The following is a 142,359-nucleotide window of genomic DNA, read 5'->3' on the forward strand; positions in this document are numbered from 1 at the left end:
TTCCTGTGGGGGGACGTCCTTGGAGGCGGTCCTTAGGGGTGTCCTCGGGCAGTCTTCCGGGAAGAGTTCTCAGGGAGGGTCCTGGGGGGACTCTCCTGGGGGAGGTCCTCGGGGGGGAATTCTCCAAGAAGGTCCTGGGGGGGGAGGGATCCTCCGGGAGTCACCGGACCGCGGGGAAACAGTGCCGTGGACCCCAGGGCAGGCGGCGGGACGTCTCTCCTGGTGGGAAGGGCCAAACCCGAGACGGCGGCGTGGGGGGCTGGGCTCGGCTCGCCGGCGGGGCGGGGTCGGCTACCGGGGGCGGGGCTCGGCTGCACCGCGGGGCGGGGCGCTCTCGGGGGCGGGGCTCGGCTCGTCGGCAGGGCGGGGCTCGCTCTCGGGCGGCGCGTGCGCACGGGCGCGGCGGCGCCGCCGTCACTCTGGTCGGCATGGCGGTGTGCGCTCGCCTCTGCGGCGTGGGCCCGTCGCGGGGATGCCGGCGCCGCCAGCAGCGGCGGGGCCCGGCCGAGACGGCTGCGGCCGATAGCGAGCCGGACACGGACCCCGAGGAGGAGCGCATCGAGGCGGGCGCGGCGGCGCTGTCCGGGGCGGGGGGCGGCCGGAGCGCGGGCCCTTCGCCGCCCCCGCGCTGCTCGCTGCTGGAGCTGCCGCCCGAACTGCTGGTGGAGATCTTCGCCTCGCTGCCCGGCACCGACCTGCCCAGCCTGGCCCAGGTCTGCACCAAGTTCCGGCGCATCCTGCACACTGACACCATCTGGAGGCGGCGCTGCCGGGAGGGTGAGCGCGCCGGGCGGGTGTCCGGGGCGCGGGCTGGAGGGGTCGGGGGTCCAGGCTTGGAAGGGGCTCGGACCTGGAGAGGGCTCGGGGGGGGCGGGTCCGAGGGCTCTGGACGGGCGCTTGCCGTAGATCGGGGCTTCAGGGGGAGGGGTCCCACTACAGGGGGAGGGCTTGGGCCCGGGAGGGGCGCGGGGGGCGGTGACCCCTGCAGATCTGGGGCGCGGAGGGCGGGCGGGGTGGAGTTCCTGGGTGGGCAGCGGAGCTGGCCTCTGCCCACATTGGGGTGCTCAGTAAAGGGTTGAGGGGTGCCCCAGCGGCGGGGGCAAGACGCCGCGGAGCCTAGGGGAGTGACGAGAGCTGAGGTTAGGCCGGAGAGTGAACTGACGTCTGCGGGCATCCTTCTGGTCCCCAGCCCTGGTGGGCGGAGCTGAGGGAGCGATGAGGGTGAACTTGAATAGTTAGGGCAGCAGGGGGAGCCGAGTGTTTGGAGGGTCCCCTGAGGGGAGGACCGGGTCTGTGGAGAGGTGGGTGGAGCTGGGCAGTGCTGGAGGGGGTCGGTGACCCCCTCAGGGCGCTGTGGCAGTATTGAGGATAGTGAGTAGTTAGTTTTGTAACAAATCCCAGGAGGAAAGGTCTACTTAATCCAGAGTTCAATGCTCTTTGCGTTTAAACGTTGACAGAACTCTGACGTTCAATCAGCTCTCATATTTTGGTAAAAAGGATAGGTAAGAAAAAATCCAAACAACGCAGAACAGCAACAGGAAGAAAGTAAAAGTCATCAGGGAGCCCTGCAATCAAAAATAAGCCACTCTTAAAATTTTGGAAAACCTGTCTCCATATGTTCATGTAGAGTTGTTTGCACATTTTTACTTAAATGAGATCATACCATATATATTATCTTAGGGACAGTTTAGTATAAAAGAGCTTCATAGTATTCCTCTGCATGCACATGCTACAGACTAGTCCCTTACTGATAGACTTGCAGTTTGCAGTGTTTCCTTGTCATAAACAGTCCTGTCACGATGGCCTTTGTGCATTTTATAGGAATTTATGAGACTTATATGTACCTTTTAGAACTTCTGAGATTATCTTCTTAGGGTGCACTCCCCAAAGTGGGGTTGTGGGCAGTAGGATGGATGACGCCTTAGAGACCCCTTGCCCAGCTGTTGGGATCCCACTCCCAGGAAGGCTGCAGGAGAAGGCCTCTTCCCCGAATCCTCCCCAGCAAGCGGGTCAGTCAGTCATCCTGTCTGCTGTGAAGCTCAGTGGTCCAGACTCGGGATTTGTGGTCAGCCGGCCAGGCTCTGTTTATCTGCCATGAGATCCTGGACGTGCTGCTTCACCTTCGAGTGTAGTGGGAAGTGCTGCTCCCATAGGGTTGCTTTGAGGGTTAAATGAGATAACGTGTGTGAAGCCCTCATCCCCTAAATGGTAGCTGTTTGGTTATGATGATTCTTGACCATTTTTATTTCATCTCTTGTGAATTCCCCATTTGTGCTTTTTGTCTCTTTTTCTCTTAGGGAGTCTATTTTTGTCTTAAAAATTTGTAAGAACTCTTTGAATATTAGCAGTATTAACCTTTTGTCATATATGTGGCAAGTAAATTTCTTTTGACATTTAAAAATAGAGGCAAAGAAAGTTCCACTTTCTCTTTCTCTGTGAATGCTACCTTCATTTGCTTTGTTTTGCATTTTGTACACCTGTAAGACCCAGATTCATCACAGATGTTCCATTGTGCTTTGAGGAGTTTCTCCATCAGTCAGCCAGACCTGTGTGGTCGTCTTTGGGGGTTTGTCTCTGGGCAACTGTAACGTATATAGCTCAACTCTAGGAACAGAGGGGAACAGAGGGCTTTTGTGTAAGCAGAAAACTCAGAGGTATGCCGCCGAGTAAAATAAGCTGGAGTTAATTCTTAGAATTGCTCATGGAAATATGAAAAGTCCTGATGAAGATGTAGAAAGAAGGTGGAGGACAGACGTAGAGGGACAGCTCAGTCCTTCCTTTCCCGTGGCTGCAGTTCTCGGTTCAGCTTTCCTGAGACGGCAGATCCCGGGCCGGTGGAGTCAACGCAGCTTGTTTACCCAGGTGGCCTGACGGGCTAGGAGAATTTCCATTTTGAGAAATTGAAAAAATGAAAGACAAAAATGATAAAACAGGCATATTCGTAGACACTCCCAATAAATAACTGTTGAGTCGTTTGTCATATTTGCTTTTGATTTTTCTACCTTTGTTTTAAGAAAACATCTCCGCTAACACTCAAGTCCCTTCTGCTTACCCACTGCAAGGAGCAGCCCGTGTCGTGGGTTTAGTTTCCGTATGTGTACACGCACCTGTGTACATCCCTGATACATGACACTGCTTTGTGGGGACTGGCTCTTTAGAGCCGTATCATACTGTGAGTATTGTGCATCTGCTTCTTCCCCCGTCAGCTTGTGTGTTTTTAAGTTTTGTCCATGCTAATGTATTTAAATCTGGTTCCATCTTTTTAAATACTATGTGGCGGTTCATAACAGTTTGTTCCTTTGCTTATTTTTATTGTTTTCATTATGCACAGTGAGACAGTGAATAAGCTCATATACGTTTCCTCTGACACAGATAAGTTGGACAGTTTCTCTAAGGACTCTACGCAGAGGTGGTGTTGCTGGGTGCTAGGCTGTGAGAGCCGCAGTTTTACTAGATACTGCCCAGTTATTTCCACGGTGATTTTACCTGTCTACACACCTGTCACCAGGGCATGAAGGGCACGTCACAGAAGGTGGAATACAAATACTCAATATGCTTCATCACAAAGTCACTGCCATTTGTGGTCCAGGTGCTGTAGGTTATCTCATTAAATCCAACATCCCCTACATTCTCTCTAATTTGAACGATCCGTCTTTAAGAATCTGTGCCAATCTGGGTGAGAAACAGCATCTCATTTTAGTTTGCATATGCCTGAAAACTAGTGAGAATGCACATGTGAAAAACAGAGTCATTGGCAATTTGTATTTCTCTTATTTGCTTATCCTTAATCTTTGCCCTTTTTTTCTATTTATTTTTTCTTATTGATTTGTGGGTTATATTTACTCTGGATACATTTCTGTTGAATATATTGCAAAACATTTTCTCCTAGTCTATAGTCATTTGCTTTTTAACTTCGTTTATAAAGTTACAACGTTAATCAAAGTTACAAAAATTTTTTTTTTTTTTTGGTGAGGAAGATTGGCCCAGAGCAAACATCTGTGCCAGTCTTCCTCTAGTTTGTATATGAGATGCTGCCGCAGCACGGCTTGATGAGTGGTACATAGGTTGGCGCCCGGGATCCGAACCTGCGAACCCCAGGCCACTGAAGTGGAGCATGTGAAGTTAACCACTATGCTACCAGGCTGGTCCCCAAAGTTATGAATTTTTAACTTAAAGTTTAAGTAATCATTGTCATCCAAGGTTATGAAGATGGTTGCAGCTAGTTCTTCAGTTTCACTAGTTTATTCTAGTAGCTTTAATCTCTAGCTCATCTGGGAGAAAAATTGGATGGTTGGCAATTCCACGTGGCATTCAGGGGTGTCTCGTGGAGTTAGTCTAATTGTGACTGGAATATACATAATAATAGTCGTGTCTGAGACAAGTCTGATCTTATTTCTCTGAGCCCCAAAACTTCATCTTTCCTGAACTAGACATTTGGTTATGGTGAATGTTAATAAGGCCAGAGTCAAGTCTGGGTAGGTAAAAACCAAAGGGCTCCCAGCCTTGGTGAGCAGGAAGTGGGATCGCAGGCTGGCTGGGGATGTGCGTGCATCGTCCTGGCCCATCAAATTTCCTGGAACAGAACCTCCAGGCCAGCCCCTTCAGGGATATAATGGTGGCTCCATCTTTAGTGTCTTGGAGGGTGAGTGAGAGTAATTAGTGGATTTGCGTGTTTTCTACTCAGTGTTTACATGTTTGCTCTCTGTATTTTGATAACTGGATTTCCCAGAACAGAAAACAAGCCACAAAAACAGGAGTGGGAAAGAGGATGCCTGGGGGCCGCCCCGTGGCATAGCAGTTAAGTGCACACGCTCCACTGCTGGCAGCCTGGGTTCGTATCCTGGGCGCGCACCAACGCACTGCTTGTCAGGCCATGCCGTGGCGGCGTCCCACATAACGTGGAAGAAGATGAGCATGGATGTTAGCCCAGGGCCAGTCTTCCTCAGCAAAAAGAGGAGGATCAGCATGGAAAAAAAGTGCCACCTGCCCCTATCAAAAAAAAAAAAAAAAGAAAGAGGATGCCTCACCCCTGTTTTTTATTGCTTCCAAGAATTTTGGGCCATGATTGACTTTCAGGGTGTGGACAAGGCATGATGTTTAAGAGCTCTTCCTAAAATGATAGGATGATTGTGGGGCAGGGAGGAGGTACACTAGAAACTTAAAATGAGGGAGCTATTTATAACGTGTGATGAGAAGCTCACAGTTTGCAGTGTCCTGGCAATAATAAATTAGCAATAATAAATCAGTTATTTTTATGGAACTTGGGCCTTTCTAGCCCCTGCATGTTAGAGCTGCTGGATTAAATATTAGTGGTATTTCTCTGGGCAGGTGAAAGAAAGTTGCTACTGAGAAGCCAAATCTTTGCTCCTGATTTTGGGGCAGGCATATAACAAATGGGTGATATGTCCCCTCTTACAGGAAACCAGACCAGACCCAGCCCGCCTCCAGGGCAGGGGGAGGGGAGGGTGAGGGTGCACACTGTTTTTGATGCATCATTCCTTTGGCTACAGGCCTCCTGCAGTTGCTTGTATGTGGGGCTATAAATAAGTCATCATTTCGCAGAGCACTGGGGGTAGAAGCCAAGTACGGTATTTTGCCTTTGACTCTGACAAGGCTTTTCTTGGTTAATACTTCACCGTTTAGTTGGTGAATTTTGAAATGCTAGCCAATTTTAACACTGTTCATTTATGCAGGACTTCATGAAGTCTACTTAAGGCTAATGAGTTTAGAAAATTCAGACCATAGTTCTAAACCAAATATTCAGATAATATCAAAAGATACATTTAAAAACAAGGGAAATGCTCATATGTGTATTTTTCCCTTCCATACTGAACTCTAAATATTGAGACATGAGGATTTCGTATTATTCAGCTCAGTACCTGCCAGAGTCAGATTTTGAATTTATAATATAGAATTTGTGCATTTCTTCTCTTGATGGTGTTTTAGTGACACATGGTGTTATATTTGTTTTGATGAGTTGTAAGTCTAAAGTAGGTTTAAATTCCATCATAATTAGAAATGTCTTTTTCCCATAATGTATGATCTTTATGACAGAAATAGGAAATTAAAAACCAATATTTAATTTTGTTTTTGCCTGCAGAAGAAAATGCTATTTCTGTTCTATTTGATGTGCTGATGCAAAATAGGAGAAACGTGGCTTTTGTTAAATATGGCTGAAATTGGAAGGGTCATTTCGGGAAGAGGTGAAATGGGCCAGTTATTGTTTGGTTCCCCCCCCCAAGCCCCAGTAGATAGTTGTATGTCATAGCTGCACATCCTTCTAGTTGCTGTATGTGAGACGTGGCCTCAGCATGGCCGGAGAAGCGGTGCATTGGTGCGCACCCGGGACCCGAACCTGGGCCGCCAGTAGCAGAGCGCGCGCACTTAACCGCTAAGCCACCAGGCCAGCCCTGTTGGTTGGTTTTAAAGTTGGCTTTAGGAATGTTTTATGATTCCTATTAAATGGTTGCTTGTTGAACCCACTAATTTTGGTGGTGGGGTGGGCGGGTCGGCAGTTAGATAAACAGGTGATAGAAACAAGCCTCTCAGCCCCGAGAAGAGGCAGCCAGTCCACCTCCTGGACGTAAAGCAGGATCTCACGACTGCAGGGCAAACCTTCATCCTGTCCTGCTGCGCTGATTGGAAGGACTAACAGTCCTCTGTATGTTTGCAAGTTGAATCTCATATGCTGCTCTATGGGGAAACCTAGTCCTTTCAATCAGCTAAGTAGAAAAGAATAAAGGACAATGGTCCCTCTGAGGGGGCATTTTTAAGACTTCCTTTTTATAACCTTAAAAAAGCAAGCTAGAAAGGGAATCTGGTACCCAGGAAGCATTGAGTAAAGATTTCCTCTTGGCCACATTTAATTGGACAGACTCTGGTGCCTTGCCAAAAAGAATTGATTGGTTGTTAGAGGCCCAGGCACTGCCATTTTTACGGTTTCACTGTGTTAATAGTGATTACCAAATGCCTTTGAGGATCTGGGTTGTCTTTCTGGCTGGAAAGGGCATGCAGATATAAGGGCATCTTTGGGACTTTGGAGAGGAACCAGTGTCCTCTCACAAACCAAGGCCCTTTCAGGAGATGGCCTGGGTCCGGAACTCGTGAGTCAGCATCCTCTGCCAGCGATGCCGTCACTGTCCACCCAGTGGCGAGGGAGAGGTGAGAGAGAGGCGAGAGTAAACCGGGAGCCAGACCTGCTTGGGGTGTATTAGTGGAGGAATAGGGAAGTGTCTGAAACGTTAAAAAGGCCCAGGCTGAGATGATTGCAGAATCAGACTCACGGGCTTATCTCCTGGCCTCACCAGTGGGTGGTGAGACAGAGCTGGTGTGTGTGCACTCAGAAGAATGGTGTCTGGGGATGACAGATGGGCTTTAGTGGGACTGGGTCTCCCATGGTCAGCGGGTGCCTGTTGTGGGAGCCAGATGGGGGTCAGTGTCCTCTAACTGGAAGAGAGAGGCTTCTCAAGGTTCCTGTTGGCACTGAGACTGTTTATCTTTGCAGGGACCGAACTGGTTGGGAATAAGCCACATTGATTATGTAGGTGGTTTCAGCTGCCCTCAGGAACTATTTGTTTAGCTTCCCGAATATTCTAGGTCTTTAATAGGAGCGACCTATGGGCTGTGTCCAGGTTTTGGTTTTTACATTCTTCCCATCCTGAGATGAGCTGGCTACAGAGTGTTTTTCCAGATCTGCTACATTATTCAAAAAACAAAAGGCATTTCATGCAGTTACAGTAATAGCTAAGTAAAGCAGCATGCTGGAGAACACACAGTGGTTTGGAATCAGCGCTCTGTTGTTGGAGGGGTGTCCTTGGCTGTTCGCTCAGAGCAGCTGTGTCAGGAAGGGGGGCTGTTGGTTGCCCGATTCCTCCCTCCAGCCTCGTGGAGTTCCCCTCTCCCACCAACTCCTGCCCTCCTGCCATTGACTTCTTTTTTAGCCTTGAAAGTAAAATTTTTAACCATATGTTATTAAGGGTTATAATTATTCCCTAATTTAGTGCAAACAAAAATGCAGCTTTTCCATTCAATACTGCTTTTTAGTTTTATTTAGAAAACTGCAGTTGTAGGTTTACAGCGGGTAGGAAACAAGCCAGCAGCGTTCCTCTAGTCCCCACTCCACCCTTCTTCACCCTGGCGCCCTCCTGCTTGCCAGGTGCCAAGTCTGGATTACACCGTCCTTTCCTCCTGCCTCTGCCTTACCTGGTGTTGCAATGGCCTCCTCGCTGGATCCCTCACCTACGTTTCCAGGTGTGTCTCCGCTGGCTCCACCCCCAGGTCAATAGTCCACTATGTAAGCCCTGTCCATGCTGCTTTTCTACTTAAGACTCTTTGGTGCCTGTGTGTTGCCTGGGGACTCCTATCTTTAGCATTCAAGTCCCTCCAGGACTGGGAAAGAACCTCCCTTTCCAGACTTATCTTGTGTGCCCAATGACTTGTTTCAGATAGTGTCTTAGGGCTGTGCCTTTCCAGCGTGGCGGAGTTCCCTCACAAGTGGCATTTACTGGGAGAATGAGGCTAGGTCCCCTCTCATTGCAGACTCCCAGTGCCGACGCAGTGCACAGAATAATGATGTGAACTTTCTTTGTCACCTTCTGTTCTGACGCAGCGTGTGCAGATCGCAGTTACAGCTGGCATGAGTGCCATCTCCAGTAATCTCCCTATTCTCTTCCCGGGAAGTAGCCTCAAGAAGCAGATGTGTGTCCATTGGGTTCTCCTGTAGGGAAGACTGGAAGAGAGAGTGGGGGTGGCGGGGAGAGAGAGCGAGAGAGCGAGCTCTTCTAAGCCCTGCATTCCCACCTAGAGAGAGTGACTAGACTTCATGCATATTGAGAAGTGTGCTGTGGGGACAGGGAGCTTTTGGTAAACCCCGTCATAGTGTCGACCTCACTGGACAGGAAATGAGTGATGGGAGGTTGGCAGCCCGTGGCAGTCAGGTCACAAGAGGCTGTAGCTTCAGTGTTGACCTGACTCAGGCCAAATTGCTGGGCTGTTTTTTCCCTCTTGGCAAAATATTTCTTAAATAGCTTTTTGGAAATTTTCTGATGGGAGTATTTGAAATGGCAATTTAATTTTTTTATTGTGGAAACATATTCATAAAATTTACCATCTTAACCATTTTAAGCCTACAGTTCTATGGCACTAAGTACATTCACATTGTTGTGTGACCATCCCCACCATCCATCTCCAGAACTTTTCCATCTTCCCCAACTGAAACTCTGCCCCCATTAAACACTCAACTTTCCATTTTCCCTCCCTCGGCCCCTGGCACCCACCCTTTCTGTCTCTATGAATTTGACTAGTCTTGGTGCCTCATGTAAATACAATCCTACAGTATTTATCCTTTTGTGACTGGTTTATTTCACTGAGCATGATGTCCTCATGATTCTTCCATGCTGCAGCATGTGTCAAAATTCCCTTCCTTTTTAAGGGTGAATTATATTCCACTGTGTGCGGACATTTGATTTATCCATTTCACCGTCAGGGGACACTCGGGCTGCTTCCACCTTTTGGCCATTGTGAGTAATGCTGCTTTGACCATGGATGAACAAATCTGCTTGAGTCCCTGCTTTCGCTTCTTTTGGGTCTATACTCTTAAGTAGAATAACGTTTGGATCATATGGTGATTCTATGTTTAATTTATTGAGAGGGCCGGCCCTGTGGCTTGGTGGTTAAGTGCGCGCGCTGCGGTGCTGGTGGCCCCGGTTCGGATCCCAGGTGCGCATCGAGGCGCCACTTCTCCGTCCATCCTGAGGCCGAGTCCCACATGCAGCAACTAGAAGGATGTGCAGCTATGACATACAGCTATCTACTGGGGCTTTGGAGGGAAAAAATAAAATAAATAAAGATGTTAAAAAAAAAAAAATTTATTGAGAAACTGCCATACTATTTTCCACAGTGTGACCATTTAAATTATAAATTTCCTCAAGTCGAGCTCACTCATTTTTCTCCCCCTTCCCAACTTTTTTTTACTTTGTTGCCATCTTTGGAGCAGACACTTTCAAAAAGAATTTGATAAGTTGCCTTGTGTAATAGATGAGCAAGGAAACTTTTTGAACTGACAGCCTGCAGCACCACGCCCAGTACTTAAAAAGCAGCCTTAGGCAGCCTGGATTGGCGTGCTGACTTTTCATCATCTAGGAGAGGATCTGTGCTGAAGGATGGAGTTAACACTTGTTAGCTTTTCTGGAAGGAACAATACGTGGTGCTGGCAAGTACACTGGCTTTAAAGGTATTTTAAGGGCAGTTTCCCTTGATGACTTACGGGAAGGTTTCTAGAACAATCAGAGGATGTGGCGTTGTTCTTAGCCACTATTTTAAAGAAAGATTTTTCCATTGTTTGGAAAATACCGAACATTTCTTGCAGGAACAGTTGGGTCAGAATGACATTATTCTACTTTGGTGAATTTATTATGATTTTTGGGGAACATTAAGAAAAACCCAGTAACTGCTATATTCATTACCACTACATCATAATGTTGCTTTTCTTCTGATTGTTTTTTTTTTAATATATATATATTTTTTTAATGATTTTATTTATTTATTTTTCCCCCAAAGCCCCAGTAGATAGTTGTATGTCATAGCTGCACATCCTTCTAGTTGCTGTACGTGGGATGCGGCCTCAGCGTGGCTGGAGAAGCGGTGCGTCCGTGCGCGCCCGGGATCCGAACCCGGGCTGCCAGTAGCGGAGCACGCACTTAACCACTAAGCCACGGGGCCGGCCCTCTTCTGACTGTTAATGGCATTTTGTGGATGCTGTATCTGGCCATGCAAGTTCATCTTCTGTGTGATGTTAGCCATACCATTTCTTGACACAATATACAGAGATTTATGATGATATGATCATCCTGGCCATAAACCTTAGAATCATTCAGAAGTCAAGTGATTAGTGAGAAGCAGTGCATTATTTTATCAGGTTGGAGTATGCACTGAACTCAGAAAGACAAAAATCATAAACCCAGTCACCACCCTTCAGCAAGCTGAGCACAGAGAAATGCCTAAGGAACAATATCGATGCCTTGCAAAGGCCTGGCTTGACTAAAGGTGCCATCAGCAACACGAGCACAAATGGCTGTGTGTTCACGTCTCTGCCCTGTGTCTGACCATTGGCACCAAGAGTCAGAGTCTTGCCCGCAACCCTAACATATATTACAGCAGTGTGCAGTTCAAAGGAGAAGACCACCCCCGGCAATCACAGTGCTTTGTCCACGAGGCGGACTCATCCTGGTCTGTTACCACATGCCCTGGTAGCATGCTGGCGTGGGGGAAAGGAGCTGTCCTTTCAAAACCACACAGAAAACAAACTAAAGCACCAATCTTGCTATTCAGTAACAATTTTGAAGTGCATCATTTGTACCAGAGAAGGAAAGTGTGTGTATGAAGAGCTAGACAGTAGTGGTGGCTGACTGTCACTCCAAGGAGGAGCCACTTGTCATCATGGGCATCACAGAACCGACAGGAAATGGTGAAAAGAGTTTAATGCAGAGTAGAGCTCTTCTCAGTGGGAGCCGGTTAGACCAGTTGTTCCAGTTTGCTGGCCCACGTTGAAGGTGTGGCCCCATTCAGCTGGTCTGTGGGGTCTGCAAGGATTTTGACACACTGTTGTCCCTCAGATTGCTGGTAACTCATGTTACACAGGTGTTATTTTATCCTCACAAGTGTTATATCTTGCATAATCCTCTAGAATGGAGTCCACAATCTTCTTGGCAGGAGGATGAAACAGGTGCTTCTGCCTGATAATGAGCAAGGCCATGGTGTGAAGTCTTTAGGAGTCTTGTTGCACTTCACGTCTGTGATCAACAGTGGGGGTGGGGAAAGCAGGGGCCTGGGCCAGCCTGATCAGAGACAGGTTTGCTGAGGAGTAGCCGCTTCATCCCAGACAGTTTCTCTACCCCGTGTGCATCCTGAGCTTTACTTGGTATACTGTGGAACTCCTACCAGTTATAGAAGCGTTTGGGTTAACATCGTTCATTCTGTTGAAAAGACCAGACCTCAGGGAGGGTGTAGGCACAATCAAAAGTGATGTGACGAGGTGGACAGCGCTTTGCAGCTACCACCCAGACGGCATCAATCCACGTTTTAGATGGATGCTGAGTTACCAGCCGAGCCTTGGTTTCCCTCCCTGTGATGGGGGCATACCACTGGCCTTAGAGGTGGTTGTCAGGATGTCAGGAGGCTGTCTTGTGAAGCCCCAGCTGAATACCTGCACCCAGTATGGCACAGTGAGGGTCATGTTGGTCACCACCATGGGGTCCTAGGGGCTCTCACTCCCCTTCTCATCAAACACTTGCTGAGCACATGCCATGGGTGGGACTGGGCTCTCCTCTACGAGGTGTTCCCATCTAGGCTTCAGTTCTGTGTCCCCCATAAGAAGCATGTGGTCCTTTCTGTAAGTCACTCACCGCTCTGCACCTGCCTTCTCATGGTTAACATGTGGATGGCAGTAGCTCCTCTCTCGTGGGTGCTGGCAGGGTTGAATGCATTGGTGCCCACAGGACCTTGGCAGGGTGCCCAGCACACGCAAAGGCTGGTATGAGGCAGGTGTTGTCTTCATTAGCTCTTGGCCGACAGGCAGTTCTGTATTAGTGTGGATTAGTTCAATTATGGTGGTTTCCTTTAAAAGCCTCGCTGAGATGTGAACAAAAGGAATTGAGGTTTAGGTTGGGAAGTGCTAGGGGGAGTGATTTTGAAAAGTGGGGCCATGGTGGGGCAGGAGTAGGTACAGGGAGGAGGAAGTAGGAGAGAGCTGTCAGCCAGGGGAGGAGGGGAGGAGGGGAGGAGGGGAGGGTGTCAAGGGTCCCCTTCACTGGCTGCTAGTCTAGGGTAGCCTGATGCAACCTGAGAGTGTCCAGCTCCTCCTTCCACTGTCTCCCCTTGGTCTTCGATTGTAGGACCTCTGGCTTTGTTGAATAGAATCAGTAGCATGGTGAGCCACAGCAGGGGTTAAGAGGGCCATTGTGGAACCCTGACACCAATGACAATCTCATTTCTATAGGAACATGCATTGTTTCCAGACCACTGAGTTTGTACTACACTGTATTCATAAGCTGGGGATTGTCTAATTTTGGGTTTGTGCAGTTAGGCTTCTAGAGTTTATGAGAATAGATAATGCAGATTGTTATTTCGTTGAGAGTGATGTTGTCTAAAAATAGAATAGAATAATGTCTTCATTGGTGAATGAGGGTGTTGACAATGTGGAGAAGTCCTGTAAAATCTCCACAACAAAAGACAGACTCAGACTCGGAAGATAAGGCCAAGGCTTAGGCATGCACCAACCCCCTTCATTCACTCATCTATTTCTGTTGCTTTGTGATTTGACTGTAATTTCCAGCAAATGTTTCTTGTTACAGAGTATGGTGTTTGTGAAAACTTGCGGAAGCTGGAGATCACAGGTGTGTCTTGTCGAGACGTCTATGCGAAGCGTAAGTTAATCTTTTATCACCCATCATTAACTTTGTTCCAAAAGCAGACACAGAGTGAGCATCAACGATGGATAATCAATTAATTTGACCCCCAGCCCACAGTTCTGTCAACTCAAAAAGCAAATTTGCCTGTTTTTGTCTCAAAATGAGTTTATCGGGAATAGCCAAAAGAATTGCAAGTCGGGATGCACATGCTGTGGCAAACCCTGGGCAAATCCAGAGACAAAGGAGGGAGCTGCTTTTATAGAGAAAAGGTAGAGTAGGGAGGCGCTGTTCTAAAGGAAAGTCCATTGGGGGAGAGTAATGGTTCAGGGCAGGAACAGATTCTCATTGGCTGGGCTGTTGCTGGGTGGAGAGAACTCTTCCTTCAGTAGTAAGGTAGTTTTACTTGCTGTGGAGCTGCAAATATTTCTCTCTTCCTGTTTAGTGTAACTGACAATGAGTGATAGGGCCTGAGAGCTCCTCCTACCGGCCTTCCCCATCCAATTTAGTTCAGGTTTCTTTATTAATTTTCACACTTCATTCTCAGACATGTTTTTAAAGTCATAATGGATATTTCAAAGACAGCACTGGTAGTAATAGCACTAAATGAGGGGGGGGGGCTCTCTTCTCTCCCTTTCTGGGTGTGTCATTACCCTTATTTTTCTGTCCATCATGGGATAAAGGTGTTTTTTTACTAGGCATCAGGGACCTTTAGATCTGAGAAGCGTGGCTGCACTGGAAACAGCTCTGGTGTACTTCTAGAGGTGTCCCTTTCTCTGGAATCTGGGCTGACAGCTGATGGTAACTGGGAAATGAAGCCGTGACGGCACTCCCTCCTCTGGCCCCCACCAGCCTCTAGCCTTCTGGTCAGTCTTCCCTTCAGTTTCCTGCAGGCTTGTTGAGCCCCCCAGCCCGCCTCAGTTCTTGTTCTCTGCTCCTTTGTTTTCCAGAATCTCCAGCGACACTCCCTGAGTGCTCAGAGTCCCCCCAACCCCAGTGCCTTCTCAGCTAGCCTTTCCTCAGTGCCCGTTGGCATGAGGCTGTGAAGGCCCCTGTTAACGCTGACCTTGCCCTGGAGCAGTGGACAGCACTGTCCTGCAGGGAGTGCCCACTCGTTCACTGCCCAGTGGGAGTGTGGCGTGTGTCATTAGAGAACAGAGTAAGTAAGATGATGGTGATCCAGTTCTCATTGGCCTAAAGTTGACCTGTTGACCTGTCTAAAAAGGACATTAAGTGTCCATCGTAGGACATCAACCATCTTGGTAGATTTTGGTTTTCACATTCTTTTGAACTTTCTACCCAGTTCTCCATTGAAAACTTAGACCAGGCGATGCTCCTTACTAAATACCTTACCCAGGAACTGAGAGGCCGGGCTTCTCCATGGAAACATCTGTGGTTTGGGACTGAGAAGTAAGCAGGTAGCAGGACTTTGCTGTGGGTCAGGCTGCCGAGCGTGCACCGAAGTGCTAGAAGCTTCCTTCTGGGGTCCTGGGCTTGCTAGTTGGTGTCATTTTCTGTATTCCCTCTTTTCAGTGATTTGTTACTCTCAGAGTCCGCCTCTGAGCTGCCTCTCCTTCCCGTGGCTGCCCGCTCCCCGCTCAGGTAGAGCATGGAGTTTCCACAGAGTGGCCGGCTCTGCAGGGAGACACGGGGCGATGTTTAGTCCCTGGATCCGGGTGGTTTCATTGTCTCGTGTTTCCTCATCCCATCAGAGACTTCTCTCCACTCTGTGATCCCATGGCAATTTGGGATTGTTGGATTGGTTAGTGTTTCTGGGTTAGAATTTGCTCCTGCTTGGGGAGATGTCCTGTCAAAAGGCTCTAAGTTCTTTTTTTTTGTTTGTGAGGAAGATCAGCCCTGAGCTAACATCTGATGCCAATCCTCCTCTTTTTTGCTGAGGAAGACTGGCCTTGGGCTAACATCTGTGCCCATCTTCCTCCACTCTATATGGGACGCTGCCACAGCGTGGCTTGATGAGTGGTGCGTCGGTGCGCGCCTGGGACCCGAACCGGCAAACCCCGGGCCGCTGCAGCGGATCGCGTGCACTTAACTGCTGGCACCACCGGGCCGGCTCAAGGCTCTAAGTTCTTCATGGACCTTCCTCTGAGGAGCCAGGCCGCCCTCAAAATGCACAATTCTCAGTGGCTCAGCCGTGCCCTCCAAGGCTGTTGCTCCCTCCCACCTGTCACTGGGAGCCCTTGGAGAGGGCGCTGTCAGGGTCCCTCTGCTCTGCCACGTCCCAGCCCCAATTCTGCCACCTCCTAGCACCCCCCTTTCTCCCCACTCTCCTGTGGGCCTCAGGCTTCATCCTCACCCTTAGCCAACAGTCCCAACCCAGCTGTGCCTCCTGCGCCCCTGTCCTTGGCCCAGGACCCCAGTGCAAGGCTGGTCTGCTCCAGACCTCCCAGCTTCTCCATCCCTGTGCCCGTTCAGACTTTGGTTTCTTCTCTCGCTTCTGCTCCACAATGCCACCACCCATGAAGACATGTCTCTCTCTCCAGGGGAAGTGGGTCTGGGAGGCCTGAGTGGTCATGGGAGCCTGACTCCATTCTGCCTTCTCATCTTGGTGGCGAGAACAGTGCCACTTTGAATCCCGCAAAGCTCAGAGTTCCAGAGGCAGGAAGCTGGTTGTTCCTCCTTCCGCCCATCATCTATTCTGTGGGTGCCCCCGTGGCCCTGGCTCCACCCTCGGTTCCTCCACTGTTTGCCCAGGGCTCAGTGTCTTAAATCTAGCTGGAGCATAGAATGGGAGGAATTACCCTTGCTGCCGGCATTGGTGTGAGGGTCAGAACCGAAGTCTCGCTACCATGATCCCTGTGTACATACAATAAAAGTTCCCTGGCTTTTTTGAGTGGTCAGCTCGTTTCTTTGAGTATCTAATATGACAAGTTCTTATCTTCTAATTGCCTTTTGAGTTTGTTAGGCCATTTGATGATATCGTCTCAAAGCAACAGGAAGACAGATTTCTCTTTAAGAGTTGTAAGCACTCAAAAGAGCATCCTGGAGGGAGGCAGGTGCTCATGCTGCCAGGTGTCAGGGGACCTGTGACACCCAGAGGAGAGCACGCATGGGAAATTAAGGCCTCCACGGAGCTCATCTCAGCCGTGGGTGGAGGGGGTTGCCCGGGCCCTCTGGGTGGCTGTCCATGGAGGGGACGTCAGGGCACAGGTGGGTAGTGACTGCCATGAACAGGAGATGCTGTGACCAGGGGTAAGTCGGGGGTGGGCAAGGAGAGGGGACAGGGCTATGGCAAGAACACACGTGTGTCTAGGCTGCTGGGGATGTGGACAGGCAAAGGAGGACATCTGGGGATTTCTTTTGACTGCTCATTCTTGACTCCTTGAAAATGGTTGTAAAATCCAGATAATAATTCATACTATCTGTTAGTTAGTATCCCAAAGTGTTTAATCTGCCCCAGCCAAAGTGAGTTTCAGTTATCATTTTCCCAATGCAGGAACTATGTTTTCGTGAATTTGCTTTGAAGGCCTTATCCGGGAGAAAATCATTTAGCTTTTGGATTAAGTGGTAGAAGAAAATCACCCTTAGTTCCTGGCATAAATGGTAGAGCCACCCAGCCTTGATTCAGAAGTGAAGCAGGCTGGCAGATATCGTCCTTAAATAAAGCAAAACAAACACATGCAGCAAGGACGAAGGAAGGCCAGCTGAGCAAACTGGATGTCTAAGCTGGGGCACAGGGTTCCCTAAATGGTCACCCTGAATACTCACGAGCTGCGACCTCTGCTCTCCCTCCTCTGTGAGCTCCACTGATCTGTGGCAGTCGAGGGAGGAGAACGAGCATGGCGAGGATCCTGAACTTGCTGCCATCATGAGTTTCTGACGTGAATCCATTGATGAAGTGGGAGATGTGTCACAATGTTTTCTTTCCGGCCAGTCCTGTCATCTTTGGCAAGCGCCTGCCTCCCAAGGTTCTGGGGGTTGAGTGTGTAAGGGAACTGTATGGTGTCAGTGAGGGAGAGGGTGTTGAGTCGTGAAAACTGTTCTCATAGTCGTGAAGGCAGAACCATCTTTAGCCCTTTCCCTGCTGTGTCTGTTCAGGTATAAACCCACGCGTGAAGTCGGGACGGTTCATGAAAATTCTTCCCGATTACGAGCACATGGAGTACAGAGATGTGTACACCTGCCGTACGTACTTCCCGCTGGCTTTCGCTTGTGCAGGCGAGCACGGCCGAGGGCTGCATGGAGAGGGACCTCCAGCTCACAGCACGAGCTGACCTCCTTGGCTTTGGCTGTCTTGTCACTTTGCCGTGGTGTTCTCTGGCTAGGCCATGACCAGGATCACACCTGAGTGGTGGCCCTGTGGCGGCTGCACATATGGGCAGGATTTCCACAGCAGTTTTTGGGTAGTACCAATCGAGATCCCTGTGTTGATGCACATTTTAACATTTATCGTTTATTGTGGCCAAGAGGAGAGACAGAGTAGAAGCCTTAAAATCTTTCAATTCCAAAATGAAATGTGTTTACTTCTAGGCTTTGATAGTTCGTCACATTTTACCAGCATATGTGAATTTAAAAAAATTACATGCACATATACCCACACTAGACAAAAAGTATGTAGAGACAGTTGATTATTTAGAACCTGACTCCTCTTCTGAGTGGCATTACTTGAGCTCTGGAAATTTTCCTAAGCCATATTCTATAGGTGATTAATGCTGTCTCTGCTTTTTATTAGAGTGAGCTGAGACGGAGAGAGTAAATTTCGGTTGATGTAAAGATATTAAAAATATCTGCTTGCACTAAAAGCTGTTTTTTAAGTTTCTGGAAGCACAGGGACACCCTCCTGCTTGTTACTCCAGCCCTTCTGAATGCTCTATGTGTCAGCATTGCCTGCGTGGGGCAGACCCACTTCTGAGGCTTATAAGTGCAAAATTTCTAGCCAAATCTACTCAGGGCAGAAGGAATAGTCATGTATGGAATTTCTCCTAACCCCCGTCAGACTCTGGACATGTAGCTACAGTGTGCTCGCTGGTCCCCTTTTACTTCGTGGACCATCCTGGAGTCAATGCCGAGGGGTCTGGGCCCAGGCAGCATGCTTTGGGGTGGTGTCTGAGCACAGTGCATGGCTACTAACAACACGCACCTTTTTTGTGGAATCAGCCCAGAGTTGTACTGCTGGAGTGAAGACCAGTGACGAGGGGGCCTTGGCAGTAGTGGGTGTGAGCAATCAGGAGGAGCTGGGGGGCTTCTGTTGGACTACAAGGGGGTGGGCGGGCCAAGTTTGAAGGTATTAATTCTGTTCTTTTCCAAACCTTCCTGGAAGTAGCCTCTCTAGAACATTTTGTTCTAGACTGACCCAGCCTCCCTGCTTAGCGGTGGGTGAGCCAAGTGCCTTCTCCAGCCCCTGGGAGAGAACATTGACGTAGCGAGTATTGATGAGAACAAGTGATCGATGGCGATGGCTGTGCTGATGGGAACCTGCCTGGCATGGGCTTTTAGATACAAATGGACAAGCATTTAGAGGTTCATTACATCACGCATCTGTCACAGGATTCTCCTGGAATAACGGACTATCTGGAACTTACAGCAGAGCTAGAATGGACTTCTGACCCGCCTCTGGGAGGTGTGGTGGCCAGGACCTAGGAAGTGCCTGAGTTGTGTTGGGTTGTGTTCTTTTTGTCCCTAAGGGGTGGCCAGAAGCTTTCTGTAGCTTATAAGGATGAGTTGTGAGTCCAGACTCTTCACCACGTTTCTAGGAGACAACTTCCAGAGCCTTTTTTAGCCATGTACTAGACTTTAGAATTTTTAGCCATGTGCTGTGATGTCCCCCAGTTGCTTGTAGCGGACAGCTTTATAATAGACTTGTCATTGGAGACTGCTATCCCCTCTAAGGTTTGAGTGTAGTTATAAAAATATAGTAGTCGTCGTAGAAAACTTGGAAAATCCAGAAAATATAATGAAAATAACCAGCTATAAGCACTGGTTGGTTGCACTTCTCTGTGGACATATTTAAACTGTGACTGGTCTGTTAGCTCCATGGTCTCCCAGAACATCAGGAAAAAAGTTCACATGCGTGAGAAAAAGAAAACCAGTTTCAACCCCAATTTGGAATCTTTGTATGTGCAGGTGATGTTAGCCAAACCTTCCAGAGAAGTCTGCCGTTAGGAACTGGGGACGTGGCACTGTTTCTGTCTCCATCATCCACTTAAGCTGTTCCTGGAGCTGTTGAGACCTCGTGTTCGCCTGATCTCTTGCAGTGCTCTGGGCCATTCTCTTGTACTGGAGAGGATCAACATCTTGGGTGTAAGACACTGTCTTGGAGACAAGCAAGTCAGCATCATCTACGGCTGTGGATTTGAACTGTTAGGAGCTTTGTAGCCTCAGATTAGCTGTTTTTGTTTATTTTTCTCTTGTCTGTATGTTGTTGCTGGATATCCTTGACAATTCATGTCTGTAAGGCGTTGGGAGTGTTATGGGGCATGTATTGTCCTTATGACTTATCTAACACATGTCTGTGTGTGTGAATTGATGATGACAGTCAAAGCACATTTGGAACTTAAAAATTTAACTCTTCATGTAACCATAGGGCTCTGGGTTTTGAGATTGAAATCTAGAATTCTGGCAGTGCTCCAGATTGCTCTAGTAGATAGAAGGAATTTGGTGGAACGTTGCCCACCACCCAGTGAGATGAACGGGCCACTTTTAACCCTCCAGCACAAATGACACAGGGCGTTTAGCTACATGGGATACAGTCTGATGTGAATGCCCCCTCCAAAGTGCAGTCTGCCAAGTGGAGCCAAGAACACATCTGGGAGGGGGGTTACGAGGAAGGAAGGAGACAGTTGGGAAGTATAAAAACAGGAAGGTGCTCCTAGAAAGGCCAGTGCGGGCACCAACGGGAAGTGCGTCTGAGAGAGTGAGAGACCCTCTGTTGATTACCTGGCTGAATTCTTATGTGTCTATGGGATGTTTTTCTTGATTTTGTTCTGTATATTGATTTTGTATCCTGCAACTTTACTGAGTTTGTTTATTAGTTCTAACAGTTTTTTTCGTAGAGTCTTTAGGGTTTTCTATATATAATATCATGTCATCTGTAAATAGTGACTGTTTTACCTCTTCCTTTCCAATTTGGATGCCTTTTATTTCTTTTTCTTGCCTAGTTGCTCTGGCTAGGACCTCCAGTACTATGTTCAATAAATGTGGCGAGAATAGGCATCCTTGTCTTGTTCCTGATGTTAGAGGAAAAGCTGCCACCTTTTTTTCATCATACCATTGAGTATGATGTTAGCTCTGGGCTTGTCCCATATGGCCTTTATTATGTTGTGGTGCGTTCCGTCTGTACCCACTTTGTTGAGAGTTTTTATCATGTATGGATGTTGAATTTTGTCAAATGCTTTTTCTGCATCTATTGAGATGATCATATGATTTTTATCCTTCATTTTGTTAATATGATTGACTTGTGGGTGTTGAACTACCCTTGCATTCCTGGAATAAATTCCACTTGATCATGGAGTATGATCCTTTTAATGTATTGTTGAATTTGGTTTGCTAATGTTTTGTTGAGGATTTTTGCATCTGTGTTCATCATGGATATTGGCCTGTAAATTTCTTTTCTTGTGGTGTCCTTGTCTGATTTTGGTATCAGGGTAATGCTGGCCTCGTAAAATGAGGAGGAAGTGTTCCCTCCTCTGATTTTGTTCTAATTACCAAAAGCCACTATGTGGCAGGAGATAGCATTAGTTGCATTTGTGATTTTCTTTTGGACAAGAGTGACATATAGAACCACCCATCACCCCAAAACCTCAGTTCTGCAGCAACACATGTGATGATTCAAGAACGATTTTATGGCCTAGCTGCATGTAGTAGGCAGGGTCTCCTGTGTGTGTCTTCTGTAGTTTTCTAAGAGTTGAGCTCTTTAAGCACATCCCGCCCGTGACAGTAAAGCACCTGAAGGGTCTACAACAGTTGACTTGATGTCCTGGCTCCCAAGCCTGCTGTCTGCACCTGAGCCAGTGTCATCGTGACTTAATTCCAATTTACTCTCCTGACTGAGTGGTCTGCGGGTGTTTGGAAACAATGTGGAGAGGAACTTTGAGCTGGGGATCTTCCTCCAGGCGAGAAGCCCCAGGGTATAGTGAGCGCCCTGGGCCAGGAGGTGCTGTGGATTCTGTCCTAAGCCTGCCGCAGACCTCGGGTGCTAATGTCTCAGCCCAGGCCCTTCATCTGTCCACGACAGGGTCAGGGCGAGGGTCGAATGAGAGCACCAGGGAAGGTGCTTGGAAAGGTGCCGCTCCTTCTGTCTTTCAGTGGCATTGCTTTAAAGCTGGCCTCCCCATTGGGGCACCGGGCATTGGAAGGTCTGAATGTCGCTGCCCTCCTGGTGTTGACCCGGAGTCTTCATGTGACCCAAGTGGATGCTTTCAGTCTGAGAGCAAGCTGGGTTTGTTGAGCCTTTTAGGTCCCCTCTGCTGGACTCAGTTCTGGTGTGGTTTTGATTTTTAAAGTATATGGTATAAACATGGGCATTACGTTTACATTAGGAAATCACGTGCCCCCCTCTGTCAGCATGCTTGCAGTCTGGCTGACAACCTTGGTTTCCCTGACTTGTCTCTTGGATGGTCTTGGGGGAGATCCCAGGCTTAGTGAGCTGACATCATGTCAGCAGGAGTGATGAGGGGCATAACCGACTCTTCTAACACATGCAGAGCTTAAAAATCCAGGGAGGACTGCCACTCAGAGCAGACATAGGGGAGGCTTGCAGTTTCATTTCAAAGAGCTACTGCTTTTAAAGGAAAACAGGGAACTCCCCCTTTGAAATTGCCAAGTCTGTGGCATATTCTTTGAACAGTCTTTCTAGGGGCTTCGAGATCAGATTGATTTTAGAAAGAACCACACATGGCCAGCAGTTAAGTTGGGAGATGAGGGGAAAGGAGACAAGAGGAGAGGGTCATGCTGAATGGGCCCATTTATTTTTTTCTTCAATATTTTATCATGAAATTTTAAAAACATATGGAAAAGTTGGAAGAATTATACAGTGAACGTCCATTTACCACCACCTGATTCTGTAGCCCTCTGCTTGCACATCATTATTGCACATCTTTCCATCCACCCATCCCTCCATCAGTCCCCTTTATTCTCTGATGCCTTTCAAAGTACATGGCAGGCATCAGTATATTTCACCCCTAAACACTTGAGCGTGCATTTCACTCTCTGGAGTTCAGTATTTGTGTATGGTTCCTGATCCTGCTTATTATTGCTTGTTTAACAAACATAAAACCCATAAATACTGAGACTGACTTTACTGTGTGTCTTGCTAACCAACTCAAGATGAATGTGGGATCAACGGCAGGTGCCCTGCAGACAATCAAGACTCATTTAGAAATGTGTGTTCTTAGGCTGAAACCTCGGGTAACAGTTGGTAGCTTCTTGCCAGCTGTCTGCACACTGCAAAGGCTTAGGATGGTGCCTTTGCTGCTCCCCATCCACCAGGCCAAGCTGGTGGCCTGACAGCGGCTGTCCCATCTCCAGGTGCCCCTTGACCTTGCCAGCTTGGCCATCCTTCCTGCGTCTGGTGCGATCATGCAGCTCTAGTGCTTGGACACCATCCCTGGCTCCCACTGCGTATTAGCCAGAGTTCTCCAGACAAACAGAACCTATTTCTTTATATAAAGAAATTTATCATAAGAAATTGGATTCCACAATTATGGAGGCTGACAAGTTCCAAGATCTGTAGTCAGCAGGCTGGAGACCCAGAGAAGCTGATGTAGTTTCAGTCCGAAAGCCAGCGGGCTCCACACCCAGGAAGAGACCATGTTTCCATCTGAGTCCGAAGGTCGAGAAAGACCATGTCTCACTCAAGGCAGTCAGGCTGGGGGGAAGTCCCTCTTATTCGTGGGTAGATCAGCCTTTTCGTACTATTCAGGAAGAGCCCATGTTTCAGTTAGAGTTCAAAGTTAGAAAAGACTGATATCACAGCTCTGAAACCAGGCAGGAGGGGTTCCTTCTTCCTCAGGGGAGGGTTAGCCTTCTTTTATTTGGGCCTTCGACTGATTGGATGAGGCTCAGCACAATTGGGAGGGCAATCTGCTTGATTCAAAATTGATTTAAACGTTCATCTCATTCAGAAACATTCTCGCAGCATACCCAGAATAATGTTTGACCAAATGTCTGGGCCTTCTGTGGCTCAATCCAGCTGAAACATAAAATTAAGCACCACACACTGCCTGCAGAAAGACCCCAGACCCTGCACCTGGCAGTCAGGGCCCTGCATGAGTTGGTAGTTGGCTTGCTCATTCATTCATTCGTTCGTTCATTCACTCAACAAATATATGTGCAAAGGAAATTGAAGTGAAGGACATTTTCCAAAACATTTGCTGTGGCTGGTCATCTCTGTAGTGGGGTCTCAAGTCGCCACCAGGTTTCCTTTTCTCCAGTTGTCTTCAGTGAATATATATGCACTGCTTTTGAAAGAAGGGGGGAATGTGGTTTTTTACAAAAAGAGAGATGACCCTACTTAAACCTTAGTCTGCAGTCCCACGACATTTTGGACTCTGCCCCCATCTATTAAAGAATCCCGCACTCCTTTAGTTCTGTAAACTGACGGGGGGCTCATCACTTTACAAGGGCGCTTGCTCTAGGTCTTCTGAGGCTGCGGTTCCTTGTCATTGGAGCTGATGACTTAGAGGCTGGGTTTCATAATGACCCAGTTGTCTGTTTTATTATGCTTTGAAAAGACATTTTTATTCTTAGAATTCTTTAGAAACTTGTAGGTAAGACTTGCCAAATGTAAACATTTGCCTTTGTAAGGAATTTCTTCACAGTTCTCTGCTGCTCGTGCCCTTTGCTCTGATTTACTCTAAGGTGGAGACTGGCTGGCTCTAAAACGAACACCTGCTTTTTCTCTCTTGCTGTAGTGCTTCACCGGTACAGACACATTTTGGGACTGTGGCAGCCAGACATTGGGCCATACGGAGGACTGCTGAATGTGGTGGTAAGTCCAGGAGCGCCACGCGTGACTTGTGGAGTCAGGACTGATGCCCACGTGGACAGAACGCAGTGCCTTTTCTAGCAGAGGGGATGCCAGCTGGTGCCTTACGATGTTCACTAATCACAGAGGACCTCTCAGCAGGGTACTGTTTGGGAGCCACAGGTTTTCTTTTTTTTCTTTTTTTGTGAGGAAGATCAGCCCTGAGCTAACATCGATGCTAATCCTCCTCTTTTTGCTGAGGAAGACCGGCTCTGAGCTAACATCTATTGCCAATCCTCCTCCTTTTTTTTTTTTTTCTCCCCAAAGCCCCAGTAGATAGTTGTATGTCATAGTTGCACATCCTTCTAGTTGCTGTATGTGGGACGCAGCCTCAGCATGGCCAGACAAGCGGTGCGTCGGTGCACGCCCGGGATCCGAACCCGGGCCACCAGTAGCCAAGCACGCTCACTTAACTGCTAAGCCACGGGTCCGGCCCACAGAGGTTGTTTTGTAAATGAGCAAAGATTTGTTTTAAGTAGCTCTCAGCCTTCTCACTGCGTCCTTGGACACTGTGAGGACGGGATGCAGGCTGCCGTGAGTGCACCTTCCCTGTCCTGGTCCCTGCCTCCTGGACACCGAGGGCCATTGCATTCATGCCCTCAGACCCTCTGGTTTTGGATTGTGCACTAGTCTGTTGCCCTAAATCAGGGGTGGGCAAACTAAAAGGAGGAAGATGCATGGAGGCTGTGTGGGGCCCTCAAAGCCTCAAATACTCACCCTCTGGCCCTGGGAACCATCAGGCACAGGCGTGGTGTCGTGGCAGGAGCCATGTCTCTGCACCCTGAGGTGCTCCCAGCTTTCGGTTGTTGTGTGCACCTTTTATTGTTCCACTGATGCGTGTGGAGTGCGTGCCGTGTGAATCAGATGCCGTCCAGCTGCCAGGAGGCACTCTAGGGGTGCAGTGTCAGCGTGAGTCACCAAGCAGGCACGGTGGCCTCCAACCAGCCTGGGCTGGCGGTGACCAGAAGCCTTAGAAGAAAGTCAGAAAGTGGGGTTGTCAGGCCCTGGTTATAAATATTTTCTCACCTACCATAGTAATGCCAGAGTCAGGGCTGGGTCCTCCATGGATGGTAAAGCCAGCGGTGAGCGCTTTTTTGGAAACAAGTTGTTTGCACAGTGTCAGAGCATCTCCCCGCAGATGTCTCAGCTTCCTGGGGCTGCTGTAACAAATTACCACAAACTGGGTGGTGTAAAACAACAGAAATTTATTCTTACACTTCTGGAGGCCTGAAGTCCAAAATCAGTATTCTTGTGCTGGAATGAGTCTGCCGCAGGGCCACGCTCCCTCTGAAGGCTCTAGAGGGGGAGGCCTCCTGGTCTCCTCCCGCTCCTGCGGCTCCAGGCTCTCCGGGGATTGTGGCAGCATCACTTCCTCTCTGGCTCCGACGTCACGTGGGCTTTGCTCCCTTCTGTGTCTCAGACCTCTCTCTGCCTCCCTCTTATGAGGATATAAGTGATAGCAGTTAGGGTCCACCCCGATAATCCTGAATAATGTCATCTCGAGACCCTTAACTTCATCACATCTGCAAAGTCCTCTTTTGCCATGTAAGGTGATAATGTCACAGGTTCCAGGGGTTAGGATGTGGACCTGTTTTGGGGCCCATATTCAGCCGACTATGATTACAAGGAGGAAAGGTGCCTTTAAGCGGAGAGATCTGGCCAACAGCACTCAACCAGGTGATCTACGTTAACTAACCAGTTAACTAACCCAACCAGGTGATCCACTTTAACTAACCAGCAGTGGGATGCTGACCTCGGGACCTCCTGGTGTGGTGTGAAGGATGCAGCTTTACTTCTGTGGAGCTCCTGCCAAAAAATATACAACCCAAGTCTCATCATGAGCAGCTCTCACACCGAGTCACACTGGGAGAGGCCACAGAATCACTGCCCTCTGCCCTCAAAGTGTTACGTTCATGGAGGCAAGAAAGGCTGATGAGCTAAGAGCCGTGGGAACTAAGTGCATTCCTGTGACCAGTCTTGAGGACACCCTCACCAGGGTCTGGGACAAAGAGGGGACCGAGGCCACCTTGCCAGGCAGATGCAAGGGCTGCCTTGGAAGCAGGTGGCCAGCCTGCTGACACCTGCCTGCACCCTCGTGAGGAGTTCTCCCGCCACGCCGCTGCCGAGGTCCTGACCCGGAGAATCTGAGGCCACGAATGTTTCTTCTCTCAGCCGCTGTGTTTTCCTGACACTGACACTGGCTGTTGGCCAGTGTTGGCAGTGTTTTCCCGCCTCCTGCACGCCTCGTCTTTTCCGTGAGGTGTGGACATTGCTGTGAGGGGGCTGAGCGCCGGATGACTCTCCCCTAAGCTGGTCTGGCTGTTAGGCAAGCGGGAAGCTGGCTGAGGCTCACTCGATCTCTTGGTGGCGTGGTGTAGCTCTGCGTGGCTGGTGTAGAGGAGCCTTTCTTCTGGGCTAGTTTAGCTCTGTGACTAAGGCCTGAGCTCTCTGGGGTCCCCACTCCGTGCCCCAGGGGTTCTGTGAGGGCCCCCTTCTCTGGCTGCTTGGAACTGGAACATCTCGAGACCTGTGTGACCCTGGGGATTGTCCAGCTCACGGCCCAACTCATGGTCCAGGCTGCAGTGTCACTGTGGCTTGGTGTTCATCCTGACCCGGGGCCCCGCGGCAGATCTGGGGCTCTTTGTCTGCGCAGCTCCCTCCTTTCTGGGTCCTTGACCCACATTTCTCCAGTCCTGTCAGAGCCCTTGAACTTGGGTCTCCATTTCGTCAAGTTAGAACACTGCCAAGTTCTGCTGTGGCCTCCCTTGAGCCCTGCGGCCTGGAAGGTGCCTCCAGCAGAAGTCCAGGGGATGGCAGGGGCCACCTCTTCTATTTCCCTTCTCTGCGGTCACAGTCCTGTGCTGCCTGTGGTCTGGTGTCTCATAGTTTAGTTCACAGCAGGAGGGCAAGTCCCAGTCCCAGCTACTCCATCATGGCTAAGATGTAGGTCTGGAATTATTTTTTGTTTTCTGGTGAAGTTCTTCTGAGTGTCTCTTTTTTCAGTACTCAAGTTTTCTGTAAAGGTTGTGACCTCTGGGTCAGTTTCCATTGTCTCTTTTTTTCTGGATTTGCAGGCGTGTCAGCCTGTCTCCTGGTGTGCCCACACAAATGGCCACGCATGCTGGTCCCCCAGGAGGTGTCCTGGCCTCTGGCCTATAGAGTCAGCAGAGTGCCTTGCTCTGACCAGGCCTGATGCGCGGCTGTGTCTCAGGCTTGGTGAGGGCCGGCTCTGTCCTGTCTGCCCTTGTCCTCAGAGCATACCCCTCAGGATCGCCTGAAGGCCCTGGGCACCTCCTCCTCTCCAGGGCTGAATTCCAGTTTTTCTCTTCCCAGCTTCACAGCCCCTTTTCTACTTGGTTTCTCTGTCCCTTGCCCTCACAGTTCAGGATTCAGCAAATGCATCAAGGGCAGAGCATGCGCACCGTGGGGCCCACTTCTTTGGTTCCCGCTCTCGGTCTGCCCCTGGAGCTCTGGCCTCCCTTCTCTGCCCAGCCACAAGCGGTCAGAGCTGGGGACAAAGGGCTGGAAGCCCTGCTCCCCTTGGCTCAGCTCAGCCTGTCCCTTCTCTTCAGGACCTTGGCCTTGTCTTGGGGCCACCTGCTTGCTCCCTGATGTCTTCAAAGGGCACTGAAACTTTCTAGTTCACTCAGTCTTTATCCCTGGTCTCAGCTGGAGGCGGCTGACATGACCTCCTTGGTCGTAGCCAGGAGAAGAGGCTTCTTACAGTTTAATTTTTCTGTGCTTCTCAGTCACCAGCCTCTCTTAGTTTGAAAAGCAGCTGCTCATTTCTCGGCCCACTTAAAACATGTAGGTTGTCTCACTTGGAGTGTTCACAGGCGTGTGTGTAGCGGGCACGGCCCTCGGCCCGTTCCCTGCAGCGTGGCTGTCCCCCCCGAGAGGCCTGCTGTGTGTCCCCACAGAAGCCCCGGGACCAGAGTGCGCAGTGGTACTCTGCCGAGCGCTGGGCAGGCGCCTGCCCCCAATGTCGCAGTGGTACTCTGCCGAGCACTGGGCAGGCGCCTGCCCCCAATGTCGCTGTGGCTGATGCTGCAGTGAAAACAAGGTTGGGTGCCCTTGGGGATCGCCGGTGTTCTGATCTTGCTTCCCTCTCGTTGCACACACGTTTGGGGGCCAGAGGCCTGAGTCCAGGGGACTGGCAGCGCCCATCGTGTAAGGGCCTGTAGGTCTGCCTCCTGGTGGCCTGGGGCCTGGCTCGCCTCCGTGGGGCTCATCTGACCTGGTTCACATGGGCCACCTGGTGACTCTGGTGACTCCGTCACTCTGTGTATGTTGCTGGCCAGGAGGGGTTTTGGGCAGGGAAAAATATTGCTTCATATTCTTTATGATTTGGTGGAAACGTGCTCTGTGCTTGTTATGTTCTTTTTTTGTGTGTGAGGAAGATCAGCCCTGAGCTAACATCTGCCAGTCCTCCTCTTTTTGCTGAGGAAGACTGGCCCTGGGCTAACATCTGTGCCCATCTTCCTCTGCTTTATATGGGATGCCGCCACAGCACGCCTTAACAAGTGGTGCGTTGGTGCGCGCCCAGGATCCAAACCCAGGCCACCAGCAGCGGAGCGCGCACACTTAACCCCTACGCCACGGGACCGGCCCCTGTGCTTGTTATGTTTAATCTCACTGGGGAAAAGCCCTGCTTTTAGAGTGTTCCTCTCGAGGATGGCAGACAGCTCCCAGCATGGGCGGATTTCTTTCCTTTCTTGTAGTCGGGGGGTGGGGTTGGTGGTGGTAATTGTTTTCTTACTGGCAGTAAGCAGTAGAGTAAAAAAAAATGCAGCTCCTGAAAGTAGAGAATAAGTAGGGGAAATGGAGCTGGTGACAGAACAATGTCAACTGGCTCTTGTCTCAGACCAGTTAGCCACAGAAATGATTAAATTCTCTCCTCCTCTGTCACTGGAGCTAGAAGCTGTGGGTCCAGGCTCTTCTGGGAAGGCAGCGACTGCAGGGCCATCTCAAGTGCAGCCTCAGAGGCGACTCTCCCCTCCACCGAGAACGTGCCACGCATTTGTGCTGGGGACTGCCCTGTCGTTTGATCTGATCTCCATCACTTTCTGTCATTCACCGTTTCAGACCCCCCCGGAGTCGTGGGAGCAGTGGTGTGAGACCCCACAGATGCCCACCTCCTAGATTCAAGTTATCGATGGTGTGCCAAGGTCCTGGCATCTGTCTCCTCCCTTTGCGTTTGTTTTCAGGCATTTTAAAGCAAATCCCGGGCCTGCGTCATTTCATCTGTTCCTACTTCAGTGCAGATCTCTACGAATGTGGGTATTTTCCTGCACACCCACCATGTCCTTTGCACACCCTGCAAAAGAGGCAGTCATCCCTTGGTACTCCCTGAGACCAGTCCCTATGTAAGGCTCCCTTATTGTCTCAGAACTGCCTTTTGACAGCTGGTTTGTTCACATCGGGACCTAAACCAGGCCCTCACGTTCTGCCTCATGAATCTCGCCTGTAGGAAGCAGCACCCCCATTTTTTTCTCAGGTCAGTTGCCCTATTGGGTGTCCAACTTTCTGTATTATTATGCTTGCTTCTTTCTAGTGTCGTTTAGCTTGTTCCCCCAGCCCCCATCCCCCCATTTTAGAGCTGGAAGTTCTCTCTAAAAGGCTTGCTTGGATTCAGGTCTAACTACTTCTTTCTATTTAAAAAAAATTAATTTTTTTGGCTTTATTGAGGTATAATTGACAAAGTTGTAAGATACAGTAGTCCCCCCTTATGTGTGGGAGATATGTCCGAGACCCCCAGCGGATGCCTGAAACAGCAGATAGTACTGAATCCTATATGTAGCACGTTTTTTCCTCTACATACATGTTTGAAGTGTGACAGCAAAACTAGCATGAATTTCTTTTTCCTTCTTCACAATTTCACAGAGAGAAGATTTGTTCTTACTGTAGATCTTAGCAACCTCAGTGTACGATTTTTTTCCTTTCTTTCTTAAGTCAAGAACTTTTACCTTTTCACCTAAAGGAAGCACTGTACGGCTTCTCTTTGGCACATGCGAATTGCCAGCATCACTGCTTTTGCGCTTTGGGGCCATTGTTGAGTAAAATAAGGGTGACCTGAACACAAGCACAGGGATACCGCAGCAGTCTGATAACTGAGACAGCTGTTAAGTGACTAATGGTCGGGTAGCGTATACGGTGTGGATCCGCTGGACACAGGGACGGTGTGACATTTCCTCACATTACTTAGAACAGCACGCACTTTAAAACTTATAAATTGTTTATTTCTGGAATTTTCCACTTAATATTTTCAGACCTAAGGTAACTAAAACTGCGGAATGTGAAATCATGGATAAGGGGGACTCCAGTATATAAAGTGTACATTGTGGGGCTGGCCCAGTGGCGCAAGTGGTTAAGTGCGCGCGCTCCGCTTTGGCGGCCCGGGGTTTGCAAGTTTTGATCCCCGTTGCACACTGATGCACCACTTGGTAAGCCATGCTGTGGCGGCGTCCCATATAAAGTAGAGGAAGATGGGCACAGATGTTAGCCCAGGGCCACTCTTCCTCAAGAAAAAAGGGGAAGATTGGCATCGGATGTTAGCTCAGGGCTAGTCCTCACAAAAAAAATAAAGTGTACATTGTGGTGATTTGATATCTGTGTACACTGTGAAGGGATTCCCACCATCTAATTAATTAACACATTCATCACCTCACATTTTTACCTTTTTTTTTTGGTGAGACTATTTAAATTCTACTCTCTTAGCAGATTTCAATGATATTATATAGTGTTAGCAACTATAGGCACCATGTTTTACATGAGATAACTACTTTTTTTTTTTTGGTGAGGAAGATTAGCCCTGAGCTAACACCTACTGCCAATCCTCCTCTTTTTGCTGAGGAAGATTGGCCCTGGGCTAACATCCATGCCCATCCTCCTCTATAAATGTGGGACACCGCCACAGCATGGCTTGATGAGGGTGCCTAGGTCCGTGCCCAGGATCCGAACCAGCGAACCCCAGGCCGCTGAGGTGGAGCACGCTAACTTAACCACTATGCCACTGGGCCAGACCCGAGATAACTACTTTTTAAGTAACAAGCACTTGGTGGGCTGGGTGGTGCTCCTCCTGATGCACTAGGTTGGGGACACCTTGATGTCTGCTGGCCCCGAGGTTCTCAGTGGGAATGAGTGTAGAGACGAGGGTGGTCCTCGTGGACAGTTGTGAGGTGGGGACCCTCAGCGCCTCATCTTGACCCTCAAGTGGACTTGTGCCTTGTTTGCTCACCACAGGTGGATGGCTTGTTCATTATTGGCTGGATGTACCTGCCTCCCCATGATCCTCACGTGGATGACCCAATGCGATTCAAACCCTTGTTTAGAATCCACCTGATGGAGAGGAAGTCGGCCACAGTGGAGTGCATGTATGGCCACAGAGGGCCCCACAACGGCCACATCCAGGTGAGTGCGTGCTCCGGGCTTCCTTAGACGTGGCAGCTGAGTGTGGGAGAGGAGCCAGGTCTCTGTTCTTCCCAGTCCTAGTGCCACCGTGTGGGGCGCCAGCTGAGCTTGCTGTGGTATTCCCAGCTATAGAACTGTGCCCATAAAAATCAGTGGACATGGAGGAAGTGGGTGCTCTACCCTTGCCCCCTCTGTGCATTCTCTATGCTCTCGTGCTGTGATGTAACTCCTCAAAGAATCACTCGCTGGAACCTCCACTGATTCTGCATTCAGTTAGAACCATCTGTGCTTTCCAACCATAATTCTTTACTGCTCCGTTTTCTCCTCTTTGCAAGAATATCAGCTAGGAGTGGTGCTCTGCTCTCTGACACTGGTGCGGCCGATGGCCACCCTGATGAGCAAGTGTGTTATCTGACATGCTAGGAAAGCACCAGCCCCTTTGTGCTGCTCTGAGAAGTCCTCCGGGGAAAACGCAAATGCCTCTCAGCTGCACCCCTCCTCTGAGAAGGAAGTGCATGCTCAGGGTGGTTCTGAGCTCTCTTCTTTGGACTAGCTACGATTTGGTGGCGTCTTGGGCTTCTGTAGATGAGTGGGGTGCATTGGTGCGGGAGGGGCTGACCGTACTGCCCCTGTCTGGTGGGGCTCCTGTGACTGACTCCTTACCTTCTTTCCTTTGTCATGAACACTCAAGATTGTGAAGAAGGACGAGTTCTCCACCAAATGCAACCAGACGGACCACCACAGGATGTCTGGCGGGAGGCAAGAGGTGAGCCCGTACTCCTTCTGTTCACGTGGAGCACCAGCCCCTGCATAGGGCAAACTGCAAATGTGAGGTTGAATGGTTTGACATTGTCAGCATGCCACCAACAAGAGGCCCGTCTCCCTTGGTCCATCCAAACCTCGTTGGTGCAGAAAGTGAGTCTAACCAGCTCTCTGGTTAGAAACGGCATCCTGTGGGTGTGTGTACATGAGCACAGGTTTTCATCCCCTGCCACCCTTCAGAATGAATGACCCAAATAGAAGTCATTTTCTCTAATTAGTTCTCCTTTGCCCCTTTGCCGAGAGCATGTGTGTGCTGCCGGAGGTTTCTTCTTGGATATGAGTTGCAGGGAGACCAGAGGGCTTTATTCGAATGGACCCAGTGGTTGAGGTTTCCAGATCACAGCAACACAGTGGGTAAACCTGTGAGTCAGACACCCATGAGTTTCTTTGGGTTTCCTTTTTGCACAAGTAATTTTACATCACCTTTGAGTTTTAGTTTTCTGAGCATCTAAGTCATACTGCCATTTCAAAATATTCTTAAGAAACACTTGAACTTTTAAAATATAGGAATCTCGTTGCAGCTTATATTTATTTGTTGGGTGTGCATTTTTCAGCCAGTTTCTGAGTCTCTGATGGCTTCTCCATTAGCCAGAGAACTGCAGGGAGATTTAACATAAACCCTGTGCACACACATGCCTCTTGGAATCACTTGAAGGTAGATGAGGTTCCTGTTTTCCCAAATATATGGCATGTGAAGATGACGGATGATGGAAATGCTTTTTTTATTTATAACACTGTCATTTAAAATATCATATACAATCACATATACAACATATAGGTGATTGCTATTAGTTCACATTTAAGTGAAAAATGTCAACATATTTTCCAAGAATAGAAACTCCTCAGCTGTTGAGACCTTAAAAAGGCCATATAATAGATTTCTGGAAATATATACACTGAAATTGGAAAAAGTTCTTGTAAGCCAACTTGTGTGTGGGCTCACTGATTTTGAAATGGAATGGTATTTTTTCTGATTATAAAAGTAATAACACAGGCTGGCCCCGTGGCGTAGTGGTTAAGTGCGTGTGCTCTGCTGCTGGCGGCCCGGGTTCGGATCTCCGGTAACTGACGCACAGGTTGTCAGGCCATGCTGTGGCGGCGTCCCACAAAAAGTAGAGGAAGATCAGTACAGATGTTAGCCCAGGGCCAGTCTTCCTCAGCAAAAAGAGGAGGATTGGCAACGGATGTTAGCTCAAGGCTGATCTTCCTCACAAAAAAATAAAAAAATAAATAAAAAAAATAAAAGTAATAACACAAGTTCCTTGTGGAAACTAAAAAAACACCTACAAGTTAAGGTGGGAGTAAATGCTTTGTTAGAATCTTGACTTTGGTGGTTAATTTGCATTTCTCTTATTATGAGTGAGGTAAGATTAGTGTCGTGTGTAAGGGCTCTTTGTGGCTCCTTTTCTGTGACGTGTCTGCTCACATCCCCTGCCTCTGCTTCTGTTTGATGTTGGTGTGTTTCTAATTGATTTGTAGGAGCATCCATCCTATTAGGAAGTGAACCTTTCAAGATAGGAGTTGCAAATATCTTTTCGTCATTCATTTTTTTGTCTTTTGATTTGGTTTAAGGTATATTTTCATCCGTGGAAATTTTTTTTTTTTTGTGAGGAAGACCAGCCCTGAGCTAACATCTGCCAATCCTCCTCTTTTTTGCTGAGGAAGACTGGCCCTGGGCTAACATCTGTGCCCATCTTCCTCTACTTTATATGGGACGCTGCCACAGCATGGCTTAATAAGCGGTGCGTCTGTGTGCACCCGGGATCTGAACCTGCGAACCCCGGGCTGCCGCAGCAGAGCACGTGCACTTAACCGCTTGCGCCACCGGGCCGGCCCCATCCATGGAATTTTTGATTTGAGATAGTTAGATGTATCTATCTTTTCCTTGATAGCTTCTTAGACTGGTGTCATCTTAAAATGTCATTCCCACTTTGAAATTATATTTACAAATGAGCTCATGTTTTTATTTTTTCACCATTATATCTTTGGTTCTTTTGGAATGTATCTGGTATAAAATGTGAGGTTTAGCCCAACTTTGCTTTTGTGCAGATGCCAGCTCAGTTATCCCATTGAGTAACCCAGATTTTCTCTATGCATTTGAAATGCCACCCTGTCCTACATTGCCATATGTACTTGGTTTATTTCTGGACGTGATATTCTGACCCATGATATGCCTATTTATGCAGGTACCACCCCATTCTGATTATTGTAGCTTTATAACTACATATTTCATGTGGTAGGACTAGGCCGCCTGTATTCCTCTTGTATTTCAGAATTTTCCTAGGGCCGGCCCTGTGGCTTAGCGGTTAAGTGCGTGCGCTCCGCTACTGGCAGCCCGGGTTCGGATCCCGGGTGCGCACCGACGCACCACTTGTCCGGCCATGCTGAGGCCGTGTCCCACATCCAGCAACTAGTAGGATGTGCAACTGTGACGTACAACTATCTATTGGGGCTTTGGGGAAAAAAGGGGGAAAAAAGGAGGAGGATTGGCAATAGATGTTAGCTCAGAGCCGGTCTTCCTCAGCAAAAAGAGGAGGATTAGCATGGATGTTAGCTCAGGGCTGATCTCCCTCACAACAACAACAACAAAAAAGAATTTTCCTGGCAAATCTTGTTTCTTTTTCCATATGAGCTCTAGATTAGCTATTTCCCAGAAACATCCTGTTGGTGTTTTTACTTTATTTGGAGTCACAGTACACTCATAGATGAGTTTATGGAGAGTTGATATTGGTGAGATGTTGCACTGTCCCATCTAAGAACGTGGTGTTTGGACAGATTTTGGGTTCCTTGGTGGGGCGCCAGTATTTGCTTCAGTAGGCCTTGCACATTTGCTGTCAGGCGTTTGGTCTTTTGTTGCTGTGGTAAATGGACTCTTGGCTCTCATTTTATCTTCCAACTGGTAAATTTATATATGAAAGCTCTCGCATGTTAATTTTGTCCCCACCAATCTTACTGACTTCTCTTTCATTTGTAATCATTTTTGAGTTGATTACCTTGAGTTTTCCAGGATAATACTGATTATCTGCAGATTATGACATTTTACTTCTTCCTTCCCAGTCTCCCTGTCTTGAACTCTTGTGAACTGTGTCAGCTTCTACCTCCAGAACAGCCCACAGTGGTGGTGTGGATGGCACCCTGTCTTGTTCCCAGCTGGGGTGGGTGTGTTGCATGTGCTGTTGTCATGGGGCAGAAAGATGGCCTTGGGGTCAAGATATACTTCTTATGTTTGGGATGGAGCTGTCCATTTGTGTTTCCTTAAGTGAGTTTTGTTTGTTTTAATTAAGAAGAGATGTTGAATTTACCAATCTTTTTGAGCATCTGTGGAAACCATCAGGTGGTTTTTTCTCCCTCAGCCTAGTAATGTAATGACTTATATTAATAGACTTCTAATACTGAACCATTTTGAAGTCTTGGGATGAAATCTCATTTGATCATGGGCTGTGGCGCTCTGCGCTGCTGGATGCTGTCTGGTCACCTTTTATGTAGGACTTTAGCACTGATGAATGGACTTGGTTTAATATTTTTTGTGCTATTTTTGTTTGGTTTTAATAGCAATCTTTTGCTAGCTTCTAGAACTGGGAAGCTTTTCCTTCTAGGCCATGGATTAATTTAAATAGGGGACTGGGGACTCCTGAAACATTTTCACTTTCTAGCTGAGTCTTTCACATCCAGGGAGTGTCTTTGGGCTCCTGGGAGAGAGGTGGACATTGCTGTATGTCCTGACAGTTCTGAAAACTGAGGTGAAAGGCTGAGCCCCGGATTCTGGGCTGCCCTGTGTTCTGATGTTGATCATTTTAAATTCTGGCACAAAGTGGTGCTTCCCAAGAGAATGGAGAACTTGTGGTGAACTGAGGGCTGGAAGGTGGACAGATTATGACTCATCATGACCTCCAGCTGTCTCCGCCGGATAAGGAGAGAATCCATTCACTGCCCCCAGCTTATCCGGCCCTCCTGGGAGAGGACCCTCCTTGGCACCACGAGGGTGTGTGGAGGACACCCACCTTGGCCCTGGAGGCAGTGTGCTCTGGGAAGTGCCGGCTGGTAATCCCTTTGGCCTCCTGCTCATGAAGGAATCAGTGAGAGTCGCCCCCCGAGCCCTTCACGTGGGCTCTGCCCTTCATCAACACCAGAAGCCAGCCCTTTGGGGTTTTTTGTTAATAAACTGCATCCACGGGCTTGCACAGCCGCCCCCCCTTGCATCCAGACTCCAATTCCAGGATTTCTGTCAGCTTTGTGTACCTTCAGATGCCAAGTCCACTCTGTCCTGTGGCCCCATCTGATTCCTCAGGGCTGGGGTGTCCTCAGCTTGCCCCTCACGGGCGCCTCCCATGTGACCTTCCCCTGTGTGACCCTCGCATGTGCTTTACAAACTGCAGCCACATCCCCTGGGTCCTTGTGAGCAGTGCAGCCCTCGGCCACCCCAGACCCTGACTCCCCGGTGCCAAGGCTGCCTGGCTTTTCTTCATGGATGACGGGCAAGGCTGGGCTGCCATCTTCCCTCCTTCCTCCCTGTCCAGGCCCCCCAACCTGAGGCTTCTGGAAATCTGGGGGCTGCAAGGAGGAGTAGATATGGGGAAGAAAGGAGGGAGGATGGCCAGGCCCCCACCTTCCCCTGCGAGGCTGCCGATGTCCCTTGTCACTCCTGGCTGGGCCGTGGCTGCTGCTTGTGGCGCACCCCACACTCAGCTGAGCAGAAAGGCTCTGGCGCTGGACTCCCCTTAGTTGGACTCGAGTGGCTTTCATTTTGTTTCCCTTTGTCTTATATACTTTTTCCCCTGATTACTAAAATGATAGCTTTTCATCATTGAATACAAAGTCATCAGAATCAGGAGGGAAGAGTGTGCCACAGCCCCACGCAGGCGCTGTCTCCGGGCCTGTTCGCCATCGTTCCTGTGTTTTCCTAGGACTGTTGGATGTATTTGCAGTCCAACTCTGTCTAATTGGATCTTTAATTTTTTTTAGCTTAACTGTTTTTCCAGAGATATTTTCCAGTCTCATTAGAATTCTTTGCAAACTCTTTTTAATGCAGCATAACATTCATCATCTTGCTGCAGTGCAATTGACCGTACGGATGTAACCATTCTCCTGCAGTTGGACGTGGGGTTTGTGTCCAGCTGTTCACTGTCCCCATTATTGTCCTGACCATGTGCTCGTGTGACTTACCTTCTGGGAGTCTCAGTTGTTATCTGTAAAGTGGGGCCATACGATTATCTGCGGACCCCCGAGTGATTTTGGAGGATTGAGTAGGACACTGCATATGAACGACTTAGCACCAGGCCTGGCTGGAGCCACCGAAGAGACATACCAGGCATTGTTCCTGTAACCCCGCTGCCTAAATCTTTGCAAAAACCTTATCTGGTTTTTGGATCCTATAGAAATGGAGTTGCCAGGTAAAAGGCCCTGAAGATGTTCCAAATTCCTTTTCCATGTTGTTGGTTTGTGGGTGAGCCCCCTGCCTTGCTGCACTCCCGCCGGCCCTGGTGTTGGCCCTGATGTAGACAAGACCACTTAGCATGTGGACTTTGGGGTAGCTCTGATTCTGCCGCTTAATAGCTGGCAGAATACTTGACTTTGGAAAGGCTTCCCAACTTTTCCAAACCCTGAACCTCTGTAGAACAGGGATAATGTTATCTGCGCCCATCTCCTACGTTGTTGGGCATGTTAAGTAAGATGATGACTGTAAAGTGCCAACACGTGGTAAGCGAGGCCTGGATAAATATTAAACTTATTCTTGTCTTATATGTTCTAGGCCCCTGTTTTTCCTTGTGCATACGTATCTTATAAGATAATTTCATAATAAACACATTTCAAAGATCTTTGTTCTGAGTAGTTGGGTCTGGTTGACATTCCTAATGACTGTGATCTTGTTGTGCAAAGTAAATAAGATTATGACTATTCACAAGCCATCCTCTTCATGGTATTTAGCTTAAGTCTGATTATTCACCATGGCAACACTGAAATCTTCGCTCATTACATTCACTTATTTCCATTTTCATATGTTATTTATCTATTTGATTTTTTTAGGGCCTTTCCTTTATGAGTTCAGCCATTTAAGTGGAAAGTTTTGATTTTGATGAAAGTTTTTTCTTTTATGGTTATTGTTTTCGTGTCCTAAAAAAACTTGCCTACTCCCAAGTTGCAAAGAGTCTCTCTCTCTCTCTCTTTTTTAGAAGTTTGGTAGCTTTATATATGTTTAGGTCTGTCATCCATCTAGAATTATTTCTTGTGTATGGTGTGAGGTAGGGATTGTGGTTCATTTTCTCCATATGGTGTCAAGCACCATTTGTGGATAAAACTTTCCTTTCCCCATTGGGTATCTTGGACACCTTTCTCAAAAGTCAGCTGACCAGATAAATGTGGGTCTGTTTCTGGACTCTCTATTTACTTCTGTTGTTGTATTTGTCAGTACTTATGCTCATATCACCATCTTGATTACTGTAGCTTTATAGTGAGTCATAACGCGAGCTAGTGTGGGTTCTCCAACTTTGTTCTTTTGCAAGATTGCTTTGGTTGTTCTAGGTTTTTTTCATTTTCATGTGAATTTCTGAATCAGCTTGTCAGCTTCTACAGAAAGCCTGCTGGATTATGATTGGCATGGTGTTGAATCTCTAGATCAGTTTGGAGAGAATTGCTGATTAATACTGAGTCTTCCGGTCTGTAGGCACCTCTAACTATTATGTAGGCCTCTTTATACTTCCTTTCAGCAGAGTCTTGTGGTTTTCAGAGTAGAGGTCTTGCACATGTTTTATAATATTTATTCCTAAATCCTGTGTTTTTTTGAGGCTGTTGTAAATAGGATTTAAAAATTCTCATTTTCCAATTTTGTGTTGCTAGTATATAAGAATTCAGCTGATTTTTATATATTGAATCTTGTAGTTCTAATAGTTGTTTAGTTCAGTCACATAGTAATTTCTGTTCTTCACCAGAGTCTGGGCAGTAACATGTTAAAGCAATTGACAGACTGTAGCTCTTTTTTTTTTTTTTTTTTTGGTAAATTGCTTTTGCTTGTATTTGTAGAGCTAATTTTAGATAATCATTGGAAACACTATATTGAGTTAGGAACTCAGAGCTGTGGATTAATTATGTTAAATGTGCAGAATCAAGCTATTAAGCACTAAATATCCTTCACATTGTTTGATTCCACAATAAATTATTGAGGTTTGGGGACATGGTGTTAATAAAAGCTCCCTTTTTACAGACATACTTAGTGAACATACAATATAACTATGAAGGCACATTTTAAAGAGGAAAATCCACCCACACTCTCCACCCCAGCTGTTCCTATCTTGTTTCTCATTGGCAGCTGCAGAAAGCAGCTCTGGCCAACTTGACCAGCACGGTTTAAGTGACAAGAGTCCTGCCACGCCCCTGCTCCCCCAGAAGCCTGAGAAGCAGGCTCAGTGTAGATGCCTCCTGTCCTATGGTGGGCATGGGAGTGAGGCTCATGTGGCTGCTACCCAGGAGCTCTGGACATGAGCTGGCCCCAGCCCTGCCCAAAGGGACCTGTGTGGTCCCTGCTGTGTCCTGTGAAGTCTGGGCCCATGTGCTGAGGGAAAGCAGGGACCAGAGCCCCTCAGTTTTCATTGGTGGCATGCCTCAACAGAGGAAGGGAGGCCAGGTGCTGGGAGACCAAACGCATGGCAGCTCTTCCTCCTCCTGCCCAGCCTCCATCTCCATCCCATCCAGTCAGGTGGGGACTCGTTGGCATGGGTGTGCCCAAGGCATCACCCCAGCTATAAAAATGCTGCTTGTCCAGTTGGTGTCACAGTGAGCAGCCTCTTCATGCCCTTGTGTGTTGGTGGTTTTCACAGCCTGTGTTCTTTTGGAAGGAATTCCGAACGTGGCTAAGGGAAGAATGGGGACGGACACTGGAGGACATTTTCCACGAGCACATGCAGGAGCTCATCCTGATGAAGTTCATCTATACCAGTCAGTATGAGTAAGTGCAGCCCCCACTCTGTGGGTACTGTGAGTGCAGTCTCTCTCTCTCTGTGGGTACTGTGAGCATAGTCCCTTTCTGTGGGATACTGTGAGTTCAGTCCCTCTCTCTGTGGGTACTATGGGTGCAGTCCCTCTCTGGGGCTACTATGAGTGCAGTCCCTTTCTGTGGGTACTGTGAATGCAGTCCTTTTCTTTGTGGGTACTATGAGCACAGTCTGTGGGTACTGTGATCACACTCCCTCTTTTTGGGTACTATGAGTACAGTCCCTTTCTGTAGGGGTACTATGAGCATAGTTCCCCTCTGTGGGTACTGTGAGTGCAGTCCTTTTCTGTGAGGGTAGTGTGAGCATAATCCCCCTCTTTGTGGGTACTGTGAGTGCAGTCCCTCTCTGTGGGTACTGTGAGCAGTCTCTCTCTCTGTGGGTTCTGTGGGCACAGTCCCTTTCTGTGGGGGTACTGTGAGCATAATCTCCCTCTGTGGGTATTGTAAGTGCAGTCTTTTCTGGGTACTCTGAGTGCAGTCCCCATCCCCTCCTCATCTGTTCTGTCTGATTTATTGTCACCACCCACCAGCAGTGTGCTCTAGTGGGCCTGGTGTGTGCACCAAAGCCTCGTGGTTGTTTCCTCATGTTTGCCTTGGGAGGCCTGCTTTCTCAGCCTCTCTGCCCTTGGGCCCTATCCCTGCGGCCCCTGTTTCGCCCCTTCACAGCATCCCCGCCGCGATTTCAGGTTTCCTGTGCCGGGGGACAGAGCAGGAGCGGCAACTCCTCCCCTTCACTGAGAGCGCCACCTCAGTTGCCTTGGGGCACCTGGCAGAGTGAATGTGAGCACATTAAGCCCTGTTGGAATTGGAGAAGGTGTGAGGTGTGCTGTGCACACGTGGGTTGGGATGAGCGTTGGTCAGGAACATGGGGTGCCCCTGCTCCCCACTGGCCTGGCAGGATCTAACCCTGGCCGCGCTAGGCCGCTCTGCCCTGCCTCACCCCCACAGTGTATGCGAGACCCACACTTCTGCCCTGCGTGCGTCTCTGCTGTGCTCTCACGCTGCCCACTCCCCATGCAGCAACTGCCTCACCTACCGCCGCATCTACCTTCCGCCCAGCCACCCGGACGACCTCCTCAGGCCTGGCCTCTTCAAAGGCACCTACGGCAGCCACGGCCTGGAGATTGTCATGCTGAGCTTCCACGGGAGGCATGCCAGGGGCACGAAGATCACGGTGAGTCCCGGGGGCCACCCTGCTGGGGCCGGCACTGCAGGCACCATCAGATCAGCCAGGGACTGGTGTGACTTGGGCTGCACCTTGGCTACTCAGAGTGGGCCCTGGACCCCCTGAACCAGGAGCTGCATTCCACAAGATCTCTGGGGGATTTTGAGCACTTCCAGAGCCCTGGCCACATGCTGAGATCCTTGGGGACATTGAGAAAACACTGATGCCCAGGCCCCACCCCAGCGATACTGATTTAATTGTGGGTGAGCTGGGTAAGGAGCTCCACAAGCTCCCCAGGTGACCCTACGGTGCCACCACATTGGAGACCCTCTGTGTTAGCACACAGCCCCACTGCCCCTCCCGGCCTCAGCAGCTGTGAAAGCACTGGGAGGGTGGCTGAGCTGAATGGGGGTCTTGAAGGAATAGGCCCTGCGTGGCCAGCTCCAGGGGCTGCCGTCACCCTGTGCTCCCCTGTCCTTTGCAGAGTCGTTGGGGTGAGTGTCTGGCAGGTGCACTAACGTGTCCTGAAGAAGCAGCACCTCTCTCTAGTCCTCGCAAAGCAGTGCTCCTGAACCTCAGTAGGCCAGTAGGCTCCTCTGCTGCTGGGAAAGCTCCTTGTGATCAAGAGCCCAGAACGGGGGCTGTGTCCCTGGGGCTCTCCTACAGGGATTTCAAGGTGCTCCTCAGCCCTGTGTAGAACTGCAGGGCCTGGAAGATCTCCTGCGGTTCTGGCTTAGGAGCTTTTGTGTCCCAGGCAGACAGATCTGGGCTGGTGTCTCAGGCCTGACCCCCGCTGCCTGACCCTGGGAGGGTCCGTAAACTTCTCTGAGCCCTCGTCACTTCAACTGTCACATGGACTATTTCCCATCTGAGTGCAGTTGAGCCAGTGGGCCGGGTGCCTGCAGACTCAGTGAGATGTCTGGTCACAGCCCTGAAGGTCACTTGTAGGTGCTGTCCTTCTCTGTCCTCAAAGATCCCTTCACAAATGGGGCTGCCTACTCCAGGCATTAATTTTTTAACGGCTTCTAAAAGATTCTTACTTTGTAAGGGGTTATTGCTTAATCAGTAGGAATGTCAGAGTGAGCTCATTTGGCCAGAGGCGGGATCTAGGCTGGAAGCCGCGCAGAGCGAGTTTCTGCTGGTCTCTGAACCCTGCTGACCACTGCCCGCTCGCTCCTCAGGGTGACCCCAACATCCCTGCTGGGCAGCAGACGGTGGAGATTGACCTCATGCACCGCATCCAGCTGCCTGACGTCGAGAACCTCCGCAATTTCAATGAGCTCTCCCGCATCGTCCTGGAAGTTCGCGAGCAGGTGCGGCAGGAACAGCAGCAGCAGGAAGACGGGCCTGAGGATGGTGAGGGCTGCAGCCGGCAAAGCCCCCAAGAGCCCCAGCAGGGCCCTGCCCAGCTCAGCGTGGAGCCGCCCGCCGAGAAGGGCAGAGAGCCTGGGGACGGAGGGGCTGTGGCTGCGGCCGAGCAGCCCGCCCAGTCTGGGCAGGGGCAGCCATTTGTGCTGCCCATGGGTGTGAGCTCGAGGAACGAGGACTATCCCCGCACCTGCAGGATGTGGTAAGGACGTGAGAGTGGGCGAGGATGGGGCTTTAGGGAGGGCCCTGCCTGTCAGCCAGCACAGAGATGAGCTGTGCTGGAGACTGGGGTGGGGCCGGGCTCTGCACAGGCTGGTGTGGGGGCTCGCTGTACCTGGTGGAGCCACAGGACGGACCTCCACCCCCGTGCTGAGTGTCAGGGGCCCTGTGGCCGGGGGGTGCTGCACTCCTTCCCTGTCTAGTTTGTGTGTCTGTGAGGCCTTGCTGCAGGAGACCTCTGCAGTGTGTCTCTAAGCTCAGCAGGCATTACGTGGCCTCAGTGGTACTTCTTTCTCTACCGAGAAACCCTCTGAATCGCAGGCCTCCTGCACAGGGCTGCTGTCCCCACTCCTGCCCAGTAGAGCCTCAGCATGGCTGGTGGAGGTGGGGGTCCCCAGGCACCATTCCATGTGCTGGGAGGTTTGGGCTAGCCCCTGACTTCTCGTTGGATGCACCGACTTCTTTGTAAAAAAGACCTAAGGGTGTTTCTGCCTGATGCTGGTCTCAGCACTTGGCCATGTGGGTATTTGAAAGTTCTACCTTCTGAGTTAATGTCAATTGCATGCCGATGAGTCTTTATTGATTATAAAGTCGTTCATATGTGGACATAACTATCCCAGGGATTGAGATTTTTCTTGGCTGGGGCTGTGTTATGAAGACATATGCTTTGGGACAGAGTTACGAGGCAGGCTGCCTGAGATCCTGGGCCTTTAGTTGGGTGAGCTGGTAGAGAGCAGCAGAGTGAGCCTGACCATCTGGGGTGAACCAGCATGCTGGCTTGTGTGCTCTGTCAGGGAACGTCTGTCTCTGCAACACCCAGAGCCCTGCCCCTCTTCATGGACAGCTGGGTGCATTGGGCGTTTTGAGTCAAGCAGGGCCCTACACAGACAGGCTCTCTCAGGTGCCATCACCTACTGAGTCTTTGCTTCCTGCTGGCAGAGAGTGAAAGTGGCTCGTGTGTAATGAAGGGTGTTTTAGAACACCTGGAAGGACACGGTGCTTGACCTGGGCCAGCACACGCGCCTCCAGGCCCCTCACCACTCTCTCCCTGTACCTTCCCTCTTGTCTTTGTTCAGTTTCTACGGCACAGGCCTCATCGCTGGCCATGGCTTCACCAGCCCTGAGCGCACCCCGGGGGTCTTCATCCTGTTTGACGAGGACCGCTTTGGCTTCATCTGGCTGGAGCTGAAATCCTTCAGCCTGTACAGCAGGGTCCAGGCCACCTTCCGGAACGCGGACGCACCGTCCCCACAGGCCTTTGAGGAGATGCTCAAGAACATTCAGTCCCTCACCTCCTGACGGCCCACTTCCCTGCTGGGGGCTCCCGGGGCTCTGGACCCTGCAAGCTGGGAGAGCAGCAGCATGCACTTTGGAGATCTGGTCTCTGACCAGAACACCCACCTTCTCGTAGGGGTCTTGTCCCAGCCCCCCGAGACGCTTCCTATAGAGTGTGCAACACAGGCCTGTATAGTTGTCAGTAGCTGATGGGAAAGCTCAGCATGTCTCACAAAAAAACAAAAGAACCGGAATGAAACTGATTTCGAGGCCAGCTGCAGGGCGTCTGAATAACTGACCTGGAGAAACTGGGTTTCTCCTTGGCCTGCTGGCAGTTTTCTAGGGAAAACAAAATCTTCTTCAGGGAAGTTCATGAGTAACAGAGTCTCTTGCTCTGGGCTGATATAAGGGGTCCCCTCTGCAGGAAGCGAGTAAAGGGGCTATGGGCCTGCGAGAGCCTGGGGCGAGGCCTTGGCCAGGTGAACTCTGATGCAGCCTGGGGTTGGGGGGACAGTAGGTGCAGAAAGGGTGCTCCGGGGAGTCAGGGTGTTGGGTTTGGGACCCTGGACTGAATTCCTGTTTCTCTAGCGACTCGCTTGGATTTTGGACAAAAGCGCTTCACCCCGATCTCAGTTTCTGAGTCAGTGAAATGGGGCTAGTGATACAGGTCACTAGAGAACATCACTGCAGGCCTTCGAGCAGCTTGGAGGCCCTGCAAACACCACCCTGGCCCTGGTCCCGGGGCAGCGCCTGTGTACCTGCCCCGGCCTCTCCCCAGCTTTAGAACCAAGACTTTTGCCGCAGCCAGTTCCAGACAGGGCACTCGTGTCCACGCCCTGCTCCCCCTCTCCCCGCACACACTCTCATGTCAGAACCCAGGGCTGCAGCCACTTGTCCCGGAAGTGAGACAGGGCTACGTCTGAAACGGCCCTGCAGTTACTTACACAGGTGCTGTTCTTGAAAGTGTTAAAGCATCACAAGTGGTTGCAGAAGATGACTTTGAAGGCCCTTTGCAGTTGAGAGGGTAGCTTACTAGAAAAGTCACACTGCACGCATGGAGGCGCACTTTGGAGACCAGGACCTCTCCGGGACCCTCCAGCATAGAGACCCTGAGCACTGACATTTCTGCTGGCATTTTGCCTGTGTTGTGTTGACCCCTGCATTTGGGGACCCTTCTGAGGTCTCTGCTGATCTTAGCGTCTCCTGAAGAGCAGAGCCCTAAATGCACGTAGACCTCTGAGAATTAGTTTCAGCTCTCCCTCCAGCCTGCAGGGAGCCATCACTGCATCCACCGTCCATGGTGTGTGGCTTCACTGGGGGGCAGGGCAGACTTCATCCCCGGCTCAGTTGCTCATCCTTGTTGGGTGGACTGCGCTGAGCCTCACGCTGAGGGCGAGAGAGCACAGGGAAGGGGGCGGCTTTGTGGTGCCTTCATGTAGAGACCAGCCTGAGATGTCCCGTGAAATATGTCCTCTTTTCCCAATTAATTTCTCCCTGACTGGCCTTTTTTTAAAATAAAAAAATCCCCATTGCCCTAGCTTCAGTGCATTTGGCAACTTGGAACTTCCTTTGCTTCCTAGAATCATAGAATTGACAAGCTCTGGGGCACAGCCCCTAAATGGCAAGCTGGCCCTCCCAGGAGGTTCTGTTGAGACCTGAGAGAGGCAAGCGAAGAAGGCGGGGTCCCTCCTGGGCAGCCGCGGATTCGTCTGCCTGGTGCTGTCAGCCGAGTCTTGTCCGAGTTGCCCGCGCCTCACCTCCCAGATCCTTCTCGCGGGACCTGCAGTCAGGTTGAGGGGTCCCAGTTTCTCTTGCAGGACTGAGCCTAAACGTGTCATCACCCTTCCCCTCTTGCAGTGGGACTGTTTTTTTCTCGTGCCAAGCATGGCTGTCCCTGAACAGTGAAAACTATGGCCATGAAGTGTCGAGGAAAATGAAAATGAAGGACAGCTGGGTGTGTGGGCTGTTGCTCTCTGAGTTTCACCATTGTTTAAATAAAATCAAGAAAATGCATATTTTGCCCAGAGCCTGAGGCTCACTCTAAGGGACCCCATGTCCATCAGAGGCCCCCCCGTAGCTTTGTAAAGCGCACACGGATTGAAGATGAGCACTTCTGATTAAAAACCAATCTCAAATCTAAATGATGTAACCTGCCTCCAGTGTTTGGGCCTATATACATGGTTTCCACTAATATGACTGAAATAATCCTGGGTTGCTGGCTGCATTCACGTTGGCCCCTGTCTCTGGTGTCGAGTGGGACCCCAGGGCCTGTGGGGTCTGTCCAGCTGGCAGCGGCCTGTGTGATGCCTGGCAGACCAGCAGCAGTGAAGGGTGAGGGTGGTCATCCAGAGTGCATGCTGTTTCCCACTCGGACGTGTCCCTAGCCACCTCTTGTTTTCCACTTCAGTAGGTGGGTGTGCAGGGACAAACCCAACACTACCGGCTTCACTCTACGGCAGGACGGACAAGCAGCTCCTCGGGGAACTTCCAGTTAATTCATCGTGGGTGAGGAATCGCAAAGGCTGAAGTCATTGAAGGCAGTGTGATTTTTTTTTCTTTTTTTTTTTTTTTGGTGACGAAGATTGGCCCCTGAGCTAACATCCATTGCCATTCTTCCTCTTTTTGCTGAAGAAGATTGTCCTTGAGCTAACATCTGTGCCCATCTTCCTCTATTTTGTATGTGGGGACGCCGCCACAGCATGGCTTGATGAGTGGTGTGTAGGTCTGCACTGGAGATCTGAACCCGCGAACCCGGGGCTGCCAAAGTAGAGTGTGCAAACTTAACCACTATGCCACCGGGCTGGCCCCTTGGCAGTGCGATTTTGATAAACCAGGTTTCAGCGAGGAACCCGAATGACCCAATTTAGCAACGCCCTATGGTGCTTGATTTGGGTAAGGTCGCAGGTGGACCTAGGAGGGTCTTTGGACATTTTTCCATCGCTGGCACCACCGTCACTTGCCCCTTCACTGCTGTGAGGTGGGGTAAGTCTGTGGTGTGGAGCAAGGGGCCTCAGGTACATCTGCACATACTTGAACATGCTGTAGTGTCTGCTCAATTGGCAGTGATGTGATTGCAGCTTTCAGACACAAGTCATTGGAGTCTTCTGTATTGGGGCTGAATGCTCACTGCATGAGGCTGTTGCAGGTGACCTTATTTTGTTTGGCCACGTGACACAGGCATGGCAGCATATCTGGTTATATCTGCCCCCCAGCTCAGACCTCCATCGTCTGCTGCTGGCTGTGAACAGGTTTGGAGGCTTCGTGGCAGTGCAATTGTTTCTCTCTCTCTTTTTTTTTGTGAGGAAGATTAGCCCTAACATCTGAGCTAACATCTGATGCCAATCTTGCTCTTTTTGCTGAGGAAGACTGGCCCTGGGCTAACATCCGTGCCCATCTTTCTCCACTTTATATGGGACGCCACCACAGCATGGCTTGACAAGCGGTGCGTCGGTGCGCGCCCGTGATCCGAACCTGTGAACCCCTGGGCTGCCGGTGCTGAGCGCGCACACTTAACTGCTGCGCCACCAGGCCAGCCCCTGGAATTGTTTCAAATGCCTTCCTTCCTCTGTCCAGACTGGGACCTCCCTTCTGAGCCACACCCTGGGTCCCTCCATCTGGGCTTCTGGCTCCCTGCGGCTGCCCTGCTCCTCCCCTCCCAAACCCTGCTCCCCTCCCAGATCCTCCTTCCCTCCCAAACCCTCCTGCCCTGACACCGGGCAGCTCTGCCAGGTTGCCTGCATCCCTGGTAAGCCCTCCAGGCCGACACGAAGGGTGGGAGAGCGCACACAGTGGGCTAACGCTAGCTAGATCCAGGGCGGCCTCCACTCCCGCTTCATGCAGAACGAGCTCAGCTGCCGAGGCGGCATGCCAGACTCTTTCACTGAGAATGTGGAGTTCACTGCTGCAGCCCCGATGGCTGAGCCTCTCCACCCCTGACAACACTGAGGGGCTGCTTTTCAGTTTGTGGGCTGCCCAGGTTTTCTCCCACTGCCGCTGTGAGGTCACTTTTCAGGGCTCGAGAGCAGTGACAGAGAGGAGCAGAAACCTGCTCAGTCCCTTTGTCATTTGGTGACCTGGGTCACAGGAATCTGGGAATTTCTCAAGTTCCTCATGACCATGGTGTCCCATGTATAGAAAACTGACCAACCCGATGCATGGCTTGGTGCTTGGGGAAAGCGACCGTGTTCGTTTGGAACCCTCACCACCCTTGTGTTCTAACTTAAGAATGCTACGGGAATGTTCTCATATAACGTTCTCATATATATCCACCTGGCTTGAGGATAAAACGTCCCATTCACGGTCAGTCCCAGTGTTAATATAGGCTAACCGCTGTCCCTTTTTTGGGGGAGATCTGGAATGTAATTTGACTCTACGTTCTGACAGTATTCAGAGAGCAGAAAATGCCATCAGTTTGCCTGATACTGTGATTGGGAACGAGAAGGTGCCAAATGACTGAGCTCCTCTGGGTCATTTACAGCTCAGTGGCCTGCAGGCCGGCCTTCAGGGGTGTGGGTGCTGGTGAGGCTCCGGCAGGAAGGCACTCCCTCTTCCGGGTCCTGTCAGTGCTCGCAGGGAGACCAGCCAAAACACACGAAGCGCTCAGAACCTTTTGCTTTTTTAGCGAAATTTTACTTTTTGTTGTTTGAGATCATATAACCAACTTGGCGAAGAAAAATATTTATGCTGTTTGATTTTGAAATGCCATGCCCTGGGAAGAGTCGTGGTCACGCTCAGGCATCTGCTGGGGTTTGCTGGTTGGGGCTGGGGCAGGGGACGACCCGAGGAAGCAGCTGCTGTGAGTCTGGGCCCCGACACTGTCACCGGGACAGGATGACCCTGCAGAGTTGTTTCTCCATAAATCAGTTTTTGAAACCGTGTGTGCTTTGTAATTTGTTTCTTCTGGGATGTGATTCAGATGGAGGCTGGAGCCTTAAACAGCATGGGCTGTGGATGTGGGAGGGGCCTGAATCGTGGGTGGGAGCCTGCAGTTCTCACACCTCATCTCAACCAATAAAGTTTTTGATTTTCCCAGTTATGGAACAGAACGGCGAGTGACCCCTTGGAACTCAGACACCGTAGGTCCCTGGATCCCTCGCTCTGACCTCGGCTGGTGTCCCCATCCCCCACAAGGTGGCCCCAAGGGAGTGTCGGCCACAGTGGGTTTTCAAAGGCTAAAGTCAAAGTGAGTTTGCCTTCTCTGAGAGCAGGGTGGACAGGGCAGGGGCTGTGCCCTGTGGCTGGGCACACAGCTCAGGATCTCATTTATCTTTTTTTTCCTGTTTACAAAAGTAATATTCTTGTAAAAAATTCAAATATTTGACATCGAAAGTAAAAGTACCTCATGTTCCCATCCAGCCAGGCTGGGAGAGCTGAGGGGGTTGTGGCCAGGTCCCGTCCTCCATCTGGGGGGTCGCTTAGCCCTCTTGTCCCTGAAGCCTCACATTGCCACTGGCTGGACGGAGGCGTGCCGTCCTCTCCCGCAGGAGGCTGTGTTGGCGGGATCTCCCCTCTGCCTCGTCAAAAGGGGTCTCTTTGCAGGCCGACCTCTAGTGGAGACTTAGGGTCACTGCATACGTGCGTGAGCCCAGACAGCAAGGTGAAAACTACAAAGAAAGAAATGCTACTCACATCAAGTTTTCAGACATTTCCCCCATTTTGACCTCAAAATCCAACAGTGATAGAAGGCCTCCATCCTGGCTCCTTCCCAGAATGTGGTTTTCAGACACTGCACAGCCGCTGGGGACAAACGCTCTGCTCATGGTAGAGGGCGGGCACCTGGCACCCCCTTCCCACGCCTGCTGGCCCTTGTGTGATGCCCGGGCCCTGGTCTGCCCAGCCCTGGGGTGAACAGGTGCTTCTTGGGAAGCAGAATCAGGGGGAAAGAGGCAGCAGACCACCCAGGACATGCGTGGGGGCCCCAGAGAGAGGCCTGAGAAGCAGCTCAGGCGGCGAGGTCCACCCCCAGACAGTCCTGCTCTCCCCTGTGGGCATGTTTACGTGCCCGCGGCCCAGGCCCAGCTGCAGACCTAAGATGTTCACTGGGAGCCAACCCTGTGGCTGCCTCACCATGACCCCCAGGGATCCTCAGTCCCTGAGCCCTCACTGCTCGTTTGGAGCAGGGCTTCTCCACCCGGCACTCCGTCTCTATGTTGGGGGCCGGGAGATTCTGTGCTGGGGCTGTCAGCCGCGCTGTAGGGCACCCAGCAGCATCCCTGGCCTCCCCTATTGTGACAACCCAAAACACCTCCAGAAGTGGCCAGTGTCCCTGGGGGGGCAGTGGTGGAGAACCACTGGGTCAGTATCTGCACCTCCATGCCCCGAACAGAGTGCCGAGCCCAGGCGACACAGCAGTGAACGAAGTGGCAGGGTCTCAGTCCTGCTCTGGTTATAGTGCGGAACGTCCCCAAAATAGGCTCAGGTGGCTTCCCCTTGACCCTCAGCGCTGCATCAGGGCATGGTCTATCCCCAGTGCAGTGAAGGGTCAAGGCCGAGATGGAAGTGGGCGCAGCTGGACTTGTGGTGCCTGGCTTGCGTGACACCTGGCCCAGCGCCTGCAGGGCCAGGATGGCAGGTGAGGCTGTGTCCTCACCTGCCTCCCTCTCTACCTGGGGGGGGGGACATCACTCCCAGAAGCTCAGCAGGGGCCCAGGAACGGGGTCTCCACGATGCTCCAGAGTTGTGGTTCTTCCCAGTACTGAGGCCACCTTACCTCACACATTTCCCCTGGCTCCTGGTGGTCAGGAGGAGGCCATGGCCATTAAGTCAGGGCCAGTGGGATGGCTCCCCATGGGGTGGGTGGGCATGAAGCTCAGCGCCACCAGGGAGCTTAGTAAGAGAGAGAGGCCTGCCCAGCCCTGGCATGCTGGACTGTGATCTCTGGGGAGAGGGTTTGAGCATTCGTAGTTTTGCAAACTCCCCAAAGGATTCTGATACTGCAGCACAGCAGCTGTTCTGTAGCTGTCATCTATTGCTGCATAACAAACATCTCCTTTTCCAACATCCCTTAGGAAGAGGATTCCTGAGAAAATCCCTCAAGGAACATTTTAAATAAGTAGCTGTCTTCTGCACTTCAGTGAGAAAGGGTTGAGCTGTCCTCTTTTTTTCTTAGTTGGGTTTTTGAGGTAAAATTTATGTACAGAAAGTTTCTAGTGTATGTACATTTTCTTGAGTTGACTAACATGCAGCTGTGAACAAGCACCGCAATCAGGATATACGATGTTCCATCACCCTCAAAATCCCCAGTGCTGCCCCTTCATAGCTGGCATCCCCCCCACCCCCCCAACTCCCCGCTGCAACCACTGACCTGTTCTCCATGCCTATAGTTTTGCCTTTTCCAGAAAGTCAAATAAATGGAATCATACAGTATGTAGCTTTTTCACTCTAGCTTCTTTCATTCAGCAGTGTTTCTCAGCCTTTTTTTCATTATCATCTCCCTCCAAGGAGTCTTTTTAGACTTTTTTTTAATACTTCCCATGAAATTTTAGTACCACAGACACAGTTTAGATGTACTGTGTGCATTTGTGTGGGTCTGTGCACATATGCACACATGCGTGCTCATATTCACACGGGCACAGATCACAGAGCCCTGTGGGCATGGTGAGGACCAGGGCTCTCCCTCTGAGCCCCCTGGGAGCCCCTGGAGGCTTCTGAGCAGGCTCAGGAGATGGCTCTGGCCACGTGTTGAGAAGGGACTGCAGGCGAGGACGGTGGAGGTGGGAGATGTCCCCTAGGAGGGTGCTGCAGGGGTTTCTGTTGGAATCGACATGGGCTGAGAAGTGACCGGATTCTGGATGAGTTGTGGCTGACTGGACCGGGGTGGGGGAATGAGAGAAGAGCTGGACCTTAGATCTGATCCTGCTCTGGCCTCTGTATGCCACTGGCCCAAACGCTGTCGCAGGGGCCCTGCCTGCTAGTGGCTTGGGCCTGTAGTTCACCTCACGGAGCTGCTGTGACCACTCAGTGGACAATAGGTGCGTGGATGCTGGCTCGGGACTGCTGCCATCCCCACCTGGAGCCCCAGCGGCAGAGGAGGGAGCCCTGAGCCCTGTGGTGGCAGGCAGGAGGCAGGCTGGCCCTTCTGCAGTCATTCAGAGAGCCACTGTGAGCACCCCTGTGGACCTGGCCTGGGAGGCCGGCAAGGACTTACACCCAATTCCTGTCCTCTTCAAGCTCCCTGCAGGATCCTGGACTGGGACAGAGGCTGCCTGAGCCTGGTGGATGGCCTCATCGCCATGGAGCTCCTCACCTGTTGCCAACATTCCACAGTTCTATTGGAAGGCCAGCTCTCCCAGGGTGCACTGGCACAGGAGAGAGGCGGAACCCCCCTTGTCCTAGAGGACGCTTCGGTGATCTTAGGGAAAGCACTAGGACATGGGCCCTTGGGGCCATGGGGGAGTGGGGTGAGATGGTGACAGGGGCATTTGGAAATGAACAGGCTCTTCCAGAGCCTGGCTGGCTGGCTCAGGCTGGGCCCCTTTTGTAGCGCTCTGATAATAGTAAGGAGGAGGATGACATGTTCCCCGGCAGATCGTAGGACGCAGGGAAGAAGGGAAGGGAGGCCAAGACGCTGATGTTACACAGCTCATCAAAGAGAAAACTCTAGAATGTCACAGTCGGAGATGGGGGGAGAAGAAGGGCAACGATGAAGCCTGTGACCCCACGAGGAAAAGGTAAGGTTTGGAGCAGTAGAGTCACACAGGATGATGTCCACCAGGGGGACTAGTAACCTACTGCAGGGCCCCTGTCTAGGTGAAGAAGTGCGAGTCCTATATCGAGGGGCCGTTCACACATAACACACCAAGACGTCAGCAGCGCGTGGTGCGACCCGGGCTGGGAAGGTACTGCTCAACCGCAGAGACCCACAAAGTCCCCCAGTGAGGGACATGAGAATCTAAAACTACAGTTCTTATTTAATTTACAAATCACATTTTTACTTAACCTACAGGGTTTAGATTTGTAGAGCTCCTTTCCTATGCCTGTCACGGGTTAGGTAAGATTATCCTGAAATAAGAAGCCAATCTCAAAAAATCACACCTTTTTCAGCAGTAGTATGTGCTTTTGTAGTAACATTCTCAAAGATACGGATATGGAAGTGTGTAGGTGAGTGGGAAGTGGCAGTCCTCCAGCTGTGCCCCAGGGGCAACCCTCCGGACAGTGTCCTTCCTGCACAACATCTCTCCTCTGCTTTGTCCACCCACAGGGCCTTAGGCCTGGGGCGTGACCTACCACTTTGGGGGGCACTGGGCCCTTTTCTCGGTGGCCAGCTCTGTCAAGTTGCACAGAGATGTCCCCAATCTGTCCCCACCCCCAGCTTCCCCAAACCCTGCAGAGGGTCAACCACAGATCCTAACTGTGGTGTCAAGTCCTCGTTTGGAGTGGATGGCAGGCCCCTTTTCCCTCTGAGAGGAGGTTCAAATCTTTGGGAGATCCAGAATCTGAAACAAGGGGCTGAGAAATAATGTTCCACACCCCCTCCTGGTGTTTCAGAAACCTGACGTCAGCCTTGCTTGCAGCCCTCCATTCTGCTCTGTTCCCTGCATCCAACCCAGGGTTTTTTAAAAGCTTTCGTTAGCACTCACTTGGCCTCACACTGCTGCATCCTGCTACCCTAATCACATGCAGGCGTGACCTGTGAGAGTCCGCCTCTGCCACCAGCTCTCTGAGGGCACAGCTGGCCCTGGCTCTGACCCAGGCTATGGCACAGATGGCAGGCAGCATGTGGCTTTGTAACAACCTAAAGGAGCTCCTCTAGCCTGCAGGTGACGGTCGGAGGGGAGGGGCTGTCTTGGTTGTGGTTCCCCTAAAACCTAACCCCAAGATGAGGATCTGCAGGTAGTTTATATTGGGGAGATGATCTGGGAAACACAGGTACGCAGGCAGGGTGTGAGCTGGGGAGCAAGGGGCCAGTACAACGGGCATCAAGAGGGGCAGCAATGTGGGCAGCTGGGGCTCAGTCTTACGGGGACCCGGGGGGACGGTGTGGAACATGCCCCAGAGTTGTCCCACCTGCAGTGTAGAAGCCGGGATACTCATCCACCTTCCCTGTCACTGCTGAGGGCTGCTCCCAGGGGCATTCTTCCCTGGCACTCCTGACCTGTCCCCAGACAGGAGACTCTCCGGTGACCAGAGTCGTCAGGCAGCAACAGGCGCTGGCAGCCGTCAGTGTGTGAGTGGGCATCGGGGGGTGGAGAGGTGAATGCTGCACCTGGCTCCATGGCCCACCGCTTCTCCATCCTCGTCTAGCCAGGTTGGGTGGTCTCCTCTGGTCTGCAGGACCACCACTAGCCCAATGTGCTCCTGTGTGATATTAAGGTATCCCCCCTGAGCAGGCCCAGGCCCAGGCCCAGGCCAGGGTGGGTGATCTGGCCAGCTGAGCAGAGGCTAAATGCAAGCCCCACCCATCTCTCAGCCAGGGACCCTTGGTTGGTGAATACACTGTACAACTGCACCACGACTCCAGGACTCAGCGCTCTCGCTCTACTCCCCCTTCCTCTTCCTGGGGGCTTTGGAAACAAAAGCTTGGCAGAGACATTGGCAGCCAAAGGCTTCTCTGGCCCATTTCCCTCCCCTGAGGCAGTGGCAGTGAGCCAACCACTGCTTGAAGTGGGAAGGAAAATGGAAAATACAGGGGAAAAAATCTGATTCTGCCACACTCATGTAGTGACAGCTGACCAGCGTCGACTGCTGGCTCCGAGCCTGGCTCTCTCTCTTAAGCACTTTTTAGGCTGTCTTATCTCATCTTCTCGAACTTCCTTTGGGATTGGTTTGAGGCTTGGAAGTTAGGTGACTTGCCCGACACAGTAAGAGGCAGGGCCAGGATTGAAATTGGGCCCTTGTTACTGTGAACATGGCGGGGCAGGGTGGGCGGGGTCTCCTGTGGATCACCAGCCCGCGTGGTGGTGGGTGTGCCCTCCTGGTTTTGAACACCTTACACGTGGAATCACCTGCATGCTTTGGGGTCTGGCTTGTCTGGGGGCTGTGCTTCATCCACACTGTTGTGGATTGTGGTTGTGTTTTTTTTTTTTTTTTGAGGAAGATCAGCCCTGAGCTAACATCTGTGCTAATCCTCCTCTTTTTGCTGACTAAGACCGGCTCTGAGCTAACATCTATTGCCAATCCTCCTCCTTTTTCTCTCCAAAACCCCAGTAGATAGTTGTATGTCATAGTTGCACATCCTCCTAGTTGCTGTATGTGGGACGCCGCCCCAGTAAGGCCTGACAAACAGTGCGTTGGTGTGCGCCCGGGATCCGAACCCAGGCTGCCAGCAGCAGAGCACGCACGCTTAACCGCTAAGCCACAGGGCCGGCCCCGTGTGTTCTTTTTTATCGTCGTGTAGTGTTCCTCTGTGAATATGCCATAAAATCTTTTTTAAATCTTTTTTCCAGGCCGGCCTGGTGGCGTAGTGGTTAAGTTTGCACTTTGGTGGCCTGGGGTTTGCAGGTTTGAATCCTGGGTGTGGACTGACACACCGCGCATCAACAAAACAGAGGAAGATGGGCACAGATGTTAGTTCAGAGCCAATCTTCCTCAGCAAAAAAGAGGAAGATTGGCAACAGATGTTAGCTCAGGGCCAATCCTCCTCACCAAAAAAAAAAAAGTTAAGTAGAGACATTGAAGATATAAAAAATCTTTTTTCCTATACATGGACATTTGGGTCATTTCCAGTTTGGAGCTCTTAGAATAAAGTTGCTGGGGATGTTTCTGTCCATGTCTTCTGGTGGACATAAGCTCACATTTCACTTGGGTGTATACCCAGGTAAGGAATTGCTTGGTCATAGGATATTCATACATTTAGGTTTTGTAAATGCTGCCAAACCAATATGGCTGTATCAATGTCTGAGAGTTCCAGGTGCCACATCCTCAGCAAACTTGGTATTGTTATGTTAGTTGTGTTGTTATGTGAGTCTTTTTAATTTTAGCCATTCCTGGGGGGGGGATGGGGACCATGATGAACTATTCTTGACATGAAACTGCAAGGCAATGTCCCAGTGGTGAGGACCAGAGCTTCCAAGGGGGCACGAGTCTGTCTGCTGTGATACAGAAGACAGTCACTGGGCTCAGGGGGAGAATGGAGATGGCAGGGAAGCCCACCACACTCCACAGTGGGCAGAGGGCAGAGATGAGACAGCCATAAATAAAATGCTAGGCTAATGGCGACATTCCTGGAGGATTTTGTCATTAGCTATGAAGAGACCAGTGATGACATTATTTATACACACACACATGCAGGGGGTGGTATTTGAAATATTCGGCAGCTAAAACGATAGGGGCACCGCGCAATCAGCAGAAGCGCTCTCCTGGAGAGCATGCACGTGTGTACTGGCTAGAAGCTCAGCCCTGTTCGTAGGTCACGACCTTAACGGTTAAATAATGGAGCCAAGAAACCTGAGCAGGGCCTGTTTGTCTACGGCTAGAATACAGCACATCGAGATGTCGCCCATCAGGCCTAGACCTGCTCATGATGGCTTGGTATTAAAGTCAGCATAAAAATACTGCAAAGCAGGGATGGGGTGGGCCCCACAGGCTGAGCGGTTAAGTGCGTGTGATCCCAGGTTCGGACCCGGGCACGCACCAACGCGCTGCTTCTCCGGCCATGCTGAGGCCGCGTCCCACATACAGCAACTAGAAGGATGTGCAGCTATGACACACAACTATCTACTGGGGCTTTGGGGAAAAAAACGAGGAGGATTGGCAATAGATCTTAGCTCAGGGCCCGTCTTCCTCAGCAAAAAGAGGAGGATTGGCATGGATGTTAGCTCAGGGCTGATCTTCTGCACAAAGAAAAACAAAAAAATACTGAAAAGCGGGGAATAACTCGTTTCCAAGAAATACAAATTGGAGTTTGTGATAAACTAAAGGAACATACAGAGGCAGAAAACATTTGGTTTTACCAAAATGTGAAGACACACCTCCTCTGCATTTCAGCAACTGCCCAGAGCGCACACATGCACGGGAGGGCGAAGGAAGGGGAGACCAAGGGAGCCAGAGACAGGCCAGAGAGTTCAAAACAGCACCAGGACCCTCTGGAGCACAGCGGTTTTAAATTCCGTGGCCTTTTAAACCCCAGGTTGCTCAAGAACCACACGTTTCTTTAAAAGTCACACTCTGATCGGTAGGGTTGCAAATCAGCAGTGCAATGCGGGGCGCCCAGTTAGATGTGAATTTCAGCAACGACTTTAAACACAAGTGCGTCCCCAGCACGCCTCGGGGTATTCAGAGGTGCTCCGTCCTTCCCGAGACCCGCCCCCGCACGGCCACGGTGGAGCCGACCCACCTCTCCCTCTCCTTTCAGGGAACAGAGGCCCTGGCTGGCGCGCCCCGCGGCCCCGCAGGCCCACCCGTCGGAGACGGTGAGTGGGCTTTCCCGGCTCGGGGGGAGGGTGGCTTCCAAGACCCACGCCCGCCTGCGCCAGGCCGACAGCAGGACGACGGCGCCAGGGATCCCCTGCGCAGTGGCCGACCAGCGCTCCGCCTCAGGCCCACCCGGCCCTGCTGACCCGCTGACCCGCTGACCCGCGACGCTGATGCCCGTGCCGCCAGCGGCCAATCAGCCGCCAGCTAAGTGCACATACCTAGAAGGCAGCTTCTGATTGGCTAGGCTCAGACCAGTCAGCGTGGCGGGGCGGGGCGCGTAGAAGGGCTGTCGGGCCGGAAGGGCCCGGCCTGGGTGGGGGTGGGCGGAAGGGGAGGGGCCTCAGGGGCCTGGGCCCTGCGGGGGTGTGAGAGCGGTGTTCCGCGGGCGGGTGACAGGGCTGGGAGACAGTCCTCGCCTTTGTCCCTGTCGTCACTATGCTCATCGTTACCTCCATCCCCACGGCTTCATCTGAGCCGCGGGGGGCACTTCCGGGAACCCTCGGGTGTCCGGTTTATCTGTCAGCGCGCACTTGCGCTCCCAGCGCGTCGTGACGGGCAAGTGCGTCCCCGAGTCCTGCACGGGGCTGGGCCGCGGACACCACACCTTGGGTAGCCTCTGAACCCCCGAGTCACCTGAGGTAGCCTCTGAATCCCCGAGTCACCTGGGGGAGCCTCTGAACCCTCGAGTCACCTGGAGGAGCCCCAGTGCCCCCAAGTCACGCGGTCCACCCTGCAGTAGCTTGTACCACATAGGCAGGAGAGAGACCACACCTACATCGACCTAAGCACAAAAGGGCATTTTATTGTTTCACTAACGGAGAATGTTAGGGGTAGGTCTTCAGGCATGGGTGTATCCAGATGCTCAAGGACTGTGGTCAAGGACTGTCTCCATCTCGCAGCTTCACTTTCCTGCGTGCTGACTTCCCTCCTGGAGGCAAGATGACCACCAAGACCTCTGGAGGCCTACAACTGCTACAGAAGAGGAGATTCTCGTTCCCCGTAATTTCAGCACAGAGCCCCAGAATGAGTTTCACTGGGCCGATTTGGGTTATGACACCATTCTGAACCGATGTCTGAGATGAGCTGGGCCTCACCTTCTGGCTGGGGAGTGGGCGATTCTGGGCCATTTGAAGTCAGATGACTGAGATGGGTGTGTCCCATCCTCTCCCTGCCAGGAAACAGCAAAGCTGTCATAACTGTTTTCAGGCATCAACTGGGAGAGTTGAGCTCAATGAACTGAAGCTTGTGCTGTAATAAAATAACAATAATAATGATTATTATGATAACAGTGAAACACAAAAACACTTGTACCACTCTTCTGGTTTCCATGTTACAAAGCAGTTTGACACATCACTGTCAGGGAAACCAGGCTTTGCTTGGTGTTGGATTTATGCCCATTGGACACTCACCATATGGCCAACATTCTGGCATTTTGTTGGGGGGGAGAATGGGGAAGACTAACATACAGTCTGTTTAGCCCCAAATGTTTTGTCATCTGAGAGTCAAGTACCCAGGTTTTTATCCTGGAAGGAGTTTCATTAAATGCACAGCTTTAAGAATATTTTCCTTTAGTATTCCAAGTAAGCTCAGGGTGTCTGATAAAGCATCATAGATGTTGTAGTTGGCGACTCCACGTCTTGGAAGGATCTCATCAGGTTCGAAAACGTTCCTGAATGGCCTAGCATCTTTCCTGAAGGGCCTAGCACAAGTTTAGCTGGAGTACCCCTGAAGCAAGTAGGTTTGGGAATGTAGGATTCCACAATAGTCTGACATCTGGGAAACCCCAGACATTAGCACATGAATGTGCACACATCTGCTTCTTTTGTCACCCCCTGCCTCCTCTTAGGCTCAGAAGGATGACCATTTCCACCCTTGGGGTTTAATAATATGGGTCAGTTCCAAGAAGGCTGGCCCAGGCCCTCACCTTAGCACCTCTGCCCCCAATTTACACAAATCTTGAAACTTTCTAAGTCTTCCCGTTCTTCTTTTCTAGGAAGAGCACATTTAAAACCTTTGGGAAGGAAGTGTGCCTCACAGATCATGTGGTAAGGAAAACAAACCCTCCGTTGCTTTGCCCCAACACACCCCTCTGGGATGGGGAGAGCAGAGAATGTGGGTCCAGCAGTGTCTCATGAGAGGCTCTATCAGACATGGGAGTCCATGGTTGCAGGGGCCATCACTGAGCCCCCAAAATCTCTATATAGTGTCACCCACTGCCTCCGCCCCCCCCCCTCCCCAGGTCCTCATGACACCTCGAGACAGGGATTCCGGAGGCCCGGGAGAACCAGTGTCCCTGCTGTGAGCATCAGCTTCTTCATCTGCCCCTGGAGAGGACAACTGCCTCTCCTTCCTGCCTGTGGGTGTGATGAGGACACATTGGATGGATGTGGAAGCCCTGTATGTGGATTGACACAGATAACCACAAAAAAGGCAAACATGTCCCCACTAGAGTTGGTTATACTTCCCGATTTTCAGAGGGGGAACCCGAGACTTGATCACGATAATGTGGCTGTAATTGTCACACCTGGTCTGCGTACTCTAGTGGTCCCCCTCTAAATGACTTTGGAGGTTCTCCGGGCAGCCGTGATAGCCTGCCTTTCTCAGCAGCAGGAGCTGAGGCCCCTACCCCTGCCCCTGGATGCCCTGTCTCAACCCTGGCTCCCTCTGAGCATTGATTTAGTATTCCAAAGGGTTCCTTGGCTAGCATTGTAAATGCAGCATCACCTTCAATTCTGTCTTTTCTGGCTTTTACTCAGATGTGCCCTGTCCCCAGCACTGTTCACCAAGAGGCCGTCTGCTGTGAGTGCCAGGCCAAATTCTGGGGCTGCCTGCCGGTGCCCAGGGCTGAGGCGGTGCTGCCGTACTGGGTCCCTCTGTCCCTGAGACCCCGAAAGCAGGTATGTGACCTGAACCAGGGGTTCTTTACCTAGGTCCAGGGTGAACTTTAGGGGACCAGACACCCCTCAGAGTCATAAGTATTATATGAATGATATTTTAAAATTTCTGGGAGACAGTTTATGTGTTTTTTTAAACAGATTTTTAAAAAAATCAGATTTATGGAGATATGATTGACATGATAAACTGCACATATATAAAGTGTACAGTTTGATAAGTCTTGATATATGTATACACCCATGAAACCATCACCACAGTTGAACACTAATGTACATCCCCACAACCCTAAAAGGTTTCCTTGTGCCCCTTTGTAACTCCATCCAACCCTCTCTGCCCTGCAGTCCCCAGGCAACCACTCATCTGTTTCTGCCCTATAGATTAGTTTGCATTTTTCTTGAATTTTATATAAATGGGATCATATGGTATTACTCTTTTTGTCTGGCTTCTTTCACTCAGCACGATTATTTTTGAGATTCATCCAACTCGGTTGTGTGCGTTGATAGTTCACTCCTTTTTACTGCTGAGTGATGTTTCATTATATGAATAGATCACAGTTTATCCCTTTATCCAGTGAAGGACATTTGGATCATTTCCAGTTTTGTCTATTAGAAATAAAGCTGCTATGAACGTTTGTGTACAAGTGTTTGTATGAACATGTCTTCATTTTTCTTGGCCAGATACCTAGGAATGGAATTTCTGGATCATATGGTAGGTGTATGTTTAACTTTTTAAGAAACTGTCAACTTTTTCCAAAGTGGTTGTACCATTTTACATTTCCACCAGCAGTGGATAAAGTTCCAGTTCCTCTGCATCCTCACTAACACTTGATTTGGTCAGTCTTTTTAATTTTAGCCATCTTAATAGGTGTGTATCTTATTGTGGTTTTAATTTGTATTTCCATAACGACTAATGATGGTGAGTGTCTCTTCATATGCTTCTGCCATCTGCATATCTTACTTGATATGTGTGTGTTCAAGTATTTTGCCCATTTAAAAAAATTGGGTTTTTTAGTTACTGAGTTTTGAGAGTTTTTTATATATTCTGGATACAAGTTCTTTATAAGATATTCAATTTGCAAATGTTTTCTGCATGTCTTTGGCTTGTCTTTTTTTTTTTTTTTTTGTGAGGAAGATTAGCCCTGAGCTACCATCTGTTGCCAGTCCTCCTCGTTTGGCTAAGGAAGATTGGCCCTGGGCTAACATCCATGCCCATCTTCCTCTACTTTATATGGGACACCCACCACAGCATGGCTTGATAAGCTGTGTGTCAGTCCACGCCTGGGATCCGAACCTGGGAACCCTGGGCCACCAAAGCAGAGCGTGCGAACTTAACTGCTACGCCACTAGACCGGCCCTTTTGGCTTGTCTTTTTATTCTCTGATTAGTATCTTTCAAAGAGCGGACGTTTTAATATATATATACATTTTTTTGGTGAGGAAGATTCACCCTGAGCTAACATCCGCGCCAATCTTCCTCTACTTTGCATGCAGGATGCCTCCTCAGCATGGCTGATGATTGGAGTAGGTCTGTGCCCAGGATCTGAACCCACAAACCTGGGCCGCTGAAGCATAGCACGCGGAACCCCAACCACTTGGCCATGGGGCCAGCCCCCCAGACGTTTTAAATTTTGATCAAGTCCAATTTATCAATTTGATCTTTTCTGGATCTTGCTTAGGTGTGCCTGTCTCCAGCACAGCAATTGATCGTGTTTTCTAAGCATTTCTAAGAAATCTTCACCTAACCCAAGGTCAGAAAGGTTTCTCGTATGTTTTCTTCTAGAAGTTTTATAGTTTGCAGTTTATGTTTAGGTCTGTGGTCCATTTTAAGTTAATTTTTATATATGGCATGAGATATGGATTGAAGTTTATTGTTTCGCATATGGATGTCCCGTTGTTCTAACGTTATGTGTTGTAAAGACCATCCTTTCTCCACTGACTTGCCTCTGCACCTTTGTCAAGAATCTGTTGTCCATATACGTGTGAGTCTGTTTCTGGTCTGTATTCTGCTCTGCTGATCTAACTGTCTGTCTTCATACCAATGCCAATTGTCTTGATTACTGTGGCTTTATAAAAAGTCTGGAAATAGGTAGTGTTAGTTCTCCAATATTGTTTCTCTTTTTCAAAGTTGGTGATTCTAGATTTTTTGCATTTCCATGTGAATTTTCGAATCAGTTTGTCAATTTCTACAAAAAGTTCTACTGGGATTTTGATTTGGATCGTGTATGTAGATCAATTTGAAGAGAATTATCTTAACAATATTGAGTCTTCTGACCCATGAACATGGTAATCTCCGTATTTATTTAGATCTTCATTAATATTTCTCAGCAATATTTTGCAGTTTTTAGTGAACAGGTCTTGCATATGTTTTCTCAGATTTATTCATAAGTATTTCATATTTTTGATGACATTGTTTTTGAACAATTTATGATTGCTCATTGCTAGTATTCATAAATACTGTTGATTTTTGTATTTTGATCTTGTATCCCATAATATTACCAAACTCATTTATTCTAGTAGCTCTTTTTGTAGATTCCATCAGCTTTTCTACATAGATAATCATGTCATCCACAGATAGAAATGGTTTTGTTTGTTCCTTTCCAATATGGATGCCTTTTGTTTATTTTTCTTGCCTGATACACTAGCTGGAACTTGCAGTTTGCTGTTGGATAGAGTGGGGAGACAGACACCCTTGTCTTTCTTCTGATCTTAGAGGACAGCATTCGGGTTTTCATTGTTAAGTATGATGTTAGCTGTAAATTTACATACCTTTTATCAGGCTGAGGAAGTTGCCTTCTGTTCCCAGTTTGCTGAGAGTTTTTACCCATCATGAATGTTGGATTTTGCACGTGTCTATTGCAATCATCATGTGTTTTTTCTTTTTTGGTTTAATATGATGAATTACACTGATTGGTTTTCGAAAGTTAAACCAACCTTTCCTAGCATAAGCCCCATTTAATCATGGTGTACTAGTGCTGGCCTCATAGGATGAGTGGGGAAGTATTCCCTCATTTTCACTTTTCTGGAAGACTTTGTGTAGAATTGGTATTATTTCTTCCTTGAGTGTTTGGTCGAATTTGTCAGTGAAGCCACACTGCAGCTTCCTGTGTGGAAAGGTTTTTAACTACAGATGTAATTTCCTTCATGGACACAGAGCCATTCAGATCATCTCTGTCTGCTTGAGTGAGCTTTAGGAGTTTGTGTCCATTATATCAATGTCGAATTTATTGGCATAATGTTGTTCATGTTCTTCTCTTATTACCCTTTTCTATCAGTGGACTCTGCAGTGATTGTAGATGTCAAATCTCACATTTCTTGTTTTTTAATGGACTCTCTAAGGGGTCAGTGGCATCAAGGTGACTAGGTCACAGTGTTCTAGGCAGCGATGATAGGCTCAGTCCCTCCTGGTGGTCATTGTATCATTTGAAAGTTGAGCAGGACAAGTAGTGTCATCCCTTTTAGCAGATGGGCAAACTGAGGTCTGAAGAGGGACAGGGGTATGTCCAAGGTCACATGGTCAGTCCACAGCAGATCAGGGATTAGAGTTCAGGTCTCTGGCTCTGCATCCGGGACTCTCCCTGCTGAGTTGTGTAGATGGGCGTCAGGGAGGAGGTGACCTTGGGCAGGATGGAAGGAACGTGTTAGTCAGGGTGCCCAGCGTGCCTCACCACAGTGACTGCCCCAGTCTCCCAGCTGGTCTCCCTGCCTCCGTCCTCTCTAGCTCTGACTGTCCATTTCTGACTGCTGGTTAGCTTTTAAAACCGTGGATCTGGTCCTGTCACTCCCCCGTGACGCCTCATTTCCCTCAGAATATGGCCCAGACTCCCTGACGCAACTCCTAGGTCCTTCCTGATCTTGCCCCGCTTGTCTCTCCAGCCTCCTTCCCACTTGCCCCTCGGGCTGCTGTTCCATCAGAGGGAAGGTGTTAGGCTCAAGTAATAGAAGACTGAGCAACAGTGGTGTCTGCCAGGGTCTTTGGTAGAGAGGGGATTCTTCCAGGATTGGTTTATGGCTTAACGATGTCTTCAAGGACCCAGATTCTCTTCATCCTTCTGCTCAGAGTGTTGTCTCTGGGTGCTGGCCGCGGGTTTCTTTCTTACACTGCGATGCACACGGCAGAAAGTGAGCCTGTCTGTGGTCCTCCTTTTTCAGGGGGCATAACGCGCAGTTAAGTGCGCGTGCTCCGCTGTGGCGGCCCGGGGTTCACAGGTTCAGATCCCGGGTGCGCACCGACGCACCGCTTGTCAAGCCATGCTGTGGCAGCGTCCCACATAAAGCAGAGGAAGATGGGTATGGATGTTAGGCCAAGGCCAGTCTTCCTCAGCAAAAAAGAGGAGGATTGGCAATGGATGTTAGCTCAGGGCTAGTGTTCCTCACAAAAAAAGTACTTATTATTATTTGTTATGATGTGCGACACGAGCAAGTGGTTGGAAGTCCTAGCAGTAGAAAGGGGACATGGTGAGCCTGATTTTCCCTCCCCACCCCTCCCCTGTTGCCCAGCCTCTCCCCCCAAGCTTACCTGTGTGTCCTTCTGGAGGTTTCCATGGGTGTTGTTTCACTAGTGACGGACCATAAGTGACCCAAACGCCTGCTTGAAACAGCAGTCGCTGCTATTGCTCTTGTGTCTGAGAGGGGACTGGGTGGCTCGGCTCCATGTGTCCCAGGTCTCGGGGCCGGTTGGCTGGCCCAGGCGTGGTCTTCTCGTGGCCATGGCAGAGATGTGAGAGCAGCTGGAAAGCTTCGAGGCCCCGTCGGCCCTGCCCAGAGCTGGCTACTTCCTCCTCCTCCTGTTGCCAAACCAGTGTGTGTTCTAACCAAAGTCGAGGGTTGGGGTCTACCCTGTCCCCGACTCCTGGAAGGAACTGCAGAGTTGTAGGGCACAGGGCAAGGCCACAGGGAGGAGTAAGGAATTGGGGCAAAGCTGTGACCACCCCCCCAACTCATGTACAAGCAAAATTGCACATATATTCTTTTCTTAAAAAATGTGGATGGTAGCATACTGTACTCACAAGGCTGCGTTTCCCACTTAACATCACGTCTCTGCATTCATTCCATGTCAGGACAGACAGGTCCACCTCGTGCTTTCCAAAGGCCACCCCATTCCCTCTTGTCCCCTGTCGCATCATTGATTGCCCCTTACTGACGGGCATTCAGGCTGTTCAATCACTACAGCCAATGCTGCAACAAATGTTCTCGTGTGTACGTTGTTTTGCAAACACACGTGTGTCCAGCTGGGATACAGTCCCCAGAGTGGAATTGCTGGATCAACAATTGTCCATTTGAGACTCTGACCGATGTTGTCAAAATGCTAGCAGAGCCTCTTTATAGCTGAGAACACTGAGGCTCAGGCTAAATGTTGTGCCCAAGGGCTGTTCCTGGAGGCTGCCAGTCTCCCACCTCAACCCGCGTGTCCCACCACAGTGCCACGCGGGCGTCCTACTGCAGAGGTGCGGGCAGTGGGTAATAAGGGCAGGCAGACCATGAAGTCCTGGTGCCGCCCGGCCCTGGGAATGTCGTGAAGGAGAGACTGTGCTGCCTCAACTGGGCAGTTGGGGTGTGCCCGTGGGAGGAGGGTAGAAGAGGAGCTCTCCAGGGCCCTGCCCCCAGGCTAAGTTGTCTGGGGTGTGGCTCCATCTCCCTTTGGACCTTCTCTTCCCTTGCTCTCTTAGATCCAAAAGATGGTGCAGTTTTATATCCCCCAAACCACTAAGGCATGCCCCTGCCCATGCCATCACTTTGGGGGCCACATCCCGGTGCCTAGGGATCAGGCCGTGATGCCCTACTGGGTGCCCCAGGCCCTGAGGTCTCACAAGAAGGTAAGAGGGAGGCTTGCACAGCAGTGAGGCATGAGAGTGAGGGGCGGCCCTGTGGAGGGACCTGGAGATGAGGGGGGAAGTGTGCTGGATTCTTTCCCCACAGTAGCCTCCATTGGTGTTTGGGTTGGGGGGGGGGAGTGGTCCTCTGGAAGCCACGGCCGAGGGCAGCAGAGCACAGGAGGTGAGCGGTGCATGGGGGAGGGCCAGCTTGGGTGTCCTGGTGGGTGTCAGGAAGGTGGGTACACTGCTCTCTGAAGAGGGCATCCATCTCTCCTGCCCCCTTCTCCTCTCCTGCCTCCTCCTCCTCTCCCCTCTTCTCTACCTCACTCACCTCCCTTCCTCCTCCTTCCAACCCCCTCCTCCCTCACCCTGCCTCAGCCCCACCCAGCTCTCTCCACCTGTCTCTCTGTATCCTACACTCACAGCCCCCAGCCCTGACAGGCATGGAGGGAGGGTGCCGGGGAAGGACCAATGCTCCGAGTTTCTGTCCTCGCTCTTTGGCTCTGTCTGGCCACCTCCGTAGCTCTGGGTTCCAGGGTGGCAGTTGTAGGGAACGGTTGGCCAGGTGCAGCCTCCTCAGCCCCAGGGCCCCATCTCTCAGGTGCTTCCCAGTGTCCTGGCTGAAAGTTAGAGGCTTCCTTCTGTCTCCACTCACATTCCAGTTGCTGGTTTTTCATCATCGAGTAGCAAACTGTCCCCAGAATTAAGACCTAGAGGCCTTTTAAAAGGAGACCATGACTTGCATTCTCAGTTGGCCACAGACCCCTCTGGGGAAGTTTCCAGGCCCGATCACTGGCCCCCTTTGGTGGATCACCAGGGCTGACACATTCTATCCACATTCTTTCCTTTTAGGTGGTGAAAAGGCAGCAGAGTTTTAAAAGTGTCCAAGGTAACTCGGTGTACATGTGTCTCATCCTGTTTCTCTCCCCAAGGAAAGTGGGGTCTCATGAACATCATGATGGGGATGGGGAGACTTCTCTCATGCCCGGATGTCTGTCACACAAGACGGCCACAGACTGGTACACATACCACTTCTCCCACCCCTGCTCTCACCAGGCATCACTAATCACCCACCATCTCTTCTCATTGAGCCCAGAGAAGCCTCAAACTCTGCCAGTCTATCAGCATTGGCTCTCAGGATGAAGCCAACATGGAGTTAGATGGGATCTAAAGTATTTTTTCAAGCTCTAATTTTCTATAATTCATGACATAGTATCCGTGTGTGTGTGTTGTATAGACATAGCATATATATTTATATATTCACGGCAGAGTACATATTCCTACATTCATATATTCGTAACACATTATATGTTCATGACACCGTATTTGTACATATATTCATTTACAGCATATTCATACATTCATATGTTTGTGACCTAGTATATATATATTCATGTATTTATGACAGACATAGTACGTACTCACACACTCATATGTTCATGATGCAGCATATGTTCATGACAAAGTATATTCATATATTTATGTGTTTGTGACCCAGTATATATATATATATTCCTGTACTCCTGTCATAGTACACTAGGAGGTGGCATCTCCACTCTGACCATTAGTTTCTTCGTCTCTGAAATGAGTGGGTTGGACTTGCTTTTGAAGGCACTTTCCAAGGCTGATGGCTGACACGTCTGCTTTCTCTGCATTGCCTGTGAGCAAAGGGGTGCACATGTTTTGTAGGCTAGTATCACGTCCTCTCCTTGGCGTGTTGTGGCCAGACTGTCTAGTGAGTACTCCTTAGAATCTGGGAAGGAGGATATGGACAACGCTGAGAGGCTGAATGACTGACACCAGGGTTCCTTTGACCAGTGAGTGATTTGAGTGGCCTGCCCAGAGCCAAGGGACATGGAGCTGAGTGGGAGAGCGCTGGGGAAACAAATGCATGACTACCACCCAAGACGCCCACCTCTTCACGCTGCAGAAGATGCACTCAGCCATGCCCCGCATAATGATGTTTTGGTCAACGGCAGTGGTCGCATAAGATTAGCACTACATAGACTAGGTATGTAGGAGGCTATACCATCTAGGTTTGTGTAAGTACACTCTGCAATGTTCACACAAGGACGAAATCACCTAATGACACATTTCTCAGAACATATCCCCGTTGTTAAGCAATGCACGACTGTATTTTTTTCTTGATTATAAGAGTAACACAATTAGGAGGAGCGTAAATTGTCACAGCCTTTGTGGGGGGCAATTTGGAGGTCTCTATCAAATTATACAGTACATAATCTTTAATCCAGCAAGCCCACATCTGGGTAACATCTGTGGACACTCCCACACGTATACCTGTCTGTGGCAGTGATTTCCTTGGCAAAATGTTGGAAGCAACATAAGCGTCTCTCAGTGGGAGGATAGACACGAGTAAGGATGTATTTGAAATGTGGCACCTGCCACCTAGAGTACGTGGCTGTTAGAGACACAGAATGGACCCCCAGACACGTTGTGACGTGGAGCCCGTACAGTAGGACTCAGTGAGTGCACATTTAGAAAGACAAAGCCCTGTTTGGGGGTGGAGGAGGGCCGGGTGGTGTGTGTGAGCTGACAATCACAGGTGACCATGAGGGTGGGGAGGAGGGTAGGTGAAGAGAGACTGGGGGGTGGTGCATAAGGCACAAAACAGAAACAGTACGTTGGCTCGAGTTTCAGGTCCAAGAGCCAGAGATCACTTTATTAAAAAAACTTGGCAGTTGGACGAGAACAGTAGGAGAAACTGCTCTTCTAACTGATAATCACACATTTATGGGTTTATTTTTATTGGTTGTTTTGGCTTTGAATACTCTACACCCTTAAGAAAAGCTTAAAGCTCAGTTCATTGTTGAATCATAGGCATAACTGATGCATTGTTACAAACCAGTGTTAAATTTTACTCCAGCCGTTGTTTTATAGTTCAGGCAATTTACATTAATAATGTTTCAAACCTCAAACCCATTCCAGCCTGAAGGTGTTCACAGGACAGGGTCGGGAGTGTGGGTCTCCCTGGGACCACGAGAATTAGGATCCTTCTCTCCTCGAGCTTCACACGGAGTGATTTAAAAATATGAGACATTTCCCTTGGCCTCAAATCCAGCTGATTTCCTTTTTAAAGAGAAAATCCATATTTCTGATCTTGTATTTTCCTTGTAAAGAGGAAAATAAAAGCTCATATACTTTTTTCCTCTATGCTTGGGCAGTAGAATTTTTAATAAGGAAAATATATTTATTATGTTTTATGTTTAGTGCATGTTTATATTAGTATAATTAGAGTGTACATTTTACAGTAGTAGCATATTAATAGTGTAATAAAAATAAATAAGAGATATAGTATCAGGAGGGTCACATGTTGACCAAAGCAAGTTTTGAAAAAGCTACAGTGTCAAGGAAACCGACACATTGGAATCTCGTTTGTGGATGTGGTCGTTGATAACTTTTTATTATGGGAAATTTCAAATACTCAACTAAACCCCATGTTCCCATTAGTCAGCTTCAAGCCAGTCTGGTTTCATCTGAGCTTCACCCACTCCATCCCCCTCTCCCCCCAAAAAGAAGAGAAAGATTAGTATGGAGCAAATGCCAGCTGAATATCATATCCTTCCATCCATAAATATTTCAGTATGCAGCTCTAGAAGATAAAGACTCAAAGCACAGACATGAGGCCCCTGATTGCCCCGGAAATAACTAAACACCAGTGCTCTCTTCATCTTCATGGATGTCGGGCCAGTGTCCACACCCCCTGGGCTGTGAGCTGTCTTGCTGGGACACCTGGTTTCCTTGCCCTGGGTTCTGGAGGGTTCTCTTGTGTGTACAAACTTGGGAGTCACCCTGTCCCCACACCTCACCTGGGGCCTGACTTGCTTTCTCTGCCTAGAAACCCCCCTGGACTCGTGCTCCTGGTACAACCGCTGGCGGATCTGCTGCAACAGGCGTGTCCTCCTCAAGTGGCAGCAGCTCCAGGCCCTTCACCAGGACGAGCAGACGGCTGCGGGGAGGGGAGAAATCGCCCCAGACTGTATCCTGTCCCTCCTGCCCCTCAGCCTCAGCCTCCTGACTGTCCTCCAGGCTGTCCTGAGGGTTGTCGTGGCCATTCGGTGAGCAGGCCTGGGGTGGGGGCAGTGGTGGCCCCGGGCCTGTGTCACTCCCTGAGCTGCTTCGTCCAGGGGCTGGTGAAGTTTATTCTCGTTAAGGATGTGGGAGAACTTGGTTGTGGTTCAACAAAAGGGTGAGAGGTGGATGCGGCCATGAGTACTCTTATGTGGTTATCATTGCTCATTCCCGAAACAGGTATCTTCTTATCCCAGCAAACATACTGGGAGAGCAATCTAGATAGGTCAGAGCCCATGGGGGCAGCTGGGGCATCTTGGGCCCGCCAAGCTTTCTTTTTTTTTTTTTTAAAGATTTATTTATTTATTTATTTTTCCCCCAAAGCCCCAGCAGATAGTTGTCTGTCATAGCTGCACATCCTTCTAGTTGCTGTATGTGGGACACGGCCCCAGCATGGCCAGAGGAGCGGTGCGTCAGTGCGCACCCGGGATCCGAACCCGGGCCGCCGGCAGCACAGTGCGCGCACTTAACCGCCAAGCCACGGGGCCGGCCCCAAGCTTTCTTTCTTCAGCTCGTCCCTGTTCCCAAGGTCTGCAATTGCCCTGCCCCGAAGAGAAGACCCGTCCCAATTTCTGTAAGTTTCTGTCATGTAGGGGTGGAAAGTGGATCTTAGAGCCAGGTAGCCCAGCCAGCCCTCTCAGGTTGAGCACAACCTCAGGGGTGGGGACCTGCTGCCTCTCCCCCAGCCAGGCCCAGCCATCGAGGCTCCACTCAGAAAGCCCTTCCCTGCCTGGAACCCACTAGCCTGCCCAGGCCCCACATTTCTCACCTAGAACCCCACTCAGTCCCTCCCCCACTAGGCCTTCTGGGCGACCCCAAGGTCACAGCAGGGCTTCCCCTTACCTGGCTGCTCCCTTTAGTCTCCTCGGAAAAGCCTCCCTCCTCCTCCTCCTTCTCCAAAGCCCCAGTCTACCTCTACCCCACTCTCCAGTGCTTCCTGCTCAGTTCCTTCTGTCACCCTAAAAGTAGGTGCCTGTAAACACACACACACACACACACACACACACACACAGAAGATATGCAAATGTGTATCCATATGTACATACGCACAATTCGAATTTGCATAGATTGACTTTTTTGCTTTGTAATTGCTTCCTCCACGCAATTGTAAGAGGAATGTTCTAGAAAATGTCCAGTATCTGAACAGTTATAGGTGTCTTTTGCCCAGTTTTATAGTTGTTCACTGCAAGAGGTTAGCTCTCTCTGTCACTCTGCACGGCCAGAAGTGGAAGTGCCTCTCCCGTGCATCCTGCTGGCCCGTTCTCCTAGTGTTGGGCACTGCTGTCACTCCGACTCCCTGGGATTACAGACAATGCTGTGATGCACGTCTGCACATGCGTGTTGACGTGGGCCTGGGTCACAGCCTCTCTGGGGTGAGTGCTCCCCAGAAGGCGCCAGGCGGGGTCTGTCAGCTTTGCCGGGTCTGTGAACAGCAGTAGGGCAGCATCCTGAGATTTTCCATCTTCGCTTTTCATGAAGATTGGCCGTGAGCTGAGATCTGTGCCAGTCTTCCTCTATTTTGTACGTGGGATGCCGCCACCCCATGGCTTGACGAGCGGTGTGTAGTTCTGCACCCAGGATCCAAACTCGAGAACCCCAGGCAGTCAAACCGGAGCACGCGAACCCAACCACCACGCCACCAGGCCGGCCCTCATCTTTCTTTTGATGTTTGCCAACTCAATGTCAAGTTTAGTTGGACTCCCCTGTACCCAGTCTGGGAAGAGCAAAGAAGACACTTGACTGTAGACAGTACATGTTAAGTAGAGGGTCAGGGTAGGCCAAAAGGAAAATCGCTAATGACTTCATAGGAGGTGTTTGCTTCTGAGCCAGGCACTTAGGGCAGAGATGCAGGCACCAACCAGCTGCTGAGGAGAAATATCTTGTCTGGGTGGGGTGTATGTGGGGTGCCCTGTGAGAGCCTCCAAACTACGTGACCAGCTTATCTCAGGAGAAGCCGCTGGCTGCCCATCTGGCCTGGCAAAGTCTTGCTAGAGCTGCAGAGGCCCCGGGAGAGTGGGCGAGCTCAGAGCCTTCCCAGCAGGGAGCCCTGAAGAGCAGAGATTGAGTCAGGCACTTGCCTTCTTGATTGGACTTGCCGTAGTCTTCATTTCATCTGGTTCCCTTCACAGTTCTGCAGAGCTGGGATTCTCCAAAAGGAGAGAGTGGGCTCTGAGGGTCTGAGTGGCTCACCTGAGCTCCCACAGCTGGAAAGTGAGCTGGCTAAGACTGTGCCCTGGCATCACCTCACTGCACCCCTTTCCTGCTTGGTCTCCTCGGGGACTGAGTGCACTGGGGACCCGGATGACATCCCCCTCCACTGTGGGGGTACCCCCACCCCCACTCCATAGAGGATCCCCGACAGGCCCTATAAGGCGGCACAGTCTCAGATTGGGAGACAGTTCCTAGTAACTGCCTTTCTCTTTGCTTTCCAGCCAGTTTTTCTGAGTTTGAAGCTGGAATCTTCAGCTCCTATCGAGAACATCAACAAAAATGTCAGTCACAATCAAGGTCTTTAACGAGAGTTGTCAGGTCAGGAGGACCCTACGACAGCCCCTGTTTCTAAGATCAGATTCACACCCAAGATTCAATCCAAATTATTTATCGGCAGGTGACTCTTGGTCGTAGCGGAGTTGCTGCGAATGCGGGTGAGATTCTGTTAGGAGCGTGGTCAACAAATGTTATTGTGAAACTCTACGGTGGCCGCGTGTTTAACGATAACCTCTGATGCTCCTTCGTGAAGGAGGGACTTGTTCTCTACCTCCATGTCCCTGTGGAGGCGGCCGTCTCTGAGTTTCTCTTCCCTCTGCGAGGACAGCAGACCCACTGGGCGAGGGTCCTGAAATGGTTTCAGCACCTGCCTCAGGGGGTCTCACTTTAAGTAGCATAAAATTGTATGTGAATTGAGTTTTTTAAATTGAGATATCATTCACATACCATAAAATTCACCTTTTTAAAGTGTATGATTCAGTGGTTTTTAGTATATTTACAAGGTTGTACAACCATCACCGCTGTCTGATTCTGGACATTTTTCATCCCCCCCCAGAGAAACTTGGAACCTGTTATGCAGTCACTCCTTCCCTTCTCCTTCAGCCCCTGGAAACCACTCACTCACTTTCTGACTGTTCCCATTCTGGGCATTCCGTGTAAATGTGATCCTGTAATATGTGGTCTTTTATGTCTGGCTTCTTTCACTCAGCACAATATTTTCAAGCTTCACCCACATTTTAGCACATGTCAGTGGGTTATTCCTTTTCATGGCTGAGTAATATTCCACGACATGGATGGACCACATCATGTTTATCCATCGTCAGTTGGTGGACCTTTCAGTGGTTCCCACTTTTTGGCTGCTGTGACTAGTGCTGCTTTGAACATGTGTGTATGAGTTTTTATGTGGACGTGCTTTCACTTCTCTCGAGAATGCACCTGGGGATGCTGGGTCATACAGTAGCTCTGTTTAATGTCGTGAGGAGCTGCCTCAGTGTTCCACAGGAAAAAATTGCACCATTTTGTATTTTCCATTCCTGCAAGCAAGGCATGAGGGTTAGAATTTCTCCACAGCCTCACCAACACTTGTTATCTGATGTTTTGATTGTAGCCATCCTTGTTGGTGTGAAGTGGTATCTCATTGTAGTTCTGATTTGCATTTCCCTAATGACTAATGACATTGAACATCTTTTCTTGTGCTTATTGGCCATTTGTAGATCTTCTTTGGAGAAATGTCTGTTTAAACCCATTGCCTATATTTTAATTGGATTATCTATTTTTTAATTGTTGTTGTTGAGTTTGTGTTCTGTTGAGTTTGTTGTCCTTATCTGATATATCATTTGTAAATATTTTCTCCTATTCTGCAGGTTGCCTTTTCACTTTCTTGATGCTATCCTTTGAAGTACAAAAATTTTAAATTTCGATAAAATCTGATTTTCTATTTTTTCTTAGGTTGCTAGCATCTTAGGTCATATGGTCACATCTAAGAAACCATTGCCTAATCTAAGGTCACAAAGGTTTACCTATGTTTTCTCTTAAGAGATTTATAGTTTAGATCCTACATTTAGGTCTTTGATCTACTATTTTGAGTTAATTTTGTATATGGAATGAGGTAGGAGTCTGTATTCATTCTTTTGCTTATAGATATCCAATTGTCCCATATGACATTCTTGAAATGATAAAATGATAGAAATGGAGAACAGAGTAGAGTGCCAGGGATCCAGGAAGGGTTGAGGTGGGAGGGAACCGGGTGTGACTATCCAAGGGCACATGAGGCATCCTTGGGGTGATGGAAATAGCCTGTGTCGTGGCTTCATCAGTGTTTTGGTGTGATATACTATGGTTTTTCAAGATGTTACCAACTGGGGTAACCTGGATGGAGGGTAACACAGGATCTTTCTGTATTATTTCTTTTCCTTTTTGTGTGTGTGAAGAAGATTAGCCCTGAGCTAACATCCGAGCCCATCTTCCTCTACTTTATATGTGGGACGCCACCACAGCATGGCTTGATAAGTGGTGATTAGGTCCATGCCTGGGATCTGAACCCACGAACTCTGGGCTGCCAAAGTGAAGTGGCCAAACTTAAGCACTACGCCACTGGGCCAGCCCCTATGTTATTTCTTTTTTTCTTTTTTTTTCTTTTTTTTTCTTTTTTCTTTTTGTGTGTGTGTGTGTGTGAGGAAGGTCAGCCGTGAGCTAACATCCATGCTAATCCTCCTCTTTTTGCTGAGGAAGACCGGCTCTGAGCTAACATCTATTGCCAATCCTTCTCCTTTTTTTTTTTTTTATCCCCAAAGCCCCAGTAGATAGTTATACGTCATAGTTGCACATCCTTCTAGTTGCTGTATGTGGGACGCGGCCTCAGCGTGGCTGGAGAAGCGGTGCATTGGTGCGCGCCCAGGATCCGAACCCTGGCCGCCGGCAGCGGAGCGCATACACTTAACTGCTAAGCCACGGGGCTGGCCCCCCTATGTTATTTCTTATAATTGCATGTGGATCACCAATTATTTCGAAATAAATGTTTAGTTAAAAAAGCAGTACAATTTGCCTTGGGAGATTTTGAGAATACAGAAAAATACAGAGACAGTAGAAACCATTCAAATTCTCCACTCTGAGCTAACCTTTGTTGCCGCCTTGGCATGAAGGACCAGACAGATTCCCACAGGAGCCAGACTCTGGGATGTGTGAACTGGAGAGTCCACCTGAGATATGGGGAGAAGAAAGAGGTGGGGTCTAGTCTGAGGAGGGCTGAGGAGAGGCAGGGCTGCGGTCAGTGGGCCCAGAGGCTGGCCCTGTTGGGCGTTTCGGGCACACCCTTCCCTCTGAGCTGGCCAGCGTGGAGGGCCTCCAGGCTTCCCTCAGGGAGGCAGAGCTGTGTTCTCCTGGAGCGCATCTTCAGTGGCCCAAGGGTGACATTAAGTATCATTAATTCAATCAGTAAAATTTATTGGTCCCTACTATATGCTCGGCATTGGGGAGATTGCATAAGAAGAGTGCCCGACCCCCAAGTCGCCCTTGGGCTGATGGGATATTGTGACACAGGGATAGTTGCCATAATGAGTGAGGTACAGGTGAGCATAGGGGTGGGGCTGCAGGGGACGCTGTCAACAACTCACCCGCATTCCCACGTTGCCCCAAGGTCCAGCAGTCCCTGCCTGGGGTGTTCTCTGGCTGCGGAAGCCCATGCAGGACAGGCTGGATGTGCTGGGGCTTGAGGCCCCTGGAGCAGCCCTCAGTCGACAGTGGATGGGAGGTGTGGACAAACACCCAGGCTCCCCCTTGCACGGACAACTCTGAGCTGTGTTCTTTACTGTCTCCTGGAGGCCCCAGCAGGACTGAGCTGCAACTGCACACAGTGGTCACCTTCCTGATAATGCGCTGTGTCCTGGCTCCTCCCCTTCTCCATCTCACTTCCCCACTCCCTCATGGCCTACCTGGATCACTGCCCATAAAACACACTCAATCCTTGCCTCAGGCTCTGCTTTTTGGGGTACCTAAGATAAATCAAGGCATGCTGACCCGGTCTCGAGGGTTAGGGAAGTTTCCTGGGGGAAGGCCATCTGAGCTGAGATTTGAAGATGAGTCCGCTTATCCTGGCGATTAAGGGTGAGGACAGAGTGTCTGGGCAGAGGTGCACATTGTGAAGGCCTGCAGGTGACAGTCTGGCACATTCTGCCCACGTAGGAAGTGCATGCTTGGGAGGAGACAGTGATACAAGGAGGAGCAGGGGCCAGATGGTGGGAGGCCTTGGGCGGTTTTTAAAAGGCCACAAGTGTGTCAGACTTGCATTTGGGACAAGCCACTCCGGCTGAAGCAAGTTGAGTCGAGGGCAAGAGTGGACGCGGGAGACCGCTCAGAGGCTGCAGCAGAAAACCAGGCAGGGGATGGCAGGGCCTGGACTGTGCTGGCTGAGGCTGTGGTTTTATTCTAGGCACAAAGGAGCATTTGGCCTGTTCGTTCAGAAATCTGTCCAGACACACTCCTGGGAAGTGACGGGGCCACTTGTTGTTAATGCAGTGAGGCCACCACGGGCCAGGCTGGATGTGCTGTGCGGTTATCGCAGACTGGAGCCCTGAGCTCCTCTGCCTGCGGGTTTGCTTAAAGTTGACGTGAATCACGAGAGGGCGCTGTGAGGAAGTCTCTTGTCTGCAAACTGCTCGGAGAAGCGGAGAAGTGCAGGCCTGGAATGGTGCTCAGGTCGCCCAGGTTGCCCTTTGCCTGCACCTCCTGCCGCCGTTGCTGATGGCTTTCTCCAGGTGAGGCCCTGGAATCTGCCACCTTCCGGGCACAGTGTGTTCCAAGGAGTTTAGGAGGTTTTGGGAAAGATGTTCCTGTGATCCGTGGCACCTTGGATGCAAGTCAGGGAGCCCAAAGAAACACCTTCCCCTCCCTCTTCTGTCCTCCCTTCCCTCTCCCTCCTCCCCCTTCTTCCTCCTTCCTTCATTCCTCTTCCATCCCTCTCTCTCATACCATTTACTGAGCAATTACAATGTAGCCCACCCCATCCAATAGAACTTTCTGCAATGACGGAATGTTCTAGATCAGCAGTATACAATAGAGGAGCCACAAGCCGCATGTGGCTATTGAGCACCTGAAATGTAACCACTGTGCCTGAGGACCTGAATTTTAATATTTGTTCACTTAAATTTAACTTTAAATAGCCACATGTTGGCTAGCATATTGGATGGTGCAGATGTAGCTCTGTGGCTGTGGCCTTTGACCCATCCTCCTCCGCCAGCTGACAGGACCATAGGACCCAAGCCTTCATGGCCCTCCAGAATGTTCCCTGAGCTTGGTTATAGTGTTTGCTTTAGACATGCCGATCTGCTTCTCACCTTCCTAAATCTTGTTACTGCTGAGAGGGTGAGGGCAGTAGGCTCCCGGGTCGCCTCATCTTCATCCTGAGCGCTCAGTGGGTCCCAGGTGTGCTGAAGGCTCATGATGGCCCGCCAGGTGGGGCAACGACTCACTCACCTCTCATACAGGTGTGGAGACCCAGGCGCCGAGAAGGAGGTGACCTGCCACCTTCTCACACCGCGCAGAGCCAGGCCAGCTCCTGGAGACCTCGGTGACCCGGAGGCCATTCCAGCCAGGCCTTGTCTCAGGGGAAATGGTGTCCCTGGTTTTCTGAGAAGAAGCATGGCTGCTGCCCGCTCGGGCCCCAAGGACACCAGCCATTGGAGGAAAACCATCCTTTGAAAAAATTGTGCTGCGAATGTGGCCAAGCCACTGCCACGCACGAAAGGAGCTGAATCCAACCCAGAACGAAACGGAAAAGCACCTCAACATTCATCGACGGGACATCTCTGTCCCCCCCAATGCAGAGGCTCTGGCCTGTCCCCTCATCCCTCTCCCAGACATGGCCCTGGCCAAGACCTATGTCCTCGGTGGTGGTGGGTGATGAAGGGACACAGGACAATAGGCATCCAGTACTGGGGGGAAGCGTGTGGAGCATGGGGAGTGTAGGGGACAATGAGACACATCCTATGGGCAGGGTCTCCCGAGGCTTCCTGGTAGTTGGGACATTGAAGTGGACGACAGAAGGGTGCAGCAGGCAGGAGTGAAGGTTTGGCAGAGGGAAGAACAGTTCCTGGGGGAGGCGGTGGTGTACAAGATCCTGCTGGGACTAACAGTGGTTTAAAATGTCTGGCTTTTTAGAGTGTGCACAAAGACCCCAAACTATTGATCAGAATTGGATTCCTAGGACTAGAAAGGATCCTGCAAGAGAATCTCCTTCAACCTCAGGGAAATCTCCTAAATTCCTCTTCCAGAAAAAGTCCTTCACAGCCAATTGACAACTGGTCCCTTTGCTGTAAACCCGTTTCCCCTGGCGTCCAGAACGATGGTGAGCATCTTCTGGATGCAATTCCCGTATTCAATGAGTTTCTCTTAGCCCCGGACAGAGCAGACCCCAGGGGTGGTTTCGGGCGTGGGGTGACTGGTCTGCTGAGAACTGTCAGCTCATCCCCAAATGGCTGCTGCTCCCAGCAGCTGCGAGCTCTCTGCCCGCCCCTTGTGTGGATAGCCAGGAGATCACCGAGGTTAATGGTACTTTCATCCTTGACAGCAACCGAGTGCGCCCCAGCCAAGAAATGTGAGTCTGAAAGGAAGCGCTCTTGGCTTCCTCCAAAGCTGCTGGGGCTGCAGTGGATTCCAGGCTGACGTGGGGCTCCAAGTGCCGCCGCTTGACATTTGGCCAAGGAAGTGGACAGTGGCCAGGCTTTGGAAATCGCGCAGGTTGGAGACTAGCATTCAAACTACTGAGGGCTGTGACCGTCGGGTTCCTGTAAGCAACAAGGGTTTCTAGAGCAGGGTTTTTTTTTTTTTTTTCCCCACTGAACTCGACGATTTATCTACTTTGCTATTCGTTACTTGTTCGATAGCCATCTTCCCCCCTCAGGTGTCAGACATGAGGACGTGGACATCTTTGGGGGCCATTATTCTGCTGACCACAGCTCCCTTGAAGTAGCCTTCTTCAGTCTTGAACAACATATTCACTTACCTGAATCTTCCAGAAGGTTCTTACACTCTAAGCCAGAACCTCGTCTGTGGCTGCACCTCCCACGGGGAGGCTGGCAGTGCAGACTGGACATTGGGCAGTGATGCCACTGCTTCACACTGGGGTCTGTTACTGAGGAGACGAGGAGAGTGGACGCTGGGCAAGTCTCTGCCAAATTTAATCTTGACTGCAGCCCAGTGACGCGGCCGTTTCATCACGGCTCTTTTAAAGATGGGAAACTGATCCTCAGAGAGGTTAAGGAACTTGTTTTTGGTCACACAGCTGGTAAGAAGCAGAGCCAGGATTCAGTGACTGAGCCATGCCACCTCCCATTCATTTCATATGTATAACAACCTGGAGTGAAGTAGTGCCCTTAGATCCATTCACATGAGAAGCCTCGAGCTCAGAGAGACTGAGTAACTTGTTTTCGGTCACACAGCGGAGCTGGGATTCAAAACCGCATCTTCTGACCCTGGTATCCGTAGTGTGGCCACATGGGTCTCAATTCCAAGAAGTCCCTGTCTGTGAACTTTACCGCCAATAATAAACCCATTTCACACACACTGAGGATCTGATTGCACTGTCCTGGGCCGTTGCCCAGGGCGGCTGTGAGGGGATCTTCACGTGCGTAATCCTTGCCTGGCCCCCGATGTTCTCTTTGAATCCCCATCATAGACGTAGGGCCTGCTACAGTTGTCTCTGTTTACTGTTTGCTGGGATCGTCCTTCTCCGCCTACTAGACCAGGTCCATTGTCAGGGCCTTGTATGTCTGATGCTCAACACAGAGCTTGGGACACAGTAGGTACTCAACGGCTGCTGTGTTGAATGAATGAGTATGTGAGCAAATGGGTTCCAGAGCTCCACCTGTGTGCCGGGGAACATCCCACTCTCGTCTGTGGAAGTGACCTGTTGACTGGGCCAGGCGGCCAGGAGCTGGGCGCTTGTGTGGCCTTGGCAGGTCAATTTGCATCTGAGGGACTGGGGGGTGCTTGTGGGGGCCAGATGCCCTGCCTCCCCCATAACCCTATCCTGCTCCTGCTCAGGCCTCCTGTTGGGTGTCCTGGGATGGGCTGGACTCGTGCCCTGTCTGGCTTCCTGGGACCTATGGGCCGACCTGGGCTGGCCCTACATTGCATCTTACCTGGGAGCAGGTGAGAGCCCCAATGGCTCTACTGGGCCACTGTGGCCATGTGGAGGCACCAGTCTGTCCAGCTCAGCCCAGCCTAGTCTTGAGTGGGCTTTCTGCCCAGCTTCACCCTCAAAGAGCTCTTTAGTTACCCATGCGCTGAAACCCAGGGGCTGGGAGGGCCATGGGGACACCTAGTCCAACCACCTCATTCATATGTGGGGATGCTGAGGCCCAGAGAGGGCAGTGACACATCCAAAGCCACATAGGAAGCAGGTGGCAGATGCAAGACCTGAACTCAGCTCTCTTGCATCCCATCCAGTCACTTTCCACTCGATAACTTCCCTGTCTCCAGGTGCCGCCTCTACACTTCACTCTGGAGTGAGCACCCCGAGGCACTGTGTCCTTGGTCCTTTCCAAGCCTCCCCATTAGAGGAACGGGCAGTGGGTTTTATTTCACATGGAGTCAGTCGTGCTGCCTGGGCACTGTGGCAAAGACTAAAGTTCATGTGGGCCCTCTAGGAAAAAGCTCTGCAATTGATTGTAATGATGCCTGCCACAGGCCCAGGCTGGGGCTTGGGGGTGTGAGTGTCATGGACTTTTCATTGTTTCATGTTTCTTGTCCTAACAGCTCTCACTGTGCTTGGCACACAGTAGGTGTCTCATAAGCACTTGTTGATTTTGGCCATCCATTGTTTTCTCTGGTGGGTGACCATTGAGGGGTCTGGGAGCCCACTGGAGCGATTGGAAACTTTCTGTTTTCACTTTTGCCGTTTCCAAGAGAGCAGACCTGTTCAAGGGCACCATTTTTATGTTAAAACAACAAACCTCAGGGTTGATCCATGAGCAGTGGAAGGTGGCAGCATTCCGAAGGAGGCCAAGTCTGGCATTCCAGAGTTTGGGGAATTTTGTCGTCTCAGCACCAGCCAGGCAAGTGCATCCTTTCCAGACATCCCACATGTGAAGGGGGGGAAATTCCAGAAATTGCAAGACACTCAGCTCTCTGTTCCCAGGTGGAGAGCAGGGGGTGGGCCGGGGAGGGGGCTTGGCCAAGATGGTCTGAGCTGCCTGGGTTTGCCCCTCACATTGCCAACAGTGTGGGTTTTGTGGGAGATTGATGGCTCTGGGCACCGGGGTGCCTTGCCAGGGTCGGGCAGGTCGGTTATAAAGTGATTATGATCCCAGTCTCTCCCCTGTGTGGCTTCACTGGGGTCAGCCCCGCACCCACTGTCTGAGCCCTCCTCCCTGTGCCAGCAGTGCTCTCTCCTCCCTCCTTCCCTCCCCCCTTACCTCCCGCCTCCTCCCCTCCCTCCTCCCACCCTCCTTCCCTCTTTCCTCCATCCCTCCTTCCTCCTTCCTTTTCTCCCTCCTTCCTTCTAGAAACCACTTTACATATAAGCACAGGTGTATGAATCTGGAAATGTTTAAAAAGGCAAAGATTTTTATTTATTTTATTTATTTATTTATTTTTTTAAAAGATTTTATTTATTTTATTTTTTCCCCCCAAAGCCCCAGTAGATAGTTGTATGTCATAGCTGCACATCCTTCTAGTTGCTGTATGTGGGACTCAGCCTCAGGATGGACGGAGAAGTGGTGCCTCGATGCGCACCCGGGATCCGAACCCGGGCCACCAGCATCGCAGCGCGCGCACTTAACCACCAAGCCACAGGGCCGGCCAAGCAAAGATTTTTAAAAATGTAAACACAGTGCGTGCATCTTCTTGTTCTGCGTTTCCTGTAAACTGTTATTGATCTAGATGCTTGACAGATTGGGGTGTCATATTTTTTGCAGGACTGCTTCCTAGGCAGGGCCGTGTGCTTCCTGAGGCCTCATGTCAGGAGGATCCCGATCCTGAAGGTCCCACCCTTCAAGTGCCACGACTGACCACTAAGCCCAGGTGGGTCAGCCTTACCCCAGTGAAGCTTCACCCGAGGGCTTTAGTGTCCCTTAATGATCAGAGACTAGATTTGTTATTTCATGCGATATACGGATTTAAAAAGTGTTAAATTATGTACTTTCGTCCCCGGGACCTCCTTTAGTTCTTACAGTTCTTACATTTAATTCTTGGAAGCGAGATTACTGTTATCCTGTCTTTACAGAAGTGGGAACTGGCACCCGGGGAGGTCGTTGTGGCTGCACAGGGCCACACATGGCCACATGGGACCACAGGGGCCACGCAGGGTCATGTGGGACCACAGAGCCGTGATCTGTCCAAGGACCCTGTTTCTTTTAATGCTGACACTTCCCAGCCTATATCTCAGCTTCCGTCGTGCTAGAAGCTTTCCAGAGAGCGGCTCTCACCCAGATGGCCTCTATGGAACGCTCGCTGTTGGCTGTTCTTGGGCAGTTCCGCATGTTTGGACTGCATAGCCCCTGCACACGAGGCGTTTCCATGGGTGCTGTGGTGCTTGTGAGGCCTGCCTGTCGCTTCAGTGACGTTTCAGCATCCCTCTGGGCTGCCGCGATGCACTGTGCTCAGACACCGGTGCATCAGACGTCCTAAGAGGCCACGGTGGGTTGACCGGCAGCGCAGCTGGGCTGTGGTTTGCCCCTTCCCCACACCCGCACTGGGTGTTATTCCTCTCCCGAGTCTTTGCCAGCCCAAGAGAAAAACATTAGAGTTGCCGTCACTCTAATTAGCATTATTTAATTGAGACGTGAGCAGGTCTTCACACACTGCTGGCATTGGCACTGCCTCTGCTACGGATGGTCCGTCCATAGCCTTTGCCCGTCCCTTCCACCATCTCACGTGGTTCCAGCTGAGGACGGCTGACCATGCCAGTCAACATGTTAGAAAACAAATCAGAACAAAAGAGCAGTACAGTGTGCGATCAGAGAGGGTTTCTGTTCTGGGGTGTGCTATGGTGGGGGGCTGAGATCATAGACATGGGCATGTGTGAAGTGTGGAAGGTTGGCAAGGCATAAAACACAGCACGCTCTGAGCTATGTGGTCTGTGAGTCATTCATGCTTATGAGCTGGGAAAGTGCTGACCAAACCCTCGAGTACCTCTGATTTTCATCAGTTGACAAAATCGGGGACTGAGACATGCATTTTGTAGATATTACTTTCTTCTCCGTCGGGTCTGACTCTACAGAACATTGAAAGACAGTAAAAGTATAAGCAAATAAGTACTCCATTGGGTGGTAATGGCACTAGGACGAAAGACAAAGCAGAGTAAAGGGATGGGTGGTGACGGGTGGTGTGGGGCCTCTCTGAAGAGGGGACTCTGCAGAGGATGGAACAGGGCAGGTCGGGGGAGAGAGTGCCAGGCAGAGGGTGGCAGGTACAAAGGCCCTGAGGGCCGACATGCAGTGAGTGTGAGGAGTAGCAGGAGACCTGTGTGGCTGGAGAGGAGAGAGAAGTGGACGGCGGTCAGGAATGGAGGCCTGGAGGTCAGCTCAGGCCCGGTTACGAGGCCTTGGCATCACGGGAAGGACTTGGAGTTTATTCTGACTTGAGGAAGCCCTTGGAAGCTCCTGGATGGAGTGGCTGATCCTGCTTGGATTGTAATGCGCTCCCTCCGGTGGCCGAGCTGAGAATTGGCCGTGGAGGGCGGGAATGAGCCCGAGATCCTGGTGTATTCTGAGGATGAAGACAACAGGATTTGCTGATGGACTGGCTGGGGGTGGGAGAGCAGGAGAGGAGGCACTGGAAACCTGAGGTTGCCATTTTCTGAGCTGGGAAGGTGGGAAAGGAGAGGTTGCGTGTGGGCACAGCTGAGGAGCCACGTGGAGACGGCATGGCTGTTAGAACTATGAGCCTGAGAGGAAGGGAGAGGTCGGGGCTGGCTCATTTTAGAGCCCTGGGGCTGGTGTGGTCACCTGGGGAGTGGGTGTGGGTGGAGAAGACAGACTGAGGTCGGGGAGCCGGCTGCCGTGGGTCCTGCCACCCGCACACTCCAGGTCACCCAGGACACCTGCAAATGGGGCGTTATCTACCACTGGGAGTTCTGGTCACAGACACATACAGAACACATGCCTTGCAGAAAGACCCATTTTCCTGGAGCTCCAAGACCGTGACCTGGTCACTAGAACAATGCTTTGTTGCTCCTACGTGATCGAACATGTGCCACAGCAATAAACATAGCTTCTAGTGTCACACAGCCCTGGGTGACTCTTAGCTCCATGACCTGCTAGTGGTGTGTTCTTGGGTTGGCTGTGTCACCACCCTGAGCCTCACTCTCCACATCTGAGAAGTGGGAATGATGATATTACCATGTGCACTGGGTTTCCCGAGGATTCAATAAGATAATGTGAATCAAGCACTTGGCAAGGGCCTGGTGGGCGAAGAATGTTCCATAACCAGTGATCCCTTTCCCTCCCTCACTTCCTTCCTCCCCTCCCCCATTTCCTCCCCCCTCCCCCACTTCCTCCCTCCCCTCTCCCACTTCCTTCCTCTCCTCCCCCCCTTTCTTGTTGCCCTCCCCCACTTCCTTCCTCCCCAACCTCTACTTCCTCCCTGTCCCCTCCCTTCCCCACTTTATCCCCCTCCTCCCTCACTTCCTCCCCTTCCTCCTCCTGTCCCCTCTTACCCTCTTCTTCTTTCCCCCCCTTCTTGTCTCCCGGTCATCTTCTTGCCGTCAGTGATCATGTGCTAGAAGTGCTCTCTACAGCCCAGGAGGACCAGCTTCAGGATCACAATCTGGGTTCTCTGGGTGTGGAACCATGGAGGACCCTCTCCGATGAATTGCCAGGGTGCTGTGTTCTTGACAATGGGAGTTGCCTTGTCTGCCTGCCCCTGGGGCCCAGGGCATGTGTCTTGTATTTGCAGTTTACATTGAGCACTTCTTGTTGGGATCTGAGGAGGCTTGTTATTGGGGTTTGAGAGCACTGTGTGTGAGCGGAGGAAACACTCTACAGTGGCCTCACTCTGTCCTGAGCCGCCTTCCCAGGGCACATCCTCCATCAGAGGGAGTGAGCGGCTCTTCTTGGTGTGGCCCATGGGGAGCTCTGAGGAGTTAGACACCAGCTGTCAACCTTCTCCCAAGGTGCCCAGAACCAGGGACAATTGCTGAGCAAGGCAGCTCAGGGGAGACATGGGAGCAGGTCCTCCTTTGTGCCTGTCCTTAGCTCTTGCATATCTTCCTCCGTCCTCTGATGTGCACCAGAAATGGAATGTGAGCCATGTATGTGACGTAGAGTTTTCCAGTGGGCATATTAAAAAAGTAAAAAGGAACAGTGAAATTAATTGCAATAAGACATTGCATTTAACTCAATTTGTGTAAAATATCATTTCAACACATGGCACTGGCCACATTTCGAGGGCTCACTGGTCCCAAGTGGCTGCCCTATTGGACAGCGTGGCTTTGGACGCTGCCCCTTGTGGGTGGTTGGGGATGCTCTGTAGCTCAACAGTCTAAAAGTCCTAAATTCAAACCCAGCCTCTATCTCTTACTAATAGTGTGGCCCTGGGCAAGTTTCCCAAGTGTGGCCCTGGGCAAGTTTCCCAAGTGTCTATACCTCTAGTTTCTGCAGTGGTAAGATGGGTCCACAAATATCTACATCCTACAGTTTGGGGAAGGATTAGATAATGTAATATGATAAAGTGTCTGTGGTATAATAAATATTCAACCTGCTGGCTCCTCCTTTGCTTCCTGGTCGTTCAAGACGTAGACTCTGAGCTGGATGGTCTGATTGAATCCTGGTTCCATAGCTCACTGTGTGTTTAATCTGTGCCTCAATTTCCTTATCTGTAAAATGGAGATAATGACAGTTCCTACCTCATAAGGTTGCTGTGATGATTAAATGAGTTAATGATTGTAAAGCAGTTTCAATGGTGCCTGGCAGGTAAGTGCTAAGGAAGTATTTGTTAAATAAAAACAAATAACTGTCATGATAAAAAACACTCAACAAACTAGGAATAGAAGGAAACTATCTCAACATAGTAAAAGCCACATGTGGAAAATTCACAGTGAACATCATACTCAATGATGAAAGGCTAAAAGCTTTTCCTCTAAGATCAGGAACAAGGCAAAGATGCCCACTCTCATCTCCATGTATTAAATATAGCACTGGAAGTCCTAGCCAGAGCAATTAGGCAAGAAAGAACAATAAAAGTCATCCAAATTGGAAAGGAAGAGGTAAAATTATCTCTCTTCACAGATGATGTGATCTTATACGTAGAAAAGTCTAAAGATTTCACAAAAAATTGTTAGAATTAATAAATGAATTCAGCAACATAGCAGGATGCAAAGTCAACACACAAAAGTCAGTTGCATTTCTGTACACTAACAATGAACAATCCAAAAAGGAAGTTAATAAAACAATTCCATTTACAATACCATCAAAAAATAAAATACTTAGGAATAAACCTAACCAAGGAGGTGAAAAACAAGTACACTGAAGACTACAAATCATTGCTGAAAGAAATTAAAGAAGACACAAGTAAATGGAAAGACATCCCATGTTCATGGATTGAAAGACAATCTTAAGATGTCAATACTACCCAAAGTCAACATAGTCCCTTATCAAAATCCCAATGACATCTTTTACAGAAATGGAAAAACCCGTCCTAAAATTCATATGGAATCTCAAGGACCCCAAATAGTTTCAGTTGGGTAGATGAAAATCTTCTGGAGATGGATGGTGGTGATAGTAGCACATTATGTGTATATTTAATACTACTAAACTATGCACTTAAAAATGGCTAAGGTGGTAAATTTTATGTTTGTGTATTTTACCACAATAAAAAAAAGAAAACAAATAACTGAATAGTTGATATTCATCATTGGTGTAGATCATTTGTTCTGTGTGCTCACCGTTGTCCTCAGCTCTGAGTGTTGTGGTCTGTGTCTCAGGCGTTCTAGGGGACCTGAGGGGTGGGATCCAAGACAGAGCACAGTGGTGGAGTTGGCTAATCTCCAGGGCAGGGGGATCCTGTTGACTTGTTCTACATGTTTTACGAGGTGCCTACTATGTGCTAGGGGACATGCCAGCCCCTCGTGTGGTTCCGACACCCAGTGTGAGGCCTCTTAATTGGCTTCAAGTGTAGCTGTGTTCTTCCTGAGCCACTTAACGACCCTGGGTAATGAGGTGTCTCAGTCTCAATGTTTGTTTAGTGCTTTATTCATGGGCACAAACACTGGTAACATTAATTTCAGGGGAACTTTAATGATGTATGTGTTTGGTGAAGTCCCCAGCTCCTGACCCTTAGGTGCTAGATCTGTTTGAGGCCATGCGAAATGTTTTGCATCACTTGCAAGAAAGAAAAAAGAGGTGCTGTTTCTCCTTAGGAAAAGAAGGAGTGTTTCACAGCCAAACCTTGTTCTCCTGTGTAACATTTGTCAGAGACTGTGGAAAGCAAATGCATGGAAATTTCCATTACTTCTAAAGGAAGGAGTTGGACTTGTCACAACCAGAACAATGGTCCTATTCCTCGATTTGCTAAACTGTTCATAAATCACCCATCCATCCATCCATCCATCCATCCATCCATCCATCCATCCATCCATCCATCCACCAACCCATCCATTCATCCTTCCATCCATCCATCTATCCATCCACCTGTCTACCCATCCGCCCAACCATACACCTACTCATCCATCCACCCACCCACCCATCTACCTACCTATCCATCCCTCCCTCCCTCCCTCCACCCACCCATCCACCCACTGTCTACCTACCTATCCATTCATCCATCCATCTACCCCCCACCCCCCCACTCATCTATCCATCCATCCATCCACCCACCCACCCACCTACTCACTCACTTACCCACTCATCCATCCACCCAACCATCATCTATCCACCCACCCACCCATCACAGGCTGAGGCCCATTCTATTCTGCCAGCCTTGGGGTGAATGCATGCATCCAGCCAGCTGGGCAAGGCTAGTGACTTCTCCTTTCTGAGCTTCCATTTCTTCACTTGCCGAATGAGATCATGTTGGTGACATGCTTATCCCGATGCCTGGCCAAGAGTGAGCAAGCGTTCAATGCATATAGCCACAACCATGATCAATCATAATGATAACATACTCCGAAATAGGTACTGTTATCACCCCATTTTACAGAGGAGAAAACTGAGGTAGAGCTCTCGGCTCTGTTGCCTCTCAGAATGTAGAAGGGAAATACAGGAGCCTGGCTGGGCTGGACCCCTGAGACTGCCCCTTGCTACCTGAATGACTGTGACTTCTTCTAGATCCCTGGGGGTCCCTGAGGGCCCAGGTTCCAAGGGCTTACCTGGGAGGAAGCCAGAGGCTTTAATTTTCTACCTCTGGAAACAGTGAAAATGTTAAAAACAAAAAGATTATCACTTCATTTATTTTCCTATTAAAATAGCTACTTTCCTTTCCACTTCCCTGAAACCATTCCAAACAGAGTTCACTTGGGGTTTCCAAGCTTCCTCCTGTTTCTGTCCTCCCAGGTGAGAGAGAAGCTGATTATGACCTGGTCCAGCACAGATGGCCCCCAGTGGTGCAATCCCAAATTCTTCCTTCTTAAATGAAATTTAAGACCGTCTGAAACGAGCTGCAGGGCTGACCTCCCGGCTTTGACTCTTGGTTGAGTTTCTGGAATACATATGAGGCCCAAGCCTGCTAATGGGCTGAAATAATTTCCCTGGGCTAGAGGGAGGTGTTAATGTCTTAGGTATTCACCTGCCAGTTGTCTTGCAGCTAGTGAGAAACACAGTGTCCACCTCTCCCGTTCACTATCAAATCGCAGCCTTCCCATCCTTGTTGGGATTGCCAGCCTGCTGTAGGTCCTAATTGATGGCAACCACTTGACGATGCACCAGAGGAAGACATGGGTGCCCCCATCTGTGCTCCTAGATGTTGTCCTTGGGAACAGATCCAGATAGGTGGTGGCAGCCAGCCTCTATGCTGCCCGATGGTCCCACCTCCAGGAATTCACACCCTTGTGTAGCCCTCCCACATTGCACCAAGGTTGGTCTGTGTGACCAATAGAATCTGCTATATCACTTCCAAGATTAGATCATAAAAGATTCTGCAGCTTCCATCTTGAGCCCTCTCTCTCTTTCTCTCTCCTTCTCTTTTGGATCCTTTGCCCTGGGGAAGCCAGCTGCCATGTCGTGAGCAGCCCTGTGGAGAGGCCACATGGTAAGGAACTGAAACCTCAACAGCCACGTGAATGAACTTGGAAGCAGATCCTTCTGCCCCAGTCGAGCCTTCAGATGACTGCAGCCCTGGCCATCAACTTGACTGCAACCGTAGGAGACACCCTGAGTCACACCACCCAGGTTAGCCACTCCTGGATCCCTGACTCTCAAAAACTGTGTGAGATAATAAACACTTGCTGTTTTAAACTGCTAAGTTTTGGGGGATTTGTTATGCAGCGCTAGATAACAAATACATGTGTCATGTTCCTGCAGGAAAATCTCTTGGATCTAGTGAGAGGTGGAGATGTTCACTGACTTAACAACCCCCTAGCAGGTGGGGAAATGGTTACGGACGTGGTTGGGAATCTAAGAAGATGCTTACAAGAAATGAGCTAGAGAGCCTTCTCTGCTGCAGTTATTTATTTATTTATTAGTGGTTCTTTTTTTTGGTGAGGAAGATTGGCTCTGAGCTAACATCTGTTGCCAATCCTTCTCTTTTTGCTAAGGAAGATTGGCCCTGCGCTAACATATGTGCCCATCTTCCTCTACTTTATGCATGGGATGCTGCCACACATGGCTTGATGCACGGTGCGTAGGTCTGCGCCCGGGATCTGAACCTGTGAACCCTAGGCCGCTGAAGTGAAGAGTGCGAACTTAACCACTATGCCACCGGCCGGCCCCTCTGCTGCAGTTATTAATTACTATATCAGAATGTTTTGCTTTTCTGTGATGGAAAAGGGGAAGGGAAGTGGACTGGTATTTTTTGAGTGCCAACAATAATGATAGTTACTATTCAGTTTCTTACCTCTCTTTACGTGCTCTACAGACTTTTAAAACATGCATGATCTTAATTCACCCTACCTTTAACAGGTGAGATAACTGAGGTCCAGAGAGGTACAGTAATTTGCCCAAGGTCACACAGCTAGGCAGCAAGTGAGTGTGGGTTCAACCCAGGGATGTCTCTTTGCAAAGGGGTGAATAATTAACAGAACAAATGTGGAAGGGACAGAGCCTTAGAGTTTGCGGGTGCTGAGGTACTATAGACTGTGATTATGTTCTCAAAAAACAGTAAAATTTAGACGTACAGATTGGCAAAATATTTTTTTGTCAGGTGTGTGAATTTATAAGAAAAAATCTTAAAAGCCATTCAAATTGAATCGTATTTAATCATACATTTAATAAGTTGCCTGCTTTGGAAAGAAGAGAATTCCATGAAGGGAAACCAAAAATTGCACAGAAAGATTTATACCTGTCGATGTTAGTCAATACTGTATCTGAAAATTGAAATTGGGTGATCCTAGAAAATTGGGCACATGTGGTTGTCATGGTTACATATTCCTGGTGAGCTCTGGGAATGGAGCTTTGGTCACCCCTTCCTTCAGGTGATGTGGCCAGCTGGGTTTCAGCTCCTGGCTGGTCTCGTATTCATCAGACTGTTTTTCTTTTTTTGTGAGGAAGATTAGCCCTGAGCTAACATCTGTGCCAGTCTTCCTCTATTTTGTATGTGGCATGCTGCCACAGCACGGCTTGATGAGTGGTGTAGGTCTGCGTCCGGGGCATCCAAACCTGTGAACCCCGGGCTGTGGAAGCGGGGTGCGTGAACTTAACCGCTACGCCATCAGGCTGGCCCCACGTCAAACTGTTTTTTTCAAGTAAACTTTTATTTTGTAATAACTTTAGATTATTGAAACATTGCAACGATGGTGCAGAGAGTTCCCCGATACCCACACCCAGTTTCCCCTAATACCTTATGTGATCATGGCATTTGCCAAAACTAAGCAACCTATACATTGCTATTAATTCAACTCTAGACTGCACTCGGATCTCACCAGGTTCTCCACTCATGTCCTCTTTCTGTTCTGGGATTCAGTTCAGGATCCCACGGTGCATTGCTCACCCTCCTGAGTGAACCTGAATTTTCTCTTAAACCTTGGGCTCCAGAGCTGAAGTCCCACTGGAATCCACTCCATGCGCCCCTAACAGGAGGCAGCCCGGTTACTTCCTGCAGTTTAAGCCCATTTCCTCCAGTGGTGTGGAGTCTCATGGTAGATGCATTTCATCTTCTGGACCAGCTCTGATCTGTTGATGGGTTCTGCCTGGAGTGGTGTGTCAAGAACGAGGATGAGACCACATCTGAGCTCTGTGATCAACTAGCAATGTCTGTCCCAGGCACAGGAATAGAGAGGGGTGATGCATGCTGAGTATCTGCCATCTGGCACCAGAATGTTTCACATTTGAGCGTTCTGACCCCATGTCCAGGAGGGGAACCCATATTTGAATGTTGGATTATGAAGTGGGGTGTTTCCACCGTCCTAGCCACACTTAGCCATAGGGTGGTGATGATGATGATGATATAAAAACAGCTAGGTACCGTTTATTGATTGCTTCCTATGTCCCAGGCCCTATATGAACTGTGCCCCGTGAACATCACACTTATTCCTTACAACAGCCCTGTGAGGTAGGGCACGATTGTCATTCCCGTTTTACAGATGACGAATTTAAGACGTAGGTAAGTTAAGGGACTTTTTCTGGCTCCCACAGCTGGTAGGTTGCCTTGCAGAGGAACCATGTTCTCCAGGCAAGGCAGAGTTTGCCAAGCCCTGGCCGTTCAGAGGTTCTTGGCCCCGTGCCACCCATCCCTCCCTCCTCCGATGGTGTTGGTCTCCACCTGATCAAGTGGTCCGTATTGGGCTCTGGCAAGCACAGATTCCATGGGATTTATTCAGAGGGGTTTGGGGCAAGAGCAGGATTGAGTGCCACTTCACAGAGGTGACAGGGAGGCAGGGCCAGGCATCTGTGTGCCCAACACAGTTTCTGCTGGCTTCAGAGTTCAGAAACTGTTTCCTAAAATGGGTAACGTTCATCTGTGCCAGTGACACAAATTAAAATTTGAGATTTCAAAGGAAAAATTGCCATCCCCCTAAAGAAACGCCTTCATTGATTGCAAAAATAGATTTTTTTCCTTTTGGTAGGGAAAGTTCTCAGTAATCTGAGCCCTTCTGACTTGTGAAACCAGTCTCCCTCAGTCCTTTCCCGGCCCCACAGCCCAGCCAGACTGGTCCACCAGTTTTCACTTCCAGCCTCCTTTCCTTTGCTCTGCTCACTCTCTCTTCCAGGAGAGGCTTCCCCACCTCCACTTCTCCTTTCAGAGCCCCTTTTCTCGTGGGTGCTGCTCCTTGGCCCCCATCTCATCCTTCCCCGTACCTGTCTTCCTGCTGCCTCCAGCCTGGAAGTCTCCAGAAGGTGACTTCGTGTGTCTATGTTCTGGGTGCTTAGCCCGGCGCTTGGGGTAGAGGTGGCGCAGGGAGGTCTGTACCTGAATCTGTGTCTCTTGAAAAGTGAGCAGGTGTCTGGCAGAGAAGAATCTTCTATCTGTCTTCCAGCTGCTGCTTCAGAATGGCAGGAGCTGCTCAGGCAATATCTGTGGCCAGAGCAGCGATAAAAACCTCCCCCACTTACCGCCCTCTTGCTGTGCTGCGGCTGGAACATATGCCATCCTCATTCACCCTCGCTGCAACCCTCTGCGGTGGGTGGTTATCCCCCTTTACAGAGGACATAATGGAAACTGAGGGTACTTGCCCAGGGCCCCAAAGCCATGAGGAATTGTTGCTGATACTTAAACCCATCAGTGCCCCAGAGCGCAGGCTCCTAAACTGGAAGGATTGTTGGGGCCGAAGAGGATGGTGGGGCAGGACCGCAGGGTGTGGGCAGCACCCTCCGCCATGTCCCTACTGCCCATGCGGGGTCAGCAGCCTAGGCTCCTCTCTCTGCCCATCTCCTTTAGGCCTCTGCCCTGTTGCTGGCGAGTTGCATCCGCACGGAGCCAGCAAACTCCTTAAAACGCTATTACGAAGCCAAATGAAAATCAGTTACCTAAAGCTTTGCAGAAATCTTCAAAATGTGTTAAAACTATCCCACCCAATATAAATTGTCATAAAAGTTGTAAAGAGAAAAACACTTTTGGTAAATTGTGAAATTTGGTAAATTCCACAAGTTTGTTGTTGAGCAAACTGATTCTTGGAGGAGGTGGCATGAGGTCAGTTGACCCCAGTCAGGGCTGCTGGTAGCCCATGCAGTGGGCGACTGGGACACCATCCTGCAGGGGACTCTCTGAGGAAGGGTGTTGAATGAACCTGGACATTGTCCACTGGGGACGGAAGCGGTGAATGTCACCCACAGGCTCTGATCTCCCATTGGTGAAGGGCAGTGTCGCAGGGTGATACGTCTTTGGCACTTCCGTGACGGAATGGGCTTCTGGAGCCAGCGGCCGAGAAGCTGGGCAGAAAGCAAGACGTGCGCAGAGCAGTGAGGCGTGGTGTGGGCTGCCTCTGTGTGTGGTTGCTGCGGAAATCGCTGGAGCAAAGCGTGGGCTGAGAGGACGGCATCTGGGTGTGAGATATCCAGCACACCAGCCCCAGAGGCCCACCACACTTCCCCACACGTGCCCTGCGCTTCCGCACCCCCTCCTTCCCTCACGCAGCTCCTCTTTCTGAGTTGGGTAACGATTCTCCCATTCGAAATGGAGAATGGGTAATTCCTTTAACCAGCATCCCCTTTAAAGATCTTTCCATGGGCTTTATTTGCTGCTCTTCGACTAGGATTTGGGCAAAAGGCCTAATGGAAATTGCTGTTCCATCAGGCTTTATTAGATTCATAGTAATATTATCTAATATTAGATTTACTAGAGTCCTAGCGATGTTTACGTGACAAGGGCAGGTTGGGGAATATTTGTTGGCCAATTTGCTGTCGAGTTTGTGTGTGGTTTATACATTCATCTTCAAGCCAGCCAGACTTCTTAGGGTCTTCCCAAGGTCAGACACAGGAGTACAAATGCTAATCACAGGATAAATGTGCATTACAGATGTTGGGAGGATTAAAAAATCCCTTTTCTCGACATAAGCTGTTTGTGGTTCTCTTTGTCCCTTTCTCTGGGTAAGTTTATTTTTCCTGACTGCCATTACTAACTAAATTCTGTCTGCCTCACTGACAAGCTCCTGGGAGGGGGACTGAGTTTCTGGTGGTGGAATTGATTGTAGATGATATTACAGACCAGGACTTGAAGACACAAAGCTGGTTGGCAGTTAGCCCACTCCCTTGTGAGCCCCATATGGGAAAGCTACATCCAGCTTTTTGGGGGTCTCTGCTTTGGAAAAAATCCTAGCTCTGTCTCATAGCGAACGCGATGTATGCTACTGAACATTCACTCATTCATTCAACAAACATTTCCCAAGACTTGCTGCCTTTCAGGGGCTGGGCTTGATGTGGCACATACAAGATCTCATTCAGGGCTCTTTATAACCCAGGAGGCAGGCAGGCTCCTCATTTGACAGATGTGGTTGGTTTGGTCAAAGAGATGTGAGTAAGAATTTCCTCTTACCCCTACTTTTGTGCAGTTTTTGTAATGCATTTTATTTCGACGTCTGGTATAAACTCCACAATACATTGTTATTATATTTTTATTAAACAGTTAATGATATTTTATTGGCTTTCCTAGAGTTTAGAATACACAACTTTAATTTTTCACAGTCTACCTTCAAATAATATGCCACTTCATGTATAGTGTAAGAACTTTGTAATAGTCTACTCCAAGTTCTCCCATCTTTTGTGCTGTTGTCGTCATACATTACTTTTACTTATGCTATAAATCCACAATCCTTTGCTTCAATTTTTCCTTTAGGCACTCAATACTTTAGAGTGATTAAAAGGTCTTTTATACTTACAAGGTCTTTTATACTTACCTTCATTTAAACAATTTCCAGAGCTATTCGTTTCTCTGTGTAGATCCAAGTTTCTGTCTTGTTTCATATTTCTTCTACCTGAAGAACTTACTTTAATATCTTGTAGCATAGGTCTACTGGTAACTGATTATCTCAGGTTTTGTTTTTCTGAAAATTCCAAAAAATTTTGCTTTCATTTATGTAAAGTATCTTTTCCTGGGGGTAGAATTCTGTGTTGACAGTTATTTTTTCTCTCTGCACTTTAAAGATGACAGTTCATTGTCCTCTGGATTGTATAGTTTCTGATGAGAAGTCTGCTGTCATTCTTATATTTGTTCCTTAATTTCTTTGGCTGCCTTTAAGATTTTCTCTCTCTCTTTCAGTATTTTGAATATGATCTATTTAAAAAAAATAATCCTGCTTGAGGGTCTCTGATCTTTTTGGATTTGTGACTTGAGATCTTTCATTAGTTTTGTAAAATTCTCAGACATTAGCTCTTCAAATATGTCTTCTACATTGTTATCTCTTTTTTTCCTTCTGGGATTTCAATTACATGTATATTAGATTATTTATATGGTCTCAAGTGTTTTTAAACTCCTCATTGTTGTAATCATCGTCATTGTCCTCCTTCCCTCTCCACTTCTCCTCTTCCCCCCTTCCTCCTCTTTCTCTTCTCCTTCTCCTCACCCTCCTCCAAATTCCAAAAGTCTAATTCACACCAAGGGGACAAATTCCATCTACCTGGCACTGCTTTCACAGGGAGGCAGCCCTTCCCAAGCCCTGGGCAATGTGGAGAAGGGAATGACCGAGGAAAGGAGGACTTCCTATCCCCTTACTTGATGCAGTAAGTAGGTTGTCTATTACCTCATGATTCAAAGTGTGGTCCATGGACCAGAGCAGTGGCATCCATGGGTGTTTCTCGGAAACACAGAAATACAGCCTCACCCCAGACCCATTGAGTCAGAATCTCCAACTTAACAGACCCCAGGTGATTTTTATGCACATTAAAGTTTAAGAGGCACTGCCTGCATGATCAGTGAGGAAAAGTTGGGGCATCAAAAATGTCAGGTGTGTACAGTAAGCAGCATCTGATGCAGCCTGAAGCCATCAGGTGGAAGGGTCAGAAGGTCCCCAGGAGCCTGTGGAGAGGTTTCTTGAGCTGGAGACAGCTCCATGCCCAACAGGGCTGTGATCCAGAAGAGGCCCCCTCCCATTGCTCCCCTGGGTAGGGGGTTGTCTGTTCACTTTTCGATAGCGTGCTTTGAAACTTTAAAATTTTGTTTAAGTCCAATTTATCTATCTTTTTTCTTTTGTTGCTTGTGCTTTTGGTGTCATAGCTAAGAATCCTTTGGAAATTCCACTGTTATGAAGATTTACTCCTATATTTTCTTGTAAAAGCTTAAAGTTTTAGCTCTTACATTTAGCTGCTTGATCCATTTTGAGTTAATTTTTGTGTATGGTGTGAAGTAGGGGTTCAACTTCGTTCTTTTGCATGTAAACAGGCTTTGATTTCCTTGTTCAAAGGATCTCTCTAATTATGGTGTGGAGAACAGACTGTGGGGGCAAGAGGGAATCAGGGAGACTGATTTCCCACTGTTTTGTAATAATCTGTCTCCAAGAAAACATATGCCAGAGTGCCACCAATAAAGTTAGAGGAAATGATTAGAAAACCACCACTTGACAGCCATCACGGTAATGATTGATTTAGGCAAGAACCATTAGTGGATGCTAAAACTAGTCGGTGCAAGTTTCTTGAGTAACAGATATTTATAGGGTCTCGAAGAACCTCCCCACAAGAAACTGATGACAAAGGGTAAAGAATGACCTTTACAATGAAGAAACCTGGCAGACACCACTTTAATCAATAGTAACATCATCATTAATGGACAGAGAGACTTCATGGGCCTCCTGATACAATGCACTGAGAAGAACACAATATCAGTTTCTGGAATTCCTGCCCAGAGTGTATACCCTGAATATAATCATGACAAAGTGTTAGGCAAACCCAAATTGAAGGACATTCTACGCACTAACTGGCCTGAGAAAGATGAGAAAGACTGAGGAATGTTCCAGATGAGAGGAGACTAAAGAGACATGACAACAGAATGCAGTGCGTAGTCTGGGATTTTCTTTGGTGTAAAGGACATTATTGCGACAATTGGTGAAATCTGAGTAAGGTCTCAGGATTAGTAAGTGACATTGTATTAAAGCGAATTCCCCAATTTCGAGGTACTCTGCTGCACTCTGTAGTTGAGAAAGAGAATGTCCTTGTGTTAAGGAAATGCACGTTGAAGTACCTAGGGGCTGAAGGGGCATCATGTCTGTGTGGCAACTTGCTCTTAAATGGCTCTGAAACAAAGGCATAGAGAAAACGCAATGGCAGATGTGGGGGAATGTTAACACTGGAGGTGTCCACGTTAAAGGTGTATGGGAATTTTTTATACTGTTCTGAACTTTTCTGCAGGTCTGAAATTGTGTCAAAAAAGTCTGAAAAAAAGGAAGAATCTTCCCCCTTAAAAAAAGCCGACATTCCTGAGAACCTCAGCTAGTGTCACTGATCATTGACAGGCTGTTTGATGCACTGGTCGCCACCCTGCTGCCTCGCGGCCCGGCCTCTGTCGTCACTCCCACCCCAGGGCCCCTGCAGGGCGATGGGAACGATCTTAAACACCAGCCGAGCACCTTGTCCTCTCTTGGTACCCCTGCCATAGGCCTCGTGTTGCCCCATTTGGGCTTGCTGCCTTTTTCCTGAGCTGCTAATAAAAACAGCCACGTCTGCTGAGTGTATCCTTGGTGCCGGGTATTTTTCAACCTTCACCTTGACCCTACGCTTAGTCTGTTTTACAGATGAGAAAACAGAGGCTCAGAGAGATGAAATAGCCAAGTCTGAAGGCAGGTCTGTCCAGCTCCATTCTTGAGCCGTCCGCCTCTTCCTCCCCTGCACCCTCTTCTCTTGTTCATCGTCTGTCTTCGCTGCATCGGCTCCTTGAGGGTAGGGCCCTCATTCTGTTCTGTTCACTGATGTATCCCAAGACCCTGGCTCAATGCCTGCCCTGTGACAGGAATTCGGTAAATATCTCCTGGTTGAAGGACCGTCATGGGGCTTAGTGCACTTAGTACAGGGACTGGGGTTGAACGTGGCTCAAATTCTGGTTCTGCTACTGAGAAGTTGTGTGACCTTGGAGAAGTTAGTTAACCTCTCTGGAGCACAACTTCCCAATCTTTAAAGTGCAGATTCCACTTCTATCTCCTGGGGATTGTGGTGAAGATCTGAGGACCCAGTGCACATAAAGTGCTTACTAAAGTACCTGGTGTTGTGTGCATGCTCAGTCCGCACTCACTCACTCGCTGAATGAATGAATGAAAGTTTCAAGTGGCCTGTGTCTCTGGGGGCCCCCAGCTCCTCCTATAACAGTGTTTTTACTGGAAGCCGTACAGAGGGACTTACCTGGAGACTTGAACATACTGTAACAAACTACGTGGGACTATCATCTGTGTGTTTATTTGTGTGTTTCCGTGTGAGCACTGGGCGGGCGGGGCCCCTGCTTTGGTCAGGCTGTACCCCCAGCACGCCCACAGCTGTGGTGCCCAGTAGGGGGGCCTGTTTGCTGACTGACTCATCTCGTTTCTCTTCATGACATATTATTGGGGTTCCCCCTGTGCCAGGCCTGGTACTGGGCTCTGAGCACCCGCCTATCCTGACTTTCTCTGCCCCACGCCCGGATTTCTTCCCAGGCCCCCAACCTGGCTCATGGACCAGGCTCCCTGGGCCCGGTTGCCGTCCTCCCGGAGCCTACCCTGGGCTGCTCTCCCTGGTGCTGCCGTCTCCTGGCCCCAGGAGGCCTGTGCCCTCTGCTCAGGGGCCCGTTTGGTACCTGACCTTTGACACGTGCTGTCAGGCAGCCCCAGACTCCCCTGTGTTGTCGCAGCTCCCTCAGCAGCTGAGTGAGCCCAGTGCCACCTCCTTTCCCCGTGGGCACCTCATGTCCACATTTATTCCTCTCCTCATCGGGGCTGAAGAGGCTGAGCCACTGGGGAGGTCTCAGGGACAGCCTGCTCGGGGACACTTCCACACTGGGTGCCAGTTGACTGTGCCTGATGGCCAGAAGGTGGCGCTGCCACACTTTATGGGACCCGGCAGTGTAGGAGAGAGGAGAAATCCATGTTTTATCCCCAGAATGCTACTTTAAGATCAAGGGAAAAATCATGGGCATTTGGACCAGTTATCTGGAAGGAAAAAAATCCTAAAATAAAGTGATGAATTACAGCCTGCATTCAGGTTCTGTATCCGAGTTTTGAGTTCTGTCACCAGAGGACCGGTCTTAGAGGTGAGAAGAGATGTTTTGTTAGCTCTGCCTGGAAATCCTGCAGGAAAGGCTGGTGGTGCTGAGAACCCGATTCTGTTTTTCTAAGTGATTGGGAAGGTGGGCTCGGGGCTGTGCCCCTTGCTCTGTGTCCTGGGCAAGTTACAAGAGCGCTCTGCACCTCGGTTTCCTCATCCAAGAAGTGCGGATAAGAGTCCAGGCGCCAGTGGGTGGAGAGGTTATGGGACCATGAATATAAAGTGCACCCTGTGCCTGAGGTCTTGATGGGCACCTCTGACGCACCCCTCTTACCCGGGGCTTTGTTGGAGAGTGCAAACACTCCTTGTCGTCTAGGGCCGGGGAGCTGTCATGTACAGGCACCTACTGTGAGCAGGAAGCAGGGCTACCAAGGTGAATACCCTATCCCGCTTCTCAGACCTCACAGGGGAAAGTGTGTGGTGGTCTTTCTGGAGATTCTGGCCGAGGTGCTGGGGGGACATGGGCGGAGAGGGATCTGCCTGGGCGCGGTGGTGTGGGCGTCACAGAGGAGGTGACAGGATTTCTTAGGGGAGGAAATGTGGGAAGGGCATTTTGAGCAGAGGGTACAAGGCGTGGAAATGGGAAAGCTTCGGATGTGGCAGAGGGTGGGCCAAGGGGCAATTTGGAGGGAAGGAAGGGGTACAAGGTGGGTCCACATGAGTGTGGACTTCACTCCAGGCCCATTGGTCTTGAGTGGGGCCTTCGGGAGGGATTTTTAAACCAGGCAAAGGAATCCCTATGGCTGGGGGACAAAACCAAATTGCTTCCGTGTTTGTTCTGAAACACAGTGAGAAGTGCTTCCCAGGGGTTCTCAGAGCTGGGAGATCGCAGCCTTCACTGTATAAAAGGAGAAGAATGACCCAGTTCCTTAAATCTCCTCTCCACGTCTCTCTCACCTCCTGCTCCTTGCTTGCTGTCTCCCTTCCTTCTTAAGGCTCAGGGGCTTCTTCTCTTTCTCCCTTAAAACGCCCTCCAGCTCCTCACTTGGCAACAGGCTTGATGTGCCTGCCTTTGCGTTTTGTCTCCTGGACCCACAGAACTCGCACGGGTGCAGGAGGTGGGCGCCGCTGCCTCGCCTTCTTGCCTCCTCTGCTCTTTTCTCGCCCTCCTCCGCCCCCACCCGGCAAGGTGAAGTTTGTGAAAGCCCGTTCTGAATCTCCCAGGGTTTTATCTGGAGGACTGTGGAAACACATGGGAGAACTCAGGGGTCGCTGTGGCTTATGGACCCTCTGTCATTTCTCCCCAGAATGTGCGTCAGCCAACAGTGGTCGCCATTCTTAGGGGCTCTGAACACACACACGGTCCCGCCTCACAGCCCCTCCTGAGCTCCTGCTGCGGATGCTCCGTGGTCAGCTGTGGCACTGTGATTTACTGTGGCAGGGGCAGTTCCAGAGCTGCCTATCATCCAGCCGGGAACGTCAGGGCTGCCTATGTATGTCCCAGTGGGGACAGGAAGGATCCCGCCAGTGGAAGCACCCTTGAATTTCAGTGTTTGGAGGTGAAAAAAGGGGCCCAATGACTGTCCCTAATCATGGAACCATCTCACTGAGTGCCAGCGGGGACGGGGCCCAGTGTCGGCCCCACAGAACAACATTTTGGTTTTCACACTCGACACTGAAAAGCCATTAAATGGAAAGGAAACCTGTGCCCTTGCCGCCAGCCGCCGTCCCAGGCCCCTCACAGTGCAGCTTTTGTTCGGGGGTCCGGAGTGTAAAATTGGAGTGGCAGATTGTCGGTGCATACATTTCGAATTTCCTGGCTTTCATCATCTGCGCCACTCAAATGACAATATTTAATCCCAAACGTTTCCTTCCCTTTCCCAGCCCTCTGTTTCATAAACGAGGGGGCCTTCCCCCAACATTTGCAAAGTAGACTTTGCTTCCATTTCTTCAACCATAATGAAAAGTATATTTATGATTTTTCTCTCGTGCATTTGCAGTTACTCAAAACCCTCCTGAACGTGCTACGGGGCCTTTCCTAGCAGAACCTGACTTCCTGGGTTTTCGTTTAATGGGAATGTCTTTTTGCTGTCTCCGCCCCCACTAACCATTTTATAGGGACGAGTCACACGTTGTACCTCCAGGGATTGGTTCTCTTAGTGACCATTCCATGCCGTTTTATTCTGTGGGATGTGGCTGGGGCTACACTGCCCATCAGTTTGAGTCAGGCATTTTTTCTGTTATTTAGAGATTTTTCATTGTAGTTATTTCATTAAAGAATGATTTGTCCTAGATGGGAGAGTTAGCCATCTAAAATTTAAAACTTACAGTTTCTTTCTGTTGCTTAGTAGCTTTGTAGAAGCAATTGCTCAGCAAGACAGCCCTTGTGAGACAACAGCAAAAAGACTTTAATAACATCGTGTCTGGATTTTCTAACAGATGTATATCCACGTATGTATAAAATCATCGTTTACATTTTGCATAGTGCACTAGAGTCTCCCAAGTGACATTTCAAATAAAGACAGCAGCATGCAGTCCTGTCTGAGACGAGGCACTTCGGGGTGAGAAGGAGCAAGTGTGACACCTGCTTCTGTCTCAACTGTGGCTTCTTGGAGTGTGCAGCCCTGTGCTGGGTCTGACACCTGAGCGGGTTCTGATACCTGAGCAAGGTGTGACACCTGAGTGAGTTATGATGCCCGAGTAGGTCTGATGCCTAAGTAGCATCAGATGCCTGGCTGAGACCCCTGTGGGCCGTGTGGTCTTCAGTTCTACGTGTGGACTTGGCCGGGCTGTGGTGCCCAGTTCTTCGATCACATGCTAATCCAGGTGTGCTGAGACGGCTTTTGGTAGATGTGGTCAACCTCTACGATCAGTAACTTTGAGTAACCTGGATAATCTGGGGGGACCTCACCTAATCAGGTGAAGGGTTTAAGAGCAAAATCCGAGGTTTCCCTGAGATGAGGAAATTCTGCCTCACGATGGAAGCATCAGGTCCTGCCGGAGTTTTCAGCTGGCCGCCAGTCTTACAGATTTCAGACTTGCCCGGCCCCACAGTCACAGCGCTAATTCCTGGAGACAGATCCCTTCACGAGGATGTCTCTCCGTGGTCTGTGTCCCTGGCGAGCCCTGGTCGACGCTGGTGAGCTGAGTGGGGATGTCAAGTTGGGGCCACATAAGAGGACGGCAATCCCGGCCCCGAGGGTCTGCAAACATCAGTAGTGAGCTTCTCTGTGCCTGTCTCAGACCTTCTAGGAATCTTGAGTTGTTTTTCAACGAGCGTGTGTGTGTGGAGCTGTGACGTGTGACACGGACGTGTAGGACACGCATCACCAAGTGTGCGCCCCGCCAGCCGGCATGCCCACTTCAGGTGAAACCAGCTAGCACGCCCATGTTCACGGCCATGGACAGAGGGTCCCGGGAGAGGACGCTGAGGGCGGTGGACTTCAGGGGTGGACCACGGAACTCCTTATGGACCAGGACTAAATAAATACCGATGAGCCCAAAATACATAATACTGGCTTGTAGCGTCGCGTTGTGCAACAGAGTGCAGAGGATGTTACGGTCACTCCCGCTCACGTCGCATCCCCAGCTCCCCATGAGCTCGAAGCAGAGCATACTGGCTAGCCTTCTGGGCTGTAGTGTAAAAAGGGGCTCAAATTAGTACCTGCCTTTCGGGTTCTGAGGAACTGATGCGTTGATGCAGGTCAGGCCCTCAGCAAAGCTCCCCGCCATGGGACACCACGTAAGGACATTCGCTTTCATTATTAAGATAAGTTCCTGCCCTGTGACTGCTGGAGCTGGGCTCAAGCCCCAGGCTCTGCCACGCACAAGCTCTGTGGCTTTAGGCAAGTTCCTTAACCTCTCCGAGCCTGGTGCACAGACGGAGGTGAGGAGCCCAAGCTGCCTCATAGGCTTGCTGCAATGATCAAGTTAAAAGTGGTAAGAACTGTCTGGGGTACGTGGCCCAGCCTGTGGGAAGCCCTGAGTCGTCAGCATGCCCACTGTGCCGGGCACTGCACAATTTCTGTGTTGTGGGGGCCCGGCCTGCTGAGGACAGTGAGGCGCCGGCGTGCACCACTGAAAGGGGGGCCCGCCCACCCCTGTGCTTGCACGACCCTGAGAGTGAGCACCCCCTTACGCTGGGCACCCTGGGCGCCTGGCTCCCCTCACCCAATCCCGGCCCCACCTTCCCGTGTAAATGCCATTCCAGCTTCATCAGGTAGGGGGCCGGCCCCCCTCGCAGAGCAGGACAGAGGCTCACAGGGATTGCAAACCCGCCCGGGCCCAGGTGGCGTGAGCTCTCAGGAGGAGGTGACTGCCCCTTCTTCATCTCATGAGGCTGCATGCAGCCCCCGGCACACAGCAGGTGCTCCATAACTGCTCACAAACGTGGGATGAAGGAAGTGGAAGGGGAGGTTCCGACTCTGACACGGTTCCCATGATTGAGGCTGTCTGCTCCAGCAGCCGTCAGCCAGGGGTCCCTGTGAGGAGAGGACTGGAGAAGCCACTTGCATCCTCTGCACGCGGAGAGCTGTCGGGAGGGAAGCACCTCCCCCGGCGGGTGAGTGGAGTGCCCAAGCTGTATTTGGACAAGAGGCTGCATAGTGTGTGATCCCATCTCTGTGAAATGTCCAGAACAGACACATCTACAGAGGCAAGAAGTCAGGGGCTGCCGGGGGCTGGGGGAGAGGAACGGGCAGCGACTCCAGTGGGTACGGGGTTTCCTTTCGGGGGGCATGGGGGTATCTCGGGACTAGACAGATGACAGATGCACTGTCCTGTGAATGGACGAAATGCCACTGAATTGTACACTTTAAAAATGGTTAAAGTGGTAAATTTTATGTTATGTGTATTCCCCCCCGCTCACACACACACACAAACACACACACTGGATTCAGCAGGACTCTCTGGGTGCTTGTGACAGAAACAAGATTCAGGCAAAAGGTCAGTCATCTGCTCATGGAGGAAAGGAGGGGTTGAACAACCAAACCACAGGAGGGGTCTCACACACTGCCGTGGCTCCATCTGATCTTTATTTCTGCGTCTCTGCCCCATCTCCTTCATCCTCTGTCCCCACCAGCAGCTGCCTCTGCCAGGTGGGAAATACAGCCACCAACACCTCAAGCGCTGAGGCCAGCCGTGAGTGGGGGGCTCCTTCAAGAGCAGGGCAGCTTCTAATGGGATTACGTGGTTAGTTTTGGGGAAAAGAAGACAGCTGTGTGTCTGGGCTGAGGGGGCCCAACATTTCAGAGCCACACACCCCACATCATTGGTCGACGGGTGGCTGGGTGCTAGGTCGCCACTGTCGCTTGGAATAAACATCCCTCGGCAAAGTCATAGCTTTCCATGGGACTTCTCTGTCCGTGTCCTCCTAAGACTCATTTACAGCAACTATCATTTCCTCCCCTGCAAATCCTCCCGGAGGCCTACAGAAGTCTGGCCTCTGGCAGAGTTCACCAAAGAAACCCAGGTCCCACTGTGGAGATGTGTTTGGGAGGGGAGGGAGGTGGATAAGGAGCCCGCACACCTGGGAAAGTTGTCATGCGTGGTGGAGTTTGGGATGAGGATAATGGGGAGGTGCTTCCAAGATTAAGCCCTAGTGTTCATGCCGGGACAAGATGATAGAGTATGTCCCCGCAGGACAGTCCCTACAGCTCAGTGGGTTCCCCAGGGCTATCTCGAGGCCACATAGACTCAAAGTTCTGATCCTCTGAGCCGATGTGATACCACGAGCGTGGGCGTGAGTATGGGGGTGGATGTCATGAGGGTCTGCAAGTCCACGAGTACCGACTAAACGAGGGGTCTTGGTGTTTGGTTGTCTAGTTGCTGGAACATCTGTTCCACTTTTGACTCAAAGCCAGGGGGAGAGCTCCTTGCCTGATCCTCAAAGACAGCTTCACCTACTGTTCAGGAAAGAGATTGCGAGAGCTCTAAAACAAATAAACAGAGAACCCAACTTCAAACATGGTTGGTGTCCTGGGGGAGATTTCTTCTCCAACCTTAATTTTGGGATTAATTTGTTTCAGAAGTTCCTTGGCTGCTTTTGTGTGTGTGTATGTGTGTGCAGGTGTGTGCATATGTGCGTGTGTGTGTGTAAGAAAAGAAACACTAGGAAGAAGATGCGTCATTCTCTTCTGAAAGCGATTATTGTCCTGAGTCCACTCTCTGTATCTTGAGGAGAGCCCATGCTGGGGGCACCTCCTCTCCGCCAGTCTCCTTTGAAGCAGCCTTTGAAGGAGGGAAAGGGACTGGGCCACCTCAAGCCTTGTTCCCATAGTGGCTCCGTGCCAGGACTGTCCTCACCTGCGTATTGTGAGCGTGTCATTGTTAACCCAAAGTGATCTTGGTTAATAAAAATACAGAGGCAAAAGCTGGGAGCTCTCTGATTTCTAGCTTTGGCGCCTTTTTATTATTCATTAAGACATAATAACTCACTATTCTGATTGTTCCGTTGGTTCTGCTCCTGGAATTGGGGAGTCAGTGCTATGCAACTTTCTCCTCTGCATTTATTAATTTTAATTTCAAATTACGGGTCACCAAAGACTCTTTTTCTTATGATGCCTGAATTCTTATGATTCAGTGGGGGCTATTAGTCATATGAGTCTTTTTTCCTTGTTTTTCTTTTTTTGTGGGGGGAGGTCTTTATTACTTTATAGCTTAAACAAGCCATGCAAGAATATATTTTCAGGGTTAAAGATGCAAATGATTCTGAAGTTCAGAGCAAAAGGTGCCGCCCCTTTGCTCCCCCGGGTGTCACCCTAGCTGGTGAGATGTTTCCTTCCAGGTTCCCTCCCAGACACTTACCTGTGTGTCTGGATGATAAGACTTTTGTCATTTAATGCCGCATCAGTGGAATAATCCTGTGTATATTCATTCAACTACTATTTCTGAGCACCTGCTGTGTGCCAGGTGTGATGCTGGGAGCCGCGGAGTCAGTAATGATCACACATGGCGCCTGCCATCACACAGCCCACAGGCTTCGGGTGCACTGTGCTGGGACTCACTTTTCTCCTCCCATTTAACAAACTATCTAGGTGTTCTCTCATGGCCATCCTTATACATCTGCCCTGCATTCTTCAACATCTAGAGGTAACAAAATTCTAGAGGAATTTTGACAGACATCAAATTGAGTTCCAACTGATTTGCCATTATGGAAAACAAAGCAACGAAGGTCTTTGTTTACACCTCTTTGAGTACCTGGGTGTTTTCTAAGATTTAAAGATTCTTTGGATGGCGAGACACGAATGTTGACCCTCAGATGGAGGAAACTCCCATTTGAATACTGTGTTATATTTTCCAAAACAGAGTCTTCAAGTACAAGGTCTCATGGAGTCTTCACTACCAACCTGGGAAGCAGGTACTGCTATTTCTATCATTTTACAGATGCAGAAGGACACCAAGGCTTAGAGAGGTCAAGAAGCGGCTCAGGGTCACACAGCTTGGAAGTAGCAGGGCAGAGCCTTGAATTTAGGCTTTGTGATGTTTATTCGAGAACTTTCCATTTCAACATGTCTGGAACTTGGCTTCTGTGCTCTAGGTGTGATCTCTGCCCTACACGAAAATCTCTGGGAGTCGTCACAAATCTGAAGAGCAAGCACAGACACATCTCCAACCTTTGACAGAAAGCTGGGCCTTTTCTCTTCACATACCCGAGCAGGGGCATTTTCCTCTTCCAGGGGTGCTAAGCCATGACTCCCTTGGAACGTTATAATATCATAGTATGTACAACTTCCAAATGTCCCTCGTCAACATCTCAAACCCTGACACCTGGAGAAGTAAGGACCATTCCAGGGGAGAAAAGACGCCCTTTGAATCATTTTGTCAGGCACGTCACTCTGCTTGAGTTATTTTTCTTGAAGGTGAACACTTTTCAATAGTCCAAAGCCAGGGTCTGTCACCTGCAAGAGCTCTTGACGTGTTGCTGTTTTAAAAATTAAGTACATGGAGTTTGCAGAATGGACACGGCCTTTCAGTTTTTTAATTTAAGGTTTAAAAAGTGCTTTCACGCTGTAATCCCCGGGGGACAGGAAAGGCTGTTTGTTCTGTCCCTGGGCCTCCAGGAAATCTGGCCTGGACCACCTACGGGAAATTAGCCTGAGACCTCGGCTTAGCCGGGAGGCGACAGCAGCGTCCTCTCTGCACCGTGGCCGGGCCGCAGTTCACATGACATAATCTAATCTTTCAAGGGTATTTTCCTCTGGAGAGGCGGGGAGCTGAGTAACTAAACAGACACAATGCTGCTAATCCCTCCTTCCTGGGGCTGGAGGGTTTAACTCCTTGCCTTCTATTTTAATGCCGTGAGCTCAAAGTGGGCTGTTGGGATCAACATCAGAATGTTATAAAAAGCATTTGGTTTTGGACTCTGTGCCAGTGGAATAATCATAGCTGACTCTATTCAATGTCCCTGGTCCTACTATGTGTCTGGCACTGCTCTGAGCACTTCAAATAGAATAACTTGGTTACTCCTACCCTTGGAGGTGGGTACTAGAACTGTGCACAGAGATGTTAAGTAACTTGCCCAAGGCCACACAGTGAGGAGGGGGTGGGGGCTGGGATTCAAACTCAGGCCAGCTGCTTTGGAGTCCATGCTCTTGACCCCTGTGCTCCTCATTAAAGAGGAGGGTTCAGAATGACTCTGAACTCCCTGCCCTGTCAGTTTCATTCATTCATTTGTTCATTCATTCACATACTTGCCCAGTTTGCTTTCGGCACCTGTGATGTGCTAATGCCAAGGTGATTTAGATAGAGGCACTCATTGCCCTGCTAGGAGTTGCCAACCAGACATGGAAATGAATAAATCTAGAAATAATTATGATGCAGAGAGCAGATGGCAGCAATAGCTGTGCCGGGGCCAGAGGGGGCCATCGGAGTGAGAGGGAGCATTAACTCAGAGGGAAGCAAGAGAAGGTCAGGGGAAGTTTCTTCAGGGGGTCAGGAGGAGGAGGGTGGGGCATTTTCCAGGAAGGGGTGATGATGGGTGCACTCAGGGGGGACAAGGTGACACATGGATTACCTCCTGGGAAACCCTCTGGGGTGTGATGATCAGCACGGACAACTGTGAGAGGGAGCAGAGCAGAGCAGAGGCAGAGGGTAGCCTGGACTTGGTTTGCTTGGCCTGGGCAGGGTCTTAATCAGAATCTCTCAAAAAAGCAGGCCAGGTGAATAATTTCATTAAGCCTGGTCCCTCAGAAGCTTAGGAACCAACATTTCCAGCTGCATATGGTGCAGGGCCCTGTAGGACTCTGTTTCTGCAAAAGCAGCAGCTCTTAGCTGCTCATCAGAATATCTACAGAGTGCCCCTGACAATGGGCTCTCGACAGCTCAGGAGCTGTTGCTGTGGGGCTCAGCCAGCTTCATCTCCCTCTCCCCAGGAGACGCGGGGGCTCTAAGTAAAACCCCACATCCCCCCAGGATACAGGTCAGGGGCAGGTTCTTGACCCTCATCCATCACAGTGTGACTACCGGCTGGTGCAGGATGTGAGCGGGTTCCAGCTGGTTCCATTCCAGTGGCGGCAGACAAACCATCCTTGCATTTTTGCTCTGCAGCCCTAGCCTGGGGCAGCACAAGGAGGGACCCCAGCGGAACGCCCCTCTCTTCAAGCCTGAGCTGAGATGTTTCCTCTGGGTCGGCAGAGCCGATGCTGAAAGCACTGCTCAGCCAGCTGGGTTCAGAGGGGCTCTGCAAAGGGGGAACGCAAAGATATTTGGTGCTGGAAATTGCTGTCTGCTGTTTTGAAAGGTGCAAAATGTTTAAATAATTACTTCCAAACGTGGGAACCTTCTTCCTCCCCTTCACCTGAACTCCACATCAGCTTCTTCCTGTCGAAGTTCTCCATCTCCTCCCCTCCATTTCCTTTGCCCTTTGCAGCCCTCCTCTCTCTCCCCCTCCTCCCGGGAGCTTGGAGTGAGTTCTAAGGGCGCCTCATTAACGACTGAGATTTCTTGTGTCTCCTTCTCTCTTCGCTTGTTTGTTTTCAAGCGTTTTCTTAAATAACCACCTCGGGGCCCTGTTTGTTTTTCTTGCTTAGTGTCTCCCTGCCAGTCAGTTCTTCACCAAACAAAGCTGTGGGATCCCTCAGGCCCTGTGAAGGGAAGTGGCGAGTTCTTCGCAGAGGGAGAGGATTCCAGCAGACACGCCTGCTCCCCGGGAAAGTGGCCCATTTGGAAGGGCTGTTTGCCAGGTGATGGTGCAAATAAAAAGAGCTCACCTTTATGTGCCAGAACAACTCACATTTCACACATTAGGAACCTGAGGTGCGATTAGTTGCTCGAGGTCATACAGTACATTATTCAAGTGGAATTTGAAGCTATGGTCTGTCTAAACCAGCACTGTCTAATAGAAATACAATATGAGCCGCTTGTGCAATTTTAAATTTTCTGATAGCCACCTTATAAAGAGCAAAAGTGAAATTAATTTTAACAACATACTTTATTTAACTCAACATATCCAAAATATTATCCTTTCAACACACGATCCATGTTAAAAATATTGATGAGTGTTAGGGACTGAATGTGTGTGGCCCCTCCCCCAAGATTTACATGTTGAAGCCCTAACCCCCAGTGTGACGATATTTGGAGGTGAGGCCTTTGGGAGGTGATTAGGGTTAGATGAGTTCGTGGGGCCTCCATGATGGGATTAGTGTCCTTGCAAGAGGAGGAAGAGACCAGAGCCCTCTCCACCACTTGAGGAGACAGCCAGCAGTCGGCCAACACTTCTAATGGGCTTCCCTGATGGAAAAGCCGGTGGCTAGACATCTGTCTGCACACCACTGTGCCTTTGCAGAGCAGGGTGAGCCAGGCCTCTTGATTTTGAGAAAAGACAGCCGAGGCAATGTGACAAGTTCAAGTTCAACTTAAAGCCTGTCTGTGGCTATTTCAATATATTTTTATAATCGAGGAGGTAAAGTTAATTTCAGACCCTTCCCTCGTCAAAGGCAAAGGAATACGTGGTTGTATAATCCTTGGTCTCTTGCTTTTACTTGCTGAGAGTGACCCTGTTGTTTTTTTCTCTAGAACTTTATTATGTATTTTAATAGCAAAAAAATATTACATTGGAACAATGGGGGAATATGGAAAGCATATGGTAAAAATACTAAGTAGTCCTTAGAGGCGAATTTGCACACATGTGGATTAGTAGTTTGTATAAAATGTATAATGTAACTATATTGTTTTCGATGCTAATGAAATACATCAGTCCCTGAAAAGCTTTTTTAAAAATAGACCTCAGTCCTTTATGTGAACTCACTTTAACTTGGTTTATGGATTTGGAAAGCAAGAAAGTGGGAAAATACAAGAAGAGGAAAAAAGGGTTAAAACACATTGCTTATTCCAGTGATGTAACGCCACTGCGTTTTCACATCATTTTTGGAAGGGGAGGTTTCATTTTCCTTCTGTTTGTTTATTAATTTGTTCAACAAACATTTGAGTCAGATCCTCAGCTGGGAACTGGGGAAACTGTGGAGAACAAGAGCAATGTGGTCCCTGCTCGCACGAGCTCCAGGTCCAGGGGGAGACACAAATACTGTGGAACCACAGTGGGTTAAATTACAAGGGGAAGTGCAGGTATACCGGAGTTTGTCAAAAGGGGGCCTGAGCCAGAAGGTGGGGGGGTGTCTGGCCGAGGGAGGTCTGCCCTGGGCATTGATGCTTATGCTGGGACCTGAAGGAGAAGGGGGTTGGCCAGGCGAAGAATGGACAGGGACAAGAGTGTTGCAGGCAGAGGGAACAGCATGTGCAAACACCGCGGACTTTGGGCAGAACTCTTCCTGCATCCGGCAATGCGCTGACTCTTCGTTTCTGTCACGCTCTGTGGCTCCTGCCACATAGATTTAGCTTAGTGATCGTGACACATTCTGCTTCTCTTCTACCCAGTGTCCAACCCACCCTGTCCTTCTAGAGGAACTCTGACTCAGTCCAGGGCACCCAGCCCCAGCCCCCTCTACATCAGGGTCAGCAGCTACTGCCCAAGGGCCACTGCTTCTCTGGGTGAAGAAAGCTTTACTGGAGCACAGCCGCAGCCGTTCGTGGGTGGGCTGTCTGTGGCTGCCGTGCAGACAGAGCTGAGTGGCGGTGAAGACACCGGGTGGCTCGTACAGCTGAAGATGTGTACTACCTGGTCCCTGGCAGAAAACGTTTGCCAACCCCCATCCAAGTAAATCTCGGTGATCCTCTTCCGTTACAGCTGGCACGGGGACCTCGGTTGTGGAATATCAAGCAAGTCATGCAGCTTCCCTGAATCTCAGTTCTTGATCTGTAAGCACTTTGTGTACATTATTTCATTTAATCTTCACAACAGCCCGTGAGGTAGGTACTATCATTATCTTGAAACTGAGGAAAAGAAGGAACAGAGAAGTCTAGTAACCCACCCAAGATCACACAGCTTGAAAATGGTGGAGTTGGGATTAGAATCCTGTCTGGCTCCCGAGTCTGGGTCTTAACCTCAGACCCCTGGAGTCGAGGGCTGCTGGGAGTATGCGGGAGGAGGGTAGCTGTATGGATTCCTGTGGATCTCTGATCCTAATTAGCATTCACCTTTGCAGAACGAGCTTGTCCGTGTCCCTGTTCCTGCCCCCTTCACATGCAGTATGGAGTAGGGGTTGAGTATGGGGCCTGGAGACTCAACTGCCTGGGCTGAAATCCCAGTTCTATTGCTTACTGAGCCTCAGCCCCCCATCTGTCCAGGGGGTAAATAACACTGGTAACTGACAGGGCTCCTGAAAGGGTGATGTGGCTAATATGGTAAGTGCTTGGTGCTTAGTATTTGCTCAATAGAACTAGCGCTTATCATTCGCTCAAAACCAGCATTTGCCAAAGGGAAAAATCTAAGGCTAGACTCAACCATTTGTGAGTCAATTACTAAAAAAGAATTGGGAGGAGGAAGTACAAACCATTGCATGGGATCCAGTCTGGGGGGAGACCCTTGACGTGAGTCCAGTTTTGTCTTGTTCAGTCTTGACAGGAAAGGTGCTCTGGTTATTTCCACTTTTCTGATGAGGAAAGTGTGGCTCATAGGGGAACACTCTCTTGCTCACGGCCCCTGGCTGTTGAGGCAGGCGGGCGCTCCCTGCGGAGCCCGTGGCCTATTCTCTGTGCCCAGACGGAGTTTGCAGCCGGGCGCTGCAGCCAGTCCCGGTCCCACCGGCCAATGAACAGCACGGAGATTTTTAACTCTCTCTGCTAAGAAGCGGAAAGCCAGGCCTAAGTAACTCGCCCAGGACCACGGGGGGAGTTTACACCCGGCCCGGGTTACCGAGGCTGAGGTTACTAGCTCAGACCTCATAATTTTGGTCTATGAATTTCTACTGAGTCAGTTGAAAAACAAATGGATCTATTTAAGTGAAAATACTTAGAGGCAGGGAGTTTAATTACTTAATGACTTTTTTTTTCTTTTCTTTTTTTACTATTGAAATTAATTAAAAAATAATTTTGAACATGTATGACTGACACTCTGCCAGGAACATGTCATGCATAAAATTATTCCTCTCTACATCATGTATTCATAAATCCCGACTGGTCATCTGTTTTCATAAGACCATTTGGAGCCCACCTTCAGGGATTTTTTTTTTTTGCCAAACGAATTAAGATTTGTAACTTTTCCTTGTGGGAGGAAATCCTGATGCATATACACACACACATATCTACATATATGTTTGTGTTTGTATGTGTGTATATATATGTATGAATGATATGTGTGTATGTATAAATTTATACATGTATAAATATATATGCAAATTATCTTGACGAAGTTTTTAAACTATCTTGTAGTGAGTGATCAGAAATAGCTAAATGTCCAAGACAGAAATACTGGTTTAAATACTGACTTTTTAATCATAACCTCCAATTGACATCAGAAGTGATTTGAACTTTTGGGTCATTTCTTTGTTTAAAACTTTTTCCCACCTACTGTATAAGGCTTACATACTCATTAAAGAAATGCCCCTCCATCTCTTCGGCCACCAACTGCAACCCGTTAGATGTGATGAGTTTCTTTCTGTGTATATATGTTTTTATGTGTCCCTAGTTAGTACATGAAACTGCAATTTTGTACTCTGCTTTCTTTGCTTGAAATTATATTGTAATCATTTCCCCAGGTATCACGCAGTCTTTAAATTATTTTTGGTGGCTGCATAGTATTTCTCCACTGGGTACTGAGGTTAATTAACCTCACTCCTGTATCTGAACCTTAAGGCTGTTTCCAACTTTTCGATATTACCAATAAAACACAGCTGTGAACAGCATTGTATACAAGTTTTGCCCCTGAGCGTCCAAAGTAATTAGTCTCCATCTCACCTTCCTGGGTATTTTCTTCATCACACACTCATTAAAATAGCTTGTCTTGCTTACACGTCTGCACTACCCTAGAATGAAAGTGTTGGGGAGCGGGTCCTGTCAGCTGGGCCCATTGGGGGGTCCCCACTGCCATGGTGGCCTCAGTCACAGCCAGTCTCCTGCCTCAAGTGGGGCATCTGCCAGAGCCTGGACGCTGAGCCCCAAGGCCTGGGCAGAAATCTGCCTCCGGGCGTGTGGGAACTCTCTGCTCAGTTTTCTGTAAATCTCAGAGTGCTCTAAAAAACAGTCTCTTAATTAAAAAAAAAATCTGTCCCAGTCTGTTCAAGATCTTAAACAAACAAGAGCCAGTTCAGATCTCAAACAAAGGGGACATCAACAAGAGAAAATCTTATCTAAAATATCTGTGACAGATAGGCCCAGGGGAGAGTGGACGAATGCGTAGAACTCTCGACCGTCCTAAAACACATCCCAGTGCCCTGTTCACAGCTCCAGGGCAAAGAAAAGGAACCCACGGGGGCGTCCAGAGTCGCCACAGTCTGCTGCATGTAACGCCGCTGTTTGAACGTCCGTCCTCGTCCCTGTCGCTCAGTTTCACAGATTCCTGTCCCCATACAGCTCGGGTGGCCTTGTTTCTACCTTGTTTTTCCGTGTATGTGAAATGCTTTGCACCAAAGGAAAGTTAGACAGTGTAAACGTCTGTTCAGAAAAACAGTCTGCAGTGTTACCTCCCTGGAGGGCTCGGCCGAGAGCGAGACCTGGTGCGTGCGCCTGCCGGCCAGGGACAGGAAATGGAATCCTTTGCTCAATATATTTCCAGCTTTTATGAGGCGGCTTTAGTGGAGACATGTCAACCTCTCGCCTGAAGCACAGGCTGAAAAGGGCCCTACCCTGCAAACCTGGACGAGCGCCCCGAGTGTGGAGAAGGGTCGAGAAAAGCAGTGCCGAGGGTCTTGGCGAAAAAATGGCACTCTTGGTGACTTTCATCTGAGCATTGAATGGGCTAAGTAGAAAGAAAAGGGGGTGGAGGCGGCCCCAGAATTTCGAGGGTCCACATGGGATGGGGGTCACTCCTGTCCTGGCCCGCTAAGACGGCTAAGGCTGAACACATCAGTGTTTGGACATGCGGCAACACATTGCCCCCACTTGGGTCCCCTGGAAAGATATGTTCTGTCCTAACCCCCAGTTCCTGTGAGCCTATTTGGAAATAGGGTCTTTGCAGATGATCTAGTTAAGATGCAGTCACCAGGGTGGCCCTGATCTCATATGACTGTGTCCCTATAAGAAGAGGAGATTAGGACACAGACGCACACAGAAGGATGACCACGTGAGGATGGGGCTGGAGACTGGAGTGATGCCTCTACACGCCAAGGAACACCAAGGATGGCCAGCAACACCAGAAGCTGAGAAAAAGCATGGGATGGATTTTCCCCTACAAGTGTCAGAGGGCACGTGGCCCTGCCAATGCCTCGAGTTTGGACTTCTAACTCCAGAACGGTGAGAAAATAGATTTCTATCTTTTAAGTGCCTAGTTTATGCAGCTTTGTTACAGCAGCCGCAGGACACTCACACACCGAATAATCTGTCACTGATGTTCAGGGCATGCCCCCGCCCCCATCTCTGTGCAAAGAGGGCTCGTGTCCATGTGGTCACTGCTGGACCCACATGCCGCACTCGTAGCAGGCCCTCACTAACTGTTTGTTGAGGGGGCGAATTCTCAGGGACTGTCAGGGTAACTTCCATGGAGCAATCTGGGGGGTCTTCTTGAAGCTGGATTTGGGGGTCTTGAAGCAGCATTGAAAGGAGGCTGCCTGCTCCGCCCCCCCCCCCCCAGAATCCCTGTACCAGCCTGTGTTCAGATGCGCCCCCAGCTCCTCTGGGGAGCACAGAGCAGCACCCGCCCCGCGAGCTTGCACTGATCACACAGCCAGCTCTTCTTACTTTATTTTTCTTTTTAAATTGTTTTCCCTGCCTGGTCCACACTCGTCATTCTGTGTTAACGCTTTTGTGCCTGAAAAGTCCTAGAGAGAGGAGAGGAGGGAAGACCCGCAGGAGAAAGGAGGCGATGGAAGCATTTTCTTGATGCATCCAGAGGGAAAAAGAACTTTAAAACAAAGACACCAAGATCCGAGGGGGAGCGCCACATTGTTTTCACCCACAAAGGCGACGACGCTCACCTGACACTCTGGTACCGACTGGGCTGTGATCTCCCCGTGGGCAGGAGGGACCCTTCCCCACCCACAGGGTGTCTTGTGCTGGACAGAGCCATGACCTTGGGAACAGATGTCCAGGGTTTCGATCAGCTCAGGCCTTCCTCCTCGCTCATGCTGTGGAAGGTGGAGAAGCATGTGCTCTGGGGAGCTGGGGACACCCCGGAACCAGGGGGACAGCAGAATATGCCTGGGCCCCAGAGGACTGGACCCTCACACCTGGCTGGATATGGTCAGCAAAGTTGTGGTCCTCATTTGCCGGAAGGCTGTGACCTCCGGTCCTCAACCGCCGGGCTTGGTGCCTCTCGCAGAGACTCCTGCCAAGTGCGGAGTTTGGGGACAGCCAGGCGCAGCCCCGGTTATCCTCTCTTTCCTGCAGCTCGAGGTGGAATGGGAAGGAGGCAGCATGCAGCTGGGCTTGAGAGGCCGAAATGCAGGAGCGAGTCCCTTCGGAGCCCAGGGAAGTGACTGTCTCATAGAATTGGCACTGGGACCCCGCAGACCATTAATTTCATTAACCGATCATTCAACACAGACTTACTTTTAAATATCTTTTGCGCACTCTGCTTGTCCGACATCTCTTTATCGGGCACCCTCTATGTGCCAGGCATCATCGTCAGTACCAGGAATTGAACAAACCCAGATCCTTGCCCACATGGGGTGGACATTCAGGTGATTAATGACACTCACACTGAAATGGCGCTTACGTATGCCTTCACCCATTTAACCCCAAACGGCTCTGGGGGGCTGTCTTGTCATCCCCACCTACAGATGGAGGGGGCAGTGACTCGGGCAAGGTCATGGAGCATTTGGGTGGTTGCCATTCGGAGGTGGTTATAAACAGTGCTGGATCTAACATAGGAAGCTGCCCGTCTGCAGCTGCTTCTGACCCACAGACACAGTGACTCCTCGTGACCCAGCTGACACCTGTCTGCTGTGGACACACGCCCGCACCTCTGTGGGATGGGAGCCGGGATTTAATGATGTCATTTTGAAGGAAGGAGGTGGAGAGGGGCTGCATTTACCGATGAAACACGCTGAATTTGGCATCGCTCAAGCTATGGGCCCACTGTGGGTGGGCTGGGCTCAAAAAGAAGAACTTTCCGTCCTTTCATCTATGATGCTGGTTCATCTTTGAGGATCATACAGCGTGTGGATGTAAATCCCACTTCTTCAGTCTGGAGACTGAATAGGAATGAAATTAGTGATTTGGGGCTGGAGGAAGAGCAGTCTGGGGGGATCCTTGGCAGACCCCCGCCCCCCCAGCGGCCCAACCACACAGTGACTCTTCCTCCTCATCGTTATTGTCACACACCCAGTCTTGTTGAACACGGTGTGAGGTTCTGCCCCCCAGTTTATCTGGCATGTCTAAGGGAGCTATGGCTGTGATTTGGTGTTTGTGGACTCAGTTTTTGGGTCAGACTCCCTGGATTTGAATTTCGACCCTACCATTCATTCATTAGCTTTGTAACTCGGGCAAGTTACTTTAACTTTTCTGCCTCAGTTTCCCCATCTGTAAATTGAGGTCATTAATAGCTATTAAGGTCTATGAAGTGTCCAAAGTCTGCCAAGGGTTTGCTGAGTGTTATTTCCTTTGAGGTAAGCGCTATCAGATGACTTGCCCAAGGTCATACAGCCGGTGGTGACAACAGTGGCATTAAACCCTTGTCTGAAGTACAACGTACACGTCCCTTCCCTGCTGCTCTGATGGTTGGGAGGTTCTGGGGACCCATGCTGTCTGCCTATGCCCTCCTCAGCTTGTGTTCCCTCTGGCTGGTGCTTCCCCCATCCCCTTTCCGGGAGTTTACCAAACGTTGTGGAAAATGTTGAAGAGGTGTGGTTTCCCCAGTCACCTATCCCAGACCTTTGGGCAAGGTGGAAGGCCCTGGTAGCCACCCACCCCCAAACCATTCCCCTTTCTTCTCAGCCCCAGAAGCCGACTGACTCTGGTTTGGAATAGCGTTCCTCTTGGCTGCAGGGGATAAATCCTCATTGGTTTTAGCTCACTGTAATACTTGCTGTAAGCCCATCCCTGTTTGTCTGGAATTGGTTTAGGGGTGGGCAGGTGACCATTTTCGAGCTAGGAGATCTGAGGGGAAGCTTGCTGGAGGCTTCTGAAAAAGATTCCCCTTCCTGACATAAGAGGGAGCCATGTAAGAGCAAGCCATTCCCATTCTTTTCTGTCTTGGATGCATCGTGTGATGCTTGGAGTGTTGGCAGCCATTTTATGGCCATGATGGGGAAAGCCAAGGGTGGCTAAGAAGTCTGCCCAGAGGTCTGAGATTACTGACCTGCCAGATTAATTATCTCCACTTCTGAACTTCTAATTATGTGGGCCAGTTACATATTCTTTATTGTTAGAGCCATGTTTAGTTGATCTCTTCTGCTACTTATAGCTAAAATCATCCCAGCTGTTATAGGTGGGCTCCTCGCTCCTTGTTGGCTGCAAGGCTTGGCTATGCAATCAGACTCTATGCTCCAAGCCAGTCTACCAAGGTTCCTAAAAGAACAAGCTTCTCCATGTCCCAGACCTGGGGTTGCCTCCCAGGAATCATTGGCCACCCGGAAGAACAGGTCGTATTTATGCTGACAACAGCCGCAGAGCCACAAATGCAGCAACCAGACGGTTCCCCTGGTTGCATGGTCAGTGCATCACTTAACCACCCCAGGACTTCCCCGTGTAAATCTTGTCTTGTGCCCACAGTCCTGCCCTGTCCTTCCCGCAAGGTGGAGCTAGCTATAGCTGAACCATGCCTCATTTTGTTCCTAACTCTGTTTGCCTTACATGCCAATGGCTTTTTAAATTATGCTTTCACGAAGAGGGGCTCCGAGGCTGAAGCCTGGGAATGGGGCCTGCAGTGCACTCTCTGCTGGACCCTCTGCTCTGAGTCACGGATTCTGGCTCTGTCCTCGGCTCACTCTAGACTTGCTTTCCGCCACGGGTGACATCTTACATGGCTGCAGTAAATATCAAACCTGGGAAACTGGCATTGGAGTAGCACTGGCCTCCAGATGTGTCCAGATCTCACCGGTTTTTACATGTGCGTGTGTGTGCGCGGGTGTGTCTGTGTAGTTCTGCACAGTTGGTCACTTGTATAGATTTGTGTGACCACCACCACCATCAGGATACTGGACTGTTTCATCACCAGAAAGGAGCTCCCTAGAGCTACCATAGGAGAGATTTTTAAAAGTTAAAATGTGGTATGTGCTTAGAAAATGTTTATTATCAGAGAAAGACTTCTGATGTTTGATCTCCACCAGTCAGAAATGGGGGATGATCTCTTTCAACTTCTCTGCCAATTCTGGTTAATTCCTTTCTCTAAGAACTCCTTTGACTTTCTTCTGTGGACATCTCTAGAGACCTCATCTCTTCTCCACTGCTCCTTAAATTTTAATTTTCCTAAAACGTCTACTTGCACGTTGACTTGTGCATCCATATCTTGTTTAACAGGTTTGTTTTGAGCGACTTGGGACTGAGGCCTGTTTTTTTTTTTTTATAATTTTATTTATTTATTTTTCCCCCAAAGCCCCAGTAGATAGTTGTATGTCATAGTTGCACATCCTTCTAGTTGCTGTATGTGGGACGCGGCCTCAGCATGGCCAGAGAAGCGGTGCGACGGTGCGCGCCCGGGATCCAAACCTGGGCCGCCAGCAGCGGAGCGTGTGCACTTAACCGCTAAGCCACGGGGCCGGCCCTGAGGCCTGTTTCTTTACATCCTCCATAGTGGCTGGGACTCCTAGTTGCTCTGTAAATGCCTGAGGGAGTGTGTGCTGTGAGGACAAGGGGCCCGCCGTCAGAGGGCAGGAACTGCAGGGCCCAGAACTGCCTGGGCTTCCCTTCTGGATCGGAGGGCAATTTGCTCACCTTCTGTGCACGTCCACTTGCTCATCCGAAGATGGAGGGAACGCTGCATCTGGGTGCCTGGCCCCTAGAGGGCGCCCAGCAGAGGCCCAACCTCTTCCTCTTACGTCCAGCGCAGAAGGACCTAGGGCTGCCTTAGGGCGTTGTTCCCCCAAACCAAAGGGTGCTGTCCTCACTTCGTGTTCCTCATAGGAATTCAGGGAGGCTTGGAATTCGTCTTAGCACAGTGTAGTATAAAGACCAAAAGCAGAAATAAGGGACATGGAATGGAGAAGACGAGACGGTCCCCAAGTGGAGGGGGCCCCTGGCTGCGCGATGCACGGATGCACAAATGAGGATTAACTGTCCCAACCTAAATGAAGCGCCGGGACGTGTCGCTGCTTGCCTTCTGTCGATGCGGTCGATTGTATCAACAAACAGCGGGCAACTAGCGGCCGTGCTCATTTTTCCACCAGGCGGCTGGGGGCTGCTTTAACCGTCTCCCACAGCTCTGACAAAAGGGGAGGCTCCGTGGCCTTGTTTCTGAAAAATGGATAAGAAAGCAGGGGTTGGGGTTGCTTTTCCTCTTGGGATTTTCAAATAAAATCAGAGACTAATCCCTCGTCTAACACCAATTTAGTAAGGGTTGGGTTAGAATGTAGTCAACCCATTCATGAACAGCAGTTAATATTTCTTTATAGAGAGCTATACTATTTTCAGAAGCATTTCAGACAAACGTCCTAAGAAGACTTAGCAGGCTCAAGATGTTTACCCTGGACCCGAATCTTATTTCTAATTAACCAAGTCTTCAACAGTCCACCAGAGAAAGCAGCTACCTGCCAAATTCCACACTTACCGGGAAAAAATATTCCCAATAAAATTTTCCTTAAAAAAATCCACTAGCATTTACCACTAAGACGTTCTCAACATATTTAAATCAATCCCTCTACGTGAACACACAGAAAACTAATGTTCTAGAGCCCAAGCCTGTCTCTGTGGGTCCTGGATTTCGGGAAAGCCATTTCATTCGACATTAAGTTCTCAGCAGACACTAAGGCAGGGACTCCGTGACGCAGAGGGGCTGAGTGTGTGGACACGGTACGTCCAAGTTTCCCGGGCTGCAAACACACATTCCTGTGATACCACGCATTCTGTGGGGAAAGTATAAATGACCGTATTGTTTAAATTCACCTTACAGAGCAACTGCTTACGCAAAGTAGAGCTATCCTTCTGTCTGTTCAGAAGGAGACTGGTTCATGGAGGGGCTGTGGATTTTTCTCCTGCTTTGACATCCAGCAGTTTTGAGTTTATTTCTGGGTATTGCTTTTTCTCAGATGTTAGCTTCCTGGGGTAGGACTTGGCGCTCCGCAGGGCTGGAACTTTCTCTGTTTTGTTTACTGCTCCCCTCCCCTTCATGGTGCTGGGTACCAAGGAGGCTCTTGTTGAATGTTTATTGAATAAAAAAATGTTCGATGAATAGGTGTGACAGCTTGATTTGCCAATAATTTTCTAAATTTTAGCTACAATCAATTTAGCTACAATCAATGATTTAGCTACAATCAATTTGAAAGATTCTTGGCTTTTTAGCTCATCTGTCTGACCTCAGCAAAGATACCTGGACACACACACACACCCCCCTCCCCTTGTCAACTGTCATAGACCAGTGAGTACAAACTTAGCCTTTTTTCTTCTGATTTAGCTCTTAGGCTGTTCTTAAAAAACAAAACCAAAAAACTCATGTCGCAGAATTAAATTCTTGAGTTGGTCTCGTACGGTTTGTTGGAACCAGGCATGTTTGTGAAGAAGGGCGTGATACTGTAGAAAAGCCCGGATCTCAATTTCACACCTTCCAAGCTCTGTGGCCATGGAAAAGTCTCTCCCTTCTGTGGGCCTCAGTCTTCTCTGTGAAATGGTGGGAGGGGGGTCTGTGCGCTCTGCAGTCCTGCCGGCTCTGACATCCTGGGCTACTAGAGGGAGAATGGATCCTTGGGTTCAGGACTCAGAATTACGGATGTGCCTTACTGCCTCTGCATGGCAGCTAATAATAGAGCAGCACAAGAGGGCTACAATGACAACTTTGTTTCTGAAAGGGTGACCAGCAACGTGTTGGATTTTTTTCCTGGCTTTTTGGGGAAAGTTCATATTTACTTTTGCATTTCTCTTGCAACTGACTATTTGTCATTGAGTAATTTTGTTACTTATTTTGGTTTGAAGTCTGAGAGAGCAAGTATTTATTTATTTTAGTATTTATTCTTTACCAATTTTCAGAAGAAATTTGAAATGACTTACTTAAATGTAAAATACAAAGCATAAAAACCATTAATCCAGAATAAAAGGCAGAGTGAAGACAGTAAAGGTGCAGAGATAGAGAGAAATTATATAAAAAAGTCCAGACCTAGGGAAACTATAGCAGCTAAGCACACAACTTAGCTCTGAGCTTCCTAGCAGCCAAGGCAAAGAGCAAAACTAGGAGAGCGTTGTTATCAATGTTAAACGTAGGGGAGCAGAAATCCAGGAGGGGTTGATAGTCCTAGGTTGCTTCACCAATATGAGCCCTTAAAAGTTCCTGGAACATGCTTGATTCCCAGTTTGAAAGGAAGATTTTGTGAGAGTTTGGAATCTTTTGCTAAAGTTCAAATCCAAGAGGGTGAAAGTTGTTGACCTTTAGTTCCAGGTGGTCATGAAATGTCGAAGTTTGCTGGCAAAAGCGTAGATGATATTTGTTCCAGGAATTAAGAATAATTGATTCTTATGATAAAAATGGTAAAATAAATACATTTTACTGAGAGAGGGCATGTGATATAGAAAAACAAACAAACATCGTTTGGAGGTAAAAAGACCTGGATTTGAATCACAGCTCTTCCAAGAATCTCTGTGCCTTAGGGAAGGTCCCACAGCCTCTCTGGGCCTCAGTTTCCTCATCTGTAAAATGAGAGGGTTACACTAGGCTCCTCTGAGATCTCAGATGACAGTTCTGCTCATGTGACTGTAACGGCTTTCAGGGGGGAGTATTATTTTTGTCTTTGGCAGTCAGACCTGCTTAAGGCACAAGCTTTGCACATCAGCAATCACCTTGAGACCTTCATGTTCTACCCCCTCGGAAGTAAATGGCCCCCTTTTACTCTAACTTTTTGACAGGAAGAAGATCTTTTCTCATCATGAGGAATTTTCCAACCTGGGCACATTTCTATGACCCGCGGCGTACGTGTCTGGCAGCAGGGGAAGTACACCCAGCATGAACACGCGTGTCCGTGTCTCTCTCGGGCTCGAGCAGAACTCTCGCAGCCTGAAACATGGCAAAGATGTTTTTCCAAGAAATTGTCCTTGGGCAAAAACGTTGCCACTTTCACTGGGGGGAACATGGTTTCAAATATTGGCTTTTGTTTTTATGGAAAATGGTGAAAAATTTGAGGGAAAACCACAAAGCCCTTTGCTTTTATTGAAACCACAAAAATTGATTAAATTTTTTTTTTAAAAAATCAGTTTTTGCTGAGAGCTGAACTTTCTTCTTTGAAAGGCTCTGCTTTCCTTTTCCTTTTCTGAAATATGTCCTGAGAGCCTCATGAAAGCTCTCTCTGTTAGCTTGGCTGCACTGAGCCCAGGCCTCCTGATGCTGCACACAGAAGTGTGAATTTTGTGCCCAAACACTGCCTTTTGGGGATGTCTTCACACTCCAATCTTCAGACACTGGATTGACTCTTCCCAAGTCCCCCACGGGGCAGGGAGCCCGTGAAGCCGTGAGCGTTCCCCAGGCAGCCCCTCGGGCACTCAGTAACATCGTTGAACCTGACTTTCCTTCCGGCTCATCTCCTCTGCACGGCCGCTGCTTCCTGCACACAGAAAACCACGTGCGTAGATGCTGCCTTTGCCAGTGGGGCCCCAAAGCTGACCTCATGAATTAATTGGTGCTCTACCTGGTGGGTGGCATGGCTGTTGCTGGGCAGGAGACGAGCCATCTATCCCAGCTGAAGTCTTCTTCAGCTCTGCCCACACTGGACGTGCTGCCAGCTGGGCCAGGGTGCACTGCCTTCACCTGGCATTTGGTTTTTCTTCCTCAAAGCAGCAGGGGAATTCTCCTGTGCCACGAAGAGGCAGTTGGTTTCTGGCCACCAACACAGTTAGTTTTCATGCCAGTTAGAAGGGGCAGGAACCACAGGCCCCACGGAGGCACCTTTGGGGGTCCCCCTAACTCAGCTCAGAGGCGGGCATTCCCACTGGGTGTGCTGAGGGGCCCACAGATGGCCGAGAGGTCTTGGTCTGTGCAGGGTTCCACCTCCCTGTCTCTACTTGCCGACGTGCCCCCTCCATGGACTGTTGGGTTCAAATCCCACTTCTGGTCATCTCCTGGCAGGTTCTTTAGCTCTTCTGGGCCTTGGCTTCTCCCTCTGTGAAATGGGGGCAGCAACAGCATGGAGATTTCCTGTGAGGGTGAAATGAACAGTGCCGGGCACACGTGAGTCCTGCCGGTTAGTATTTACACACTTCGGAAATGATTATTCCTGCCCTCCCTGTTGGAGACGAGTCTTGTTTCATTTTACAAATGAGAAGACTATAGTGTGATGAAACTCGAGACAAATTTGAAGAAATGATTACTCATAATCTCACACTCTCCTAATGCAACGATTCTATTTGGCTTGCATGTTTTACTCTGCTGCTATGACTACTGGTCATCCACATCGTGTGTTCGACTACCGCTGAGGGAGGGTCAGTGTAAGGCAAGCTCCCTGTGAGGGGCTCTCAGGCATGACCCCTGCAGTGGGCCCAGCTCTGGGCCCCTTTCCAGACGAGGGACCTGAGGGCTGGAGAGATGCGCTCACCCGAGCTCAACAAGCAGAAGCTGCAGGTGTTTGAGCCCTACCTTCAAGCCTCCAGGCGCAGCCGGAACGCTGCAGTCCTTCTGGTCCCGTGTGTGAGTCTTAAACCAAGAGAGTTCATTATGTAAAAGAAAAAGGCAGGTTTCAGTCCGAAGCATTGTTCTGGTCTGTCTCCCCAGTAGGTGAAGCCAGGGGAAAGTTCAGGCCCCAGTCCGTCTGGGAGAATCTCTCCTGGCCTCACAGAGGTCTTGAGGGATGGAGCTGAGAACCCACCCTAGCGGGTGGATGTCCCTTCCCTGCCCTGCAAAGCATGTGACACAGTGTGCGACAGCCCCAGGAATCAGGATCCCAGAGCCCAAATCCCAAGTCACACTAAAGTCCAGGAAAAGGACTCCAGAATGCTTCCCTTCTCTTCCTCATTGAGTCTCTTTAACCCTGAAAAGACCCTCAGAGACTGGATCTTCTCCCAAAAACTCACCTCTTTGCCGTTCTATTCTGGATTATTATTATTCAAAACACGGCCTGCCCATTTGTCCCTGGGTGAGCGGAACAGTCAACAGGCAAGCACAGCTCTCCGGCTCACTGATCTGTAATTTCATTAGCTTTTAAATTTAATGTAAATATTGTGTGACCCTGGGCTCGGCACAGTTTGGAACAAGCCTCCCTTTTGCTCTCTTATCTGATTCTCTCTTAAGAAAACTTCTCATTGTTCAGATTCAAGAAGAACAAGTTTCCCCACATCCAGTCCCCTTAACTCTTCATTTTCCTTCATTTTTTCTGTCCCGTTTAGCATTGTTTCATTACAGAAACATGTCTGTGAGCTATTTGCTCATCTGATAATCAGATTTTCTCCTGTTCACAACTCTTTCTCTGCCTGCTCCCGCCCCACCGCGTTCTGCCTCATCTGGAGCAGTCCCCTGCCCCTCCACGCACAACTGACCGCTCAGTGGTTTCCAAAGCGCATCTCTCTTTTCCGGTCCTGGCTCCTGACGTGCTCAGTCGTAAAGGACTCAGATCCTAAGTCCTGGTCATCTCTAGCTCCTCTCCACTCAGATGACCACCGTGGAGCAGAGCCATCGTCTCGGGTCTGCCCTTCTGATTGGTGATGGGAAAGATGATTTTCTAAAGGTAAAATCGCGACTCTCGTGCGAATATAAAATGAACGTGTGGAGATTTTGTGTAGGTCACTAGTAAGTTGGTAGGATATTAAAGCTGGTTCAAAGGAGAAAGTGAAGAACAGACACGTCTATAGGCAGTCAGGAAATCAGATGTGAATTTCCTAACAGGCACAAGCCTAGTTTATATCTTCAGGGCAAAAGATGTGTGTTCAGAATCGTCTTTTCCTCTGGGTGAATGAATTGTCTCTCTCCAGGACAGAATTTATTTGCACATCTGTGGGCAAGAATCCTCTGAATTACTCTGTGTTCTACAATGCACAGAGTTGTTCAGTAGCCGACTCAAAACCAAAGGCACATCTGGAGGCTTCGCTAGCCAGTTCCCAGCATTCCAGTGAAGCATCTGTTGATGTTTCAATTCAATCTATCAGTTTCATTGATTCCAATGATGTCCAGTACTCCTTTCTCAAAGTGTTTCACAGTTTTTCTCAGTAGTCACTTTTTATTTAAATCTATTCTGAATATTCACATGGAAGGATTGCAGTTTCCAAACCTCATTTTAGGAGAAGCTTAGAGAACGCAGTCAGGCAAGGAGTGGGGGAAATTGCCAGTTCACGGTAAATCTTCTAAAAAGGACACTTTCGTCCAGGAAATTCTTGGCTCAAGACCTTCCGTGGCTTCCTATTGCTCGTGTGATAATTTCCAGACACTCCATGTGGCATTTAGGCTTTTCCACAACCTGGCCGTGATATATGTTTAAATCTTCAAAAACATTTGTTAAAATAGTACACGGCAATGGCAAAAAATTCAAAGATTACAAAACCATCTAAAGGGAAGACTATAAGCTTCCTTTATCTCCCAAATCTTTAGCATGGGCACAAGAAAAATGAATAACTGGTTGACAAGATTCTGGACAGAGGGTCAGCTTGAGGTTTATTTGAAAATTGCTTAAGCATTTTATCAAAAACGCCAATTTCTTCCCAGAAGGAGGTTGTGAAGGACATCATATAAGAAAGTTCTGTCCAAGACCAGGTTTGAGGCAAGTTTTCATTATCATCTCTCTAGAAATGTTCTTGATATATAAAATCATACTTATATTTACATCTATATAATTTTAAACATAAATGGTGTCGTTTTCTAGCCATACCACTTTTTCAATACTATTTTTTAATGTTAACCATGTGTCCCAGACATTGTTAGGTATAGAATAGATTTAATCTATCTCAGAGCTCCTTCTGTATCAGCAGAGACACATCTACTCACTCTGGCCCATGACACAGAGTATCCCATTGTCCAGATGCACCGCAATGTATTTAACCACTACAGATCCTTCCAGTTTACTTTCCTATGATGTGATTGCTCCCATCGGACCCAGAATAAGCCAATCTCTTTCCTTAAAAACATCTTAGCCATTCCTGCTAATATGTCTTTCATCCCAGTGTAGTAACATTCAAAATATAGGCACCAACTGAGTAGAAGAGTGACCAGTATGCGTGTGGCTGTCCCTGTGGGGACTAGGGAACACCATCCCACCTCTGCCTGACATGCCTGTCCCATCCACGTACCTGAGCCATCCTTTAAGGCCTAGCTCAGTTTTGATCTTCCTTAGGAAGCCATCCTTGAGGACACTGACTAAAGTATAATTTTCAAAAAGTTAAAACCATGTCAAGTATCTATTGACTAACTCATTAGTCAGGGAGACAGTAAGAAGACAAGCGCTGTGTAGGTGCGTGTGTGTATGCTGTGTGCTCCTGCAACACTGGTTTCTCTTCCCTCCCTCTCTCCCTCCCTCCTGCTCCCTCCCTCCCTCCTTCCCCTCTCCCCAACTTCTACCCATCAATAATTGTGTGCTCCAAGCCGTGCAATAGATGCTGAGAATTCAGCCGTGAGTAGAAGACAAACAGAACTTGCTTGTTGGAACTTCCAAGTCGCGTTAGAGAATTAAGCACATGTGTAAATAGAACACCGCAGGTGGAGATCAACGTTCTAAAGGAAAAGCACAGGTTCCGTGAGGGAGGGAGGGTAGAAGGGCTCTCGGGGGAACAGCCCTTGGCCATGAGCTGCACTAGGAGACTTAGAGGGTGAGCAGGGGAGGCAAGGACACCTGGCCACATTGCAGAAAGGAGGGCAGGATGGGCAGGCCCCGAGGCCACCGTCACAAGTGTGGATTTCATTGGACATTCAATGGGAACACCGTTAACAAAACAGCAACCTGGCCTATCTGGGCTGCATTCGCGGGGTGTCTTGTAGGAGGCAACAGACTGAGTGGTGAACAGTGGGGACTCTGGAGGCCCATTGTGGGTTCAAAACTGGCTGCATCTCCTACTCGCTGTGTGACCACGGTCAAAGGGCTCCACGTCTCTGCCTTTGCTTCCTCAATAAAACGGGCAAGACAATAGTACCTACCGCTTCGGGATGTGCAGCTGAATTAACCCTTGCCAAGTGCCAGCTCCTGACCCATAACACACTCTGTATGAGTTGTTCTCACACCCTCTGCTCTCACACAACTCTCCTTGGAAGGGCTTGAAAAGCATATTTGAAGTTGCGTTTTAACAGACAAAGTGAAAGGTAGGGGTCAGCGATTTGTCGTGATATTTGCCTGGCACCCCTCCTTCGCCCTGTGTCTGTGGCTGAGGTTCGCAGCTGCGGCAGCCTGCTGTCCCAGAGTCTGTGTGCTGAGTCTTGTGTTTCACTGTGGCATGGGGACGGGATATTAGTCATCTGGTGGGGATGTGGCTAAATATAAGATAAATATTTTTCTCCATGCTGGTGAGTTTCCCAGGGCTGAGGATGGGAAAGCCAGAGGTGGGGCTGAGAGTCAAGAAGAGTTTTGGATAGATGATGGAGGTGCCCTTGGCAAGATCAGAGATGGAGCATGGAGACTTGGGGAGTTAAGCTCCTAGAGACAGGAGTCAGGTAGACGCTGCAGACCAGAAAGAACCAGACTCCTCACAGGCTTACCTGAAACCAAGCTGCGCTCAGTTCTCACCCACGCCTGACTCGTTTCTCTGCCTACAGCTTTCCAGTGGCTGCCCACTGCTGCGCTGGTGAAAACTGAGATCCTTCCCATGGCTTCGCGACATTGCCGAGCACCTCCCACCTGCCTCCCTGGCTACACCCACGCCCTGGCTGGCTCAGTCCAGGTGCTCTCCTCACTCATCCAGAAAGCCTTGCCCTCCTTCTCCTGGGGAGGCCTTTGCCTGCTCTTTCCTCTGCCTGGGGGCTCTTTCGCTGTCATTTGCCTGGTTAATTTCCACAGTGTTTAGATTTTTTTTTTTTTTTGTGAGTAAGATCAGCTATGAGCTAACATCCACGCCAATCCTCCTCTTTTTGCTGAGAAAGACTGGCCCTGGGCTAACATCCGTGCCCATCTTCCTCTGCTTTATATGGGACGCTGCCACAGCATGGCCTGACAAGCGGTGCATGGGTGTGCGCCCGGGATCCGAACCCGGCCCACCAGCAGCGGAGCGCAAGCACTTAACTGCTACGCCACAGGGCCGGCCCCCGCAGTGTTTAGATTTTAACTCACATGTCACTTTAGATCCCAGGTCAAATTCCCCCACTGCCGCCACCACCTCACGTTACAAGTTCTTTTCACCATGACCCTTTCTTTCCTGGGGTTTCCAGAGGTTGGAATTCCCTTGGTGTGCTTACTAAACTCCGACTTGCCTCCCTCTTTATCTGCCTCCCTATCTCGTTGGGATAGCAGTGTCGCAAGGACAAAGACCAGGTCTCTTTCTCTCATGATGGTGTCCCCCCACCGAGCACCATGCCTGGCACACAATAGGTTGTTGACTGGCTGGCTAGGTGGCTTCCAGGAGAAGAAGGAGCAGGGTGATGACTTTCTGTGGGACCCCCTGGCCATGATTACTTGGTGGGGGATGGAGATTTGACTGCAGGTTGGTCAATCAGATTCTCTCACTTAGAAATTTGGGATTCAGAGACACTGTTCTCTGGGGGTGGCTTGAATGGTGGGCGTATCGGGTGGGAGCTGCAGGGCATTCGTATTCTGCCGTGCACACAGGGAACCAGAGAAAGCAGGTCTGGAGTCAGGGAGAGGCATATATGAGCAATCTAGTCAGGGATAGAGAGACTGAAAGTGTCTGCCCTCACTTCTGAAGGCCCTTTGTTCCCGCCTCCAGCCCTCTGATTCCTGAGGGTCTCATGAACTGCCCATGTCACCTTACAACAAATGCTTCTCTTTGGCTCAAGCCAATTCAAGTCAGTTTCTGTCCCCTGCAACTCCCAGGGGCTTTATCAAGATCCATTTGTTCCTCAAAACCAGATAATCAGGAAGCAGGCACAAAGGGAGGTGCACGTATGATCTAGGAGGAGCTTTCCTCAGTCTGAGCGAAATTCCTCCTTCCTCTCTCACTGCGCAGCAGCCAGCGGTGAGAGGGGGCTGCTTTCTCCCAGAAACACATGCCCTGGGCTCCAGAGAGGGATTTGCAGGACTCCATAAAGAGACAGAGCAGCTCAAACGGGCAGGGTCTTGACACACATTCCACCCAGGAATAGCAGGGACTCGATGGAGGGGGCAGATCTCCTTCGCGGTCCTGCCAGGGCCAGGCCTCCAGGCCCGCCCCAAGAGCTTTTATTGGTGCTGACTTTCCATTTGGACCCGCGTGACTGCTCCAAGCTTCCCTCCAGGATGCTGCTGGCTCTCCCTCAACATTGACACCTTATAAACCACCACCGAGACCCAACTGGGGCTGCTTGTGTGAGGCGATGCATGGCCCCTGGTAATGAAGAGTAAATAACTCAGCAACGTTTCCTTGCACTTTCCCAGCTTTCCTTCAGTCTCAGAAGAAATAAAATGATGAACTTAATGGCGTTCTTTAATCTTCTGCACCAGTGGCTTTCTTTATAAGGTGTTATACAGAGTCCGTGTAAATCCCGACTCTGCAATGGGGTCAGTGTTTCTCAACAGGTGCTGGGTGGGTTTGCGGTAAGATGGGCCCACCCCCCGCTCCTAGCCTCCTGAATAAATACAGAAGCAGGAGCTTGCTCTCCAACACGGCTCTCATTTACAAGCCAGATAGCTGTGCATGGCCGGCTGCGAGGACCCTTTCTTCCCCCACACCCTGTTCCCACTCCAGCTTGAGAGAAATTAGGTAAAAATGGAGATTTATTGAAAGGATGAAATCCAAGCCATGGAGAGGGTAGGAGTGGACCTGGGTCTCTGGGTCAGCTCAGCCAGGGGAGCATGAGAAATATCTGTCTCTCTCACATCCATTTCTTTCTGTATGTTCTCTTTTCTCTCACTATCCAAAACAGCTTCCTCCACATGGGGCAGAAGTGACAGCATCTGAGCCATCCGTCTGGTGGCTCATAACGGCCCCACACAAGAGTGACTTCTCCTGCTGCTCCCGGGAGAGGATAGCCACTCCTACGAGAAGAAGGAGGTGGAGGGAGGAGACACAAGAGGTGGGGTCACGCCCGCAAGAAAGGAGGGACTCCAGGTGACAAGACTAGAGATTCCACTGCATGCCCCAACATAGTCCTGCTACTGCCTGCATCCTGGGGCTTGAGGAAGGCTGGAGCCCACAGCAGCTCCAGCTGGCCCCTCAGCAGCTCAGGGACCCCAATGTCACCCTGGCAAGGAGGGCATGGACGAAGAGACCACGGATGGTAAAGACCTTGTCCTCACCCTCGTCTCAGCCTTCCCGGACCCCATTACTGCCCAACCCTCTCCACAGTCCAAAGGATTATCCGAGCTTGGGCTCCTGGAATTCTTGCTGTGAAAGGGCCCAGGGATCTTTAAGGTCCCTTCTTGGCCTGATGTTCTTGTCACCAGGTCCTGATGTATGAGTCACCCTTCTTGCCTACTGAGCCTCATGTGTGGTCTCTGATATTTATACTGCTAGTCCACACACCTTTGTCTGCAGTGCCCAAATCTCAAAAGATCTGACCACTGAAACGTTTTTCCTAAGTTTCTTGCAAACTAATTGGGTGGCAAAACTTGACCTGAACTCATGTGAGTGTATTTAGGTCTTTATTTAATCCCACTTAGTGGGGGATGTTCATATGTTTTGCTGCAGAAGTATCAACCTCTGGATTGCAGGTGCTGCCCCAGACCCTGCAGGAGTGTTCAGACAATGCATGGTGTGTACCCCATTGCCTCTCTACAGTCCCCCGGACTCTGAACTCTGAAATACATCTGGCCCCAGAGGTTTCAGATAAGGGACTGTGGACCAGCGATAGTCTTGCATCCTTGGCATAGTGCTAGAAACCTTGCATGGGGTTGAAATGGACCAGTTCTCCTAGGGCAGTTGTGACACTTAATGCAGCAAGATAGAGAAAGCTCAGAACGGAGTGCTTGGAGCAAAGTCATTCTCCCATCAATGCTAGCTCTGAGCATTATGGGCTTTAGGTTGTCAAGTCTTTGCCGCGCCTCTGAGGATTGGGTTTCATCATCATCTCACTTTACGGATACAAAAGCTGAGGCTGGGAGAGGTGAAGTAACTTGCCTAAGGTCACAAAGCTGGGACACGGCACCGCCATGATTCCAGAACAAAAAACCTCTCCCCACCATGTGGGTGCCATGCAGCACCCCGGGGGCCGCTAACCCACTGTGCCTGTGCTCACTGGGCTTCACCCCACAGCCTGCAGGTCGTGGAATGGAAGCGGGCAGTTCCCGTGCGGCGTGGTTCTCAGCAAGGTCCACATATTCCTAACCTGGTTCTCGGACCACCCTAGGAAATGGGTGATCTGGTTACCCCATTTGCCCTGGGTCACACACAGAAAGTCAGGAAACCCGAGTAGAGGGCTTCAGTTGTGCCCCAGGGCCTGTGAACTCATCCCTTCTCCTGAGTTGCCTTGGATTGTGGAAGGAGACACCGGTATAAATAAACAAGCCCCTCCCTCTATATTTCCCCCAGTGTTTCAGGCTCCGAAGCACTTTCTTGGGGAAGCAGAATGGGAAGGTGTCATGCTGTGGTAGTGCGGCTCAGACAGGCCAAGTGGCTCGCAAATGGGACACCGATAGTGTGGGGGGTGTGCCGTCTCTTCACGCTGCCAGGGGTCATGGAAGTTTGAGGGAGCTGGGAGCAAAAAGCTAAGGCCGATGAAAACCTCCTGTGATCATAACGACCTCATGCGTCTGCTATCTCAGCCAATGCTCAGTGGAGACAGGCTGGTTTCATGCCGAGTGTGCGTGGGAGTGATGTCCCACACGTCACCACAGTAAACCAGTGCTTTATCAGCACTGAGTGTAGGCATGGACAACATCACACAATGAGAGAAGAGAGACTCTTTTTTTCTTTTTTCTTTTTTTTGTGAGGAGATCAGCCCTGTGCTAACATCTGCCAATCCTCCTCTTTTTTTTTTTTTGCTGAGGAAGACTTGGCCCTGGGCTAACATCTGTGCCCATCTTCCTCTACTTTATATGGGATGCCTGCCACAGCACGGCTTGACAAGCAGTGCGTCGGTGCGCACCCAGGATCCGAACCGGCGAACCCCGGGCCACCACAGTGGAGCTCACGCACTTAACGGCTTGCGCCACCAGGCCGGCCCCAAGAAGAGAGACGCTTGATGGAAGAGTGCACCATCACTCATAAGCAATCTTGCCCAAAACATCAAACCTGAACTTGGTGAGGCCTCCTGATCTAACCACCAATTTACAGGAAACACAGAGGACAGAAGAACAGGTTAAACTACACCATGGGGATGCAACCAGCCAAACCCAGACTGTGCTTTCTTCAACCTCTCTCTCATTCTCTTACTCTCTCCATACAAATGTGAGCACCCAGGGCAAGTTACCACAACTCTGTGCCTCAGTTTCCCTGTTGAATGAGGATGACAAGATCACTTACTTCATACTGTATATACAGATATACATACACACACATACTTATTTATACATACATACGGACACACGTATATACATGTATATATATCTGGGTGTGTATATATACATACACTTGCATGTGTATATGTGTATATACGTATATATGTGTATGTGTGTGAATATATATATATAGAGAGAGAGTGAATAATCTGTATAATAAAAAGACTTAAAAGTCATATCAAATGATTGTAATTTGTGACTCTTGTTTGGATTCTGATTCAAACTGTTAAAAAATGATTTATAACATTATAAGAAATAGAAATGTGACTTGATGACTGACTAGATGTTTGCTGAGATTTGCTAGTTTTTAGGTGTGGTGATAGTACTGGGATCTGGATAGACAGGCTAGAGATGAAGCAAGATTGGACAGGAGCCGATCATTTTGGAAGCTGGAAGCTAGGTGGGTTAATTGTACTGTTCTTTCTATTTTTTGCATATGTTTGAATTTTTCCATAACAGAAGGTAGAGAAAGAATATGTTTACTTACCTAAAGAAATACCACTTTTGGAAACAACTCAGGTAATATAAAAGCAAGTAAAACACAAAAGTTTCTCATTCTTCCAACTTGTTCCCCATCCAGGTAACCACTGGCCAGGAGTTTGATGTGTATCCTTCCAGCCTTTCCACCGTGTCTATAAACAGTCTCCTGTATTTATACACTTTTACACAAACGGGATGACGCTCTATGCACGAGTCTCCAACCCGCTTTTTACACTCAACAATATGTCACGGCCAGTTTCTCATGTCGCAGTCCCATTCCTTTCCTCTTGGCTACACAGTGTCCCTTTGCATGGATGTACCGTAATTTATTCAGCCATTCCCTCTGGGTAAACTTCTGGGTTGACTTGAGTCTTTTGCTATTAGAAGCCGTGCTCCAGTGACCATCCTTGCACATGTATCTCGATGCGTTTGTGCGAGGATTTATGTGGGCTGAGTTCCTCGAAGGAGAATTGTGTGCTGGAATGTGTGCTGCCAAAACACCCTCCAGATAGATGGTTCTCTGCCAACAGGAGTGAGGTGACCTGTGTCCCTGCTTTAGCCTTAACAATACTATCGATTTTTTCCTCTGATTATGTAGACAACACATGCATTTTGAAGGAATTTGGAAAATGCAGAAAAATGAAAGAAGAGAGTAAACATCAGCCATGTTTCCACACTCAGTCCCTATGGCTGTTTATTTAGATTGTTTCCAAGTTTTTGCTACTAGAAGTCAAGCTGCAATGCACATCGCTGTGTATAAATCTGTCCACATTTTGCTCATTTCCTTAGGACATATTCAGGCAGCAGGAGTTATCGAGTAAAATATTTTGGCTAACTTTAGGATTCTTGCACTATACCGGTAACACAAATACGAGAATGTGTGTATAAATTTTGACTACCACGAGCAATGTCGTGGAGATCCTGTCTCCGTACCTCTTGGCCAGCATTGAGTGTCACCGTCAAAGAGCTATCTTTTTCTCTGTTGTGCATTTGCTGGAAAGGGTTAGTTCGTGTTCTTACGCTTTTTCTCCTGTTGATTGGTGATGCTCAGTTAGAGTTATGGATTAATTACTCATGTGGTCAACGGCACAGACCCTGACCTCAGCTACCTGGGCTCACATCCTGGCTACTCCTTATGGCTCACCTTTTTGGAGCCCCAGTTTCTCCTCTGCAAAATGGGGATATCACTGTGTCTGTTATGAAATGAGATGATCCACAGGAAGCACTGGGCACAGAGTCTGGATGTGGGGTGGGGGGGTGCCGAGCTGTGATGACAGTGATGCTGTCTGCGAGAAGAACATGAGATTGGAGCTTTGGAGGGTGGGGTACAGCTGAGAAGATGAGACTTAGAAAGAGAAATTAGATTAGACAGGAACCTAGGAACTTATATGAGAGGTGCCAATGAAGACACAGTAGGTGAAAAGGAGGGAGACCTCCCTGAGGGCTTCCTGGCAGAGGTGGCGGTTGAGAAGAGCCTTGAAGGACAAGCAAAGAAGCAGGAGAACGGGGCCAGGAAGAAACACTGGTGAGGCGGCAGCGTGTGCTTCCCCCCCACCCCCCAGCCTGTCGGTGCTTACACTGAGCATCCATCACCCTAACGAGGGCCGAGGGGACAGCTGGGGGAGGCAGGAACTGCTGCACAACAGGAATAAAAATACTTGACCCTCTGGTGGGATGAATTCAGTCTCACTGGGCAGTTTTGTTTTGAATAATTAACTAACATAAGTGGGGAGATTTCATAACAAAGACAGAAAAATATGGAAAAGTATTTTCCAGTGGGAAAAAGAAATGAGAATTTTTTTTCCAGTTCCGTTAGCACCGACAGGAATAAAGCTCATAAATGTTATACAACGTCTCGGTTTCTCAGGGGAACCTGAGGAGTGAGTGTGCAAAACACGAAGAGTGGGCAGTGGGAAAACCGCACGATGGCCCTTCCACTCGGGCCGGGTCGGGGTCCAGGATCAACAGTGCCGTCCTGAGAAGCCTCCCAGTGGCTAAACATACCCTGGAGCGCGTCGCGGGCTGGGCGGCTCTCCCAGGAGAAGGCACTCGGGCGGGGCCGAGAGGGAGGGAGGCTGTGCCTGGGCCGGCGTTGGGCTTGCTGGTTCTGACGGCACGGAGGGCTCGCCCAGGGCCGGGACACCCTGACGGGCAGGATGGGAACACCGAGAAGGTCATGAGCAGAAATCACGGGACATGCAGATCTTTTCCGGAGACACTGAGCGGTTCAGTGAAGGGTGGGGGCTGAGAGTGAGGGCTTGAGAGGACCTTGCGAGTCCGTCTGTCAATTAGGAGGGTTTAGGGCTCAAAGGACCAGCCGAGCTGGTCCCGAGTATTTAGTGTGGTTTTAGACAAATTCCTCAACCTCTTGGAGTCTGCAAAATGGGTACAATTACGCCCGCCTCACAGAGATAACAAATAAATAAGAGAATGTCTGTCAGGTGCCGTTCTGGTCATCCAGTGCTGTGTGACAAATTGTCGCCAAACCTGGGGGCTTAAAACAACAACCTTTGTTGAGTCTCATGATTCCGTGGGCCGCCTGTGGCTCAGCGGGGCGGTTCTGCCACTGTCTTGCTGGGGTCTTGCATGTGATTGCCCCGAGGTGGCAGCTGGGGCTCTGGCCAGACTGGCAGTGTGGCTAGCTCCTCCACACGTGTTTCGTTCTCCCGCGTCTCTTCACACCGCCTTCCCCCAGCAAGGCGGCCTGGATTTCCTACAGGAGACTCAGGGCTCCACGGGCCAGGCCTTCCCGATACCTGGGCTCCGAGACCCTGATGTCACCTCTTCCACATCCTGCTGGTCAAGCAGTCACAGGCCCAGCAGATTTAGGGGACCGGGGCACAAGCTTCAGCTCTCACGGGGGGACGGCCTGTGCGCACAGGGTGGGGTGGAACTGTTTGGGGGGATTTAGGAGACTACCTTGCACAGGTGCTTCTCAGGGGGGCTGACACACAGGTCCAAGGCACCGAGGCCAGGACTGCAGTTAAATATTGAAATCTTGCCACACCCCTTCCTGAATACCCACTGCCTGGAGGCCCCAAGCACCCTCCTATTGCCCACACCACGGCCCCAGGACCACCCCTCCCGTCCTCCTCGGGATCCAGCCACTGAAAGTAAGCTGGCTGAGTGGGGGCTTCTGAGACCTGTTCCAGTGTGCCTGTGGCTTGCGGTTTGCTCAGAATTTTGAATATCACTCCCTAAGGCACACTCTCTCTCTAGTCAGTGCTCCATCAGTGGGAACTTCTTTCAGTATTACTAGTGTTGTTTTGTTGTTATTTTAAGATGGAGGTGTCTAGAGAGTGTGCCTTTGAAACGAAGAAGATAAGCGAGCAGTCTACAGCAAGTCAGCACCATTCAGCTTTCCCCTTGGAAAAAGCCCTAGCTGTCAAATGAGAAAATCAACGTTTCCTACTGGATTTTCTCCTCGGTCAAGGGAATTAGGGCCTCGCATTGCAAGCGGGGAGAGGGCAGCGTCCACACCGAGGGACCTCTGTCCTGGTGGCAGTCCCTCAGTTCCCCTCCCCGACGGCGTGTTCCTAGGCGAGCCGCGCTGGTCCAGCCCCGGGCCGCGTCCCAGCCTGCCTGCCAGCTCCCTGAGCGTGCTGACAGAGCCGTCCGCACGGTGCTCGCGCACATTCCAGGCAGTCTTGGCTGCGGGGCCGTTTCTCCAGCCCAGTTTCAACAAACACAGCCAGAGCTCCACCATCCAGCTCTCGACCAGGGGCTGGCACCGCAGCCCTTGGCGATGGGGAGCGGGAGTGGCCAGGGCAGCAGATGCGGGCCTTCTGAGCAGCGCCAGCACCACGCGCAGGAGCAGGTCTTGGGGCCGAGAGTGGAGCTGAACCGTCTGCGAGGTGCAGAGTGGGGGTCCCTCCTTGCTGGCGAGGGTGAAGTCATTATGTCGGAGGACTCATTGGAATGTCGCAATGCTCTCTTCGATTCCCATGGCCGTGGCCCAAAAGCAACCTCCAGGCAGATGGGAAAATCTGCCTTTTTGTATGAAGATGAAAAATTCTTTGAAGACCGCTCATCTCTGTGTCCTGTTTGGAAAAGTACGAGGCCTGAGAAAGTGGAAACCGCCTGTTCCGTTAGGGTATCAGGTCCGGAGTAGAGAAGGATGGAATTTGGGACTTCCTTGGAAAATTCACAAGAGTTAAACCTGTTTAGAGAACATTTCCTGTGGAGAATGGCTAATGCCTGGAATATGTTACCAAAGGTCTCACTTTTTGGAGACTTTTATAAAGAAAATAACCTCATCGTTTTGGGAGGGCGATCATGTGTTGTTTTTTATGGGGTATTTACATCATTTGTTTAATCCAGGTGCCCTGCCCCTCAACCGTGGCAGACATTGCTGATGGATCTCAGAGTTCCATCCCACTGACCTGAGATTTAGCCTCAGAATCCTTCTTAACACAGTTCTCCATTTCTAATCAGTAAACTTGAGTGGAAACCCTTCTGCTGTCTGTGGACTCCATGCTCCCGCATTCATTAGGATTGGCGAAGGAAGGTTTTAAACATCACAGTATCCTCTAATGACAACAACACGTATCTGAAGAATGCTATGCCGTTTACGCAGCCTCAGGGACTACCCCAAGTTCCACCTTTACCCACAAGAAAACTGATGCATGAGTCGGCCAGGACCCTCAGCCAGTGAGTGGTTCTGGGATGGGGACCTGGGTCCTCACCTTCCTAGTCTGTGATCTTGTCACTGGAGGACACTCTCTAGACCATAGTCCAGTTGTCTTATAATTATGCTAAAGGTAATGAATTTTGTGGTTTTAACGGTATTTTCCTGGCCTTACTTTATTGTAAAATAAATTAACTGGCTTTAAGGCATTGAATTAAGTTATTGTAAATTAATGGTGTTTTACTGGTTTTAGTAACGATTTGTATGTGACCCACTGCTGGTCTCAGGTTTCCGATGGAAGGATGTTTGCCGAGAGCTTCCGTCTCCCTTATTTTCAACTCCTTTTCACTGGCTCGCATCCTCTTTCAGAATAAAGTGTCATGACGAGCGTTCTTCTGCAGACCGGTCCCTCCCGGGCGCCGGTATCGGGGCCAATCTATTCAGAAATTTGGCAAGAGGAGGATGAGGATGCAGCTGAAAACCGTGGAGGCTTTTGTTGTACACTCATTTTCTTTTGTGAGATTTAAAAAATTACAAAAATATTGGTGTGCTGTCTCAGTAGCTCCATGAATCACAGGGAAATTTAGGACAAAAGTTTATTTGTGTAATGCTTGTTCCGAGGAGTTCCCTGGATGCGGGCCCGTCTCCAGCCCAAGGATGCGCATGGGCGAAGGGATCAACCGCACGCGTTTGAGTTTGTGTAAACCAAACAGCAGTGCAGCGTGGGGCTGTCTCTAAATACACCGGAGCGCAGTGACGAAAGGGCAGTGCCATCCCCGCGCCCACCAGCCTCCTTCTGCTTTGCAGGAAAAATGTGGGGAAGAGGGAGGGAGGATCTCTGGAGCTGGGCTCAGGCAGATCCAGTTCAAGTCCCACTTCTGCCATGGAGTGGCTGGGGGCCCTGGGAACATTGACCCCTCTGAGTCTCAGTTTTCAAATCTGTGCAATGGAAAGGTGATATGAGTTAAATGAGAGAACAGCTACAAAAATTCCAGCATAGTGTGGATTAGATCTCAACAAAGCTGTCATTAACAGAGAGGTGATGGGGTCCTGCTGACAGGGGAAAACAGTAAGTGGAAACACATGTTGCCCTGTACACACGACCACCCTTCTGCCGGCACTTTGAGCTGAGAAGGTGTTCAGATGCTCAGAGCACCTGAGTTCTAGGCTGTTTCCACGAGAAACCAAATGCTGTGAATGATGAGCAGCTGTTCTGGTTCTCGTTACTTCTCTCAAAGGGAAGTCGGAGTGGTTTCTGTCCAGAGAGGGCTGCTGTCTTCATCTGCTGTTGCGTGCTTCATGGCAGTGCCCTGACTGCTGTCAGCTCTATCTATAAAATTTACAACATGGTTTTATTTTGGCTGCATTACCTCCTTGGTTGAGAACAAGAGCTATGAAGTCCAAATGCATCAGGTAGGCATCGTCAGCTCTGCTCCTTACAGGGTGTGTGACCTGTGCCAGCACCTCCCCAGTCCAAGCCTCAGTTTTCTTATCTGTAAAATGGGGATAAAAATACCTCCCTCAGAGAGTTGCCTGGAGGACTGGCGGGATCCTGCGTCTGCCCACGGTACTCAGGGAGGTAAAGAGTCAGAGCAGCTGCTGGGCCACTTTCCTCGTCAACAGCCCAGCCTTTCCATGAAGGGGACATGGGGAAGTAACTTGTTGATGAAGGTATAGCAATACACATAAGGAACCTTAGAGGAGAGCCTCTCTGAGGAGCAAGCTTTTTGAAGCACTGATTGTCTGGGTGGAGGAATTCTTGCCGGAGGAGAAATTTCCAGCCTTTCTATCGCTGTCTGGAGGCTGCAACTGATGATGAGAAAGAGGATGGGTGTTTTGAATGGACTGATGAGAGCAATAACTAGCATTTGCTGAGCAGTTTTAGAAACATTTTAATTGTATTGCCTGGCTGAATCCTAACAATGACTGTTTGAGCTGTGACCCCAGGGGCCACACTCCTAGCCTCTCAGCTCTATTGCCATCTGGTTTTGTAGGGACACTGTCCAAAATGCATTTGTTTTGACTTGGCTGAGGATGGAGGGTAGGGCTACTGCGTACAGTTGCTCAGGTAGTGCACTGAACAACCCTAAGGGGTCCATTCACGGATACCATAGATGTGGGGGCTTATTATGACACTTTTCCAGCAGATGGTAATAAAGTGACTTGTTCCAACGAAAAGTATATTATGGCCATTTTCTGACAGATTGAAGAAGGGGCGCCTTTTTCTAACTCACACCAAAGTTCTGTATGGGCTAGTAGTGGCTAGTAGTTATTGGATGGAGTCACTGCCTACTTCATCTGGAGGGAGGGGATCTGTATTCTAATGGGGAAACTGGGATCGTTACATTATCTCTCTGTCTGGTGGCAAAGTACCTACAGTCAAGTACGACCTCGCTAGCAGGCATCCACAAGAGGCAGGGAGCATGGTGGTTGAGAGCAGGGATCAGAGCCAGGGATCAGCCAGGCCTGGGTTCGAATTCCAGCCCTGCCACCTACTAGCTGTGCATCTTTGGGCAACTTGCTTAACCTCTCTGTGCCTCCATTTCCACATCTGTAAAATAGTGACATTGACAGTACCCACCTCACAGGGCTGTGACGAGTCTTAGATGAATTAATATATGTCAGCGCCTAGAACAGCACCTGGCCTACAGTAGGTGTTAGCTGGTTTTTAAAGTGGCCGAAGGCCTTTCTCACAGAAGGGTTGTGCTGCGAATGTGAGCTGACCCCTCGTCACTCCGCTGCATCTGGTCACCTGTAGCTTCCTGCATTTTCACGGAGGAGGTGGGTTGACAATTGAGGCAGCCTGCAGGAACAAGACCAAGATCTCTTAGCTCGTGCTCCGTGTTCAAAAGAGAGTAAGTCAGTACAGTTCGGGCCCCACCATCACTGCCTAACAGCATTGGCTGCACAATTTATTTGCCTAGATCTTGCTGTAATTTTGTAGATGGAATTTCATAAAGGATTTTATATATTCTATCATGATCATTAGGTTTACGTTATTTAAAAATAGATGTGTAAAAGATACACAGTGCAGGCTATAAAACACCCTCAAATGGCATTAAAATGGGAACGAATCCATTCATTTGGGTTTCAGCTGAGTTCATCTTGTATTTTTTTTGAATATCCTAAGAGCTGTAGAAATAGGTTATGAGCAGGAAGTTGGCCAGGCCAGGGCTCTGTACCATGTGGGCACTTGT

The 142,359-nt window shown here is 49.6% G+C and overlaps 2 protein-coding genes across 5 annotated transcripts; both read left to right on the forward strand.

Moving 5' to 3' along the window:
- The first annotated feature begins 427 nt into the window (after positions 1-427).
- On the forward strand, positions 428-46,768 carry FBXO31 (F-box protein 31). Of its 4 annotated transcripts, XM_014792646.2 has the most exons (10): positions 428-777; positions 13,350-13,421; positions 17,460-17,546; positions 24,272-24,348; positions 31,627-31,794; positions 32,486-32,560; positions 40,446-40,555; positions 41,621-41,774; positions 42,947-43,335; positions 44,429-46,768. In XM_014792646.2, exons 1-10 carry the CDS (start codon positions 429-431, stop codon positions 44,649-44,651), a joined length of 1,704 nt encoding a protein of 567 aa, XP_014648132.2. In that variant the 5' UTR covers position 428; the 3' UTR covers positions 44,652-46,768. The 4 variants fall into 4 exon arrangements, with proteins under 4 accessions (XP_014648132.2, XP_087275954.1, XP_087275955.1 ...); XM_087419828.1 differs by lacking the exon at positions 17,460-17,546; XM_087419829.1 differs by lacking the exons at positions 13,350-13,421; positions 17,460-17,546.
- Positions 46,769-53,180: 6,412 nt separating this feature from the next.
- C30H16orf95 (chromosome 30 C16orf95 homolog) lies at positions 53,181-70,766 on the forward strand. The gene is made up of 7 exons (XM_087419831.1): positions 53,181-53,296; positions 57,919-57,976; positions 59,974-60,025; positions 60,737-60,877; positions 66,540-66,686; positions 67,539-67,575; positions 70,543-70,766. Exons 1-7 carry the CDS (start codon positions 53,269-53,271, stop codon positions 70,764-70,766), a joined length of 687 nt encoding a protein of 228 aa, XP_087275957.1. The 5' UTR covers positions 53,181-53,268.
- The last annotated feature ends 71,593 nt before the right edge of the window (positions 70,767-142,359 follow it).

Source organism: Ceratotherium simum, chromosome 30 (genome assembly GCF_057802395.1).
Source record: "Ceratotherium simum simum isolate JZ-2026a chromosome 30, ASM5780239v1, whole genome shotgun sequence".
NCBI lineage: Eukaryota > Metazoa > Chordata > Mammalia > Perissodactyla > Rhinocerotidae > Ceratotherium > Ceratotherium simum.

Coding starts and splice junctions, on each gene's coding strand:
- C30H16orf95 (XM_087419831.1), top strand. CDS start 53,269: ATGAAGCCTGTGACCCCACGAGGAAAAG. Junction 60,026..60,736: donor TGTGCCTCACAGATCATGTG/GTAAGGAAAACA, acceptor GCTTTTACTCAG/ATGTGCCCTGTCCCCAGCAC. Junction 66,687..67,538: donor CCCTGAGGTCTCACAAGAAG/GTAAGAGGGAGG, acceptor CTTTCCTTTTAG/GTGGTGAAAAGGCAGCAGAG.
- FBXO31 (XM_014792646.2), top strand. CDS start 429: ATGGCGGTGTGCGCTCGCCTCTGCGGCGTGGGCCCGTCGCGGGGATGC. Junction 13,422..17,459: donor TCGAGACGTCTATGCGAAGC/GTAAGTTAATCT, acceptor GTGTCTGTTCAG/GTATAAACCCACGCGTGAAG. Junction 32,561..40,445: donor TGTCTGGCGGGAGGCAAGAG/GTGAGCCCGTAC, acceptor TTCTTTTGGAAG/GAATTCCGAACGTGGCTAAG.